General features: G+C 47.1%; 2 protein-coding genes across 8 annotated transcripts in view; one reads left to right on the forward strand and one right to left on the reverse strand.

Moving 5' to 3' along the window:
• Positions 1-3,931: 3,931 nt before the first annotated feature.
• SUSD6 (sushi domain containing 6) lies at positions 3,932-97,555 on the reverse strand. Of its 7 annotated transcripts, XM_019922059.3 has the most exons (7): positions 97,273-97,555; positions 58,697-58,802; positions 54,375-54,579; positions 14,412-14,609; positions 13,309-13,447; positions 9,744-10,162; positions 3,932-7,786 (listed from the first exon to the last, which is right to left on the reverse strand). In XM_019922059.3, the coding sequence occupies exons 3-7, from the start codon at positions 54,493-54,495 to the stop codon at positions 7,761-7,763; spliced, it is 903 nt and encodes a 300-aa protein (XP_019777618.1). In that variant the 5' UTR covers positions 54,496-54,579; positions 58,697-58,802; positions 97,273-97,555; the 3' UTR covers positions 3,932-7,760. The 7 variants fall into 7 exon arrangements, with proteins under 7 accessions (XP_019777618.1, XP_019777613.1, XP_019777625.1 ...); XM_019922054.3 differs by lacking the exon at positions 58,697-58,802 and having other exon boundaries at positions 97,273-97,554; XM_019922066.3 differs by lacking the exons at positions 58,697-58,802; positions 97,273-97,555 and adding an exon at positions 96,897-97,133.
• Positions 97,556-143,093: 45,538 nt separating this feature from the next.
• CCDC177 (coiled-coil domain containing 177) overlaps positions 143,094-144,179 on the forward strand; it is a 2,091-nt gene continuing 1,005 nt past the window's right edge. The window contains exon 1 of the mRNA XM_019924284.1: positions 143,094-144,179. This exon is cut by the window's right edge and continues 1,005 nt beyond it. Within this exon, the coding sequence (XP_019779843.1) occupies positions 143,094-144,179 (1,086 nt within the window).

Genomic DNA, 144,179 nt, shown 5'->3' on the forward strand with positions numbered 1-144,179 from the left:
ATACTTCCCACCCCACAGCTCCTTGGGTTTTTTCTTTGTTTGGTCGTTGTTGTTTTCAGTTTTAATATTTAAAAAAATTGAACTATAGTTGATTGACGATGTTATATTTCTGCTATACAGCAAAGTGATTCAGTTATACATGTGTACATTCTTTTTTTCATATTCTTTTCCATTATGGTTTATCATGGGACATTGAATATAGTTCCCTGTGTTATACAGGAGGACCTTGTTTCCACAGCTCCTTGTTGACTTACTCCTCTACCTGTAGTGTTAAAACACAATTCATCCTTCACGATGCAAAGCAAATGGCACCTTCCCTAGGGAGTCTCTCTGCTTGTCCCCGAAAGAAAAGAACTCTTCCCTCTTCACTCCCCAGGCACTTGGCTGGTGCGCCATTAGATTTCTTTAAGTTCTGCCTTAAGTTTCAGGCAGCTATTTAATCTCTTTTCTCCCCTGTTAGTCTGAAAACTCTTAGAGGGCAAAGACTGAGTCTTATTCACTGCTGTGCCCCTGGAATCTAGTATCAGACTTTGTGTAAAGTGAATCCTAAAAAAAAAAAATTTTTTTTTTGGTTGATTGAATTAGCAAATGAATGAATGAACAAATGATTATAACAGGAGTGGGAATGGCCATCCCATAGAAAGGCTACAGCACCGAAGTCTCAAAAAGTCTTTGGAGCCGATGTTGAAGGGCTTCAAGAGGCCACCCCAGAAGCCAGAGCAGCCCCCATGCTTGGTGTGTTTGTGTGGAGCCGAAGTCCTTCCTTTCAGCCCCAGCCAGCAGGCTGAACCTGCAAGCAGGCTGCCTTTGTTGGAGGCTGGACTACCTGCTCCCACAGGAAGCTCTGCGGTGGGGAAGTCCACACTTGCCAAAACCTCCTCAGTTTTCTGCCAAGTTGGGAATCGTCTGCCACCCCAGGCTCAGGGACAGTTCAAGCTGCCCCAGATGGGCTGCTCAGGACATTCCTATGTTGTGAAATTTCCTTTTCTGGGGGCCGTAGGGCATCATGGGAAATCTGAAATGCCAAACAGCTGTTCACCTCTGGGCATGGGACGGGATGGTCCCCAAGCCCTGTGATGCTCCTCTACCACCACAGAGCTTAGAGCAGCAAGCCGGGCCTGTCTTGGGAACGTGTCATGTCTTGCCCAGGTTCAGATTAATTCCTTTCCTCAGGAATTTATCTATCTATCATCTATCTTTCTCTACATATATAATGTATTATTTAATTTAGAAGAGGAATCGCGGTTTTGATTTTTCATCTCAAACATGGATGTCTCGGACGTCAAACTTGGATAGTTTTCGATATATGTCTTTGTTACAAAGAGTAAGCAAATTATATTTTAAAATTCAACTTCAGGAATAATGAAACAAGTGTGAATCAAAGCACCATTTTCTGTCAACTGGCATATTTTTAAAAATGATAACTCCCCATGCTGGTGAGGTTGTTTAGGAAAATGAACACTGCCAATGACAACATAATTTGGAATAACTTCCTTGGTGGGCAATTTGAGATATATCAAAAGACTCTAAAATGTGTGTTTCTTCTCATCTAGCAGTTTCATTTCCAGTAGTTTATGCCAGAGAAATAATTTAAAATACTATCAAACCACTGGTTGTAAGAATTAAAAAAAAATTTTGGCAACTTCAAAGTCCAAATTACCAATACGACAGAAAACTATACAACCATTAAAAATGAAGTCAACGAAATTTTATGAGATTAGAACAACACTGCCAGCAAGAGGTGGAACTATGGGTGATTGTAACGACCTTTCTAAATTTTCTCAAATGCCTATGTGTTACTTTGGCGTACTGCAAGATATTTTAAGTAGTCTGAGAAAGCCCTGCCCTGGAGACTGTTACTACTTTTGTTCTTGTCTAGGGGTCTCCACTTTCCAAATTGGGAGGCAGGGGTTCAGCAGCAGGGCAGAAAATTCTTCTGCTCTCCTCCCACCCACTTTCCAACTTGAGGCAACCACTTCAAAGACAGCAGCTCCCCCAGCAGCTCTGCAGGTTTCGCGGGCTGTTGCCTTTGTCCCCCTCATCTGTCATCAAGAGAAAGGCCGCAAGCCTGTGGTTGACCCCGTTTTGACAAGACTACCCAGCATACCTTACCTGATGGGACGTGTTTCTGCACCTATTTCCCGACAGAGACGACTTACCTCTCACTGAAACAAGCAATCTTTCCAGTGTTTTTTCTTGTAGAGGAACAACTCCCGCCGCTTTGTGAATTTATGTCTTATCACATTTCTGCATAGCTTAAATGCTTCCTCCCGACACGGTGATGGGTACGTCCCATCCTTTGAGATGAGCGTAGTTTATTATCCTCGTGAACAGTGTGCCATTTCCCTGCCCCGAAATTAAGTGTTTTTCCTCTACCTGAAGCTCACTGGTGAGACAGAGACTCCGAAAGGCAGAAAGAAGGGGGTGAGGGCCTGGAGAGGCAGGCAAGGGTGTGATGGGGCAGGAACGGGCCAAGGGAGGGGATCGCTCCGGCAGGGGTATCTGGGTTTGAATTCAATCCCGGCTCCGCTTTGGGCAAGTTAGTTCACCTCTTTAGGCCTCACTTTCATTCTATATCGTCTGGGGCTCTGGGCAGGGATAGTGCCCACCTTGCAGAGCTGCTGTGTGGGTTCCATGAGTTTATACACACGGAGTACTTAGAAGCCTGCCTGGTACAGAGTAAGTGCTTTTTAACGATCAGCTTTTATCACCATTACTCCTATTGGTACAATACTCTTCTCTTCCTCTCCTTGCAATTGATGTCAGCGATGTCTGTGCGGACCCTTCTGAGGACTGGTGCTCTGAGGCTGAGACTGGGTGTTCGGCACAGATGCCCCTAGAATGTTTTCCCACCTGACACTGTTAGAGAAACACATCCTGACCATTACCCCAAGGGCAAATTTAAGGGTGGCCTGGTTTTCAATGCCAAAATACCCTGTACATCTCTCTACTCACACCCTTGACTTTACTACCTGTTGCAACTGCTCGAGTACTGTCGGCCTCTCCTACCTGGCAATGACGACCTCTTCACCTCTATGTCCTCTGCCCTTTCATCTCTAGATCTCCATCATTTCCCCTCCCCAAACTGTGCCTTCCATTTCCCCATCTCAGAGAATGGTGTTGCTCTTTACCTAGCTGCTCAAACTGCCTTATTTCCCACAAGACCAACAACTTCTTACATGGTCTCCTGGTACTTATGTTATATCCCCCTAAATTCATTCTTCTTAAGAGACGGAGATAGCTTCCCAAAAAAACAAACAAAAAAACCCCCAGAGCTTACTAAGTCATTCTATTACTTAAAACCATTAAGGCACTTGTTGCCCTTAGGATGAAGTGAAACTTCTCAGCTTGGCTGGCCGGGGCCTCCTACCACTGGCCTCTGCTTACCCCGCTCAGCCCGTCCTGAGCCACTCTGCCCTCAGCCCTGCCTGCGGCGGCCCTAGACTCCTTTCAGTTTCTCAAACTAAATGTGCTTTTCTGCTGCCTTCACACCCACACACACATAGTGCCCTGCTCCGCAGCCTCACTCTTCTGGCCCTTCGCATCTCAGCTCACGTGGCATCTCATCCAAAAGGTGTTTCTGACCGTCCCCCAACATAACTTCGGTGATCACAGCCATCACTGCATAGTGTTGTGACTGTGTGCTTTCCTGATACGTTAGGAATTCCATGCAGGCCCCAAACTCGCGGTGTTGCTCACTGCCGAATCCCAGCGTGAGCACAGTGGGGGGCACACTCAGAGCACTAAAAAACCAAGAGAAGTGATGTATTTCCACTTACGTTTGTGGTCTCCCTTCCCTGTACCTTCATCCTGTCTCCTCTTACCAGGTACCTCTCTCCCCAGAGCTAGCGCTTCATCCCTTCACGAGCTCCTGCCCATAGGAGGGTTGCTGCAAAAACTTTCTGGAAGGATCACACCTCTCACAACTGCCTTCATAAGAACTTTTTTTTAATTATTATTATTTAGAAATGCAGTTATATACATAGAACAATTAAAATTAAATTAAACTTTGTACAAATATTAAAATACTATCTTCACACCCACTGCAATGTACAGGATACCAAAAAATATATATATAAAATAAAATAAAGCAAACCCAAACTGACTGACATCCTGCACAGTCAATGATGCGTGTGTCATGTGAAACCATTGCAGAGATTCCATAGTGGTGTGATGAGAAGCCTGGGCAGGGTGTGGTGGGCTGCCAGGCAACCCTCCTCGCCCCTCTCTCCTCCCTGCTTGGCGATCTGAGTGCTCTGCCCCTGCATCTTCCCCAGCTCCTAGCAGAGGGCTCAGCCTTGGGGTTCTCATTCAAGATTCTACCAGATTTTCAACTGGCGGTCAAGAGGAGTCGCTTCCCAGGAAAGTTGAGCCTGCCTTTCCCTCTCCGGGGAACTGGCTACTCTACCACTCGGTGCACCCATATGTCAAAAAAAATCCTCTCGGAGCCCCTCACCAGACACCAGTAATGACAGGCCCGATGCTGAGAGCCAGGAGCCCTAGCAGGCTCCACGAGAAACACTCCCAGCCTCTATCCTCAGCAAAGCACATCTGGAATTAAGCTGTCAAGCCCGTGTCCCTTCCCTCCTGGGCCCGTTATTCTCAAGGTGGGGGGCGGGGGGGAGGAGGGGAACAGGCAAGGATCTAGAAATATTTGCAGCATTTTCCATTCTCTACGTAAAGATGTTCCCTGGGAATGGAAGTGACATTGTTATGTAGAAAGCAAGTGGTTTGAGCTCTTCTGGGATGGGGAGGGGAAAGGCCGAGTGCTAGGATTCCTGTGCCACCACTAACTTAGCAGGAAAAGTGTACCTTTGTCTGTCTTGCCATCCAGCTTCTCCACGGAGCTTTAAAGCTGGGGGAAGGGGAGAGGAGGAGGGCAGGAAGAATGCGGATGACAACGTGAGTTCTGTTTGCAAATGGAGTGTTAGCAGGATGTACATTGAAATACCTTATAAAACCAAAAGAACTCACAAAGTGGCCAGGACTCGGCCCATTTCACGGTTCACACCCAGTGAAGTGGGAGCATAGCACACAAAACTCAAAAATGGCAAAAGATAGAGCCTACGTGCTGAACTAAGGCATTGAAAGGGATGGAAATTTTAAGTAATTTTCACCACATACTGGCCCTTGAAAGTCACTGGAATGTGACTGCAAGTTGCCAGGATATAAAACCTGCACTGAGTCAGCTCATGTATGCAAAACAAACAAACAAAACAAAACACCCCTTTTTAAAAGTCCTTTGGTGCCAACCGTTCTCCTGGGCAAGTCCTCTGCTGGACTCCCCTGGAGGGGAGCCCGGGAAGCCAGACCATGGGCAGTTTTCCCCACCTGCTCCAGGCCCCTCTGGCAGCCCCAAGCACCACCTTGTCTCTCAGCCAGGCCCCACTCCAAGGCAGCTGTGGGGGGGCCCTGATCCTTCACAAGGGACAAAGGCCAGAAGCTCTAGAAACAGCAGTGCATGGCTGATGTGGGAGCAGAAAGCTCACTGCAGTAAGCCGTCGTGGGTGTCAGCAGCAATGAGGCTGGCTCTGCACCCACAGGCCGGGGGACTCCGGGAGGCCCCAGCAAAGCCAGTGACGTGGGGGACGTGGCAGGGAGGTTCCTGACTTTTCCCTCTTCCCTACCGGGTGGCAAGTCTGGGCTTGTGATCCCCAGGGCGGGCGGGCCAAGGGGAAGAAGGGTTCAGAGGGCAGGGGGGCCAAGCCGGTCACCTCTGTGGCTGAATATACCGCAAACAAAAAGTGCAATCTCTTGGGTGAGAAACCCAGAGTAACTGGATAGAAAAAGGTAAGAGCTTCCATTTAAAGAAAGATCCTAGACTAGAATTCAGCTGTTGGAAGATTGGGCAACAGAAGCTGCAGGCTCAGCAATGAGACTTTGGATGCCTCCCGCTGGTCCCCACTGGTCCCTGCTCTCTTTTGGAGGAAGACAAGGGCTGCCGGTGGGTGGAACAGAACCTGTGCAGGGTGAAGCGGCGGGGCCGGGGACCCTGCCCTCCAGATGGGCCCCGTGCCAGCAACGGCCAGCAGGCACGTCTCCAAAAACGGCCTCTTCTGAGGCCAAGGACAGCCCTGCTCCGTTCCGTCTCCCTCCCTCCAGCTCTCGGGCCAGGGCTGAGGGCACACAGCACGAGAGGGCTCCCGCGGGGAGGAGCCGGACACACGCAGGCGCTGCCCTCACCTGAGCCGAGGGAAGACTACAGGGGCGGCGAGCCCCCCGGCAGAGCCCGGAGTAAAGTGCGCGTGTGAGAGTGGAGGCGGGAGGCTGAGGGCGGGCCATTCGTTCTTCTCCTCTTGGAGGCCACCCGCAGCGCCGGAGCTACCCTGTTAGGCCAGGAACTGAAAACACATCGGGCTCTACTATTTTCACCACCCCAGACAGAGGCTGGGGGAAGGAGCGGAGGCGCGGTGCTTCAGAAACAAAACAGTAACACGCGCTCCGTAGTGCCACATCTCCTGAAGAGGCAGCAGCCCTGTCAGTGTGGGACCCTCGGCCGAGGGAGCGGCCCCAGCAGGGCCCCGGAGCCAGGCTGCTTCCAAACCATCTCCACCAACAAGCTGTGGGGGGGGGGGGGTGTGCCGACTGTGTCTTGGGCCCTCCCGGTGCCGGGAAGACCAGGGAGTCGTTTGCCAGCTGTGACGAGCGGAGGGGCGGCAGGGGAGGGTGGAACGAGGAAAAGCAGCAGCGAGGCAAGCAGCAGGATGCTTCCTGGGCACAGTTACTAAGGCACGTGACTGTGGTGAGGAGGACCCTCAGGACCGGGGCGGAGCTGCCTGCAGCTGCCTGGGGACACGGTCGGCCGGCGCCTCTCAGGCCCCCTTCCCTCACCATGAACCCAGAACAGGGCAACTGGCCCCAACTGCCAGCGACCAGATGGGCATCTCATGGCATCTCAGGCAACACTCCCGACCCGTGGATGATACGCCTCAGGCCTCGGCCGGCAAGGAAGCCGGAGCTGCGCAGGATCAAACCCAGGAGGCCGCATGCAACTCCCCCCTATGCTCCAGGGAAAGAGAAAAGACCGGGGCCAGGAAGGCCAGACGCTGGAAGTAGGAAGTGAGAACTTGCATATGCGGAAGGCGATCGATCATTATCAGCCACCGTCCTCCCCTCCCTTGGGATCTTCTGGATGCTTCTTGGAAACTCGATAGGGCCAGGCGCTGGCACCTCTGAGCTACAGAGCTGGGCGCTGGGACAGCTCAGGCCAAGGGAGCCACAGCTTGCCCCAATTCGAGCCACTATCGGATCTGCTCCTGCTAAGGGCCGCGGTGCCAGCCCCCGAAGGAGACAGGCCAGACCCAGGCCCGGCCCCCTGCGTGGCAGAGTGCTGCCACCAAGGCTTGCAGGACAGCAACAAGCCCGCATGACAGGGACACTGGACGGGCGGGAGGAAGGCACAAGTAAACGCAGCGCTCTCGGGCCCACGGGGGCTGCCGCCCAAGCGCTCGCTCGCTGGAGCGGACCCGGAGGGCTCGGGGAAGGAAGGGCTCAATCCAGCACATTCAACGATGTCCCCGACACAGACGGGAAGGCTGGGCCAGGCAAAAAGCCAGCTCCTCCAGCTGTCCAGCAGGCAGATGGTGAGAATCTTCCTTGAGTTTCCAGCCAAGGTGGGCCTGCAGGCCCTCAGAGATACAGAGATACACAGATACACAGGTGGCAGCTCAGGTATCCGGGCAGGGCAGCTGGAGTACGCGGTGCTCAAACCCACAGGGAGAGGGAGGGAGGGCAGAGAGGAGAGAAGCCAGCGGCAGCCCTCATGCTTCTTTCAACAGTGGGATATCTGCGGGCAGAGGAGGACGGAGAGCACAGTGGTTAGCCCGTGTGAGTGACTCTGCAGCACACCTGACCCCGTCACAGGGATCCTATGTTTAAAGAAATAAAATGCCCTGTTCACAGGCTTCTAGGTAGCCTAAATCCCTCACCCTTTTCTACGCCTTCCTTGCTCATCTCTCCCTCTGCCTGTGTGACAAAATCTGAACATTCAGTCGGGTATTCAAACCCCTTCTGGTCCTACCACCTTGAACCCTCTTCTCTGCTTTAACTATGCTGGTTTAGTTGCTTCTCTTTCTATCCTTATTCTCGCCCTATGAGGCTCCTGAGCCCTGGTTAAGTCTCACCTCCTCCTTCAAGCCATCCTCCAGCTGTGTGATACTGAGTAAATCACTCCCCATCCCTGGGTCTTGGTTGACTCATCTGTCACCGGGCTTAGACTGACACCTTAAGGGCCTGGCTTCCTTCAGTACTGTCAGCCCCAGACAGCTCAGGCTTAGCCTGCAACCAACTCGATAACCTATGCGTCTTGTTCTTTTGCACTCCTCATTCTGACATGGACCCTACCACTCTTGGTTCCATTTTTTCTCAAGTATGGGCTCCATCTTCCCAACTGACTGACAATCCATGTGGGCAGAGAGCATGTTTCACAGCTCTTCCCATCACACCTGAAACCTAATCCAGCACCCGGCACAGAGGGGCTCTTAGAAACGCTTGTTCAATACCTGGGACAAAGCAAGGGAGCAAAAGGAGGAGAAGGGAGAAGAGCTGGCACCACCCTGGCTCCTCAGGAAGGATAAGGGCTGAGGCTTGTGTCAATACGTGCAGACACACGATATGCAAAGCTGGCTGCCCGTGGGGTCACTGGCTTCCACCTTTAAACCCTGGCCACCTATTTAGTGGCCCCTTCCTAGCTCTACATCCCACCAAGAGAAAAGCAGGCATGCTGCTGACAATCAGGAAACCCTACACCTGATCTGCACTTAAGAACTTCCAACTTCTTTGCTTTCAGCTATTCTAAACCATACACATGAACTGTGCCCAGGACTCCCAGGGAACAGAGAGTTTTCCCTAAGGCTCTTTTACGGGGGGGAGGGGGGGGTTGGTAAGTATAGAAGTCCTCACTTTCTAAAGGGAAACATCTAGATTCGGTCTGCATCCTGAAACACAGTGGGATTTTACGTAAAGATGTTTTTTAAAGTGACAGAGTCAATCCCGATGTTCGACTCTCCAGGCTCCCGTAAAGGCAGAGGTGTCAGCAGGGGGCAATTTTGTTCTCTGGCTGGTTTGCCACAAAGGACCTGGAGTGACCTGGGAGGCAGCATGGCACCATGGGGCTATAACGCAAGTTTGGGAGCAGATCCATCGGCTTCAAATCCCAGCTCAGCCACCTACCAATGGGCAAGTGACTTAACCTCTTTGAGCCTCAGTATCCCTATCTGTAAAATGGGGCTGGTAATAATACCCACTTCTCAGGATCACTGTGAGGTGTGACTGACACAGTGCAAGGAAACCAACTAGCACGGGACCTGGCATGCTCCCATTTAAAATGAAGCAGCTGGAATGCTCCGGGAGAGGCAGGCTCAGTTTCCTCTGTCATAAGACCCCACACCGCCTTGTTATTCCTGTTCTTTCAGGAACATAAAAATTATGACAAGAGGACAGGCCCCACTCCACCTCCAACTGGCTGTCTACCCTTTGATTTAGCAGATCCCTGAGGCCATGAATAGTTTCGGAGACTCCAAACCTATTAAAATTCACAGACAACAGTGAAAAGTCTCCCTATACAGAGCCCAAAGGCCTACCTGGGGCTCCGAGGGTAAAATTCTATTTTGTAGGATAATCCCCCAGGTATTATCTTTCTTTGCGGCCAGATACACCAATTATCAGAAAGGTTCCCCTTCCTTCCTCACTCCCAGCAAGGACCCTGAGCAGATAATAACTTACGATCAGCACCGAGCACCTACCATCTGTGTAGTCCTCCGACGTGAGGCTTTGTATGTCGCTGTTCTCTGAATCTGGGGCTTCTTTGTGTGCCACTCGGCTGTTCCCTGAGCCGGCCACCCAGGAAGAGGGGGCTGCCTGATGCACCATCACAGTCTCCGAGCCCCGAGAGCCCCGGGCTTCACACAGTCCAGGCTGGCCTGGGGCCTCCTCCTCTCCACCTGCGGAGGAGCAGGCCCCCTGGTCCTGCAGCTGCTGCTCCCTTGGCCCGCTCCTCCCACTGGGCCCAGACCCTTCTGACAGCACAATCTGCACTCTGGGGTCAGCGGGCGGCACACAGTGACCGGAACTGCCGTACACAGCCTCTTCATACGACGGCAGCGCAACCTGGACTCCATCCACCATGATGGACACCTGGTCCCCGGACACCCCCTGGTCACGCCTGCATCCGTAGGGAAGGACAAAGGAAGAATCAGAATACACGCACAGGTAAATATCACAATATCAACACCACCAACCGTTTCTGACCACTTACTATGGTACCCGGCATGGCACTAAGGGCTTTACACACGTTGCCCCACTGAGTCCTCACCTGAGTCCTTTCAGGTAGATTGACCAAGAATGCAGATGAGGCTCAGAGTAGTTAAGTAACCTACCCAGTCGCACAGCTGGTAAGGGAGGAAGCTAGGATGTGAATCCATTCCACCTGCTTCCAAAGACTGTGTTCTTAACCTCTGGGTACACAGGCACCTAGCTCTCTGGTCCTGTGCAAAAACGAGAAAGCTAGAGACCCAGAAATAAAGCCATTCACTCAGCACAGCTAAGACAGGAAAGTGGGAGAATGATGGCTACAAATACCCGTGAATATACCCCTGCCTGCGCACTTCACGCGGGTATACTGTACGGTATGTAACTGACATCTCCATCAAGCTCCTTTTAAAAAGAGGAGGAGGAAAAGCAGCACCGTGGTCTGGAAATGGGACACTGGACTCAAAAACTGAAGAATTTTATTCTTTTGACTCAGCCACTTTGCTTGCCTTTTATTTAATTTTCTTTAACTTCGTAAACTTAAAAAAAATATGTGAATTATAACACAAATATTAGACAAACATTGAAAAATGTACAGCTGACTTATTCCAGAGGTAACATGGCGTACAAGCCCTAGCTGGGTCAAGAAACAACACTGCTGGCACCGCCCAGCCCACCCCCACCGTGTCCATTCCTATCGCCTCACCAGCAAAAGCAACCACGATCCTGACTCTCATGAAAATCGTTCCTTTGACTTTTATTTTAGTAATTTTACTGCCTAAACATGAATCCTTCAACACCAGTTATTTCTGCATATTTCTGACCTTTATATGAATGGGAAAGACAATAAATGCGTGTGTGTGTGTGTGTGTGTGTGTGTCTGGCTTTGTATTTAACTCAACATTATAACATAACGTTTGGGAGATTTATCCATGCAAATACTTCTTTTCTGAATTACTTTTATATATGCGCTTTTTTTTGGCCACTGTGAGGCTTGCAGGATCTTAGTTCCCAGGCCACAGATTGAACCCAGGCCCCCGGCAGTGGAAGGGCAGAGTCCTAACCATTAGACCACCAGGGAATTCCTGAACCATTCTGAAAATAAGTTATTTCTTACTAATTAAAACAGTAGTTAGCACACACCTCCCAAGAACCTCTTTTCCTATGTTAACTACAACAATATTTACATCCTGGAAATAACATTGGTATAATACTGTAATACAAATGTTCCCAACTACCCAAAAATATATCTGCTTCAGCTGCTGTCTTGTTTGTTTTCATCCACAATCCAATTATGGATCATGCATTGCACTTAGTTGTCCTGTCTCTTGCATCTCTTTTAATCTAGAACAGGCCAATCTCAGCCTAGAACACTACACGCCACAGCACTGTCTGTGATGTCATGTCCTCTTCTGTGTGTCACACCAGGAGACAGTAAGGTCTATGGCTGGACCATATTATTATTGCTGGACTGTTTTATTTGTTCTCAATTTCCTCACCTGTACCTGCAGATAAAAATCTGTACTACCCAGTTCAAATGGCACACACACAGTGAGGATGACAGAAGTGGCACTCATAAAAGTGCTCAGACATTTCTGGAAAGAAGGGAAACTTTGATGGCAGGGTGGCATCCGAAAGCAGAGTGCATCCTGGCATGCGCTTAACTTTCGTTATTCAAAATAACATTTTTTTTTTGTTTAAAAAGTAATAGATGTACAAAATTTAAACAGGGTCTATAATGAAACCCAAATCTCCCTGCCTCTTAGGCAAAACCAGTTACTTTGAACACACTGACTAGTTAACTACCAGGGGAAAATGATCCCTAATTTGGAAGAAATGAGGAACAGCTCGAGTTGACTTTACGTGGCAGTAGCCAATTCTTTCAAATAAACAGTCCCTTCCAAATCTTCTCTTGTCTACTAATTGTTTAACTACCTTTAAAAATAGCTGCTACCCCCTGCCCCAAACAAAACAAAATAACAAGAAGAAGAATCACACACACAGTACACACAGATATTAAACCGGTCCTTGTCTGTGCATTCCAAACCAGGAGCATTTTATTTAATGCAGTTTAGTCTGCTCCTTCGTGCCTGTGCCTGACAACAGTCACTGAGGAAGGGCTGTGGATGGACATAAACTGTTTTCTTCAGAGGGAACGAGGAAGGGCCAGGGCAACCCAAGCAGGTAAGGGGGCCATGCCAGCCTGGGAGAGTCCACCATGAGGGACCCACCGGGGGCCAGGTCCCCACCATTGGCCATTCCCACCCCAACCTCACCTATCCAGTCTGGGATGATTTGTGGCTGGTGCACTCACCTGGAATAAGGAAAGTGACAAAGGCAGGCAAGAAAACCACTTCCTCGGTTTCTAGTATGGTATAGTGCAGTGCTTGCCAATCCCAGCTGCACGTCAGAACCACCTGGGGAGCTTTTTAAACCACTAATGCCAGGCACCCATCCCAAACTAAAGAAATCAGAACGTCTGGGGATGGAGGCCCAGGTGCTGGCGTTTGTTTTTAGTTTCCCACAGGTGCCTCTACGTGCATCCAGGAAAGGGGAACAGGGAGACAGGGCAGTGGCTCACAGCCATGAGCCTGCATCCGAAACGCTTGGAGGGCCTGAGAAACACAGAGTTTCTCATTCTGTTGGTCTGGGGTGGGGCCTGAAAATCTGCATTCCTAACAAGCTCCCAGGTGATGCTGATCCTGCTGGGACCACACTTTGGGAACCATTGATGTAGGGGAAATAACATGCCACTCGAGTTGGACAGACTGGGGTTTAAATCTCACCTCTGTCGTCACCTAGAGGGAGGACCCTGAGTGAATGACTTAACCTCTCTGAGCCTCAGTTTCCTAATCTGCAACGATCCTGTGAGGATGAAGACAATGTATGCAAAGCAAAAGCACAGTGCCAGGCACATCTGGAAGCTTAACACACGGCGGGGCCCTCCCCTTCCCCCGGGTGCACACAGACCAGCAGAGGCCAGCAGGCCCTCCAGCACCCCTCTGCCAGCCAAAGGCCAGCCTCCACCGTGACGCACGCCGCCCGCTGCCACTGGCTCACCTGCTGTGATGGAAAGACTTCAGCTTTGGCTGCAGCAGCACAAACAGCACCACCAGGAGGAGAATGAGCGCCACGGAGCTGGCAGTGGAAGCCACGATGGACAGCGTGGGGACCCCGAGTGACGTGTGTGCGTCTTTGTCTACGGGAACAAGCCATCGTCAGACGTGTTTTGTACCCTGACACACGGAACGTGAGCCCCACGGCTGACCTTGTCAAGGGCCCCCTGCACAGCGCCACGCTGAGACGTGCTCCGTACGGCCAGGGCCGCTTTTGGAGTAACGGTGCAGAGTGGCTTTTACATCAGGGAAAGGGGACGTTTCCCTATTCTGTTCCTGAATCTAAAATTCCCTTCACTTCACTTCCCTAGAGGTCTTACCTTTATAAACCCCATCTGATCCTGTCCTTAAGAGCAGGCTGGAAGACATGAACCATCCAAATGCACACATCATTCCACCATCTGAAGTCCCACCCATGTGGCAGGAAAATTTATAAGAACAGGGCGGTAATAACAATCTGTTCTAAGATCCTGCAGCTTCAGTTGTAAACCTCAGGCCTGTCCCCACCCTTCTCTGGGGTGTCACGGTCTTGAAGTTCGAGTGAAAGCACAAAGATGGCTGCATGACACACTCTCCCGCAGGCAGCTGGATTTCCTGTCATGCATGACAGGAGGAGGCGGAGGGGGATAGGTCTTCTGGCCAGCTGGACTGCAGCTCCGTGACAAAACAGTCCACTTCCATTCAAGGAAAAATAATATAAAAGAGACACTACAGAAGGTGCTCGCACCGCGCTCATGGGTTAGCAGAACACAGTCGGAGGTCACCGGCACTGGGCTAGGCAAACAAGAGATCCAGTGCATCAAAGGGACTTTACATAGCACAGCAGATGCCTCGGTAGCTCGGCTGAAATGCACTGGGACACGCACCAGCAATCCAAATGCCTTTCACAGAGACATGAAATCCCAAAGGAAAGGAGGCTGCAGGGCATCCGAAGGGCCATATGCTGCCCCACAGCACAGGGTGCTCCAGAGGGAGCAGGTACCACTTCCCGGGAGTTAGAAGAAAGCAGGAGCCCAGCAGCACCCCTCACTCATCCGCCAAACTGACCCTCGTTGAGATGACAGCTGATCTCCATGGCGGGCTTCCACTCGCCATTCTTACACGTCAGGTACTTGTAATCACCCTTCAACATGTAGCCTTCAGCACACAGGTACTCGATGACGCTGCCCGAGTTCAGGGGGTCTCTACAGGGCCGGGGGTGGCAGATGTAGCCACCATTCTCTGGCTCCGGGGGCAGGGAACACACTGCAAAGACAGAGAGAGCAGAGGTACAGTGGTGAGGTTTTCCAGCGAGACTGCCGTCAGCGACAAAGAGGGGCAGCTCTGAGGGCTTCAGCAGGAAACACACCAGGAGCAAAGAGCCAGCCCCTTGGAAAGGCAGCCGGCCAAACTCTGCAAGTTCAGGTTGCCAATGACAGAGGGAGGCGCCCTGGCAACAGGGGAAGCTTGGCTGCTTGCAGCACTTCCCCTCGCCCTCCCTCCCCAGCACTGCGCCTTAGGACAACTGCATCCATCACTGAACAGGAGACTTCGACAAAGCTGAACTCGCAGAGATCTAGCGCATGTGGGGCTTTTTCAGCATTTTATTCTTTTATGATTACAAATTGTGTATTCTTTTTTTTTTTAACTCTCAGTCTATCCCTCCCCCTGCCACCCTTCCCCCCTGGTAACCATAAGTTCATTCTCTAAGTCTGTGAGTCTGTTTCTGTTTTGTAGATAAGTTCATTTGTATCTTTTTTTTAGATTCCACATAAAAGTGATATATATTTGTCTTTCTCTTCCCCTGACTTACTTCACTTAGTATGATAATCTCCAGGGCCACCCATGGTACATATGTACAATGGAGTATTACTCAGCCGAGAAAAAAGAATGAGATAATGCATCGCACAATGTGGTTTCAATAAAACTCACTGAAATACACAACGAATCAGAGTGACAGGTGATAAAACACTGGTAACCTGCACAGGGGAAACATTAGCCTTGTTTCCAACATCAGTACCAGAAAGGATTCCTTCGCATGATAAAAATGTGACTTCTTGGCATCAGAGGGGATTTCTGATGCATTTCCTGGGAGGCTTCCCAGGCCCCCATGCACCACCCATTCCCTGACTAGAGCGGTCACTGGCATCACTCGTCTCTATCCCATGGTAACGCCCATTATTTTTCATTCAGGTAGGACTGTTTAGCTTTAAAAGCACCTTCATTGACCTCCTATCTTATTTATTCCTCTGACAACTCCGTGAGGTAGTTATCATTCCTCCCTTTGAAGATGAGGACACTGGCCCACAAAAGTTAAATGACTTTTAGCCAAGTCAGGCAGACCTGGGAGCAGAGCCAGGGCTTCCGATTGTAAAACCTGTGCTCTTCCCACCAGCAGACACTGCTTCCACCCTAGGAGTGAGCGGGCCTTTAAGGAGTGCATATATGTCAAGGTTGCCTCCCCTATGAACAGGTCAGTTAGGGAGATGGCAAGTGGTACCTAAGTGTGGTGGGAACGCTGGTGTATAGGTAAGTTGCAGTAATACATCAGAGGAGCCGGAAGGCCTGAGCAGCCCAGGGAGAAGGCAGCCTCCCCTTCTGAGCCTGGACAGACACTACAGAACTGAAGTCCCCAGGCAATGGATCATGGGGTATGCCTAGCAAAAACAGGAGGGGACAGGAGGAGCACTATGGGATCACTGTTAAGAAGGCTGGGCTGGCGGAGAAGACATGCTGGCAGGTGGCCAGGCACCGACAAACTTCAACTTACCACAAGCCTTACCTACCAAGGCAGGAAAGATGAAAGTCTCTAAAGGACATTTGATTTTGCTGACAAATACCCTGTCCCCATCGTGACTACCACAAGGACATCAGTATGAGAATAAGAACTGCTGGGTTTCTTTTCTTCACTTCCTCTAACAGACCTGGAGCCTCTGACTGTCTGAGAAAAGGTGCTCTCCCTTCATGGGACCACCCACCACTCTCTCACCAAATGCCACTTCCCTTCAACCTGCTATTAAGCAAGATGACTGCCAGCCAGGCTGTGGGGTGGATACTAAGTCGAAAAAGAGATGGTGGCTCCCTGCCCTTGGGCTGCTGATCACTGAGACTAGGAGAAAAGACTCCATATTTAAAGCTGTTAAAACCCTGGGGCAGGTCCACAGGGATCCAGAGACGTCTAGGCAGCCTCTCTGAACCCGGCAGATGAGCCCAGTAAGCCCCCTCAGTCCCCTCTAAGCACACACCTCCTCCTCTAGACTCCTCCCACACCACCCACCTCGCCCAAGGTCTTGAACAGGAGGGAGACACAGGCATCACATTCCTTCTGGCGCCTCTCTCAACTCTGGCCAAGCAGTTCAAAGAGCCGGCCAGCTGGATTTCCAAAGGAAACTCAGCAAACTGCTTTACCCTTTACACTTACCCTCTTTTGTTCAGGGCAACAAGCCTGCCACAGATTCTCCCGGCTCTCCTTGGGTTGTGTCTAATTGGTTCATTTCCTCAGGGTAATTAATGATGAGCACCCGGGGGGCACTTCCCGAAAACAGGCAGGACCCACTTACAGGTCCAGTGTGCTGGGGAAGACAGTCCCAGGGGAAGGGCTGCTCATTCTAAAACCATTCCCGCTCTGCTGGGTACTTCTGCCCATAAAGCCCACATCTTCACGGAATCTCTGAAAGGGGCCCTGGTCATCACCTGGCACCCATTTTTTACGTGCAAAAAATGAGGTCTACAGAGAGGCGACTTACAATTCTATTTCAATTCAACTAATATTTACTGATTACTGTGTAGGGATCATTGTGCTATGCTCTGAAAAAGGATAGAAAGATAAGCACTTCAGGTACTTGTAGCCAAATAGGGGTATGACAAGTAAGTCCACACATATATTTTTTAATTAATTAATTAGGTTGGTTGCAGCAGGTCTTAGTTGTGGTAGGTGGGCTCCTTAGTTGCGGCTCGCTGGCTCCTTAGTTGTGGCATGCGAACTCTTAGTTGCGGCATGCATGTGGGATCTAGTTCCCTGACCAGGGATCAAACCCGGGCCCCCTGCACTGGGAGCTTGGAGTCTTAACCACTGCGTCACCAGGGAAGTCCCAACACATATATTTTAAAAGTTGTTTTCTTCACGGCTTCTGGGTTTTGTGTCTTGGCTAAGGACATTTTCCTAAACATACTCTCCAATATCTTCTTCTAACGTTTTATAGACTGGGTCCTTTGTTATGCAGATAATACCTTCATAGAAAAAAAAAAAAAATCTTAGGAAACATATACATGGTACAAAATCCAAAAAGGAAGAGGGTGAATGTGGAAAGTAAGCCCTTCTCCTTTCCTAGTCAGTGCCTCTCTCCAAAGATACTCCACACAGATTTATTCTAATACACATCAAAGAAAGGGATTAGTGTCACAAGAGAGGGAACTCAGAGCAGGAGAGACCAGCGTTGTGTGGGGAACGGCTGGGAACAGCTCGCGGAGGAAGTGGCATTTCCAATGGGGCTTGATTTCAGCAGGAAAGGAGGTGGTGGTTTGAAGCTAATGCGCCAAAGTGGGACCGTGTAGATGAAGCCCAGAGAGCAGCAAGTAGCCTAGGTTAGCTTGGCTGCATAAGAAAACTTGGCCGAATGAATAAATAAATAAAATATAATGATAACAGTAGTAGTAGTAATAATAATACTGTGATGAAACCATCTTGTAGAGGCGTTGGCTGCAACAGGAGGTGTTTATACTATATTCAATGGGCAGAATTACAAGAGGAGCTGAATTTGATATAAGATGGACAGAAGTTGAGAGAGCTTTTAGGGTAGGTCAGCTGTAGAGCAACCCCTGCATGGTGAAATACACTGGACAAAAGTTCTTTTATGTTTGTCTATGAGGATCATACAAAGGAAACAAACTACACTACGTTAGGTTCAGCGTCACAAAGGGACTGCCCCAGGTCCGAGGAAGAAATAAGGAGGCCTTAGAAGGAAAAGTCAGAAAAAGGCAAGATTGTTTTAAGACGCCAAGAACATAAGGAAAAAAATATGGCCCAATCAAAGAGCAGAGTGGGAGAGCCGTGGCAAAGAGCAGGTGCTGGAGAGACCCTCTCAGTGACGCCTGGGGTTCACAGGAACGGGAAGAACATCAGGAAGAGCAAATAAATCATTCAGTGGCTTCCGGAAGCCCCTGTTCTGGGCAAGAGGCTGACTTAATCAGGCGTGCTCTAGGACAACCCAGGTCCGCAGGGGGAGTTTCAAGCTGTGTTCCTAGTCCCAAGAAGACAATGAACTCATCTGATTTGGCAAAGCTGCATAATTTCAAAAAGAGAGGGAGAAAAGCCAGAAGATGGAAATTTTACAGAAAAAAATCAATTAGCTCTCCTTAGCTTCCTTCTCCGCTTTCTGTTATCTCTTACACCCACTTAGGCCTCCAGTGAGCACAGGAAGCAGCGAGGTAATTCTCCAGGGGGCCCCGCAGAGTGCCTGGAGCACAGCAGCCATTGAGCGAGAGACCATGTGACCAGCTGGTGAGGGTGCAGACGGAGGAGACGCAAGGCGATCTGGCTGATACTTCTACCCCAGAGTCCCCGCAGCCTAAAACCATTAGCAGAAACCAACAAGAACCCCCAGTCAGCACTTCTAAATGTGTTTTGCTTTTGCCGTTTTGGGGACCAGACTTTTAGGAAGAAGAGACAAATTAAAGACAAAACAAAGTCTTGTAAGATTCCGTAGCAAGGGAATCAAAACAAGCTCCAGGAATGGCCCTGGGGTCAAAGTGTTCAGTTTAACAAACTGAACAAATACCTGAGCCCCTTTAAAACGAGGTGTGGGGGCGTAGGGAGTGTGAAGCTCAGCTTGAGGAGAGGAAGCAGACATGTAAACACCTAGCACAGTTAAAAAGACTCAACCTAAGAGGTGTCCATCTGATGTCACTTATCAAGAAAACACTATACTCCCACACACAGCGCCTGAGGGCTTAAGAAACTGTGTCGGTGTTCACTTGCAGGTTTGAAATAATGTCGTTTTACACCAAAACCAGTGCACTGGCATTGAGAACACAACTGAGCACAGAGAAATAGGTGCTCAGTGAAGGTGTTCAAAGGATGGCCAGAGAAAAGCTTCCCTGGGAATTCAGGGGAGAAGGAAGTGGTTCCCCCAAACTCACCACACCAACACGGCAGCTGTGGCCATCAGGGACACAGCTGAGGCATTATCAGACGTGTCCCTGTGTGGCTATAACTCCATCAAACAGTTAAGAGCGAGCCTCTCCTCACAAGACGCTCTAGCAGGGCCACAGAAGCAAAGGAGACAGGACCATGCCCTCAGAAAGTTTACAGTCTACAGGACACGGACACACGCACAGCCAACTCTGATGTAAAGGAAAGAAGGAAGTGTTCAAAGGTGAGCTCTTCTGTTGGCCTGGGGTGACCTTCTGGGTAGGGACATCTTTTCTGTTCATCTGAGAACCGCTGGCGACCAGAGGAAGGTGAGAGCCCAGGCAAAGAGAAACGGGAGAAAGGGGAGGAAGGAATGGATGGAAAGCACACACCTAGCACAATACTGTCCAACAGAAATATGATGCGGCCACACAGGTGATTTTAAATTTTCTTAGTAGCCACATTAAAAATGTACAACTGGTGAAATTCATTTTAATAATATATTTTATTTAACCAATATATGCAAAATACATTTTTGATCGCTCAACGCATAATCAATATAGAAATTTATTAATGCGATATTTTATATTCTTTTCATAATAAGTCAACACTTACAGCACATCTCAAGCCACACTAGTCGCATTTCAAGTTCTCAATAGCCACCTGGGGCTAGTGGCCATCGTACAGGACGGCACAGGTGCTAGGGATCTGAGAACAGTGGGAAGGGTTCAGACCACACAACTGAGTGTGAGACAGGAGGCTAGCAGCAGATGAAGACACCACGGAGCACTGAGGGTCCCTTCAGGTTGTTTTTTAGAGCACTGTCTATGTGCTTGCTCTCAAAGCCCTTTCTTGATATATGAAGGTCCAATTTCTACTTCTAGCCCTCAATGGTTTGCTAGGAACAGAGAGAACCAGAGAAAAAGCAAGGCAAAAACAGCAAAGAAAAGAAAAGAAAAAGTGCAGATTTCAAACGTGCAGATTTCTTTTTGCACGTAAGACAAGGAAAATAATAATTATTGCAAACAGCATTATTACATGTGCCAGGCACTCTTCTGAACTCTCTCTTTACACGAAGCAGGTGCTATATCTTCTCCATTTTATAGTAAGAACAATGCTCCAAGCCACACATCTCTAGATGACTCAACAGGCGCTCTGGCTCCTGAGCTGCAGGCCTGACCACGAAGCCAAGGTGGGCCTGCAGAGGAGGGCAGGACACCAGGCTCCATTCTGCGGCTCATCCCCCGATGGACTAGGCCTAGGGCCTTTGGAACATCTAGCTACTCTGTGAAAGGTGTGAGCTTGCTAGTTCAAAGGGGAGAGGATTCTCCTCAAGAAAACCTCCCCAGAAAGTTGGTACTGGGCATTCCAGACAAATGCAAGGGGGGATGGGGTATCACATCTGACTACAGTCTAAAGGTTCCTTCTGAGGTCTCCCTTAGAAATCTCAGTAATTACAGCTCCTAGTCACTGACCATCGACTATATGCCAAGTACCAGTCTAGGCACTTTACATGTTTACCTCATTTCAACTTCACAGAAACCCTGTAAGAAACATTATTATAACATTATACAGGGAAGCAAATTGAGTGAGAGAGGTTAAGAAACTTGCTCAAGGTCACCCAGCAGGTAAGAGGCAGAGTCAGGATTTGAAGCCAGGAGGGGTGGGGCCCACTCCACGGCACTCCCTGGGCAGCAGCAAGGGTGCTGAGCCCAGCTTCTCCTCCCACACCCGCATCTCGGAAGGGGAGCCACAGAGAGAGGAGCCCAGTGACAAAGACAAATCTGAGTGCTGCCCGTGGACACTGGTCTCTCTGGGACTCAGTTTCAGTACACACAGGCACTGAACCAGATGGCCTCCGAGCCTGCCACTGGCAAATCTGTGTAAGCTGGGTGGACGGCCAGCCTCACCACCTCCTGAGATTCCTTCATAAAAGTCCTACAGCCACCGCAGTTTTGAACTGAGCACAGGGTGTGAGAGGCTCCAGGAAAACCATCCTGTCTGTGCAGAGGCTCCTGCAGCCAGCATCAGGGCAGATTCCTACCCTGGGCACGTGGTGAGGTCAGAGAACCAGGCAGGCGGAGGTCAGTTAACTCAAGAGAGAACCAAGGGCTGCTTCTGTCCATGGCTTTCCCTGGCTTTCTGCCTTCCTGACCCCACTCAAATAGTCAAAAGTCTAAAACAGGCTGCAGCGAGAGGGAAGAGAGGATTTCTCATGCCATTTGCAACCTTCCTCTCCTCTAAGACAAACCTTCCTAGCAGTCAGACAGGAAGCCCATTGTCCTGCCAGGATCCCTTTTCTCATGAGAACTTTCCACATGCCGGGAGGAGGGCCAGCTGCAGGGTGCTCAAGGCCTTCCCAGGGTGTGGCCCTGGAGCCGGGGTGGAGGCTCAGTGGCAGAAGCCACCACGGCTTAGGCTGTCCCCACAGCTCCTCGCAGGCCCCTAGCACCACCTGCCTGAGAGGGGCCCAGCCCAAGCCCTGCTCCGGGGGCCTGGCAGCTCACAAGTGGGTCCGGCTTCAGAGCCTGTCCCTCTTGTCTTAGGCCTGAGTCCCTCACTCCCCCGACCTCACAGGAGAGGGGACATGCCAGCCAGCAGGTCAGAGCCCACAAGAAGGAAGAACATTTTCTTTATTGAACCCTGCCCCGAACATAAAAACTCTTGTCACCTGGAAGTAGCCATCAAAGTCCCTAGTCATTCTGAAAGAAGAAGTGCTAATCCTCTGCCTGGAAACCCTGACCTGAAACTACAACGGGGTCAACTGAAACCCAGCCCATCTTTCAAGACTCAGTTCCAAGGTCGCCTGCTCCAGGACACTGTCCCAAAGAGAACTCAGCAGCACAGGGTAGAGATTACCAGCCTGCGCCTACAGTGAGAGCACCCGGGGTGTGTACCGCTCTGACAGTCTCCCACCACGTGGGCTCAGGGGGATCTTCCCACGCGCCAGTTCCCTCATTTGTAAGATGGGGACACTAAAGGTGTGTACCTCACAGGGGCGCTGTGCAGATTCATCACAATCATGCAGTAAGGCACCCGGTGAAGGGCCTGTCACACTCCAAGTGCTCAATAAACAGCAGCTTATCACTCCTCCTCTGTTTTCCCCTAGCATCTTCACACCTCTCTATAAACATCACTGTATTGCCGTCTCTGCAATTATTTTCTCACAGGTCAGTCCTTCCCCCACCTCTCCATGAACCCACCCACCTACCCAAGCTGTAGGGCAAGCATCTGTTCTCCTTCCCGTTCTGATTCTTGTATTCCCAGAACTCGGCACAGAATCTGGCAGAGAGTAGACGCTTAGTAGAAAACTGACTTGACTTGGAAAATTTTGCCCACATTTCAAGGCACTACCTTGTTTGTAAATGCAAAGGGTCACATGGTTTCCGATTTGAGATAAGTCAGGAGCAGGTAACAGCTGAAACAGGAGGGAAGGGGGCAGGGCACAACCTTTAAAAGAATGACACAGCCACAGGACAAGACAAAACTGGTTAGAACTAACCAGATCCACGATGCCACTTCCAGTGGACCTTGAGCCCCATTGTACGCTCATTGTAATGCATTAGCTAAATGGTAACACCCACTAGCGCCATGACAGTCCTGAGGCCAACCATAATAGGTCAAAAAGTGGGCGGTGGCCCAATTCCTGGAAATCCCCGCCCCTTCCCCCAGAAATAGTTGGAATAATCCTCCCACTCATTAGCCTATGAAATTACCCCACCCATAAAAACTAACCACCCCATATTTCCAGAGCCTCTCGCCTTCTGAGATGGCCCACTGTCTGTGGAGTGTGTTTCTCTCTAAATAAATCCACTTCTTACCCATCACTTTGTCTCTCACTGAATTCTTTCTGCAACGAGACATCAAGAACCTGAGCTTCGTTAAGTCCTGAAACCAGGTGTGTGATCTCAGTTAAAAGACGGTGAGTTCAAGTCCCAATCTCGCTTTAGGCTGGGTTCGAGTCCTGGCACATGGGTTCAAGTCCCAATCTGAGCTGCACGGTTTTACAGCAGAGACTCCCTCTGCATAGTACATCTCATGTTCTCTAAGTTGGCATCTACCAGTGAAAATATTCTCCCAGCCAACCAGGATCAGGGCCACAAAGAGTCAGAGCACGGTCTGACGGATGAATCTGGGTTTGACCTAGGGGGCCTAGGGGCCTGCCCTGCAACCCTGTCAACTGCCTGAGCTCTTCTGAGCCTTGCTCCTTGACAGCCAATACCCACCTCCGTAAAGTGTTTGAGGGGACAGATGAAACTGTGTACCTGAAACTGTCTTGCATCATGCCTGGCACACAGTAGGCACTGATAAATTCTTCACATTTATTTTCACATTGTAAACTCAATTCCCACCTCTGGTTTTTGGAATGGGGCAGGGCAAAGACTCTGGCAAAGAAAAGAAAAAGGACTGCTTCAGAAATTTCTGGATATCTGGAGAGAGGACAGGCAGAGAGCAGAGAAGGATGAATACTTCGGAGGGGCTTGCTTTGCTACCTCCTCCTCCAGCTCAGTAATATGCCAGCCCCTTCCCCACTTCTCAGCAGAGACTGGGCTGCTCTTGGCTGACAAGTGGCCTCCATATGGCCTGTTACCCCTTCTCACAGCTCAGGGACTTGGGGGACATGCTGTCAGCTGGGACTGCACGCCCTACCCCACCCCTAAACTGTATGACTGCTATAAAACGGGCAGGCAGGAGGACCACTCGCCTTCTCCTGCTGCTCCAGGCCTGGGCTGTACAGCATCCAAAGCCCCCCACCCAACGCAGTGACCTACAGAGCAGCGCCCACAATTGTCTGCCGCCCCCGCCCCCAGGATGTTGGGACACAAGCAGAGCTAGGGAGCCAGGCCATTCCACAGGCATTAACAAAATGATACTGTGTTCCCTTAAGAGTGGTAGTTAAAGGGTTAAGAGAAAGCAGATGTTTATTTTTTTCCTCATCAGCAATTGCTACTTCCTGGTCTCATCTCCTTCATCCTATCATCTAAGGAAGTTGCACACGAGTCGGCTCTCGCCCTCAGAATTCCTCACCTCCAGGAGGAGGTAGGCTGGTCCTCCGGAGGAAGGCCCCAGTCAGCTGCTTAAGGCACTGTCCAACCTCAGAAGGATAACTGATGAGCGAGTGATAATTAACTTAGGAGTCGGGCTTGGAGTTTACAACAGGGTTGCACTCTTGGGTACAAAGCTCAGAGTTGTGGTTTCATTTCCAATTCTGCCATCTAATGGAAATGCTTCATGCCAAGTCTGGTGCCAGGCACACACAGCAGGCCTTCAAGAAACACCAATTTAAATTTAAAATAAATTTAGAGATCTCTGTTGCCCAACAGGGTGGAAGTGACTAAGAGAATTAACATTTACCACCAGGTGCTACACTAGGCACTTTAAAGTCGCCATCCTAATTAATTCTCCCATCCTGTGAGGAAGGAAAGTGAGGCTCTGAATTTAGTAGTGGCCTGAGGGTACACAGCCACCCAGTAGTAGAGTCTGGATTCCAACTCTGGCTTGCCTTTCCCCCCATTATAGGGAAGCTCCCGGTCTACAGATGCCACCAGAAAAACTTACCCCAAGACCTACAGAAGTATAGCATGGGGGTGGGGTCCATCTGACAAATGTTATAGTAATTCCTGTTTGGAGAAGAATGTGGACTGGTGAGTTTGCCTGTGCCCAGAGGACTCAGCTCGTATCTCAAGTGGGGCCCCATTTTCCCAGAGAAGTGGTGGGGGGAAGGCAAGACAGTGTCCTTCACTAAGCTCTGAGCATTACAAACAATGGAGCGCTTTAAGGAGTACAGATCCCAAAGCTGCAAGTGGGAGAGGGTATGGGGGCATTTTCAGCTGGGAACACAAGCCTTCCAAGAGGGATGCCTGACTAAATGCAGAACAGGGACGCGAGCTAGAGTAGATAGAGGGCTGCCCTTCTGCCAGCTGCCCAGAATACACAGGATCCCTGGGGCAGCTCTGCCAAAGCCCAAAATAAACAGCCTCCTCTGCCGTGTATCTCCAAACAGTGAGTCAGGCAGCGTCTTGCTTATGCTGGGTGCTCAACAAGCCACTGCTACTTACCGAGGCCCACACAACTGCAAAGAATGAAAGGAAACAATCGATAAACTCTACCCACGGACGGTGGCAAAAATCAGCTGAGGTGGCAGAAATCAGCTAGGGGGATGGCCTAAAACCAGCAAGCACCACACTTCTTTGAAAAACACTCACCAGTAATTGAGGGGTAAAGGCCTGAATAATCTTTCCTGAAAAAACAGATGTGACTGGGTCTCCCTGTGACAGACAAGGTGCAAATAACAGACTACGAGTCTCAGGCAGGCCACGAAGTGAGCCCTGTATATTCTGTAGGGGCTTGTGTCAGGCTGACCCTACCACGAGACTAAAGGAAATAATAAAAGGGAAAAGCTGTTCTTTTGGAGGGGGGTGGGTGGCATGGGGAATGAAGCTAGGGCTAGGGGTCTTGTCTTTATCACCTCTGAACCAACAAGTATAAGGAACACTGTGACAAATGGACCATGGGAAGATACAGTCAAAAGTTAGAGTCCACTCATCTGGAGAGTCTTCTCCGTCCTGTGGGGGATGGGATTCTCTTCTTTAAACACTTCATCTGTTTAAACCACCCCGTCTCACATAACCAGCACAGGAAAAGGAGCTTGTCAGGCCTTCTTGGTTTCCTCTGCATCTCCTAGAAGGGGAACTTATCAGCCTGCGCTATCATTAGCTGACCAAAGGCGGTGAGGAGTCAAATCCGCCCAGAGGTTTGTTTGTTCTTCCCTACTTTCAACTTGTGGATCTTTCTAAATTTCTGGACCAGATGGAGTCAGGGTACTCCTAGCAGATCCCTTTCCTCTCCCCAGGCAGCAAGGAAGACAGGAGAGGCTCTCACCTCCTGTGAATCCACTCAAACCCGCTGTCAGGTCCAAAGCAGGGCCCCTGGCCCCCAAGGTGCTTTCTCACACATCTGGGACTGGCCTCCCCTTTGATTTTAGCCTGAGTATTTATTAGCCTGACTCTGACATACTGTCAAGACTCCTTGATCGTTAAACAGAGCGACCCCAAAAGAGATTACGGAAGCTTTGGAGACAGAGTCTCAACCACGCTTTTATTGGCCACACTGAGGCCCACGCTCCTGTTACCTCCCCTGGCCTCTCGGTCTTTGGACCCCTGACCCTGGCAAGCCACTTTTGACTGACCAATCGAGATTCCTGGTCAGAAGACTGTTGCCTGCTGCAGCCTCACCCATTCTGTGCCTCAGGAGATAATCTTTTGTATTCCAAAGAATGCCTTTCACCCAGAAGAGAGGTAAAAAACATTTGCAAGCATTGATTCTTATTCTCTCTGCATTTCACTCTCCTAATAGGAATGCCTTCCTCAATGTAACAAATAAATATCTATGAGCACCTACCAATGTGCCAGGTTGGTGCTAGAAATTGAAGAGCAAATAATACACAGTTCTGTCCCTGAGGAGACTTCAGACTCTTTGGGGAGATAGATGAGGAGCCCAAGTACCTTATAATAATAGTAACATCTATGCTGTTTATCCCCCAGAGTTCACGTAGGGATTACATGTATCCATTCATTCTTTCAACAAGTTGTTTTTTTGTTTTTTTGGGTTTTTTTGCGGTACGCGGGCCTCTCACTGTTGTGGCCTCTCCCGTTGCGGAGCACAGCCTCTGCACGCGCAGGCTCAGCAGCCATGGCTCACAGGCCCAGCCGCTCCGCGGCATGTGGGATCTTCCCGGACCAGGGCACGAACCCGCGTCCCCTGCATCAGCAGGCGGACTCTCAACTACTGCGCCACCAGAGAAGCCCTTTTCAACAAGTTTTTACTAAGCACCAAAGCACTGTAGCCGGCAATGGGAGAAGGAGGGTTGGGAAGATGGCAAAGATATATAGGTCCTACCCTCTGGGAGCTTACTGTCTAATAAATAATCACAATAGACACATGTTAGAAATCACTATGGGCTAAAATAAGAGGTTCTAAAGAAAGATTAACCCAATGAGGAAGAGATGAGAAAGGAAGAAAGAAATGATAACAGAACTCCAATTCTAGGGGGAAGCAGGATTGTGACCACGGGATAAAAGACTGTGACTATAGGATTGTGACTGGGCTAAAGGAAGGGGGAAGAACACGCAAGGGGGAAGATAAGGGCATGAGCAGCAAAGGCAGAGGAGCAAGAAGAGGCCGTGTGTGTGTGTGTGTGTGTGTGTGTGTGTGTGTGTGTGTGTGTGTCTGTCTGTCTGTCTGTCTGTGGAAAGCAGCAGGTTTAGCAGGAGATGGCTGGAAATTGAGAAAATCTGGCTGGCGCCAGAACAGGGAGGGCCCTGACTACATAGCTAAGGAATGAAAAAGTCTTGGGTTCCTCTTCCATAAAATGAGATTTTAAGGACCTTTCCAGTCCCAAAATGCAAAGTCATGTTACTACTAATAAAAAGAAAGCCTGCTCTACGGTACTAATCCAGCTGAAGAAGCCAGCCGTCTCCGTCTCCCTGCCTACCCTGGCAACCATTTTTCAGTGGAGCTGGCCGTGCTGGTGCGGTGGAGTGGGCACAGGAGAAGAACAGAAGGGGAAACCACGTGAGTTTCCCAGTGCAGATGCATCATGCTTCTTAAGTTTGCCGAGGTGAAGGGGGCCAGAAAAAACTGGAGGGACTAGAGTGGAGAAAAGGAGTACAAAGACATCTTGCGGTCAATTTCTTTCCCAGGGTTCTCTCGCATGGCAGCAGATGGCCTATCCCTGAAGGACTGGATCTCAGAAAGCAGCTGCTCCCAGGTCCTGGTCTAACAGCTGGGGTCACAGGACCTCTCTGCACAAGCTGAATGCCGGAAATCAATGGGTTCCATTGTGCCTGCACGCATGAACTCTCGTGTCCAGGCTCCTGCCCTATGCCTGCCTGGAGCAGAGGACTGGGAAAAATAACACTACACACTTTGAAAGACTGCACTTGCAAATTAATGGAAAGATACAGTATTATAAAGTCCAATTTCCTTTAAATTACCTTGACTTTGCTAGGAAACTACTGAGACATTAATTATTTGAGAGATAAAGGACTCATCAGTGAGAGGGTCAAGGCGAGAGGGAGCAGAGGGACATAATCAGAGGAAAACCCCTAACTGCCTCTGGCCCTCCCCTTCTTCCTGCCCAATGCACGGAGGAGTCTGACTCCACCATACCAACCAAAAAGCGGGCTGGATGTCCCATGTACTGGAAAGGGGGATAAGAATCCATAAAATGATGTGTGTGTACACAGAGGAGTGTAAGTGTATGATTACATAATTAGGCACATTAAAGTATTTATACTGCTGAGACTAAAAGCCCCTACTCAAAGGCATTCCACCAAAGTTGAAAGGGGAAAAAGAAAATAGAAAATAAAGCATCTAATTGCAATCTTCCACAAAGCCAGACATCCCCAGCTGGTGCCACAGCTGAATTCTCGTAATTAACATGTTGTAATGGCAAGTACGAGAGACACTGTATGCTTATCAACTCCATGCCGTGGCCAGCCAGGCATGGGAGAAGCCCGCAGCACTGCTACAATTAAAGGGATTTTTCTCTTTCCATTATACTGGTACCCTGGTGTGGGAGGTCGGTTATTGTTTCTTAAACACTTAGTTGTTTAAAGTACACACATAATAAAACTCTATACCCACAAAGTCGGGGACTGAGACTGGAGAATATAAAAAAGTTCACAGTCTAGGAGCTGGTTTATTTTTGGTGGTTGGTTTTCTCTTACCTCCCCAAACGTGGGGCTTTCCCAGTTAGAGAAGGCTAGCAATGTTTGAGCAGCCTATCCTTTTAAATAAATAAAGCCCATCTGACAGCTTAAAAATCATAGGTTAAAAGTATCTAAATAGAAAAAAAGATGACAGAAACTAGCATATACATGAGTACAATGCAAGGGGAAAGGCCTCGGTGCACCAAGAGAGCAGATCAATATGGCCTGTGTTCCAAAGGACACTCAGTCCCAGAAGGGCCCTGCACATTTACAGAAAGGGTTTTGTGGGACTTCCCTGGTGGTCCAGTGGCTAAGACTCCACACTCCCAATGCAGGGGGCCTGGGTTCAACCCCTGGTCGGGAAACTAGATCCCTCATGCATGCCTCAACTAAAGATTCTGCGTGCCACAACTAAGACCCAGTGCAGCCAAAACAAATTAAATATATATATTTTTTAATTTAAAAAAAGGGTTTTGTTTTTGCACAATTCTTGGTCACTGCAGAACCTGGTTTTAGATAGTCCCCCCCCATTTCCCTGAAAAGACCCCCCCACCAAAGTTAAATAATAGCTTTACATATTATAAGGAAGTTGTGTTCTCAGAAAGCCAAACAAGATGGTAAAATACTCTGCCTTTTACACTCTTGGACAACATAATTTGGGCTTTTTTTTACACTATTCTTTAACTGTGTTTTTTTCCTCTTCATAACTGAGCAGGGCTGTTGACTTAAGAGTCAGCAAGCGTTCAACTGACACTAATGATTCCCTACTTCTGGCATGCTCACTGAGTTTCAGAATCGTTTCCTCTACTATATCAACTTTAGAAGTCCCACCCTTCTTCTAACTACCATCAGTGATGTCATTTTCCCACTTTCAACCACCCTTAGAGCATAAATGTCCAAAACTTCAAGTTACTGCTACAGCGCACACGGCTGCACAGGTGGAGTCAGCGAGGCTGCTCAGCGTGTGCTGCAGACCGGCAGGCAGCCACACCGCAGACCCACCACCCAGAGGTTCCTTCTCAGCTGCTGCACCAAAGTCCAGACTCATTACCCAAAGGTGAGTGGGGTGTCGACTTACAATGCGCCAAAGTACAGGTTGTTCCTAAGACAAATGTTTACAAGCTGACTGCTCAGCACTGCTTCAGAAGTACCTCACGAGGCATCCAATGTGGACCCCTCGCCCCTCGCTCCCCCAGCCCCCAAGGCCCGGAATCATTTTGGTGAACCTGAAGAAAATACATTCTTAGGTAGGCCCAGATACAAATGAGGAATGTGTCCAAGGATCACGGGCACTCAGCAACACACACACCTGCACTTCACAAAGAAGCCAGGACTGCAGCCAGGGTGCAGAGGTTTGCACAGCACCAAGGGAAGTCAAGCTAGTCAGCACCTGCCACAGGCCTGTTACTCAGGATGACAGCTCATCCTGGGTTTCCGCAGCCTCTTTGCCTTGTTGATGGAAAAGGTCTTGTCACACAGCCTCTTTGCCTTGTTGATGGAAAAGGTCTTGTCACACGCGCAATCAGGGATCCCAGATGCCTCCAGCCAGACCTTGCAGTGAAATAACGTTAGCAGAACAATAGTTCCTTCCCCACTGCCGGGAGCAACTTGGCCTATGGGAGACAGAATCCAGGTGCTTCAAAGACTCCACACAAATGGGTGGGCAGTCCTTTGGGGCTAGGCCATTTGTACTCGCAGCCCTTGTACAAAACCAAATGAAACCATACACCCCAAGACAGCACAGAAGTTGCAGAGCAACTGATTCTGAACTCTGGGCCTCCTCCTTTCTCCCCAACAATCCCCTCAATTTTCCCAGCTAGCCTCACCTCTCAGAGGGACGGAGAAAAACAAACGCAAAGACAGCTGGGCCTTCTGCAAATGTGGCCCTGGCCACTAAAGTCAAACCTCGCTTTAGGGACCACCCTGTTACTCAACTGTAACAAAGTGATTACTCAGAATGGTTTCAGCAGTTTATCTAACCAGCAATCCAAACAGAGTATCTGGGGCCTTAGTTTTCACAAAAAGGGGAAGAAAGCACTGGTCCTTTTACATGAGGTAAAAGCTGAAGTTTCAAGGCTCTAGGCTAAGCCCCGGCACCTCCCCTGCACCAGGGCCCCAAAGCCCTCCGTGGAGAGAGCCAAGGCTGACACCCTGGCCTGGTGACAGGCTGGGATGATCCCCAAAGAGGAAATGCTCACTTCCCAGGGCTGCAAACTTGACATCAGCCCTGGCCATGCTGTGCGTCCATGCTGGGGAGCTTGGGGTGGGTCAGCTGGGAGTGGCAGGCCAGGCCCAGGCCCAGCAGCTGGTACGGAAACTGTGATTCCTTTTCTGACTTAGGCGAACTGGGCAGTACCTCCCTTGGCAATCATTTACTTTTCCCTCTTTCTACTGGAAATCAATAGATCTTGTGATATGCAAAACGTGTTTATGCTTGTTTGTCCCCACCGATACAAACTCTGTCAACAAAAATTTATTTTCTCAATTTCCATTTTTCTCAAAGAGCAGCTACTAGACAGTCGATTAAGAAGAGCACTTTCTGGGCTTCCCTGGTGGCGCAGTGGCTAAGAATCCGCCCACCAATGCAAGAGACACAGGTTCAAGCCCTGGTCCGGGAAGATCCCACATGCCGCGGAGCAACTAAGCCCATGTGCCACAACTACTGAGCCTGCGCTCTAGAGCCCGCGAGCCACAACTACTGAGCCCGTGTGCCACAACTACCAAAGCCCGTGTGCCTAGAGCCTGTGCTCCGCAACAAGAGAAGCCACCGCAATGAGAAGTCCGCGCACCACAACGAAGAGTAGCCCCCGCTCGCCACAACTAGAGAAGGTCCACGCGCAGCAATGAAGACCCAGCGCAGCCAAAAATAAATAAATAATTTTTTTTTAAAAAGAGCACTTTCTGACTGATACTCTTTGACCAAAGTTACCCAAATTCCTTATTTAAAGTTGTTAAGGGAGTGCAAGGCACAGGGGACGGTAATAGTACTCAGCACTGGCAAGGATATTAGAAACAGCACTCTTTCAACTCCTGATTAGGCATGAGGTGACTTGTGTCACCTGGATCTGAGCAATCGTCCCTGGTCAATCACATCCTAAAATGACCAGCTGGAGGGATGGAACTCACTGCACCTTGTGCCTGGCTCCACTGGGCCCACCAGGGCACATCACAGCTCCACGGTGGGCCTGGTCAAAGCTCAACTCGAGCTGGCACCTAGTGGCTGGTCCTACTCAGCCAGCACTAACCTCATGGCCTGAGTTGCTGTGCCCTGCCAGGGAGAGCTGCAGGAGGCCAGAGGCCACAGGCACTGTGGGACCGTGCTCACTCAAGACAGAAGCCTTCTACCAGGCCACCCCTCCCTCCTAGGACCCAAGTACAACTTCCTTCCAAGAACTGTGGATGGAGCTGGGGTTCTCCTACTGCCCACCTGGAGGCATATTCTAACTCACCCTGATGAGCTAGTATTCCCCCAAACCACATTTTTCCTAATGATGCTCTCTTCTCAGAATCTTTGAAAGTCTGCCAATTTCTTTCTATATAAGTCTGTGTTTCTCCTGGATACGCCAGGCTCTCCACAATTCGGTCTGTCCCATTTCTCCAACGTCAAGTCCCACTAGGCTACCCATACTGGCCTTATTCACCCAGACTCATGGCCTCAGATGGGCCTTCTGGCTCTTCTCAGCTCCTTCTTCCCCTCCTCTCAATATCCTTCCTTTCCCTCCATCAACTCAAACCCCTCCCATAGTGCAAGGCCTGGTCTTAGTGCTTTCTTCTACAGGAATTTCCTTTCTCTGAACTAAAGTGCCCAAGACTACACAACCTAGCCCACAGTTACATACCATTTTGTTCGCCATTGCTACGTGGGAGTCGGTCTTACCTCTCCAGGGTACCGTGAGCAGCTCAAAAGAACAGAGAACCCACCTTCACCAGCCTGGGCACATTGAAGGCACTGAACAAATACCTGATGGAGCTTGTGTCCAGAAGGGCTGACACCTCTTACAACGTGGACTGATTAAATGCTTAAAAAGTCCCCAGCTCTTGCTTCTCAGGGAATCTCTCCTCCCCACACCCCACTCCTGGACCCAGTCCTGGCAGACTCGGAGACTTCTGCCTGCAGACAGCCAGCATTCCAGCTTGCATCAAAGCGTCAAACAAAGGATTTCACAATGCCCCCACCCCGCTTCAGGCTCCAAAGCTCTTCAAGGGCACCCTGTTTAAACAAGAGGTGCAGTATATTTTTGGGAAATGATGAAGCAACTTCCCATAAGAGAAAAGAAAAAATTCCCCAAGTGCAGAAGGCTTCTTGGAAAACAAATAGAACAGCTTCCCTTGCCAGGGCAGAGAGAAAGGATTTGACATCCAGGCTCCTCGTCCTTGGCAAAGAAGCCTGTTGTGCGGGAACAGGGGAGACAAGCCACAGGGGAAGGAGGAGGCAAATCCTTACGGCCAGATGTAGAACACAGCAGTTCTCAGAGCTGGAGGCCCAACCTAACACCTCATTTCACACTGTCCAAGGTGCCACTGGGAGCTCCACAATCTTCTCTTCCTCTTACACACCTTAAACAACAGACGTGACCCTATGAAGTTGGGTGCTAATGCAGTATTTCACATAGGCCAGGAACACTTCTACTTAAAAACAACTGCACAGGGAATTCTCTGGTGTTCCAGTGGTTAGGACTCGGTGCTTTCACTGCCAGGGCTCAGGTTCAATTCCTGGTGGGGGAACTAAGACCCCGCAAGCCGTATGATGCAAAACAACTGCACAGTGACTCCTCTGGTGGATGGTAAAATCCTTTTGCAGTAACCACACTCTTGGACTTCCCTGGTGGCGCAGTGGTTAAGAATCGGCCTGCCAATGCGGGGGACACGGATTCGAGCCCTGGTCCGGGAAGCTCCTGCATGCCGCGGAGCAACTAAGCCTGTGCGCCACAACTACTCGGCCCGAGTGCCACAACTACTGAAGCCCGCGCGCCTAGAGCCCATGCTCCGTAACAAGAGAAGCCACCGCAATGAGAAGCCCACACACCGCAACGAAGAGTAGCCCCCGTTCGCCGCTACTAGAGAAAGCCCGCGCACGGCAACGAAGACCCACCACAGCCAAAAATAAATAAAATAAAATAAATATTAAAAAAAAAATAACCACACTTTTTTTTTTTAATGGGGGTGTGGATTTTGTAATTCATACGTTAGGTTTGATTATTAGGATTGTTTTCTCACATATTGCAGAGTGTCTGCGTTTCAGGGGAGGGGGCATGAGCAAACTGGGACAGAAGGAGAAAATTCCTATCATTGTGCTTGATCTTCAAGGCTTAACTAACTTCTCCTCATATTTCATCTTTATAACTAGTACTAATCAAACAGTACAGCAACATTAGCAGTACTCTTCAAATAAGAAGAAAGAAAAGCATCACCCACCAAGGAAACCTCTCAGGTCCATATCCATATAAAGACCTAATGTTTCCATACCTAGTAACCAGCATTTGTGTGTTCAGACCTCACTTCTCTGGCATAAGCCCCTTCTCCCTGAACCTGAGAGTTCACGTCCACCTGGACTGTTTACATGGACCAGAAGGCAGTGTGCAACACGTCAAATCCTAGCTTTGCCCTCATCAGCAACATGAGCCAAGGAACAACTCTTCCCCTTCTGCTGTCTTACTTTCCCAACCTACCTAGCGACCATTCTCAAGAACCAACGGAAGGGCCATAAACAAGCTGCCAAAGAAAGTCAACTCTTTCAGACACCATAACGATGTGAAGAAGGCTCCTGCAAGCTTACAGTCTTGGACTTGAATCCTTCTCAGGTGCCCACCCCAACCTCTTACAGCAGGCACGCAGGCCTGCAGTCTTTCCAGCAGGGGCCCCCTTTCTCCGTACTCACGTGGATTCCTGCTACAAAGCTCGTTCAGAAAATAAAAGGTAATCTACCTAATCTGCATCTCTAACAGATTTCGAGGGTTTGTGAAATTTTATTTTTTAAGCCGCTGAAGGGGAGGCAGGAGGCTGGGTGGGGCTGAGCGGGAAAAACAGCAACATCTAGAATCCCTTCCCTGAGCAGGGCCTTTCCGCTGGCAGCATTAATGCATACGTACAACTCACGCATCGCTTTTACAATATGCCAGTCAATTTAAAATAAACGTCAATTTATTATTTTTCAAAATACGCAGTAACTAAATTGTTGGTAGGGAAAACGAGGGACTAGGTGCTTTCACTCGGCTGTTCAGCACATTCCCTCCCTGCAAGCAAGATATGCCGGAAGAAGATCTATTAGGATGTCTACATCAGCTCCTTAACCACAAAAAAGAAATCCCCTCCTCCTACTAAAGAACTGGGATGCAAAATAACAACAGGAGTCAACCAGGTAAACACAATTTACAGGGAAGGAACTTGCGGGGAAGGGATGGAGATGTAGCAGCTGTCCCCCAAGCGAAACAAAGACTAAAAGAAACTACTCCAAGTCTTCACTTTAATCGGAAACGCTGAGTTAGTGGGGAGACAAAGATGAAAAGGGATCATCTTCTCAGAATTTATATTTGCGTTTTGTGGGGACTGAGAGTCAAACAAGCTCTCAGATGGGGAGCAACATGTGAGATGGAGGGAACGGCATAAGTGAGGCACTGGGGGCACATTCGATGGTGTGTTATGGGAATGATAAAATGCCTGGTGATGTTCCAGGACGGAGCACAGGCTAGGGCAGCGGCTAGAGAGAAAGCACAGGTGAGGGTTACGTTGCTAGGGAGTACAGACCTTAAGAGCAGCCTTAGAGCAAGACCTGGATTTGTTTTTGTTTGTTTTAAGGGGAGAAGTATCACGCTAAGTCTGAGATTTTAAGTTATTCTGGCAGCAAGGCGGAAGACAGATTTGAGGGGAGGGAGGTGGGGAATACACTGCAAACAGAGGAGTCAGTAAGAGTCTGGTGAGAGGTGATGAAGCCTGGGATGTCAGTAGTGTTATTTTTTTCTTGGAGGGGCCACCACCATACCCCTCACTGTAGTTAACCTGGTGGCTGCCTGCCCGCCCACTGCCCTCACCCCCCAGCCCAGCCCAGACACAACCAGGAAGAAGAAAGCTAGTGCTTCTCTGACAGGAACTCAAATGTCCGGGGCTTTAGAGAGGGGATGCACTTCCAGAATCCCTGTCACTAGTGAACTCTGGTCCTCTGGACAGCAAGTTGGCAATGAACTAATGATGAACACAAGGATCCAAAATGAGCATGTACAGCATCTCAAGGAGAGACTGCTGGATTCTGCAAAATGCTTGGCGACTATCTTGAACAAAGGGGTCTGGAAAAAGTGACTAAATCCCTGCCTGTCCTTCCATCCCTTCCCATGCCCCCCACAATCCCCCCCCGCCCCCCGCCAAAAAGAATTCTACTATAAAGGTAGATGTGGAAAACGTTCTATTCAGGCTATACAAATGTTTTGAGAAGGTGCAAAATTAAGCAGCTGACGGGCCTGGGAAATGGCAGACAGCACCCACAAAAGTACATTCCTAAACTTCTAGAAGAAAATATGAGCCCATCTTCATGAAATTTGGACAGAATTTCTTAAGCAAGTCAAAGGAAACATTTCACATATACACACTACTATATATAAAATAGATAACTAATAAGGACCTACTGTATAGCACAGGGAACTCTACTCAATATTCTGTAATGACCTATATAGGAATAGAATCTAAAAAAGAGTGGGTATGTGTGTATGTATAACTGATTCACTTTGCTGTACATCTGAAACTAACACAACGTTGTAAATCAACTATACTCTAATAAAAATTAATTTCAAAAAAGAAAACATATTCCAGGAAGAAAAAAAAATATGAATAAAGTAGCAGTGGTTCTCAGACCCCTTGTTCGCAAGCCCCCCTTATACTATCGAAAATTACTGAGGACCCCCAAAGTTGTCTGTGTGTTACAGCTATCAATACATACCACAGTTGAAAATAAACCTAATTTTTACTCTTTATAAATTCATTTAAAAATAATAATAGGGCTTCCCTGGCGGTGCAGTGATTAAGAATCCACCTGCCAATGCAGGGGACACAGGTTCGAGCCCGGGTCCGGGAAGATCACACATGCCGCAGAGCAACTAAGCCCGTGCGCCACAACTACTGAGCCTATGCTCTAGAGGCCGCGAGCCACAACTACTGAGCCCGTGTGCCACAACTACTAAAGCCCGTGCGCCTAAAGCCCGTGCTCCACAGCAAGAGAAACCACTGCAATGAGAAGCCCATGCACCACAACGAAGAGTAGCCCCCACTCACCGCAACTAGAAAAAGCCCTCGCGCAGCAACGAAGACCCAACGCAGCCATAAACAAACAAATAAATAAAAATTTAAAAGTAAATAAAAACAATAATAAACATCAGAGTGATTGTGTCAACACATGTCATGTAGCCTCTGGAACTCCACGACACACCTGCGAAAGAATGAGTGCAAAAAGGCAAATAGCATCTTAGTATTAATATGAAAATAGTTTCAACCTTGTCAGCCTCCTGAAAAGACCCCAACGACCCTTGAGAACCACTGCCATAGAGAAAGTTAAAATAATCTGCAAACTGGGAGAAGACAGTCAAGGAAAATACAAAATTCAAGCCACGGAGAGATTCCATTTTATATCCATCAGATTGGCAGAAATTAACATCTAACAATACCAGCTGTTGCAAAGCATGTGGAGAACTAAGAATTTTCGTATGTATCACTAGTGGTGAAAACTCATACAACTACTCTGGAGAGCTACTTGGCAATATATAGAAAGCTGAAGTTGTACATTTCTAATAATCCAGCAACTCCACTGCCACATGTATATGCCAGAGAAATCTTGTATACATATTTAGTACACATGTACAAGGATGTTCCTTGCAGTACGTTCCTAACGATGAAAAACTGAAGTCACCTGTATGTCCATTAATGAGAGAATGGTTACAAATATTCTGGCATATTAACACAATGGAATAACGCTATACTGTAGGTAAAACAAATGTATCAACGTGGCTAAATTTCAAAAACAATGTTGAACGAAAAAAGGAGGCTATAGAAGATAACATGCATTTTAAAACATAAAATGATACAATAGTCAGGAGATGGAAACAACCTAAGTGTCCATCATCGGATGACTGGATAAAGAAGATGTGGCACATATACACAATGGAATATTACTCAGCTATAAAAAGAAACGAAATTGAGCTATTTGTAATGAGGTGGATGGACCTAGAGTCTGTCATACAGAGTGAAGTAAGTCAGAAAGAGAAAGACAAATACCGTATGCTAACACATATATATGGAATTTAAGAAAAAAAAATGTCATGAAGAATCTAGGGGTAGGACAGGAATAAAGACACAGACCTACTAGAGAATGGACTTGAGGATATGGGGAGGAGGAAGGGTAAGCTGTGACAAAGTGAGAGAGTGGCATGGACATATTTACACTACCAAACGTAAAACAGATAGCTAGTGGGAAGCAGCCGCATAGCACAGGAAGATCAGCTGGGTGCTCTGTGACCACCTAGAGGGGTGGGATAGGGAGGGTGGGAGGGAGGGAGACGCAAGAGGGAAGAGATATGGGAACATATGTATATGTATAACTGATTCACTTTGTTATAAAGCAGAAAATAACACACCACTGTAAAGCAATTATACTCCAATAAAGATGTAAAAATAAATAAATAAATAAAATGATATCCTATATCGCTTAGGGATGCATGTATAAATATGTAAAACTTGTACACGTTATAAAAACCCCACACACCCCACTAAAACTCAACCTCCACAGACTGAGGGCCCTTAAAAAAAAATGCATGTAAATACATGTGTAAGTATGTAAAAACAGAGGCACGGTTGGAAGGATACACATTGATTTAGCATACTGGCTATATCTCTGGAGAAAAAGATCTGAAGCAAACATGGCAAAATATTAAATCTGGGTGGTAAGTACCCAGCTATGTTAGTCTCTGTATTTTTTTAATGTCTGACAATTTTCATTGACAAACTAAGAATGGGATAATAGATTGAAAGTGGTTACTACCTGAAACATATTGCACATTTACTACAGGTATTTCACAACACCCCAAAACTCAGGCACGTCATTTCTCTTTTTTTTTTTTTTTTTGCGGTACACGGGCTTCTCACCGCTGCGGCCTCTCTCGCTGCGGAGCACAGGCTCCAGACGCGCAGGCCCAGCAGCCATGGCTCACGGGCCCAGCCGCTCCGCGGCACGTGGGATCCTCCCGGACTGGGGCACGAACCCGCGTCCCCTGCATCGGCAGGCAGACTCTCAACCACTGCGCCACCAGGGAAGCCCAGGCATGTCACTTCTTAACGGGGTATTTAGTAACTTGGTAAGTTTTCTGATTCTTCACAACCACCCTAGGTCCCATTTGGTCCCCAAATACAGACAGAAATCTTAAGATTCACCAAGACTGCCCACTCCTATGGAAGACACTGGATTACCTCTTTCAGGGCTCTCAATGTATATGACCCTCAATCCCAAAGAAGTTTCCTCCACCTACCCACTGACTGACCCTTGACTGCTCCCACCCCCAAAACTCATCTGAAAGCTAAGATACCAAACAGCATCTGTAAAAATGCTTTTCTTAAAAGTCAGAGGCACATGCAGTAACTGAGCATGTACTGTTTTGAAGGTCCTCAGCCTCAATGGCCCCACCACCTGCCTTCAATTCAAGACAGCAGCCAGACGGACCCAGCCACTGTCAGAGTCAACTTCACTTACATCATTTAATACCACTCCTCCCTTTCCTCCTTAGTTTATCCTAAACACTTAGTCCTCAGGAGTGGGCTCTCTATGGTGTCAAAACCCAGATCCCCAGCCCCTCATGCTTCCTGCAACATGGAGGGCATTTCCTTGGAATACAGTGTTTCTCAGAGGGTAGGCCACTCTCACGACGTGCAACAGTGTGTTAAATAGCTTCTGCCTCTGGAAGGGAACAAATGAAACCTGCACCCTTGCTTTCTTCTGTTCAGGAAAGACAACTGAAGGGCTGGGAGACTGATATTATTTTAAAACTTTTAAAGAATGCATATTGCTGGGCTGCACTCCAGACTGACTGAATGGTTCTTTGTGGGCATGGGGTATGCGAATCTGATTTTAAAAGCACAGTAAAGTCCGAAAAGCATCACCCCAGAGGATGTTAGTTCTCTAGTCTGATAAAGGACTCAAACCTCACCACCTTTTCTGTATCCCAGAGTCCTAGGTGGCCAAATACCAAACTCCCCTTTCCAGCTCTCCCTTGGTTTGGATCCTGCCTTCCCACCAGGCCCAGCGTTAAGTCTCAGCTCTCTGGAAGCCTTCCTGGATGACGTCAGGGTTAATTCTCTTCTTTCTAATAGCACTCAGTACCTGAACCACTCAAGATGTATTCTGTCTTATCTTTCTCCCCAATTAGACTATGAGGACCTCAGTTTCTGGCAGAGGGCCCAGTGCATACATAATAGCTTCTTAACACTTCAGTGGTTGAAATAATCCTAAAGACAATGGCATGGGAAAGTCAGTGTGAAACACACACACACACACACACACACACACACACACACACACACACACACACACAATGTAGTACAAAAAGCATTTATTTCATTTGCAAAGGGAGGACCTGGGTTCAAATCCAGCTTTACCCTTTACTGGCTGTGATAAGTTACTGTGAAGACACCAGTATGACATGATATACAAGAAAGTGCTTTACCTTCTGTCAATTGCCAACAGTAGTACGCTGTTACAGCTATTGCTACCCATTATTTCTCTGATCTCAGGAGGTGGTTCATATTATTTATTCCTCTTTAGAGCCAAGAAAGGAAAAACACTGAAACAGGCATTCCTACCATAAAAACACACAGAGAAAGCCTTAGAGACAATTCCCACGGTCTGCCTGCTGGAACCTCAGCTACTCAGGCCTCTGTGCTTCCACCAGGGCAGGGAGGAGGGGCAGGGAAACACTCAGTAACTAGACCGTGCCTGGCACACCCAGGAGGTCTGTAAATGTTGAGTGATGAAAAGCCTGCATACAGAACTTGGGACAAGAGAGCATTCTCACAGTGAGCCCTTCCCACCTGCACACCAAGAACTAAGTAGAGTTTTATAGGAGCAAGGTGAGTGAGCCTTAGGCCCCCGAGTGGGTGTAAACTGAAGAACAGCGACAGTCTCAGCTTCTGGAAGTACTGTCAAAGCCGGTCGTTAAAATCATCCTCAAACTGCTCTTCCAGTAAATGAAAAAGCAGCGTGCAGTATCCAGCTGCCTCAGATTAAAGCAGGGGAGTGGGGGGAAATGAGAAACAGTCAGGATTTCCAATTACTGCTAACATGAGGGTATTCAAAAGGGAGGAAATTAATGGAATCATCAAAAGGCTGGTGATTTCACTTAAAATGAATTAAATCAACCTCAGTCTTTCCCTGTTTCAAAGCAGACCTCAGGCTACTCAGTGTTTGAGCTGCCTGAAAGCCACCCACGCAGGATCAGAGGGGCTAAGTGACGATTAGCCAAGGCTGGGAAATCTCTCATTTGCCCCTTCAGAAAGAGGCTGGAGAGACAGGGTCACACAATGGTTCTGAGGCAGGATGTGCTAATTTTCTCCAGGCCAGGAGTCCTTTAGTCTGCCAATACAAACAGCAGGAAATAAAGGCTGTAAACGGGGTCAAATTCAATCTGAAGAACAGCAAACTCCCCTAGGATGGCAAAAACATTCTGTAACTCACAGCTACCCCAGACCAAGTGGGCAAAAGAGAGAAGGAAAGAAGAAGACTGGGGAGCTCTGGATGTGCCCCTCACACAGATGGCGTATGTAGGGCCTTTGTGACCTCCCCAGGCACACCCCAACCCCTACACACACAACGTACAAACATCAACGGCTAGCTCTGTCAGAGCAGAGTAGTTAAAATGAGCACAGAGGAGGAAGAGAGAGGAGGGCAAAAGGACTATCACACGAAGTTAAGCAGGGAGAAATCAAAGGAAAGGAAAAGAGGCACATGGATACACACCCCTCTATTCCATCCACCAGCAAAGATTTTCACAGGCCTACCATGAGCACTGTGCCAGGCAGCGCGGAATGCAGGAGCACCTGGAAATGAGAACTGATCAGACAGCCTGGGAAACACTGCAGTCGACAAGTGTGACGATCTGGAGTAAAGGGATCAGCACCCAACAAGGATGCTAAGTCATTCCTCTGTGGACAGTTTTATGGAAGCAGCATAACTGTAGAGCCCAGAGGCTCTCTAAAAAGAAAAGTTACTCCAATTTCCAAACTTCTCTAGTTTCACTTTCCAGATGGGATTCTGGTTCAGTACTGCGTGTCAATGGAAGTTTTCACACACATTAAAAACTAAAAAACAGGGCTTCCTTGGTGGCGCAGTGGTTGAAAGTCCGCCTGCCGATGCAGGGGACATGGGTTCATGCCCCGGTCCAGGAAGATCCCACATGCCGCAGAGTGGCTGCGCCCGTGAGCCATGGCCGCTGAGCCTGTGCGTCCGGAGCCTGTGCTCCACAACGGGAGAGGCCAAAACAGTTGAGAGGCCCGCGTACCACAAAAAAAAAAAAAAAAAAAAAAACATGTAACAAGCAAGCAGAAGTTCCTGACCCTGCAGAGGAAGCTGTCAGAGAAGGCATTAAAGAATATGCGGTATCTAAGCTCAAAGGGCCCTGGAGCGCTGGTCCAACCCTTACCTCACCACTGAGCAAAGTGAGGGGCCTTCAGTTACTGCTCATTAGAGGCAGTACAGGGGCTGAGGCCCGGGACCCCAGCTCAGGGCCCTGCTCTTCATACCACAGATCCCAAGCTGGGGCAAGACTTTCTAAAATGCAGACTTTCGGAGCTCACCGCTGCCTGAGAGGGCAGAAGAAGTGGTGGAGGGAGGAGATGCCCAAGGTGATGCCTCCAGGGCTGCACCAGGCCTGGTTCCTCCCTCTCTGCTGGATAGTCAGCAAGGACCAGAACCAGCTGGTGAAGGTAACAAGAGGCCTGCCAGCACCTCCCTTAATCATTTAACCTTTTCTCAGTTTTCAAGTTAGGCTCGTCCACCTGCAGCATTCTATTTCTGAACTTCCTCTCTCCCCAGAGGTTCACGACCTCTCCAGCCCTCTGTCTCCACCTTATCAAATTTGCTCTGGAAGGGTTAAGTGGGCTTGTTCAGCCCCATTGTAAACTGGTGATTCTCAAAGTGTGGTCCCCAGACCATCAGCAGTAGCCTGTAAGAACTCAGTAGAAATACTGATGCAAACTGGAGGTGGAGGTAGGGCCCAGCAATCTGGGCCCTCCAGGGGATTCTAACGCACACTCAAACTTGACACCTAATGGTGCTTATAACGTACATGCTTCAGCCTGTTGCTTCTCTCACAAGTAGGTGACTTAACTGGCACAGCTGAATGACCTGAACTTCAAGCCCAAGAGCCCACGGAGCTGCCACTGGAGGCAGGAGGAGCTTCCCAACTCAGCATCCTCTTCCCCCGTTTCCAAGGTTCAAGGCCTTGTACAAGAAAGTACACAACCTGTCCTTGAAGCTGTGACCAGAGGCTGGAAAGCACAGACTTGGGGAGAAAGGTCTCGAGGACCCTGAAGGGCCTGACCTAGTAATGTGAACAAAACGGAACCTCCCTTCGCCAGCTCTACACTGCTGAGACCAGACTTCAGAAGGGACGACGGTGGACCAAAGGGCCCAGGTCTCTTCCTGACTGGAGAGTTGACATGACTCTGATCTGCCCAGATGCCATCCTGCCCCACGGAGGCTGCAGTACTTGTTCTGCGGGAAAACTGGCCTGGGTCAGACACTCAGGGAGTTGCCTGATCCTGCCTCCGTGGGGCTTTACCATGGGGCCTGCAGAATACAATGGGCACCTGTTGTGGGTGCCCTGACACACTGGGTCACATTGGGGTGGTGAGTGGGTTTCCGCTGGTATGTGTCAGGGAGCAGGTACCGTGGTGCAGAATCTGGTGCCTCAGGTATCGCCAACCACAGCCTAAATAGAACAGGACCCGTGTCCAAACCTGCCGTAATTAGCCTTCTGCTTCTCTAGCTTATACCAGGCCCTCATTCCTCGTAGGGACTCTGGGCTAGAGGGGAAGCCCCCAGAGGAAAATGGATGTCAGATTTCTAGGCCTCTAAAATTCCTGACTACAACAACCTTGTCTGACATGACCATGTCTGTGAAAAAAAAGACTTTTTTAAAGATCCCTCCATTTCTCCTCTCACTTTCTCTATTCTCAGGAGTGAGGCATTCTCACATCTGGAGGTCCAAGCTTTAGACTCCATAGATTTGAGCTTCAGACTCAAGATTTGGGGCTCTCTTGGAAACTTTAGTTTGATCTCCTGCACAAAGGGGCTATCATATGCCAGCCTCCTGCCCAGGGATGGATGAAGGATCAACTGGTTAGTATTAACCAAGTGCTTTGAGCAATTCAGAAAAGAGATACTCTCTTTAAAAAAAAAAAAAAAAAAGAGCACTATAATAATCCTTTCCATTGGAATAGACTTTTATTATTTACCCAGAACTTTTACATATATTATCTCACCTAATCCTATCGTTCACACTCTTAATTATTCCTGCAGGGCCAGGGTCTGCCATTACTGGTTAACAGAATTTCTGTTACTGAAACCGACTGCCAAGTTTCTCAAGTGCCTGACAAATTGTCACTGAGACGGACTGCAAAGCTAAGAACCACAGCGTGGAGAACGGGTTCCTCTGCTGAAAGCCTCTCTCAAGAAACTCGAGACACTGGGACTCCCTGGCGGTCCAGTGGTTAAGACTCCATGCTTCCCCTGCAGGGGACACAGTTTTGATCTCTGGTGGAGGAACTAAGATCCCCACATGCCACGTGGCCAAACTGGAGACACATCTCTGCCGGAAGACACAGCGGTTCTCTGCACCCTGAACACATCAAACCACAGAGAGTCCTCACCGCAACAGCTCCAGTCACTGCGGCCTGACCCCAGCTGAGGGGTCCTGGATACACGCGCATGCCCGTGGCCAGCTGCTCCTCTCTCCTCCCTTCCTGAGCATTAGGAACTTCCCCATGGAATTCCTGACGCAGAGGTCCACATGGGGACCCTGTGCAGTGCATCAGACTGGCTGCAATAAGCCATCCTTGTCAGGCACGCCCCCCACGGGTTGGCTGGGCTGAGGTAAGAGGATGAAGGGCCTGTGCTGAGTGACGCCCTGGAGGGGCAGCCTCACTGAGCCAGTCACTTCCTGTTCCCACAGGCAAACAGAAGCCCATTCTTCTCATCCCCATCTTCTCCACAACTTGTACCAAAATCAACACCTTCTGCCAGCCCTCCTTATTTCCCTGTTTAGACTCATTCAACCCTTAATCCATTAACTGGTGTTTGCTTTTTTCTTTAACCCTTTGATCTTTCACATCAAGCTTGTTCCTCCTCCACGCCCCCTACCCCACCACAGCTCTGAAAGCCAGCTAGGAAGGGCACCTACCTGCCTCCACCAGCATCTTACCCCCTGGGAGCTTCCCCCAAACTGGGCTTCTAGTGATGTTCAGCCCCATCTCTGAACTCTGAGGCTAAGGACAGACTTCATTTTTCTTTTCTGAAACCCCAGCTTCCAAACATACTCCACCAGGGACATCGCTGGTGGCACAGTGGTTAAGAATCTGCCCGCCAATGCAGGGGACACAGCTTTGAGCCCTGGACCCGGAAGATCCCACATGCGGCAGAGCAACTAAGCCTGTGCACCACAACTACTGAGCCTGCACTCGAGAGCCCGCGAGCCACAACTACTGAAGCCCGTGTGCCTAGAGCCCGTGCACCGTATGGAGGAGTAGTCCCCGCTCGCTGGAACTAGAGAAAGCCCGCATGCAGCCACGAAGACCCAATGCAGCCGAAAATAAATAAATTAATAAATTAAAAAACAACAACAACAAAAAAACATACTCCACCAAAGTAGAAGAGACCACTCACTTATCCAGCAGGGTAAGAGGAAAACCAGTTTAGAGAACAGAGCATATTGGACTTCCAAAGTTTCAACAGAAGTGACACTGCAAGTTCCAAAGGAAGGAAGAGCCAAGGTGAGCACAGCAGACGCGAAGCTAACTCTCTCCCTCTCCTCCCTCCAGACTGCCCCCAACGTGCTGGCTGAGGTGACACAGAGTAACATAACGACGGTAACACCACAACCCTATACGTTAAGTATGTTATCCCAATCTCACACCTATGAAAACTGAGGGACACTGAGAAACTTGCTCAAAATTAGACAACATGTTAGTGGCAGAATTAGGATTCAAACCAGCCTGCTTGGTCCAAGAGACTGCATTTTTTTTTTTTTTTTTTTTTTGGTGGTACGCGGGCCTCTCACTGCTGTGGCCTCTCCCGTTGCGGAGCACAGGCTCCGGACACACAGGCTCAGTGGCCATGGCTCATGGGCCCAGCCGCTCCGCGGCATGTGGGATCTTCCCGGACCGGGGCACAAACCCGTGTCCCCTGCATCGGCAGGCGGACTCTCCCAGGGAAGCCCCAAGACTGCATTCTTAACCTTACTATGTCATCTTGTCCCCCTACTTGCCTCCAGGTCTCGGTGTACACTCCTCTCCCTCAGAGAGGCCTTCTACGACCACCCCTATCTGAATCAGGAGCCCTGCCCGTGTGTATCCCAGTGCAGCAATGACTTCCCTGATCACAGCAAGTATCTCACAGACTGGAGCTGGCACAGTCGCAGCACTCAGCAGGCGCTCAGCAAATAACTGTGGATAAATCAGAGTCTGAACCATCCCGTCTGCATCCCTCCTGGTATAAAGTACTGTTCCTGGCTGCAACCGCCCACCTCTCACAGGCTGACTGTGAGGACCAACTAGATGTGATAACTTCCAACAAGAGCCAGTCCAGTACTTGGCCCCAGGAAGCCCTTCACGGCACTACCCATCTCCTGCTGTCCTCCCTGCCCGCCTTATATCAACACACATTTGCTAAACGAGCTGATGCCGCTTATGAAAACACCAAACCCAATCTGTCCCAGAGCAACCCTGGTCATTAGGGTTTGGAACAAGTCCATATAGGGCTTGTGTGTCATGATCTGCAGAACTGAGTGTTCAGGTTCCCCAAAGCTGAAGTCTTAACGAGCTGCCCAATCCCTTCAAATAATCAAAAACAGTTAAGATTCTAGGAGTTGGAATCCCGTTCATAGGAAAAACTCTCTGACATCCTCCCAAGAGAAAGGACTGAGACCAAAGAGCTCCTGAGAATTCCATTCAGCAAATACACACATAGCCTACTCTCCTTCCTGCAGACCCTATTAATTCTAGTGGTAAGGGGATGGGTGGTGTCTCAGAGGAGGTAACTTTGAATTTGATCTTAAAGGATGAAGTGAAGTACAGGAGGGAGGGGAGGCTGGGATTCCAGCCACAGGAATCTAGCCACTCAAAGAACAGCGTGAGGATAGGCTTGACTGTGCTAGTGTTCAGGGAAGGGGAATGAGGAGTCCCCTTAGCCTTGACTTTAGGGACAGAGGTAGAGGGAGCTGTGGGTGGGGAAGGGAAGCCACACCCATGCAAGCTGACTTCCCCCCCCCTCCAATGCCAGTACATTTTTAGAGCCAGCACAGTTCTCACATGCATTCTTCCACATGACTTCATTCCCCGTAGGTAATGAAAGCCTTCCTTTCGTCCCTCTTCATCACCTAAAGGGACCCACGCTGGGTTCAAAGATCCTCACTCGGGCTGAAAGTCGGCGCACTCTGTGATAAACTCTTCTGGGCAGCCGGCCCAGTCCCACTCCCTTCCTCTCAGAAGAGCCCCACCACCTGCATCCCCTGAGGCATGAAGACACTTTCACATCCTCCTCCACTCCCAAGAAGGTTGTGGACAGAATCTCACGGAGAACCACAGATCAGGCTGCTGCCGCTCGCAGGGCCGCGGACTCGTCCTGCTTATCCTCACGCACAGGACAGGCCATGACCCTGCACAGTCCTGCCAGGAGTGACCCCCCCTCTGGGATGATCACTGGCCTGGTTATAACAAAGTACAAAGGACTGGCTCTGCCCTCAACGAGCTTATATGCAAACACTTACAAAACCAAGAACAAAGAACACGAACTAAGATCAAGTGGCTCGTGTACAGAAGACTCAAAGATCAGAGACTGACGGGGTCTACTGTGTGACAGGTAGAAAGCAGAGGGCCACACAACCTACTGATGTCACCACCTAACTTCCTGGACCATTAATTAGCAATTCGGGGAGACCGTGCATGGTTTTCAGGAGCCCGAGTGGGGCTGCACTGACTCAAGACACCCCTGGGTCCTCTGCAATCTGGCCTCCAAAGTAATGAGACCAACCGGGAAGCAGAAACATCCAAGGCTTCTCTCCGGTCGGCCCCCGCACCTTGCTGTGCCAAGATCAGTGCTCGGCAAATACTGACAGGTGACTCCCCACGCCCACTCAGTCCTTGTCTGGTGTGTGACAATCCCAGCGACATTCTCTTGTGCCTCCCACCATTGCCAGAGTCAACAAGGCTGAGCTGTCAGTACTCCAGCCAGTGACAATAAACACACAGGTCCCGCCCTCTCCCAGGGAGACATGTGTCTACTGCACGTGAAGAACTGATCGTCGGGCCCATTGTATTTCATGAAGTGTCACTAGTTACTCAGAATAACAAAGGCTAGAGCAGAATTATTTTATAATCCTGAGGGAGTACTTGGCCATAACTTCCTGAAACACATTTCCCCTCCTTGGTCGAAACACCTAAAATACTTTTGTGAATTTGAAAAGAAAAAACGCTTTGCAAAGAATAAACCTTGATGAGGATCTGTTTGTGTTCCCTGCACTACTTCCCAGAATTTTGAATGATTAAACAGTTGTACTTTTAAAAGATTTGGCTACTGGCAAAGCTAACAAGTTAAAGAAGTTAAGCAAGGGGAAAACCTTGTCTCTGGGGAAGCAAGTGAATCTAGGAAGGAAAAGGCTTCTTACAAGCAGAAATGCTGTCAAATATAGCTAAGTAGGAGGAGGCAAAAGGACTACCAAAATGGAGAGACGAGAAGAGAGCTCTTAATTTTCAATTCTAATGTTGCATTCTCACGGATGTGTTTAGGAATTCTTTCAAATGTAATCCTTCCATCATACATCACAGTGCTGATGAAATGAAATACCTCTTTAAAAGAACAGACCCTTGGCATCCTCAGATTTTTAAGATTTCAAAAAAACTCTGAAAGTTCCTAACAAATAGTAGCTTCGAGGAATCCCAGCTCTGAGATGCCAACAAGACAGCCTCACGGAAGGGAAGGGCTGGCTGTGAGATGTCCTAGCTGACCCCTCAGCACAAATAGCGCAAAGGGCCACGGCCCCTCTTTTCTGCATGGCTTCATGCGTGAGATGCCAACATGTGGCATTTGAGAATTAGGAACCTGTGAACTATGAAGAACTCATGCAGTACGTGTCTAACTCTGCTCAGGATGTACTGAACTGAATCCAAGAGAATCCAAGACACACGGAAGAAACAAGGAGCTCCTTCCAACCCGAGCTAATCAGCTTTGGTGTCGTAAGTGTAGACTGGTATCGACTGGTGCTAGAATCTGGTCTTCAAACCTAGGAATTACTTCTTTGTATGCCAGTCAATGTCCTAAGTGCTTTATATATACTATCTTATTTAATCCTCACAACAGTGTATTAATAAGTAAGATTATCTAGTGTCTTCCCTGTGCTAGGGAACATCGACAATGTCGTCTGGAAGATTATCCAAAGGTAATACAGGCAGCTAGGCGTAGAGGCAGTGTTCACCCTCATCTTCCAGTGAATTCAGAGTTCACGCTTCAGGTTGGCTGAAGGTGCACTGGGTGAACAGGGCTGGGAGAAACCAGCGGCCAGCGCCCCCCTCAGTCACACCACACCATGGCAAAGTTGTCTCTAAACACTGCTGTCCCTCCGGGCCCCAGAGCTAAACACGAGGCGGGCCAAGGTCACTCCTGATCTGGCCCCAGTCCAGGCAGCCAGCTACACCAGTACCAGCCACCTGGGATGGGAGGGCTGCTCACATCCTCGCAGGCTCATGCTGCTGGGGTGACGCAGAAGAAAGGAACCTCCAGTGGGTAAGAGGTGGTCAAAGAATTCATCTGAAAACATACCTAGAATAATTAAAGACTCTGAGCACTAACCCTAGTTGGTTTATTTTGTTTTGTTTTTTTTTTGCGGTACGCGGGCCTCTCACTGTTGTGGCCTCTCCCGTTGCGGAGCACAGGCTCCGGACGCGCAGGCTCAGCGGCCATGGCTCACGGGCCCAGCCGCTCCGCGGCATGTGGGATCTTCCCGGGACCGGGGCACGAACCCGTGTCCCCTGCATCGGCAGGCGGACTCTCAACCACTGCGCCACCAGGGAAGCCCTTTTCTTTTGTTCTTTTTAAGCACCCTGTGACCCCCTTTTGTGGAAAGAGTTGGGCAGGTAAGGATAACCTCTAAGCTTGCAGTTAAGGATAGGGTAGTGGGGCACCTCTGTTTGGTAGGTGGAATCTGTGTCTAATGAGGGCTTTCACCCAGATGAGAGCCACTGAGGTGTTCGGTCTGGTGGACTCCTGTCTTCTTTTGTTCGAAAGTTACAGTGCAAAGCTCGTACCATGCGTTGGCAATGGTCTAAACATGGCACAACAATCAGCCTGCAGAGGGTAATTTCTCAATGTCTTTTCATGACGCCAGGGTTCAGCAAGCTCTGTAATGACCCATCCAGCCTCCTACCACAATCCCCAGTCTTTTTATAGTCACAGGTAATTACACCATGGAGAGATTACATCACGACGCCAGCAGCTGACAGGAAGATGCTCTGCGGATGTTTTGGGAACTACAGCCGCATTTAGCAAACAATTCGCTGTGGTCCCTATTGTTCCTTTCCAAGAATAGAACTGCCTTGGCAAACCTTGTGCCTAAACTAGGACCCAAACCACCAAGGGCCACTGTAGATAAGAACAGAAACAACCACAGAGGTAAATATGGTAACCCAGAGATGACTCCTGCATCCTATATCCAGGGAAGAAAACAGATGGTGCCTCTCTTCCTCTGTCAAAGTTACCCTCTGAAGGGTGATCTGAGTGCTCCAACAGAGCAACACAAGAAACAGGTCTCAGAGAAGCCTGCCACTCAGCACAGGTAGTACAGTTCTCAGCAGAGCACGGGCAACACAGTCAGACATACTGCACGCAAATCCAAGCCCGCTTCCCCACCTACGACTCAGTGTCTCTGACCAAGTTACCTAACTTCACTCTGCCTCGTTTTCTCACTTGTCAAACAGTTACATGACCATGTAGCTCACAGGCACTCTGAGAACTTCACACGTGACGACACAGAGCCCGACACACAAGTGATGCTCACAGGCATCGTTTCCCTACCTGTTCGCTTTTCCCAGTTCAGTGTATGTTACCTCTGACTCCAGGTCCCTTCAGAGACCGTGAGGTGAGCCAGGCCACCTGCCAACATCTCTCTCTGCCACCGCAGTGCTAACGGCTGAAGCCGTATCATCCCCTGAGAGCCTAGCTCTCCACATCTTCCATCTTCAGTGAGCACTAAGTGCCTGGCTTTCTCCCTCTGCCACACGGAAATGCAAATGGCTGCCTTCCCTGCTTAGGTGCTTGTGTGATGTTTAACATGGCCGCTGAGTGTGTGGCAACATCTTAAAGGAAAAAAAAAAATCAGAAACAAGTAAAATACTAAGTTTTTTTTCAATAAATATCCTCAGAACAGGGAGAGAATGGAAATTAAAAGCTTTTTACATGAGCTAGGTTGAGACCATCAAACTATGCAAACATGGAAGGCAAAAGGGATTCCGGAAGTAATCAATCCTTCCTCAACTGGTCAAGTTTGACACCTCCTCCCAACCCCTCATCCCCAACCCAAAAAGTGACTCTGCATCTCCAGTTTCGTTTTTTAAAGACAGCAGAGGACGTCATCCACAGGAAGTCTCTTGCCCAACATGACTCCACAGGAGGTCAAACACCGTCTCTGCTGCTGTTATTTAGGAATTACGCTGAGCATTTTTGTGTCAAGGGCCTTCCAATCATTTTTATTACACAACACCAACCTAACATCCTTAAGCATCTTGCTTCTGTTTTACAGGGCACACAGAGAGGGCAAGTGATTCACCTCAGGCCACACACACAGCAACTTTCTTAAGGTCACAGGTAAAGAGATCTGTGACCTTAAGATCTCTTAAGGAGAGAGATCTGGGAGAGGCTGCTACACAGTTGGGATCCTAATTCCTCCCTAGTCCAAGAAAAGCAAGCTGGGTAGCGCGAGCACAGATCTTATTTTTAAATCTGGTCTTCCCCTGCAGGCTGTGACCAAGTGTGAAGAGTAAGATATGCTTCCTTTTGCCACCCTGAAAAAGGGAACTTTATCAGTAACTCTCTCCATCTCTGCTACAGGCATGACCAAGGGGCAAGCTGAACCCAATGCCTCCGTAACCACTTCTCTGTTATAACTCCACATCTCCAGCTGCAGATAAGAGGAACCAGGATGGAAAACTGAACTTTGAACATGACATATGTAACTTTTCCCAGAACTTTACCCCAGAACTCTCAAGTGCCTCTTCATACGTGATTCTTTTTTCTAAACCTGAGCAATTATGGCCAAGACTAGAGGCGCCTGTGGGACTTATGACCAGAGACTGTGCAGGCCAACGCCTCACCGAGGGTGCCCACTGACCTCTGTCCCGTGGGATTCTCACCGTCGCGAATGTGCCGAGACACACGAGTATATCTACTAGAGCTCACTGGGTAACGAGCGCCTCATTTAAAAAGGCCTCTGGAATGGGTATTCAGGGGAAGCTACAGGAGCAGGTAAGAAATGCAGGAAAAGGAAGAGGAGACCTTGCCTGACCTGAATTGCCTTTCCTCGACTTCAGAGTATCTGAGAGCCTTGGTTTCTTGGCAAGCTTGCTTGGCACGCTGCTCAGGGCGGGCACAGCCGTACAGGTGTGCTCTGGGTCTCAGGCCAAGGTGTGGGTACCTCCTTCCCCCAGAAGCCACTCCAGAGAGAGGGAAAAAGATCGTAACTTGGTGCACTGGATCGAAGTAATGATGAAACCCCCTCCCCTGCCTGCACCCTGCTCTGTGCCAGTACGTTTGTTTTATGGAGAGTAAAAAAGACTGGGCAGAGGGAGTGGGGTGGCAGGGGAGGAAGGATTCTTTGCAGATGGGGGAGGGAAAGAAAACAACAGAGCCAACTTTCCCATCCTGGTCTGAGCCCACACTACAGATATATTTTTCCATACTGGAAAATAATAATCCCTTTATTCAGCCAGTCTGGAAGCATCGATCCCTGATAATTGATTTCAGACCTTGAATGGAAAGTTGGGAAGGTGTGGGTAGCTGGAAAATGGGGTGGGGAATGGGAGGAGGAAGGAGGGAAGCCCATAAAAGAGAGAGTGGCGGTGTACAGGGGATGGCTTAATGGAGCTAAAGAGGCTGAAGGCATCAGACACTGGAGGCAGATGCTCTGCCCTCATACTGCCATGTAACATACCAGGACCGCTTCCCCAGCAGAGCCCTAGAAGAGGATGGTGGTGGTAGCGCACCAGGCACTAGGCGAGGTTCTGGTCCAGGCACTGCCGTGAGCTGCCCTAAGGCCCTGGGCCAGTGCACAGCCTCTGAGGTCCATCCTAGCTCTGACCAGTCAGTCCTTCCTTCCTTCCTACTCTGACAGCCACTCCATTCATAGGCTTTCTTACTGAGCACTGTCTGTTCTGGGCTGGGGGTAAGGTGGCAAACCTCTGCTATAAAGGGTCAAACATTTTAAAGCGTACATATTTTAGGCTTTGGGGGCCACATGGTCTGTCAATTACTCAACTCTGCCATCTAGCACAGGTGAGGGAACTGAGGCTTACAGAAGTAGAGACTCGCTCTCGGTCACAGAGCCAGCAAGTAGCAGGACTGGGCTCTGAAAACAGGCAGTGGATTCCAAAGCCGGCACCCGTACCTGCACATTGCACCCTGAACCCTACACCTCCGTCCCACCCGTGACTACAGCCAGGGGAGGGGAGTGGTCACGTCATCCCCGCAGGCTCCTACACCCCCGCCCCCCACTGGCTCACTAGGCACCTCAGCCACCAGTCCCACGCCCTCAGCTGGCTCCCTGCTGTACCAACAGAACAGAAGCCCCCGCTCTCTGCTCCCCTGCTAACGGCTCCACAAAGAATCCCTTCTCCCAGCCTTCAGGAGAAACAATGGTATTGAGTCTTCTCCCTCCCACACACAGGAGGCAGGCTGGGGCTCACCTGAGGCAAGTCCGTCTCCAAGGAGGGTGCTAAGAATCACCAGCAGGAGGAACACGCCATGTCCCGCGGAGGCCGCGGCAAACAATGAGGTGCTCTTTGGTGCTATCCTGCCATGGCACATCTTTCATCCGTCCAAGTTATTTTAAAAAGAAAAAATTTAAAAGCCAGAAGTAAGAACACTGAAGTCAGCCCTGGGTAGATTCACCTACAAAAAACAAACCAAAAACAAGGACATAAGTGAAAACTTTAGCCATAAGTTAGTTACAATAGGCACTTTACGGTAAGGAAGCCATAATCACATACAAAGTTGAAAGAATTCTAGCAACTGAATCCCTACTGCCAGGAGAAGAGACAAGCACATAAGCGGCTTTCCAACTCCTCCCCGGGGAAATGCCAAGGCCCGAAGCAAGCTGCCATTGGCGTCAGCATCCGGGCGCCAGATCCTTGCGACGGGACAAGGAGACAAGCGCCGGCTCACCTGGAGATCTGTCAGGCTCGGCAGAGCTTTCAGAAACTGCTGTGGCTCTGCCCTGCTGCCTGCCTTGGAGGCTCGAGCAAAGAGGAGGAGATAGATGGCTGTTGACTCAGAGCTGCTACACCAGAGTCTGGCTTTGCCTTTGCCACCGGACTCAGAGCAAGTTCAACTAACCGAAAAGAAAAAAGAAAAGAAAAGAAAAAAAAATAGAGAACACATGTCTTAAAGGGAGAAATACACCGCCTAGAGAGAAGGAATGCAGCAGCGGGAGCCAAGGGCCCGGGGCTTGGCTGGATGAGCCCCTGAGGACCTGGCTCTGACTCCACAGCCACGAATCTCAAAAACGGACTAATTAATCAAGGCTCACCCAACACACCTGTGACCCCAGAGCCCACATTTGTTGGCTACACTTGACAATGATTGAGCGGAGAACGGGCTGTAACTCTTAATTACCCCACCATCCACTCTAGCTCAGACAAAGACGTAAGAAGAATAGGAACCGGTATCTTAAAAAAATAATAATAAAAGCAAGGATTAAGACTTTTCAGGATTTTTTTCTATTTGCCTTCAGGGAAGCAGAAGGGTTGATGATACATTATGATATAGGCCTATTATATTTTAGTTAACCCATGGGATTTCATTTATCCTAGTTTATAACAGGTATTCCAAATAATGTTACACTTCCTTTTTAAATTCCATATACACCTCCTTCTCCAACAAGGCTTTATGTAAATAGATAAAGAAGGCTGCCATCTACAACCCTAATAAAGGATGCCCCTGAGGGATAACACCCAGGCCTGACTTTAATCCATGTATGAAGCCTTGACTCAAGCCTATGCACCCCTTCTGAAGAGAGTTACTTCAGACAGCAGTATGAATTGTCTCAGTCCAAAGGAAAAGCAGCTATGAGGGTCTCCAATGAGAATGAGCCAGGGGCTCAAGAACAGAGCTAGCCACCGGGTCTTTATCCACTACCCCCAAGTAGTTGGGACTGTAGCAGTCCTCTGTCCCCAGCTTTTACCCAGATTCCAACTTGAGCCTTTATGGCTGCAGAACAGGGATGGTTCATGGAGAGGTCTAGGGGTGGAGTCTGTGACTGACCCAAAACAGTACACAAAACCATGCGTAAATGTGTGGAATGTGTAAACAGTTTTGTGGCTAAGAATAGTAGAGTCAGAATGCCAGAATTCAAATCTATTTCCTTTACTATGACCTTGTGGCCAAATTACTCTCTTAGCCTCAGTTTTCTCATCTGTAAAATGGAGACAGTAACGATACCATCATCTTCACAGGGTTGATGTAAGGAGTAGGATCAAAGTGCTCAACACAGTGCCTGGCACTTAGCAAGTCCTCAGTAAACACCAGCGGCTGTTGCTATCGTAATTATTAATAAGATCTGAGCGTCGAGGACCTTGGAGGTCATCAGGCTTCACCTCCTCTTTTGACAGATGCCAAAACCAAGGTCCAAAAAGTTAAAGGATATGCCCAGGGCCACCAGCCAGTCAGCAATGGGTCCTTGGTGCTGCCCTTGTACATGCAGCCACAGCAGGTAACCCTACCAGGCAGTCATCATCCCCTAAAGGCAAGAACCAATGGATCATCAAGGATGACACCTGCCCGTGCCACATCACAGCACGTGCACAACAAATACTTCTGCAGTGAATGGATGAGGCTGGATCAGGGTGACGCGTAGTGTTCCGTGCCCGCCTGGAGGAATGAGGAAAGATTACCCACAGGACGGGATGCTAAACAGATTGCTAAAGGATGTGTCTACTGGAAAAGGAAACAGAGACACCAAGTCCAAGTGGCTCAGAGCAATGGAACCCAGCACTCCCGGCAGATGCTAGAGGCAGGGGCTGGGCTAAGTTTAAACTTTATCCTGAAGACCACGTGAAGCTTACGAGGATTATAAACAGGGAAGTTACAACACCAAATTCATTTAGGAAGATCACTCTGGCAAGGATTTTAGAGGACTGGTGTGGTGGGGGGCTTACCAAGTGGTAAAGAATCTTACATTTCGTATTTTATAATTAATATAGAGCTCTTTGGAGAACTGTGTGACAATATATGTCCCCAAAATGCACACATTCTCTGACCTATCAATTCTACTTCTATCATCTGTCCTGAGAAATCACGTGTGCAATGATATATATGCAGGATATTCAGTGCATTATTTTTACTGGCACAAGACTGAAGGGTTACTAGTTAAATAAGTTGTCATACACCCACATAATAGAATACCACGCAGTGGTTTAAAAAGAACTGGGCAGTTCAGTCTGTACTAATATGGAATGACTTCCAAAATTAGTATGTGAAGAAAACTATGTGTGTGTATGCATGTATTTTTAAAGGACACACACACATACACACACACACCCCTGTATGCACTGGAAGTCTCTCTCTGGAATTGATGCGCAAGAAACTGGTAGCTACCAAGTGCTGTCAGCGAGGGAATCTAGTGGTTAACAGAGAAGGAAGCTCATTTTTCACTGTACGTATCCCCTTTTCATCTTCTTGAGTGTTGTACTTTGTGTATGCATTACCTATTCAGACAGATAAAATACAGAATAAAATTAATGTAGCAAGGCATTCCTGTAAGCCACCTGTCTCCTCCCTCAACAAACTGACTGACACTCCAATAAACCTGATTGCTCTCTCTGCCAGGAATACAGTCAAGTTTCAGGGCTCAGCACAAGCCTCATCTCCTGGAGGAACTCTTCTGACATGTCACGCCCACCTCCAGTAGAACTAACCCCCTCCTTACTCCCAAAGTGCCCTGAGCACCCTACTCTGACTGTACCTCTATCAAGTTATTATATCTGTTTATCTGTCTCACCTCACTAGGCTAAAAGTTCCTTGAAGGCAGGGACTGTGAATTACTCAACTTGGAATCTTCATAAGCCAGCACAGGGCCTGGCACCTGACAGGCAGGCAGCAAATGTCTGCCTAACTCATGAACACTGTGGGGGAGGAGCCAGTATGGGACTGGGGAGAAGATGCACACAAATGAGCCCACGTTCTGTTTCGTTTTCTAGAAACAGCCGGTTCCTCCCTTACTGTTTAAGCAGTTACCTGGGCCAAGGGACCGATTCCACCATGAAGCCTAAGACCTGATCAAGTGCAAAACAAATGGGGTGATGGAAAAAGGGGCTCTGCAAAGAGAAGAGAAAAGATGAACAGAGGAGAGTCAAGGAATGTTTACATGCTAGGCTGAGCCAAGGGTCAGTGCTTCAGAAATAATACAATAATACAGAGAAAAGTGAATCCCCACAGCCCCAGGATATCACCCCAAATGGGAAAACCCAGCTACTACGAAGAAAGGGTCACACGACATCTAATCATTTTCAGAAAGAATCCACTTAGAACACAGAATTTTAAAAAACAAAATAAAGCCTGCCCTTGAATCATGGCTTTAGACCAAGTGAAAAGAAGAACACTTAGAACAAATTAAGACTAAGTATTCATTATTACCCTTAGAGAAACACATAGACGAAAACGTAGTTAAAAAAAAAAAAAAGAATTCATTTTGCTTCAGTATTCCGCTGGTGTGTTAGTGACCACTTCCCCTGATTTAAAAAAATTATAATTTAGAGATAAAGTAAAATGGTGGATGTCAGGGGCTAAGGGGAGGGGGGAATGGGGAGTTATTGTTTAATGCGTACAGAGTTTCAGTTTTGCCGGATGAAAAGAGTTATGGAGACGGATGGTGGTGATGGCTGCTCAACATCATGAACGTACTTCACACCACTCTCCTCTGGCTTCCGTCTTCATACCTAAAAGCAGCTCAAAGGTCTCTCTCAATCACAGAATTCTCCAGGGCATCCACGCTTCTCTCTGTATAACCTACCTCTTCCTCCAGCTCTTCCAAAACACGGGGTGGGGCAGGGTCATGGGAAGTCTGCATTCACCCTTCTGACTTTCCTTCTTGGGACCAACACTGCCGCCTCAACAGCCTGTAGCAAGGGGAGACCCCCATGAGCTAGACTGCCAGCCCCTTAAGGTCAGGATCTGGCCTTTCCCCACCTCTGTGAACCCAAAACATCAAAAGCTGAGTGACTGCTCTGCTGAATGTGATGTCATGAACACTCGTCTCCTGCCCAGAGTGACCCTTCAAGAGGAAGGACAGTGCCCTTAAGCCACAGCTCTGAACTTGGGGAAGAACCGTCCCACATCTCTGCCTCTGTTTCCTCATCTGTAAAATGGAGGTGTTGCTTGCTTTGACTATCTCACCAGTGAATATCTCACCGGTCTATAGTGAGGTTTAAAAGGGACAAAATATAAAAGGCTGCTTGCTCTGTGAACTAGTAAGACTCAGGTCCTCCTATTTACAGTCTTAGCCTGTAAGCCAAGACAGCAGAGGGTGACCTGAGGAACCGCTCACAAAAAAGATGATGATAAGCATGCAGGCTTCTGGTGCTGAGGAGAACCTGTAACACGAGCTCGAAGTTCACGCAATTTGCTTACTTGTTGTTGCCACAGATGCTTCCAGATTAACCAAAAAGCCTGCCTAAGGTGAAATGTATCCTTAGAGTCACCTTGAAAAATGGCTCATAGCTTAGGGAGGCAGCAGCAGCTGGGGGAGGGGCTGGGAGTGGGGAGCCATGGAACAGCCAGGGCGCCCAGTCCCCTAGACACGCAGGGCAGGGCCCAGATCTCCGCAGCTCATGCGTCTGGGTTGCCCTGGGGCCTATCCCTGCGGGTGGAGACTGTCACAGTCCTGCTGAGGCGCAGTCATGTCACACTCTACCGAGCGCTCCTCTGTGAAGGCAAAGGGTCCTGACTCAGCCACGCTTGGCGCCCAGGGGCTACGTGAGTTTCTCTACATCTCTGTGAGCTCAGCCTCCGTTTACATGTAATCCTCAGGACAGATTATTTCCTATACCATGGCCATCTCTCCATTAGTTACAAGAGGGAACTGGACAGGTACAACCAACATAAATCCTTTTCTTGCCTCAGACTAGTCTGGAAAGGGGATGGTGGTGGTGGGAGAATCTAGAATAAGAGTCTGTTCCTTTGATTAATACTACCATGTGATGGGGGGAGACAAAGAACAGTTCATGAAGTTGGAACAGAACTTAACCATTACATTTTAGACTGTAAAGATAAGAAGTGCTAACTCTGGAGTCCAAAGTTCCCCAGAGGGTGTGACGAGAGAAGGGAATAACGTGCTGGGAGGCCCCCCCTTACCTCTCCCTTTCTGCCTGCAGTGTCCCCCCCTTCACTCCCACTCGCCCTGAAATGCCTAGGCCACAGCAGCAAAAGGTATCTCAATGTGTATCAGACCTTAGTGCCTCCCACTCCTCCCCCACAAAATGACAAAACTGTATTACTTCTAGATGTCTTCAGTTTACTTTTTTCCTCCCTGGGGATAAATGGCTCCTTCCAATCTTCCTAACCTCTGTATCTTCCCCTTTCTTTTGTGCCACCAGCAGCTGAGTACCTTCAATAGGCACGAAGTTGTCTATCGGACTTTGAGATCCTTGACGGCCATAAGTTCCTTTATCCATTTCCTTTTCATCTCCAGCTCCAAAGCCCAAAGGACACAAACATCAAACTCTTGTCAAAATTTGCCTCCTACAGGGACTTCCCTGGTGGCACAGTGGTTAAGACTCCACGCTCCCAATGCAGGGCACCTGGGCTTGATCCCTGGTCAGGGAACTAGATCTCACATGCACGCGGCAACTAAGGAGCCCATGAGCCACAACTAAGGAGCCTGCCGCAACTAAGACCTGGTGCAACCAAATTAAATAAATAAGTAAATAAATAAAATTCCTAAAAAAAAAAAATTTACCTCCTACAAATCACAAAAATAACCCTCAGCTTTTCTCAGAAACCACTGAAGCCAGGGTAGGGTAGGTGTTTGAGGCTTTTTTGAATTGCTTTAATATTCCTTGTATTCTTGTCTCACTCCCCAGAACTGCTCACTACATCCTCTTGTTGTCCCACTTTTCCCCTACACTACTGCTCAGGCTTCAGACAGCAGGGACACCAGCAGACACACTAAACCTTCTCCTCAATAGTCTCCAGCATCTCTTTTCTAGAACCTAGCAGCAGGATGACTGCAGCCTGGATCTGAGTGCAGCAGACAGCCCTTAAGTCCCAGCTCCACCAACCAACAGCAGATTGGCCTCAGGCAAGTCAATCATTCTTCCTGGTCCTCACGGGGTAGGTCTGGATGATCCCCAAATGCCCTCTGAGTTCTAAGGAATCTGGAACGTCTTCTAGGGAAAAGGAGAAGCCCAGAAGTATTTCTCCTGAAAACGTAAGTCAACAAAAGTTCTGACTAGAAGGAAGAAATGTTAAATCCATCCTCTTTTTTCCGCAGAGCAGTCCTTTCCCCCTGCATCTCCCCAGACCTATCCTAGAATCTATCTCCCTCTGCACTGCAGCAAACTCAGGAGACTCCAACTTTTCCATTTAGAGCTTAATCAATCCATCAGCACATTTGTATAGGCCATCCGTACACAGTGTTCCTAAAGTGCTTTCCAAAAATAACAAACATCTGACCAAAAAACCCCAGCCTACACACACACACACACACACACACACACACACATATCACTGCAGAGCTGTAGGGGCCCAGAGAGAAAGAGAAAATGCAAGAGAGAAGGACACAAGAGAACAAAACAAGACAGGCTCAAGACAGGACAGAAAAAAGGAGAGAAAAGGCAGAGTGCCTGCTCACAGGCACTTGGCTCAGGCCATAAATTTCCAACAGTGAAGGCAGGAAACCACTTCTCCTCTAGACGGATGGGCTAAACTAGAACCAATCAGTTCGCCTCTTGATGCCTCTGTTTCCTCATCAGTAAAACGAAACAATTCAAGTACTTCTCTCTCAGAGAGCCTGGATCCGTGGAAAGATTCTGGTAGGCTGTGCCGGAATCTCTGGTCTGCTTGGATATTATTAGTTAGGTGGCCTAGGGCAAGTTATTTTCAGTTCCCATCTACAAACTGGATAAATAACACCCACCTTATTGGGCTGTCGTGAAGTGGAAATGGGATCAACGTGAAGGATCAGGACAATGTCTGGAACACTGGGCCCTCAAATCAGTGCTGTTGAAGGCCCCTTCCTGCTGTAAAAGGATGTTACTGAGCCCCCACTAGACCCCCGAAGGGTACTGTTTCAGCTGGGCTGAAAACACATGCCCCCAGACTAGGCTCGAAACACAGTTAGTTTAGATGAAAGAAGAGCCAAGAGCTTAAACAAATGAACCTCCAAAGGTCTCTCCCATGAAGTTCTGAAAATATATATTTTTAAGGAACTTAACATTCCCCCCCAAAATTAAATAATCATGTATGTGACTATACTGAAGTGATATGTGTGTCTAGAGGGACCAAGGAGGTTTTCTAGCCTGAATATGCTACAGGAGAGGATAAGGGCACAGAGCTTACATGTCTGAGACACACACACACACACACACACACACACACACACACACACACACACACACTCATTACCTCATTATATAGGTGCCACTATGCCTATTTTACAGATAGATGGAATCAAAGGGGCCTAGAAGTCTTTCCTCCTCTTGCTTTCCTACTGCAAAGGACTCCCTGTTCTTTTTTCCAAATACAAGGTCAAGCTTATTTGCATCTCCTCTGGGAAAACTCTTCAATTGAGCCCACAAGCATGGAAGGCTCTTCTGAACCCATAGCATCACTGCCTGGAAGACTGGGAGAACCAGTCATATCCTCCCCCAAGGCCCACTCACAGTTACTTAACTGTTGTATGCTACATTTACTGCAGGTAGTAAATTCCTGCAGAGCACCAACTCCCGCCTCTTTCTGTGCCCCAAAGTGCTCAACATTTATTTGTTCAGGAAGGGGAAGAAAAGATAAACCCCAAACCCATAATTCGTATAGGAAATACAAGATGGCAAAGTAGCAGCAGATATAAAACAGGAGGGGAAAAGGGTATATAAATCCTGAAGTTTTGCCAGGTAGCAAAACAGATGTTTGGCAGAAGTGGCTGTAATTGGTTCCTAGACCCAGAGATACATCTATGTGTCATCACACCCCTCTTCTTGGTTCCTATCAGAGCTGAGTGGAGCAGGCTTCAATACCCACTTGGCAAATAAAGTCTGGGAAGCTGATCTGCTAAATCTGATTTCTTAGGGCTCAGTGTTTGCAGTGACTCTACTGCAATTCAGCAAATATTTACTGGCTGTCTTCAGTGCAAGACTTGGGTGATCACAGAGATGAAGTGGGGCATAGTTCTTACTCTCAAGGAATTCTCAATCTATGTGGAGGAATTACATGTTTATCTACATCACACTGTGAAACTGTTACAAGGGTTTGTGTTTTTGTTTTGTTTTTTAATGTTAAAAAGTGCTATGAGAACACAGAGGAGATAAGAACAAAGGCTTCTGGTTGGGAGTAGGGGGAGGTGACAGAGAAAGCTTTGAGCTGGACCTTGAAGATCACACACGGATTCAGTGCGCTCCCGGGGCAGTTTTTCTGTTTTTTTGTTTTTGCGGTACGCGGGCCTCTCACTGTTGTGGCCTCTCCCATTGCAGAGCACAGGCTCCGGACGCACAGGCCCAGCGGCCATGGCTCACAGGCCCAGCTGCTCCGCGGCATGTGGGATCTTCCCGGACCCGGGCACGAACCCGTGTCCCCTGCATCGGCAGGCGGACTCTCAACCACTGCGCCACCAGGGAAGCCCCCGGGGCAGTTTTGCATGCACAGCGCTAATTATAAAGAGAGAGAGAGAGAAAAAAAAAAAAAGGATGGCAGAGGGAGAGAGGAAAAATAAAGTGATAATTTTGTCTGCCAGGAGTCACTGAATGCTGCTGTCTGGTAACAGGAAATAAATATCTGTTTATATACCTTCACTCAAGGGGATGTTTCAGTGCTAGATTTTGGTTTTCAAAGTATGTACTCATAGCTGTGTAGGAAACACCTCCTCCAGGTCAAAAATAGCAAACCCAAGAGAACTGGTTGAAGCAGTTGTGTTTACTTTTTACTGTCTCTGTGGATCGCTTTCCAAAGGCTCCCAAGTGGAAGGGTATAAACAGGTCTGTGTCACTTCCTGGTTCTCAGGCCTTCTGCTACATTCCCAGTCAGTCTGGGAATGCTGCCTATTTAAAAATAAACTAAAAACTCACCAAAAACCCCAACTCTACTTTTTCCTCTACTTCATTCAATTTCACTGTAATTAAAAGGGGTTGAGCCAGAGACGAGACAAAAATGACCACAGAGAATGAATTCTCAGGTGAAAACAAAAATATAGGCTTATTGAGTTCAAGGTCAGGGGATTTGGATTCTACTAATGTTCTGCCTCTAAGTGGAAAACCGGACCTTGAAAAAGCAAGATGCTTCATCTCTCTGCACAACAGCTGCTTCAGCATCCTCTTAACCCCAATACAGTTCTCCAATCTTTCTGGACCTCAGTTTCCTTATCTATAAAATAGCACTAATAACAGCTACCTCATAGGGCTATTGTAAGTATCATATGGGAAATATATATAAAGCACTTAGTATAGTGTCTGGCACTCAGTAAGTCATCAAAAATGGTGTTATAGTTATATCACCACCTATCTTTACTGTCATCATCATCTGAAAACGGAAGGGCTGAGCTAGATGACCAGTACTTGAAGAAATTCTCTGGCTCCAAAATCCTATGAGTCTTTAAGTCACTTTCTCCTTTTCTTTTTTTTTTTTCTTTATTTTCTTTTCTATTTTTTTTTTGGGGGGGGGGTTAGATGGAAAGGAAGGGAGATCAACTTGGAGAAGCATGACAGTTACTGACACATCCTCAATGTTTATGTTAGAAACACCAGAATACAATTAAGGAAATCCATCAATGAGCTTGAAGGGGGCGTGTTACCCTCCCCAAGGGAAAAGTCTATCTATGACTCACATGAAAGCCACAGCACATGGCGAGTTCACCCACAACTGCTGCCTCTACTCCCATGTTCATGAAGGACAGCACCCTCCTGGGCCAGCACAATCCGGCTTCATCCACCTTATCTTTAACTGTGAGCAGCTCCTTAGGGAGCCTGAAAAGACAGCATGTGGCTAATCCACCCATTTCTAATAATAACTAATCCCCCCACAAAGTATTCCTGTTTTAAACAAAAAAGTGCCTTCTCCTTAATATAATTTGAATGTGGTCAAAAATCAAATGCCCTTCCCCGAAAGTTACGAGTGTAATCAGAGATGTTTGGATTTATCAAAAACAAAGTGCTAAACTGTAGTTAATTTCAGATGAAATTAATAAGCGTTTTCTTTTATTCATTCTGTGTCCATAATGTGCCAAAGGCTGTAGAAGATGCCAGAAACTAATAGGATGGTATGAGTAAGATAAAGGATGACACCTAGGTTTTTGGCTTGTGACTGTGTGAATGGTAGAAGCTACCACAGGAGGGAGAGAACACAGGTAGACAAGCAGGTTTTGGTGAAGAATATGATGAATGTAGTTCAGGTTATTTTTGGGTGGGTTGAATTGTAGGTACTTGAAGGATATCCAGGTAGAAAAGTCTAGCAGGCAAGTTAGAAATGAGTATGAAAGTCTGCAAAGTGCTCCGAACTTGGGGTACTGCCCTGGAGTGATTGGCCTGAAAGTGATGGCTGAAACCATGCAAAATAGACGATGAGCTCACCTAGGTGAGAGAGATGAGTGAGCAGAGAGTCAAGCCAGAATCCTGGGGAGAACACTAACTTTTTAAAGAGGCCTATCAAGGAAGGAGACACCATGAAAGACACTCCAAAAAGCACAAGGAAACCGGAAGCCTGTGCATCACAGCTGTCAAGGTAGGGACAGAGTGATTCAAGGAGGATGTGAGGGGGCACAGTGGCAGATGCAGCAAAGGTCCAGTAAATAAAAACTAAAAAATACCCACTGGATCTGGCCACTAGGATATCACTAGTGACCTCCTCAAGAGCACATTTATTAGAGTGGTGAGGGCAGATCATGCTGACTTTAACATGAATTCAAAGTGAGAAAGCAGACACAATAAGGGCAAAACAATTGGGGGTGGCTGGAACTGGAAAAGAAGGGAGAAGAAACACTGGATGATGGCTTCTGGCTCCAAATATATTATGAGTTGTACTTTCTCAGTTAACCCAAGGATTTCAGTTAAAGCTTCTGGAACTGCCCAGATAGCTCTGAGACACCCTCCCCCCAAACCCAATCGAGAGTCCCTCCGAATGAGCACCCAGACACACACACTATGGTTGCCAAAGCTGTGGAGACGCTGGGGATGAATATTTAAGACCTGCCTGCTTCCTTAATGTTCAACAACAACAAAAGCCTCTCCACCCCATCACCCTTTTTCCAAAACTACTACCTCTTCTGTAGGATTCATGAGTGAGAAGAAACAGTCAACCTAATGGCAGGGCCAGAGAAGTGGACTTAGTGTCTCTCAGGCCTTAAGGTGCTCCATAAATATGGTCTCGATTTCTGCCATTTCCCTCCTTTCTACTCAAATGTCAGCCGAGTATTTTCCCCTAAGGTTCAGGATTCCAGAAGCATGTTCTTCACCTCCATCTACTGAAGCTTAACAGCCCCAGTGAGGTACACATTTAGAACAAACAAGACACTGCCTCTGGCTCCAAACTGTTCTCCATCTTGTATAAGTTCCAAGAAGCCTCCTAATTTATAACCAAACCATGACTCTTCCCATCCTCCTCCTCACAAATTACCCAAACTTCCTGTAAGTTGTCAAGGTTGGACTGAAAGGCCCCAAGCAAAAACGAGAAGCAGGAACTTGCCTACTGTTCCTTCCCCTTTGATTAGTGCCACGCCCCAGCACCACCTCTGCCCTTACATGACCCTCTCATTCTACAGAGCCCCTCCACCAATGCCTGCATGCTCTAGGTCTAGCTCCAACCATACCTCCAGTTCTCTCCACGTGGGGTTCTAAGTCAGGACCGGAGAAGAAAGGAATCTGGTTAACTCACAAGAAGGAATATTCCCTTAAATCTCCAAATACAGACTCGAAAGTTATCTCAAATTAGTCAAAGTTCAGGCAGAGGTATCAAATGAAGAACTTCATAAAGTCCAGGTATCATCTTAGAAGACGTTAAGAGATTGTGATAAACACAGCAGATAAGAAAGAAACAGCAGACTATACTACAAACCTACAGTAATCAAGACAGTATGGTACTAGTACAAAAACAGAAATATAGATCAATGGAACAGGATAGAAAGCCCAGAGATAAACCCATGCACATATGGTCATCTTATCTTTGATAAAGGAGGCAAGAGTATACAGTGGAGAAAAGACAGCCTCTTAAATAAGTGGTGATGGGAAAACTGGACAGCTACATGTAAAAGAATGAAATTAGAACACTTCCTAGCACCATACACAAAAATAAACTCAAAATAGATTAAAGGCCTAAAGGTAAGGCCAGACACTATAAAACTTTTAGAGGAAAACAGGAAGAATGCTCTGTGACATAAACCACAGCAAGATCCTTTTTAACCCACCTCCTAGAGAAATGGAAATAAAAACAAAAATAAACAAATGGGACCTAATGAAACTTAAAAGCTTTTGCACAGCAAAGGAAACCATAAACAAGACCAAAAGACAACCCTCAGAATGGGAGAAAATATTTGCAACTGACAAAGGATTAATCTCCAAAATATACAAGCAGCTCATGCAGCTCAATATCAAAAAAACAGACAACCCAATCCAAAAATGGGCAGAAGAGCTAAATAGACATTTGTCCAAAGAAGATATACACATTGCCAACAAACACATAAAAGAATGCTCAACATCATTAATCATTAGAGAAATGCAAATCAAAACTACAATGAGGTATCACCTTGCACCAGTCAGAATGGCCATCATCAAAAAAATCTACGAACAATAAATGCTGGAGAGGGTGTGGAGAGAAGGGAACCCTCTTCCACTGTTGGTGGGAATGTAAATTGATGCAGCCACTATGGAGAACAGTACGGAGGTTCCCTAAAAAACTAAAAATAGAACTACCATACAACCCAGCAATCCCACTATTGGGCATATACCCTGAGAAAACCATAATTCAAAAAGAGTCATGTACCACAATGTTCACTGCAGCACTATTTACAATGGCCAGGACATGGAAGCAACCTAAGTGTCCAGCGACAGATGCATGGATAAAGAAGATGTGGTACATATATACAATGGAATATTAGTCAGCCATAAAAAGAAACGAAACTGAGTTATTTGTAGTGAGGTGGATGGACCTAGAGTCTGTCATACAGAGTGAAGTAAGTCAGAAAAAAAAAAAAAAAACAATACCGTGACACATATATATGGAATCTAGAAAAAAATGGCTCTGAAGAACCTAGGGGCAGGACAGGAATAAAGACACAGATGCAGAGAATGGACTTGAGGACACAGGGAGGGGGAAGGGGAAGCTGGGATGAAGTGAGAGAGTAGCACTGACATATATACACTACCGAATGTAAAATAGATAGCTAGTGGGAAGCAGCCGCATAGCACAGGGAGATCAGCTCGGTGCTTTGTGTCTACCTAGAGGGGTGGTATAGGGAGGGTGGGAGGGAGATGCAAGAGGGAGGGGATATGGGGATATATATATGCATATAGCTGATTCACTTTGTTATACAGCAGAAACTAACACAACACTGTAACGCAATTATACTCCAATAAAGATGTTAAAAAAGAAAAAAGAAAAGAAGCAGCATAACTTAATAAGGGAATCATCTGATATCTCCCTCATTCCCAACACACGTTTCTTAAGAAGCTTACTGACTTTGTTCAACACATATAACGAGCACCTACTTACCCTAGATTCACACGAAAGGTACAAAGATGGGGGAAAGCTCATACCATTAAAGAGTTTATAGTCCACTGGGGGAGATAAGATACATACACAAATAACTATAATGAGGTAAAAAGTGAAAACACATTGGAGATATACAGCCAAAGTGTCAAGGACAAAACAGGGAAGTAAGCTGGAGCCAGAAGAGGGAAATGAAACAGTTAATTACAGAATCAATCACAATGTGAGTTTCAGTGTCATACAAAAGGGAGTTCAAATCCTGATTCTGCCTCTTGCTTCTTAGGGGTGCTAGGTGTACTGTTTTACCTGCTTGCTGTGAGCCTCTTGTTTCCTTATATATGAAAGTGGGGTAGCAGACATTCAACAATAGGCAGCACAGGGCAGTGACCCTTGAAAAAAGGGGAAGAAATGCAGTGAGTCCTACTAGTGCCCCAGCCAATCCCCTAAAGGAGCCTTCAGGTCACAGAGTAGGGAGAAAAAACCTGAAAGTGTTCAACAATTTCAATGAGTTGAAGAGACAGAGTTGGGAATTTGGGGATGCCAAGGTGGCTAGAAAGTGCAGGGCAAAGTAATCGAAAGGAGGGAGCTGCAAAGAGAAAAAAGTGCAGAGATCTGCAGAGGTGAGTATGCTGATCTGTGCAGGTGTTTGAGGAAACTAGCAAGGCTGAGGAAAGAACCAAAGGAAAGAAATAGGCAGCATAACCCCCGGCACTCACGCAGAGCCAGAAATTTACATGTTCCCACCAGCCAAGATGGAAAAAATCTCCTAACCCACAGGGCATTGGAAGGAATCTTCAGAAGGGTTTGCCGCAGCAGTGGGACCATCCTAGCCCTAGACTAAAGGCTGTTCTGGACCCACCCTAATAAACTGAAAAGTAAGCCTCGAAAGGATCAAACCAATTGTAAGTACTAACTGAATTGCTTCTGAAAACAAAGCTGAAGAGTTTTTAAAGGAATGCAAAAAGTTCCAGCACCCACCAACACACAACTATGTCTGTGCCAACTATGTCTAGCTTCAAAGCAAAAATTAACAGGCAGGGCTTCCCTAGTGGCACAGTGGTTGAGAATCCGCCTGCCAATGCAGGGGACACAGGTTCGAGCCCGGGTCTGGGAAGATACCACATGCCGCGGAGCAACTAAGCCCATGCGCCACAACTACTGAGCCTGCGCTCTAGAGCCCGCGAGCCACAACTATTGAAGCCCACATGCCACAACTACTGAAGCCCGCGTGCCTAGAGCCCGTGCTCCACAATGAGAAGCCACCACAATGAGAAGCCCGCGCACCGCAACAAAGTAGCCCCCACTTGCCGCAACTAGAGAAAGCCCATGCACAGCAACAAACCCAATGCAGCCAAAAATAAATAAATTTATCTTTAAAAAAATTAACAGGCATGCAAAGAGGCGGGAAATTAAAACCATGACATATGGTCACATGAGGAGAATAATCAAACAATAGAAATGGACAAGGAAATGACACAGATGACAGAGTTAGTGGACAAGGATATTCAAATCTCTATTACAAATATACTCTGTACGTTCAAGAGAAAAAAGGAAGGCGTCAGCATGATGAGGAAAGAAATGGAAAACAAAATGAAGACTCAAATTGAACTTCTAGAGGGAAAAATACAAATATCTAAAATGAAAAATACACAGGATGGGATTAACAGATTAGACACTGAAGAAGAAAAAAATTAATGAACTTGAAAGCACAGCAATAGAAACTGTCCAAAGTGACATACACAGAACATCAGTCAGAAGTGTTGACACTATCAAGCAGCCTAACATATATATAATTGGGGCACGGGGAGGGCATATGGGTAGGCACAAACATTTTTTTTTAACAATGGCTGAAATTTTTCTAAATTTGATGAAAACTATAAACCACAGATTCAAGAAGCTCATCAAATCCCAAGAAGCAGCACAAAAAGAAAACACAAGGTACATTGTAATCAAAATGATGAAAACTAGCATTAAAGAGAACATATTAAAAGCAGCCATGAGGGGTTAGGAGGAGAGACGGTGCAGAGGAACAAAGAATTACAGCAAGTCTATTGTTATAAACAAAACAGCCCAGGAGGCAATGGAGCATCATGTTCAAAGCACTGGGAAAAAATCAGTCTGACACTGGTGAAGGAAAAGTTGACAAGAACTAGGAAGTCCCCATCACAAATGCTTTCTGTGCTCTGCAGTAATATTTTTCACGGAGGCCTGTGCTGAGCACAAGATGGAAGCCCAGTGGCCTTACAAACATTTGCAAGTGCAGCATCCTATGAAGAGTAAAAAGGGGTGAAGACTCTCAGGTTCATACAGAGCCATGTTTTACCCATATTTTATACCTATGGACTCACAACATTACAGACTACAGCTCTTATGTAGTCATGTTCCTTAACACACTGGAAAAGACAAGAAAGGTCTATCAGAGGATTCATCCCATAGCAGAAGAAAATCAAAAAATAAAAAGTAAATCTCATGAAGGAATGAGTTAGCCTCACCAGCATCAGGCCTGACGAGGCCTCCCTCTCCTCAAGTGTACACTTCTATTGGTTAATGTGTCTGACTGGCCTTTACAGATTCAGATAAAAGGTTTTTTTCAGAATGGAAGAATGCTCCTTGAGAAATAGGTAAGAGTAACTCAAGAGCTGAATGAGAGTTACTCGATTCTTAGCTATGCGATCCAGCCCAGGGTAGCACAGCCTCCTCCTCATTAAGCACCTGGGCTGGCACCCCATTCTTCAGAGTCCAGCCTGGGGCCTTACCCTGGAGGGACCATTAAAATGGCAATTTATCTGTTCTGGGCCCACTAAACTATAAGGTCCTGGGAAAGCTGGGGCCCCATCTGTTTTTTATGCTTTCTTTGTAACTCTGAGACCACCACACTCTCAAAAAAAAACCCAGTATAGGTGTCCAAGAGGGACCCTCCTTCCCAAAATACTTTACTGCCTGAACTAGAGGTTTTCAACTGGGGACACTTCTACACTCCACCCCAGTCCCAGGGTTTCTGGCAACATTTGGAGGCATTTTGATGGTCATAACTTGGGGGGTGCTATTGGCATCTAGAGGGTAGAGGTGAGGGATACCACTAAATATCCCACAATGCACAGGACAGCCCCCAGAACAAAGAATTTGGCCCCGAACGTCAACTGTGCTGCAGGTGAGAACCCTGGCCTGAGTGGATGAGCACTGAGCTGCAGCAGATGCCAGTAGATGTGCATGTCTTGCAAATTCCCTCACACCACTGGAAAGCCTCCTGTCCTACCACCTGTCCCCTGATCCGCTGTCCCTAACTCAGGCTTATAGGCCCTCGAGAGAGGAGCTTACGGGTTCAGACTTCTGGGTTTTCACCCCATCTCTGCCACTAGCTGTTTGATACTGGCTGGACATGTCACAAAACTATTCTGGGCCCATTTCCTCCTCTGTAAAATAGAGAGGTTGGAAAAGATGACTTGAGCGTTCTTCCAGCTCTATCTGAAATGCTAGCTTTGGCCTTATCATGAGCCAAAGAGAAAGGGGAAGGATCCAGCTTAGTCGTGAGTATGCACATCCACCCTCTGAAGGACAGAGGTTCTTCTACTGTGGAAACCGAACCCGGCCAAGGGGAGGTCCAGAGAAGCCTGGAGCTCAAGTATGAGCGACCCAGAAAGGGCTCTGCAAACACTGGCTGCAAGTCCAGCCCAGGCCCTCAGGTTTAAAATATGAAAGTCCTTACTAGCCTCCCTCCTGCCTTTCCCGTGTCAATCTTTTCACCAGTGTTTGGAGGAGAAGCGGGAGGCTAGAGCCACTGAAGAGTAGCACCGGCATCACCTGGGAGCTTATTAGAGACGCTGAATCTCAGCCTTCATCCCTGATCTACTGAATTAGAATCTGCACTTTAATAAGATTCCCCGGGTGACTCCTATGCTAAAGTTTGACAAAGCGAGAGAGAGGCATGGACGTATATACACTACCAAACGTAAGGTAGACAGCTAGTGGGAAGCAGCCGCATAGCACAGGGAGATCAGCTTGGTGCTTTGTGACCACCTTGAGGGGTGGGATAGGGAGGGTGGGAGGGAGGGAGACGCAAGAGGGAAGAGATATGGGAACATATGTATATGTATAACTGATTCACTTTGTTATACAGCAGAAACTAACACACCATTGTAAAGCAATTATACTCCAATAAAGATGTAAAAAATAAATAAATAAAATAAAATTTTAAAAAACTGAAAAATAAATAAAGTTTGAGAAGTCCTGGTTTAGGGTATGCTGCCCTTCTATTATTCTCTGCCTTGTCATCTCCTCGCTTGTAAAGATGACTTTCAAGACTCTGTCCACATTCTACCCTAACCCCACCTCCTTGCACACCCTGTGCACGTGTACACACACACACACACACACACACACACACACACACACACACGCACACACACACACACACACACACCCCAGTTCAGAACTTCCAAATCCAGAGTCACAAGAGTCATGGGGACAGGTTCCTTTCTCCTTGCCTCTTTCCTACATCCACACAAGGGGAGAAAGAAGCTAGGCTTGAAGCACAGGCCAAATTAGAGCTTTTCTGAGAGTGATTCAGCCCACCCCTGCCGTTCAAAGATTCCCCAGGAGGCGGGATGGAAAAAGGGAAGGTGAACCCAAAGGTACAAACTCTGATGGGAAGAGATTCATCATTTGCATCTGAACAGAGACCAACAGGAGTCCAAAGTTTCATTTCTAAAGTTTTGTTTTTGTTTTTTTTTTTTTTTGCTGCTGCTGCTGTCTTACCTTACAGAAAGATTCTTGGGGCACGGGCTAAAGGGCAAAGCACACACACAGAGTAAACAAAAACGCAGCAAGGGTTCTCCTGGGGGTAGGGGCAGCTGGAACAAAGCAAGACCATGCTGAAGGGTAGCACAACAGAGCGCTGGAACAGAGCACAGAATGTGGGGGGCAGGGGGGCTGGACTCTGCTGAGAAGTCAGTGTAGTGGAGGAGATTAGGCTGCTGCTCGCCCCTCACCCCACCCGCTGGTACAGGCAGCAGATGGCCCAGCCCCAGGCAGCTGGCAGAGACAGCCATCTGCACGTGCCTGCCCGCCCCTCCCCCACGGCTGAAGATGGGGCGGAGCAGGGCAAGGTCCAGGCCCAAACCCAGGTGGACGCATCCTCTGGAAAGCGCACCCTGGGGGTGGGGTAGCAACGTCACCCAATGCTCTGCCACAGTGGGATGAGCCTCAAAAACAACTCTAGCATTATCCAAGGTTCTCCTGCACCCACCTTTGCTGCCTCTGGTCACCTTCTTTACCAGGAGCAGACTCATGGGTCTGTCTTGGGATCCGAACACAGTACAGCCCGAAGTCCAACCTATCCGTGTTAAGAGGGAAAAACTGAGGCCTGGAGCGGTATTATGACTTGCCCTGGGGACACAGGGCTTGTTAGTGGCTGAACCAAAACTAAGTTCTCCCAACTCTCACTAATAAACAAGGTTCCCCAAATATCTCCCAATCAGAGTCTAACCACTGAGCCCCCTCAGAGTGCCAGCCCCAGCACTGTTCACTGTGCTCTGTCCATTCTGAGCCCCCAAGGAATGGCTGCCGCCCATTCGTAATTCTGCCAGATTAGGAAGTCCAGCAGCATTAGTCTCCAAGAACTGTGTGTGTGAGAGTGTGTGTGTGTGTGTGTGTGTGTGTGAGTGTGTGTGAGAGAGAGTGTGTGTGTGAGAGTGTGAGTGTGTGTGTGTGTTTGGAAACGAAAAAGGGCTGTTCTGAGAGCTGAAGGGAATTATCAGCCAACACAGAAACGGAGGCGAGTCTGAGTTACTGCCAAACCAGACTGGCTTAATTAAGACCCTCCCACCCTCTTCCCCAGGAAACCCACCCTCTCCCCTGGCTGGTCACACTAACCTAGCTGTAAGAAGCAGTCATTTCAGGGAAGCCGAAGCCCTCTCAGTTGACCTAGCCCTGGGGGATGGGCCATCAGCCAGGGAGCCAGGCCACTGGAGCTTCGGCACACCAGCTGCCCTTACTGTCACCTCAGTATCCACCTTCAACAGCATTTGCTCCATAAAGGTCCCCCAGCCTCCAGCCCACTCTGGATCAGTGTGCGCGCACAGTGGAAGAAAACACTCATTAGCTTTTCAAATGTAACCCTCTACAGAACCTAAGTAGAAGGCACAGTTATGCAACTGCAAAGCAGGATTCCTCTTCTTATAAAACAACGATGCACGTCCACAACCAGCTATCTGGTAAAAACTGGGTGGAAAGAGGCTAAGGGGCATTGAGGTTAAGCTGATTTACTAACCTCATCTAGATGCCTGGCAAACGCCAGCTTCAAGGCCCTGAAGCACTGGTATAATGAAAGCATCCTAATGATCAGAATCTGTCCTGCCCTAAACGCCCTCAGATGCTGCTTCTGACCCTACGCTCCAGTGCTATCACCAGAGGCTCGTCCTGGCCTTTAGGGCCAACACCAGCCCAGGACCCTGGACATGGATATTCAGGGCCAGAAAGTAGCCTGCCTGAAAAACTGACTTACTCAGGAGCTGAAAAGCAATGTTTGGTCCAGTACAACAAAGGGCCATAATGGGCACCTTGTACCCCAAACTCCTTCACAGCCGCCACAAGGAAGCTCTGGGTAGAGCGTGGGGTGTGCAGTAAGGGTAGGGAATGGGGACACTACTTCCTTTACTTCCGCCCAAACCACACCCCTTTAGAACCTGCCCTCCTGAAAGGCAAATGCAGTTCTGACTTCCAAACCTCAGTTTGAGAGAACTTCTGGTCTTCTCTCTTCACTTTTTAAAACAGACGACTGCTCCCCTAGGGAGAAAAAGCAGCTGTAAACACAGGAGAGGGCAGACAAAGAACCCTGCTAGGAGTTCCAGAGGAACAATTATACTACTGTAAAAAGGCTTCTCAGAAGAAGCAACACAGCCCATTCCAAACAGAAAAACACAACTTCCTTCAAAGTACTTGTCTAGAGGGTAACCTTTGGGCAGATGATTTCCCTACACTCCACTATGCTGCCTCTTCTACTCAACACTAAGACCTTGACATGTAAAGTGAGGTAGTGATTTTCTTCCTGGGAACCTTAAAAGAAGCAGTTCACAACTCAGTCTGCCTGCTACTGTCTATTTTTATCACCATCATCATAATCATTAAAGGGCTAAACTTCATTACCAAACTGCTACGAACATTTAAACAAATTTAAGCCATTATGTTTTTAGGCAGACTGAAGCCACAGTAGTTACTAGTGGAGAGAGAATGGGGAGAGGGTATAAATCTGAGACGCGCAGCCTGGCTTCTGCACGTCTTACTTCCCAAAAGGAACAGCAGTTTTCAAAGGCTCAGGATTCTGGGAAATCACCCACTGGCTTATTATACCGCTCCATCACAAGTAATGAGGCTGCCACCCCAAAACCCATTTGCCAAAAATAAAAGATCTAAAGAAGTGTTTCAGAGAAAGTTTGTGAGAAGAGTATTCAAGCTGGTTTTATTTTCATACAAGCTACAATTAAATGGCTTTGCCTCCGTAACCACACTTCCTACCTAGAATTCCAGGAAGTTTAGGTGTGCCCCTCAGATTTAGACTGGATTACAGGGAATTTAGCTGGCTGAAACTGGTCCCAGCCCATAAATGTTACCAACCTGTTTTCACAGTCCTAGTTGGATCTGAGAAATAAAGGGGGGTGGGGGAAGGAGGGCAGGGAGTCAGTGCTACACTTATAATTCTGCCCAAGTCAGAAGAGGAAGACACTGCTTTTAATTTCATGCAAGAGTCTATTATTAGAAGGAAAAATGCAACATAAGCCACAAGCCCCATCAGTGACAAAGCAAAGAAAAAAACGTATTTACGGAATATATTTAAATCCCTAAACTTCCCAGAGGAATCAATACAAATGCCATTAATACAAATAAATCACCGTTGCCCCTAATGGTCTGTTCCCTGAAGCTACAAGCTTCCCTGTGGCCACGTACCTTTCACATCCTACTTCTGAGAGGATTCGTCACACGCGCATCTGGCCTCACTACAATTCCCCAAGAAACACTGGCCAACTTCTAGGATGAACAAAATTTCCATGTGAACTGGGTTTTCAGGAGAATCTCAGAGTGAGACCAGCTCCTGGGGGACAAGCCTGACTCTTTCTGACATTTCCATTTTCTCTCAGGTCTTGGGTTTCCAGAGCCCTAAAATTCCTTGATGGTCTTCCAGCCTCCAGCCCATGCTCTGCTCCAGGCCATCCAAAATCCCGCTAGGCACCCCACTCCCAAGCACTGTCAGATCACCTTTCACCTTTGTCCACTCTGTGAATCATCGTTTCCTGACGGTCCTCTATATAAAGCTTGCAAAATGTACAAAAAGCACAGGCCCCGGCCCACCAGGAACTTTCAGTGGAGCTGGAGAAGCTGTCTACCCTGACAGCAAACAATCAAGGCACACAATAAGGCAGGAGTAGCTATTTCAGTAGTCCATGTGGGTGCAATAAAACACTAAGTCGGGACTTTCCTGGTGGCCCAGTGGTTAAGACTCCACACTTGCACTGTAGGGGGCATGGGTTCGATCCCTGGTCTGGGAACTAAGATCATCCCACATGCTGCGCGGTGCGGCCAAAAAAAAACACAACCACTAAATCGTGAGGTATGAATTTTAGAAAATAAGGAAGAACAGCAACTACTTGAGAGTTATGGACAGAATAATGGAAAGAAAAAAGATACAGAAATGGATCTGAACCAAGACAATTAAAGAGGGCTGTAAAAAGGAAGGAAGGGAGATCTGACCTGAAAGCCCTGAGTGCTGAGTAAGTATGGAGATAGAGAGAATTTCTGGGGCTGGAAGGCTTAAGTACGCATGATAAATTAGGAAGGTAGGGGTGGGGAACGAAGTCAAGAATCAGGGAAGAACAGAAAAAAAATCCATCTGAGATCGTTCAGGGCAAGGGACAATTCTTACGGTTTTCCTGGTATCTGTCACACAGCAGACTCTGGTTATTCCACAAAGTATTAAGTATTCAACCGAATACTTAAAATAAGGCCAGATTGTACAGCTATGAAAAACAGGCAGAGAAATTCAGCTTTGGATCAGTAGGTAGCGGGGAGCCAATGAATGTTCTCGAGCAGGAAACATGACCTAATCCAATTCAACGGGCATTTACTAAAGGCCTACTATGTGAGAGGCGCCAGAATACTCAGTCCTCGCCCTCAAGGAGCACCGCCACCATGGGAAGGGATGGTAATATGACCGCCCACACACATAGGGCTGCATTCTCTTACCTAGTCTCACTTGAGATAAGAACAATGTTAACCGGACATGAACCTGGCAAGAGAGACTAAAGTAGCCTGGGAGGCCAGACAGGATGATAAGGTCTGGGCCAGAGTGGTGGTGACAGAAACCTACAGAAGAAAGAAATGGCAGGAGCTGGTTCCTGACTAGACAGGAGGCGCTCGTAAGAGGGGAGTCACGATGACACAAAGTCAGAGAGCAGGACGACTCGGAGTTCAGTTCCCAGATGGTGACATACCTTCAGCCCATGCTTTGGCCCACTGACCGCCTAATGCTAAGGTCAGTCGGCTCCACCATTCTGCCCATTTCTGGGAATGAGGGTTACACACTCCATCCTTCCCATCCACACACAGTTCTTTATGCTAGTTGTGATTTCCTGTAATTCCCATCTGCAAGGGGGTAAAGGAGATCGATGAGGAGTTGACAATTCCATTGTCCATCACAACAGTAATAAATACATCTCAATAGTCCTGCCCTAAAGTTTTACTGGCAGCTCGTATTCTGTGAAGAGGAGAAAAGGGGGAGGAAGCGTTACATTTTAAAAGCCTTGAGGCAGTGTTCTCCTTACCCAGTGAGTTTTCCTCCCAGGCAGAGCCTCCCCAGCGACATTTAGCAAGGCAGAGGCAAGAGATGGAAAAGTATCAACCTTGAGAGCCAGGACCAGTTCCTACAGAGAAAAGAGGCCCAAGATCCCACCCCACCTGGCTACGTGAAAAACGAGCACACGATCAGGACGGCAGAATCAGCGCGAAGCAGGCCCCAAACACTCGGAGTACACAGAATCAACGGACCAAGCAGCTGGCCTTCCACAGTAACTGCTCTCCAGGGGAGACGACGCTTGAGGACTGGCCAAGCGCTCATCCCGAAGTAGAGCTGCCCAGTGCAAGGCTCTGAGCCACAGAAGGCCAGCCTGGCTCCCAAAAAGGCGGCCCCTCCTCAGAACCCTGACACCCTGCCAGCCACCGCCATCCCTGATCATCCTAGACCAAAGCAGCACAATAACAGGAGAACGGTGGTGACCTGTGGAAGGAAAAGTCACGGCTGAGTTTCTCCCTCCATGATTGCAAGTGACCTGTTTTTCCTATCCTTTCTTCAAGAAACAAGTAGAACTTGTGGTTTCTTAAATGTTTTGAAAACAAGTAAGTTGATGGCGGAAATGAATTTGACATGTGTATCATTACAAAGGGAAAGTGCAACTTAGCCCTCTTTCCTAACCATTAAACAAGAAGAAGAGGAAAAAAAGACTGCAGACTGAATGAAGAACAGTTATTGGTTAAAACAACTTGGTGGATTCTCTGACATTTTCTAAACAAGTGCTTCCCTCCCACCTGTGACATATCCTGACTGCCTGAGAACGGTCACCCACACCCTTCACACAGGGGCTCGGAGGACTAAAACTGGGATGCTGAGAATATGTTATCACAAAGCTTTTTCCCAGTGCTTGGTTTAGGCTTCCTATGGTTGGCAAAAGGCCTTTCATAAGCCGGTGGCTTGGCTGTGTCAGTGGGAGAGGGATGTTTTGTGACCCTGCAGGACTCTACTCTGTAACTGGGGTGGTCATACTCCCAGTCACATGAAACCTCAGGATAATAAAAATAACAACAATAATAACAACATTGTTATTATTACCTGGAGCCTGACTGTCTAATCACTGCACAGGAATCTAAGCATTTTCCATCTAATATCTGATTTAATCTTCACAAGAACCTTAAAAGGTAGGTACTACTACTATCTCCATTTCTGGACAGTGGTTAAATAACTTGTCCAAAGTCACAGAGATAGCAAGGTTACAAACTAAGCAGGCTGACCCCAAAGCATATAGTCTTGCTAGAGGTTCGAATCAATTCCATGTTAGATAATGTAATTCATTTTAAGTATTAGAATTATCCTGGATATATTATGGAATAAGAGGCAAAACTTCCATTCACTATAAAAAGAAAACAGGAAGCTTTGAAGATTGTTCCCACTGCTGCTTGCAGCTCTACACCCTCTTGAGTGGGCTTGGACTTGGCTTCCCAGCTCTACTTCAGAACCTAAGCAGAGGGAAGTCTTTTAACATGCAGACCAACTCCAGGGCCCCAACAAGAGAAGGAGTCCTCAGGTATAGGGTGGATCCGGTGATTCTAAAGCACACATTGAGAAACACTGCTTTGGGGTATTCTAGGAAACTTTTTTTTTTTTTAATTGATTTATTTATTTTTTGGGCTGCGTTGGGTCTTCATTGCAACGCGTGGGCCTTCTCTACCTGTGGTGAGCGGGGGCTACTCTTCGTTGTGGTGCGCAGGCTTCTCATTGTGATGGCTTCCCTTGTTGCAGAGCACGGGCTCTAGGCGCACAGGCTTCAGTAGTTGTGGCACATGGGCTTCAGCAGTTGTGGCTCACGGGCTCTAGAGCACAGGCTCAGTAGTTGTGGCACATGGGCTTAGTTGCTCTGCGGCACGTGGGAATCTCTCCGGACCAGGGCTTGAACCCATGTCCCCTGCATTAGCAGGCGGATTCTTAAACCGCTGCACCACCAGGGAAGCCCCTCTAGCAAACTTCTGAAGCCACTGCAGGATTTGAGAACTAGGTCATTAGATGTTGATGGCTAATTCCCCCGAACCGCTAATGAGACAGATAATCACTTTCAGTCATAGGCACCGCATGTGAAGAAAGCTGTTGATAGAATGGAGTGGAGGGAAGCAGGAATTCAGAGACTTCAATTCCCAAAGCTCTCTTTACAGACCTGCATCATCTGAGGAAGCCATGTGCCCCTAATCTTCCACATCTGAAATAACCTGGCTAGAAGCTGCCCCCCAAAATGAGATTGATTCCTCTGAAAAAGAACTGCCAAAGAAGCAGTTAACATTGCATATTAATGACCAAATTCAGATATCCTTAATAGAAACTTCAACACCTAAAGGCTGAGTGGGGAAGAGTTATTTTTTTTTTAATGTGTGATTTTTCGAAGTCCCAACACAAAGCTTGTTGCCTAGGTCTTTGCACTCATTTGTAAATTGAATAAAGATGCACTCTCGCTTTAAGGTTTTGCCTCTCTGTGTTTTAGTCAGAGTTAGTAAGTGTCCATCCACATGTGTGAGCTCACCGATTCTGTCCTTCCTCTTTGGCTTAAATTATCTCTATGTCAATTGCATTACTATCCAAGAAAGATGGCTCCAAGTTCGGAAACGGTTTTGGTAATTTGATTAAGTTGTACAGAAATGCTAGTGCTTTCTTGGGCACCAGTGATCTTTCCCTGATCCTTTCTGGTCTCTGAGGGTAAGTCCTGGCTGCTGCCTCCCCTTGAGGTGGGACCCCCTCTATTCTCTGATTTCCGCAGGGTCTTCACAGAGGCCACACAGTCCAGCCAAGACTTCAGATTGTCTGCTTCTACTGCTACATACCAGCTGTGCCATCCTAGAAAGTGTTTTTTATCCTCTTTTGGCATCAATTCTCACAACTGTAAAATGGGTATAATATAAGCAACCTACTCTGAAGTTGCTGCGAAGATTAAACAAACTCATATATATAAATCACTTGGAACAATGCCTGGCACACAGAAAGCACTCAATACGTGTTCTCTTTTATTATGACTCCACCTTGCAGTGCTAAGAAAGTTTTGCATGAATCTAGAGTTTTATATTTTTGAAGCAGTCTCAATGCATTATTACTACAATCAGCCCTCACAATAACCGTTTAAGTGAGACAGGACTTAAAAGTTTATGGATGCTTCCTGCTATAAGGAAAAGGAACTGGCCTGGCCTGCTCCTCATGAACTGTTTGCTCATTAGTCCCAGTCACTGGGTCAGAGACCCATCTCCATCATCTTTGGATACCACTCCCCACACACATGCCAGCAGGCGTCAGTAAATCAAGGCTGAACTGCACTGAAGGTTTACAGCAAGGGCTAGCCGTGCTATAAACAGAGCAACCCCAGCCTTAAGGCAGGGAGCGGGAGAACAAATCAGAGTCCCTGTTCTAGGGAATCCCTGGCTACCCTGAACACAGAGACAAGAGGGCTAATTTCCTAGTCCTGACTCCCACCTCATCCCCGAGAGGAAAAGGAGCAGCTGCAGGAGAGGGAGCAGCCAGAGGTCACTTAGAGGGAAATAGCAGAACTGTCCCTGCACAACCTCGGAGGCAGCAGGGAATCAGGAAAATATAACACGGCGTTACCCAGCCCCTCCTGCCGGGCCAAACGGGGATCCATAAATGCGGTGTTTCAAAGGCGAATAATGCTGCCTTCACTAACTGAGATGGGAGTTGCTTTTGAGTAGAGTACAGGCCAGTCTATAAACACCAGGGATTAAAAGGCTTACTGTGGGGCCCGACTGCCACCGGCCTAAAGACAGAGTCTACCTGGCCCTCCAGACCCCAAACTCCGCGGCACTTCCTTCAGGGAAGAGCTGCCATCACCCGATGGTGCACCCCCTCAGGGTGATACCGTAACCCTTTTTCTTCTTCTCTTTTTCCACTTCAGATCACTTTGCTAAGCAACCTCCCCTTTCCGCATCCTGCACCCAGCACCACTCACTCCCCAGCGGCCCCCCAGCAGCTCCCCACCTGACCCTGTCCTCTGCTCTCCAGGCATTTGTTTTCTGCCTCCCTCACCACCTCATCCTCCACGCCAACAACTTCCTAATGCACATGTATTTTATCTGCCATGAAAACAACACAGGCTTCGGAATCCTCCCAACCTTGGTTCGAGCTGCACACAGTTACTTACAGTACTTAGCTTTTCAGAGCTTGGTTTTCTGATCCATGAAGTGGAGACAGGCCCTCCTAGGTACAACACCTAGCACAGGACCTGGCACAGAGCGTGCACTCAATACTTCCTGCCTTGTCCCGCTCCCCACGGGATTTTTCTTCCTTCTTTCCTGGGCTCTGGGACCCTGATACAGTCACTCTTTCTAGGTATCACACCTGCTACATCCAAAGGTCTCAACTCAAAGGAGTGACTCAAATGAGGAACATTTTAGTCCCCAATGTTATCTGTGTAGCAGGCACATTCTGGGCACATGGTCCCATCAGCAACCTTCAAACTACACTAAAGAGAGGACTGGTCACCTTCTATCTCCCCACCACAAATGACCCATTTAATGAGAAAAGTAACCAGAGGGGATGGGAGGACACGGAGTTGAGAGTCACTTGTGGCAGAAGCAGGAGATAAATAAAGGCCTCTGTAAGGTAAGGGTAGCATTTCCACATGCAACTAAAAACCCCAAAAGGAAAATTCCCATAATTCCACATTTACATGTAAAATTTTTAAATCACTTCTGACAGCAAGAACATCTGCCAGTTTTGCTAGAAACACCATCTGGTTCATTTCTGATAAGCCCCAGGCACAACTTCGCACAGGCCAGGAACTGCCTACAGTTTGGTTCCCAAAAGGTGGCATCCTCCACGACAGCTCCAAGGCAGTGTGCCACCCCTCCCTCCCTGGGGCCCGAAGGCTGCTACTGCTAGTTCATGATTAGACTTGAAATAAGCCCGGAGCTTGACTCTTTTGTAAGTACCTCCTCCAAAACTTCCAAGCATCACCCTTATATCCAGAATTAATTTAAGCAAGTCTCTTCAAAACCCGATAAATACTACAGAAACATGACAAACAGCAGGAACAACTTGTGTTTCAGAGGGGCTTTCATAAACCAGGTGGGAGGGCAGCTTCTCCACTGAAGAGTCTTATTTTTCAATTAGCTAAGAGTAAGAGGGTCCCCTCCACGAGGTCTTTAAGCTCCTCCAAGTACCTTCCTTTTGCCAAGCCAACAGGAAACACTTTGATGCACTTCATGGAGGTCTTCAGGCCACCATGGATAAGGGAAAGAAAGCAGCCTGGGAGTCAGAGCAGACTTGTCTCAAGGTGCAATGACTTGGTTTGTGATGCCTCAACAGCAGGCCTATTCTTCAGATCCTGACGGGGAATTAAGCATAAAATGTGAACCCAACACCTACAGCAAGGATATACCCCAAAGAAAAATGGACTACAGGGTTCAGCAGCCACCACTAAACACAAATGGAAAAAGGTGTATTTGAAACACACGAAAACAGGATAAAAACTATCATGTGCAAGAGCCTGTACAAATATGCACACCCCTGGGACTTCCCTGGTGGTCCAGTGGTTAACAATCCGTCTTCCAACGCAGGGGACGCGGATTCGATCCCTGGTCAGGGAACTAAGATCCTACATGCCGTGGGGCAACTAAGCCCGCCTGCTGCAACTACTGAGCCCATGCACTCTGGAGCCCACACGCCACAACTAGAGAGCCCGCGTGCTGCAACTACTGAGCCTGCGCACTCTGGAGTCTGTGCACCACAACTAGAGAGAAGCCCACACGCTGCAACAAAAGATCTCACAGGCCACAACAAAGATCCTGCGTGCCACAACTAAGACCCGATGCAGCCAAATAAATAAATATTCAAATAGGCACACTCCTTCTTCTAGCCCACTAAGCAAACCTGGGGTGGTAAAGCTTTAAACACTGTATTGCCCGTATTGTTCACCAATTTTTGGTGTTTCATGACCCTTGTGAAGATGGAGCAAGGCAAATGTGGTAAAGAGAGAACTGAGAAGGCAAGGGTGAGAAACATGCAGTACAAACCGAAGGTGAGAAACTGGGGCATAATCAGCTCTGGCCTCACAACTGGGTTTGGGGATGAGAATCTCTCACTCTCTGAAAACAATGCTGGGCAGAAATCACTCAGCGTTTTCTTCCTCTCAAGATGTGTATACACAGAACAGGAGCCCACAGAGAAGCTCAAAACTGATTTCCCACCAAGTGTGGCTTCACTCACCCATTCAGCCGCACAGACAGGCAGCTAGCTGGGGAGCAGGTAGGAAGCCACCAGCAGTACCGAAGTGGTGTGCAAACAGGCCTACCCCAGAGAAGCGGAGCGTCCTTGCGCTGGCCTTCCAGGACAGAAGGAGGAGGGCTGGGAGGCTGTCGGTGTGGACTCCAGCAGCAGGGCAGTTAACAGAGAAGGCCAGACTGGAGGAGCTGAGAAAACTGAACCCACAACAAAGGCAGTGGTCAGGAGTCCACCACCTGACAAGCCAGGAGGATGTGAAAGAAAAGCAAGAGGAAACAATCCCCTCCCTTTTGTCAGTCTGGATGCGGTCCATCTGCCTTAGAAAGTAGAGGAAGGATGTGGCCCTAAACTGGCCTCTCCCCTTCTCGGACAAACTGACCCTCAATAATCTCCGCTGTCCAGACCAGCAGCATGTTTCACATCCGGCACCTGGCCAGTGCTTCGTGTCTGCCCATCGGTGAGACCTCCCTGGTTTGCTACTTGGGCCAACAGGCCACACCAGCATCACCATTTCTGCTGCTAACTCAGCCCTTGGCCTTAAGACAGGACACTTGTCCTAAACTACTCTGTGCCTCTCATTCTGTAACTTTAAAGTGGGCGTCACTCCCACCTCACTTCCAGGGTAACTGAGACGATAATAGCCAGTAACAGATAATATTTACTGAGCACTTACTATGGGCCAGGTACCAGGCTAGCTGCTTTCCATGTCTCCTCCAAACCCCCCTATGTAGTAGATACTGATATTAACCCCCATTTTCAGTTTAAGAACTGGGGCTTAACAAAGAAACTTATCCGAAGTACACAAGCCAGGCAGAAAATCTAACACTACAAAAAGCAAGGGTCAAATACTAATTAATACCACTTCTTCCCCAAATAAACTGCCGTGAGTATCTTTTACTTGACAGACACTGAACCTAGTGTTTTAACTATCCCATTTTATTTGGTTTTCATAACAATCCCATGAGGGGTTACTTTTCAACATAATTTTAATTATTTAAGTTATACATGCCAATAGTGAAAATTCAAATGAAACAAAAAGAAAGTTTAAGAAGCTATAGTTTCCTGTTACCCTTTATCACCCCAGAATTCCCACCCCAGGTAATCGTTAATATTCTGGTAGCTACCCCTCTACAGACAGGTAGTGGTAACATTATCACCTCCATTTTACAAGTGATAAAACTGAGCATCTGAGAGGTTAAATTTGCTCAAGGCCATACAGCTGGGAAGTGGCTGAGCTGAGACGGGAAGCAGGGCGAGGCTGATCCCAAGGCCGCTCTCCTCCACTGCCTCCCACTCAGTACCCACTCCTCGAAACAATCGTCCATTTTCATTCACCATAGGAAAGGGGGAAGCTCTGCCTGGCCCACAGCCAGTCTCACTTCTCCACTTTCCCAACCAAATGGAAAAAGCAGACAGGCTGTCCGAGCACACCCTGCCCCAGGAACATTGGCACTGCTTTATGTTTTTCAAATCTAAGCTGTCCTGGATGAGGCAGGACCTTCACCTCCAACCTCCTCACTGCCCAGGCAGGCTCATCTTCTGCCTCTGAAAGTAAAGCCAGGACAATGGGGAAGAGGAGGTCAAGCCAGGCCTACAGGAGACCTTGGATCCCCCTGTCAGCAAAAAAGGACACTCTTCAGGGAGCTCTTAGGAGTACTGAAGCGAAGACAGTCCACCTTTGGAAACAGCTGCGGGGGGCATCTCAGGAAGGCCCGGACCCACAGTTGGTGCCTAGAGTCAGAACACACCTGCAGAAAAACAGAACAAGACTGCAGCAATGCTGATACAGACTGCAGAGCCCTCAAAACCCCCATCACAGGGCCCTGAGACCCAAGGAACTTAGAATTTCCGCTCTGGCTCACCCCCAAATGGACCTCTAATAACCTGAAAACTGCACAGGATTCTAGATACCAGGGCTTTGCCCCTGTGGCCTCCCTGCTCCTCCAAAAAATAAAAGTAAAAACCTTCTCAGACTATATGGCAATGCTTTTTCCTTAGTTAGGAGATGAAATTTGCCCTTTCTAATTACACACACTTTCACATCTCTGTCCCATCAGTACACAAAAACATACCGACCTTTAGAGTACCTATGCTGAGATGGGGGTAGGGACGAGGAAAGGGGTTGTTACATTGCTTTCCACACAGAAGTTAAAATTTATCAAGTCTGCAATTCCAAGAGCTTTCCTATTCCCCAGCAGCATACCAGTGTTTGATTCAGCCTCAGCCCTGGCTGACTCAGCATCCCTATTTACAAGCACAGTGGATGCTAAATGTCCACTGGTTACCAAAGGCCTTGGCTTTCCCATTTGTAAAACGGGACTGAAACCTTCCTCACAGTAATTATCTGATTTCTTATGTGAAAGCACTTTGTAAAATAAATATATCTTTATTGCTATTAATATGAATGCCCCACCTACATAAGTAAATGAAGAGGAAACTTAAACCACCCCTTCCCTCCTCAAGGGGTTTGACATCTATGAGGGGAAAAGATTAACCAAAACACTGGAGAACAATTCAAAACCTTGCTTATACTGTGCTGCAAAGAATCCCTGTGGGGAGATGATTATATGGGAAAGAGCATCCAATACTTGTTCAATTAATAAATGAGTTCAGATGCACTGCTTAACAAACATCTACTTGTTACCATCCACAGAAAGTTGTACCAACACCAAAGGCTCTGGAATCTGTTCATTCACTGTCACTCACACACACATCCCAAGAAAAACCATCAGCGTTTGCAGAGAGCAGCCCTTCTTTCAAAGATGTGATTTTTCAAAAGCATTCACAGACCTTCAAATGAGATGACCCACACAATTATATTCTGTAATTCCAGGAGCAAAAGAACCGCCCCCAGAAGAGCTCAGTTCTGGAGAACAAACAGAAACAAGCCATCCTGTGTTAACTACTTCCTTGCCTGCAACCAGATTCACAGTGGATAACATATATATATGTAAAAAAGGCCAAACCAGTAGATGCACACATGTAAATTTGCTTTAGGGTATGACTGATGCCTCCTGAGGCTTTTAAAAGAATGACAGAGTTTTCCAGAAACAAAGACCTGCACTTGAAAATTAGAAGGGGTGACTCTCTGGTCTTGGATCAAAATTCCTACGGGTTCCTATAGATTGTTTTTGACTGGCCTTGCTAAAACATTTTGGACAACAGCCAATACCCTCTCTTTGCTTCTCCTCCTCCCACCTCCATGGTTCCCGAGCTGTCTTCTTTTCCTGCCACCAGTCAGAGTAAACTTGGTAAATGTTAACAGCTTTTTATCACCTTGTTTCTATTTGGTTTTCACTCAAACCAAGCCTCCCTCCAAATGTTTCTTTTTTGGAATTTCATCAATAATACCACTCTTACATTCCTTGTCATCAAGGCTTATGGACTCAAGGTCACCTTGCCCTCTCACCCTTTTTACTTTAATCCTCTATACCTGGTCAATCCTTCTCAACCAGCTGAGTATAAAGAAGTGGACAAGACAGTCACTGACCTCAGGGAACTTCCAGTCTCAGCCTAGAACCTGAGCCTACACGGAGATGGCTTACCCACAGAGGTAAAACATACGGGGATGTGCTTTTATTGGGACCCTTATTTGTGCCAGTAGTGTTCTAGGTCCTTTACTGCCTCCAGCAGGTTATAAAGCCAGATATATCAGGAAGAGACACAAATTAACATATCTAAAATTGAGGCTTGAAGGACATGGAGAAAAAAAAGATTCCCTAAGGAATTCACACCACTGATCCTACCTATTTCCCTTCTCCCAGTTTCGCACTGTTGAATTCACACCCGCTTTTCTCTCTAAACTAAAAAAAAAACAAAAAAACAAAAAAACAAAAAAAAACCACGTCAGGGTCAGAAAACATTCCCACATTAAAAACTGGTTAGTTAAGTAAAGCTGGAAAAACGGAATCCTCACGCCAAACTCCTAGACCGAGCTTGCTCTACAGAGAAAGGCAATTGCTCTCTTGCTAGAGAGGCCAGGAGGAATTCTTCAAGGGTATTTTTCAAGTCCTCCTCCCTTCCAGGGTGGTTGCTGGTTTGGAGCACAAATGTCCCTGAAAAAGCCAGAGCCACTCCTTCAGAGCAGCCAAGCTGAAAGTCTGCTTTACACAACAGATTCCTCCAACGCTACTGTCAGACTAAATAAAGCGTGGGTATTCCCCCAGACTGTTAACTTCATGAGGGCAAGTGCTGTGTGCATTTTGTTCTTGTTCACAACTGCATACCTAGCACTTAACCACCATGGGCATTCACTGAATACCGGCCACACAAATGACTTGACTTCCTTCCTTCCTCTTGGTTTCTGCAGCAACCCTCTAGCCACCTCCCACCAGCCTGACATCACAGCCCAACCAGATTTTCAGCTCACAAATTATGAGAACTTGAAGGTGCATGTAAAGGGGAAAATAAGATGGACCCATGAAATCTTATGCAACCCAGAGCCTGTTTTTCTTGCCATCCTGCTGTGTAACAAGCAAAATTCCCACAGGACTGAAACGAGGCGGTAGATGGCCTTCCCACGGCAGAGTGTCTACCTGGGAGTGGATGAGAATCAAGGATTGATAAAAGTGCGCACCAGCCAACATACCATTTGTTAATTCTCTAAAAATGTTCTGAGCATGCCAACTGAAAGAACAACACCCACTGAACACCAAACTGCTCACTGGTTTTCTGGGATGGAGAAAGCTAGCATATATGACACCTCAACCCAAGAAGTCTATTTCCTTCCTGGCTGGTTAGAGACACAGTTAGAGACGTGTGTTCACACTGCATTTGGACGGGTGGCTGACCCACATGAAATAAACCTGAGGATATCAGAACCACAGTTGTGAAGGGTTTCAGTCTGCTAGGAGGGAGGGGCCATCAGCCGTCCTAGACAGCATGTTTTCAAATACTGGGCAGTCCTACTACATCTAGGCTGCCACCAGCACCTACCTGCCACTGTCCCACCTGGGTGACCAAGACCCAAAGGGGAAAATGACTCAGGAACCACATCCCATTGGCCTGGAGTCAGGTGGTGTTTTCTAAATTGTAAGGAAGCACAGTACAGAGATAAAAGAGTTAAGCAGGCCCAGCCTAAGCACAACTCCCATTTTAAGAACAGTTCTTCTTAAGAACTGAATTTAAAGACTCATTCCCTTTTGTAATTTCACTATTAGACTCAAAACCACAATCACAGAAGGGATAGGAGTTTGTTCCTAACGATATCAACCACATACCCTTCTGGGCTCCAATCCCCTTTCCTGGAACAGGCCCAGAGAAGAGAAGTTGATCACACTGGGATAGAAAAAGTACCAGACTAGGAATCTGCAGCCCTGGCTTCTCCCCTGGCCCTGTCATCACTCAGGAAAATGAGCTCTGAGCAACCATTTCCCATTTTTCTATTCTATAAAGTGAGGCTGTAAAATGAGACCATCCTCGGAGTCCCATCCTCCCAACTCGAGCATTTCATGAGCTCTCTCTGGTCACATGCTCGGCTTGTTGTGCAAGAAGTTTTGGTAACATCTGGATACTACAGTCAAGCATTCAAATCTTCAGATAAGAGTCCTGTCTCCTTACTCAGCCTTCTGAGACTCCTAGTACTTGGGAACAGAATTTGTATTACCAGGTAGAGCCACTCCAAATCTAAAACTTCTGGCAGTGAACAGTGGCAGGGAAGTTATGGCTGTATTCATACACATTTACACACACACACACGAGGGAACTTTCTGGAAAAACTGGTCCTTGGACTTGGCTCCAGGTGAAGGAACCTGAAACAGGTACAGGGGAAGATGATTCAACTTCCTAGTTTTTGTCTGGCTTGTTGGACAAAGGGCATGTGCCCTGTGTCCCATGTGTTTCTGAGGTAGAACCATCTTGACTCTCTGACCCTTAGGTGGCCTACACATGCACAATTTCAAGAGCTTCTGGGAGGGATCTAGGAGCAGGAAAAGCAAGACCAGCTATTGGTCGCGAATGCTAGGAATTCCAATTAGAACAAGAGTGAAAGGAGGCACTGCACTATTTCAGTACTGAGGCTGCTATGATGTAAAACCACCCAGGGGTAGATTAATCTGTAGAGGAAATGACACTCCCAGCAGCACCATCTGTTCCTCTTTGTGTCTGGCCTGATCTATATTTTAAACCTCGGGTGCAACTAAGGTCCACCAGTAAGAACCCATAAGAGCCGTTCTAAAGAACATTCTCTCTCAGGCCTGCGTTTAAACCACACTCACAGCCCCTCTCCCTCCCCCGCTCACGGGCTGGCTCTCTATTCAGCAAGCATGCCACTCCCCAGTCTAGCAGCAGCCTCCAAGCAGGTGCACAGAACCCTCGCGTGGAATTTTTCATAAGGAAAGGGAAAACTTCTGAGAACTATAAATTACATTGATAAGGAAGGCTCTGTGGGGTTCATGGCAACACTCTCTCCAAAAGACACAATGATGCAATTTACAACTGAGGCTTCATGCTGAAACCACGCCCCCCCCTTTTTTAAAGCAGCAGTACATGTGCACTGAATCGAGGCACTAACGCATCTGTCAACTCACTACTGTTTAAAGTTCCGCACCAAAGATTTGGAAACAATGCTACTGGAGAGTTCAACCCTCTTAAACACTATACATATATATATATATATATATATATATATATACACACACACACACACACACACACACACATATATATATACACACACATATATACATACACACACACGTGTATATATATACATATGTATACACACATATATATAATATAGGTATATATATGTATATGTGTAGCACCTTTTCTTAATTCAGGGCAACACCCTCAACACCACAGGACCAAGAGATTTCGCTACACTGTTCTTGCCCAAACAAACTACATAACCAAGTAGAACGTTAACTCCAAAGTAGAAATATGGATGCAGCTTTTAAAATATCTCCCTGAGAAATGAGAACATATGTCTACATGAAACCCATGGGTTCATGGCAGCATTATCCATAATAACCAAAAAACACAAAAAACCCAAATGACCATCAGCTGATGAATGGATAAACAAAATACAGTAGTATATCTAAACAACAGATTATCCAGCAATAAAGCAGAATGAAGTAGCGATATATGCTGCAACATGGATAAACCTCAGCAACATCATGCTAAGTTAAAGAAGCCAATCATTAAAGACCGCATATTGTATGATTCTATTCAAACGAAATGTCCAAACAGGTAAACTATAGAGCGGATGAGTGGTGCCCCTGGGCTAGGAGGATTATAGAGGAATAGCGACTGACTACTAATGGAGTTTCTTTTGGGGGTGATGAAAATGTTCTAAGATTAGATTAGGTAAGATTATGGTGATCGTTGGACAACTCTGTAAATATACTAAAATTCACTGCTTGTACACTTTAAATGGATGACCTTTATGATATATAAATTACGTCTTAAAGCTGTTTTTAAAAAATGTCATATGACAAAATAAAATCACCCCTCCAAAAAAAAATATCTCCTTGAGAAAACTTAGAAATAATCTAGATGTATGAGAGAGGGTATTTAAATCACAGCTGATCTATTTGATGGAATTTTATAAAGCCACTAAAAATAATTATAAAGGCTATGTGTTATTATAGGAAAATGTTTATGCTATAACATTAAATGAAAAAAAAAAACGAAATACAAAATTGAATGTTACAAGGACTACCAACTAAAAGAAAAAGTAGAATACATGGAAATGATGTTTGTGTTAGGTTGGTAGAATCATAGTGGTTCCCCCCCTCTATTTTCCAAGCTTTCGGTAATCTTGTCCCAGCGTATTGACGATTAAAAACAAAACAAAAAAAACCCCTCAGTCTTCCCTCAGTTTGCCTTGACTACAACTTAAAATGCAAAATAAGCAAAACCACTTTGTTCTCTTTTTCAAGTTCCCTTTTTTAAACTTCCATCCACTTAGTTTATTGAGATCAACTGAGAACCCAAAGAAGGAAGAATGGGATAAACACTCCTCCTCTCCTATTCCCAGAAGCTAGTTTCATTTTCCTGGCTTTGTCAGAAACCAAAGCCAAGTCTAGCCAAAATTTCAGCAAGGAGAGTCTACACACAGGGCAACTCATGTTCTGTTCTTAAACTTCTGTGGGCGAGGGCAAGTCACTGCTGGCAGGAGGCTGGATTTGGAAAGATCAGACTTTCCCCCTCCTTAAAAAATGATAGAAAGAAAGGGGAAGCTGGGGAAAAGCCCCTATTTGTGTCTGTCCTCTGAGGTTTTGTGTCCAATCTCCAACTACAGGAGGAAAGAATCCTGAGTCATTTAATCTTTCACCACAGAAGATCCTCTTCTGAGTAGTAAATAATTGTCAGTCACCACCTCTGCCGTCTGCAAACCCACTGAGCACCTCTTACTATCATCAGGAATCCCAGGCTACCTGTCCCCAAATCAAGCAATGGGGCTCTGCCAAAAAATAATAATAATAATGGTACGTGTGTGTGGGAGGGGAGAATACATTTAAGGGCACACTGCTATCAGGTAATTTTAAGGATCCACCAACACTGGCGACAGTAACAGGGAGCTACATCTGTTTCTGCTTGAGAAAAATGCTTCAATAATATCCTGTCTCTGGAGTACTGCATGAATTCTTGGCACGCGGCTTCAGATGCTTCAAGCGTGGCTATTTTCCTTTTTTGAGATATAAGAGCCAGGGAGGGAGAATACATCACAGGCAACACGAGAGTCTGTGAAACCCGTTCAGTTCTCACCACAGTCGCTGCATTTTCTGCTCCATGAGTCTCTCACGGAGACTCAACTGTCCCCTAGTCCTGACAGCAGCACAGGTGGCCTTTCACAGCTGAAGTGACCCAACTTGGCACCACCGAGAGGCCTACCAACAGAGTGGAGACTTCCACACTCAGGTAAGAACCAGAGGATGAGAGAGCAAATAGAGGAATCCTGCTGGTTTCTAGGCCAAAGAACTAAAAGGGAAAGAAAAAGGACAGCATCACAGACACAGGTGAGCACAAGAAAAAGGAAACATCCACAGGTGCCTGACAGGCTCTGCCACTAAAACCTAACCCTTGTAAGAGGTGCCTCTTTCCGCAGTACCTCTACTATTTCAGATAAAGGTTTCACACGGATACACTGGAACTTACAGCCATCTAAGGGAACAACAGCTGCTGCCTTGAATCCTAGCCGGGGCAGGAGTGAACACATCTTGATACTCAAGGACGGTCACCCCCATGCTGTCCTGAAACTGTCATTAGTCTCAGATCCACAGCTGTTAGCACCTTCAAATACTCATCACACACACACACCCCAGCCCCAACCCTGAGCTGCATCCTTCATTCCCGCCAATGGGGAAACAGCCCTACCACATTACAGGTATCATTTCTCATTGCTCTAGTTTCCTGCAATGCGGCAACATAACTTAAAAATACTAATTTTTTAACAACCATTCCCATTAAGTGAAGCCTCACCACGGTGGGATATGTGGGTGGCCCCTAGACTGAAGCCATCTTGAGGAGAAACCAGGGGAAAGAGTCTCTATTATCATACAAGCAGGTGTCCTAATCCTCAACACTCAAGTCTGCACCACAGCAATATTTGCTTTCAAAGTTAAAAAAAAAAAAAAAAAGGCACTGGGCTTCTTCCTCTCCTTGTTCCTTCCCATCTTTCTCCTACTGCTTGAGGGAATGCACTCTACACAAGACTTCCCTACTGTCTAGGTGGATGAAAGAGGGAAAATGAATCCTGCTCGGCAGCTTTCACTAGGAGATCGCATGTCAAATTTAGGAGCTCAGTAAAACACTTCACGCATGGCAAATACACAACCGGGCCTAGCGGGTCTGCAGACATTCAGGCCTCCAAGCAGGCATTTCAGGCCTGTAAACAGAAATCACATCCCTGCTGCTGCCTTTCGGTGAATCGTCCCTGAGTAAATGGGAAACTAGAGGGGAAGACAAGCACATGTGCTCTCTGGCCTTCCTTCTCTGCCTGCAAGAGGCTCTGCTAAAGACATTCTCCCCAGTTCACTTGTTTTGGTACGGAAACGAGGAAGATTACGTGGCTCACTAACTTTTAAAAAAATACTGTAATTCTCTGAGCCCACAGACAGATACCAGTAGTTACCTGGCTATCAGAAGAGCTAAGAATGCGGAAAGAGAGTACTAGGAAAGATTTAAAACATAAGGCAAGTTTTTTTCTGGAGAATGTAAAAGCATAGAGGAAGTGAAACAACGCTGAGTAGCAATAAAGTTGAAATAAGTTCTTACTTTTAAGAAGCCAGATAAATTATTCCCTTTGGACGGTGCATATGTGTGTGTATCGAGGGGGAGGGTAGCTAGAGGAATTGCTGCCCTGGGAACGGCAAGGAGGAAACCCCCTGCCAGGAGATGCGCCATTATGTAAGAGCACAAGTTCAGTCACCACATAATGGAGACCTGCCAGGAAACCAGACAAAGTGCTGAGGTCTCTTCATCTGCCAGCCTGCATCTGTAACACCTCATTCTACCTTTCTTCCTCTTCTTTCTATCTGCCCACATTCTGGGCTTTGAGAAGGCAAGCCTCAGTAAATAAGTTGAACTGCCATTTGACAATGGGTTTGCTCTCCGGGTTTAAGCACTGCAGGGCAGAGAGGCAGGTCCTACTCTGAGCACTCAGGGACCTGTCCCCGTCTAGCTGTAGGTAAGGTTTGGTTTCATATGCCATTTCTACTACAGTACCCAAAAGACCACCCTGTGGACAGGAAGTTCTATTTATCAGGACTGGTATCAGTATTGTTCTCTATTTAATGCACTGCTCAGGACTTCCTTAAGCAGCAAATGGCCACCAATGAAAATTAACAACATAAGCCAAAATAAATTGACTTAAAAACCATGAACTCTGTAAGAAACGGCAGGGTTCTGCACTGCCATTCACTGCAGTAACCCCAATACCTAGCACAGTGCCCGGCATATATTCTGTATCACAAATACTTGTGAGTACTAAATTAAAAACAAGAATGAATGAACCCACGAATGTTCTGCAAACATACCATAAATGTGCACCTTGGAGAAAGAAATAAGGATGCGCATGATCTGAGAAAGCCTGAGGAAGTAGTGCTTTGGACAGAGTCTAGAAAGACTCCAGTTTCAATTTTACCAAATGGTAAGCAAACTAGAAATTAACAGTATAATCTAGTAGTTCAGGGTGAGGGCTCTACTATGAGATACCTTTGTGACCTTGGGCAAGTTATTTGTTTGGCTTTGCTCTCATCTGAAAGAATGAGGATAATGACAAAATCTACCACAAAAGTTTGCTGTTTATTAAATGAGATCAAAAAAGTAAAGTTCTTGGCACAAAACTCAGTTCACATTAAGTCCTCAAGAACTTTCCTCTGTTATTGCTATTATTTTTTCATTATTAAATATCTCCTCTACTGAGGGGAAGGTAGATGTACTCCCCATGCCCCAAACTCTGAAAATTTTCATTTCTGGTTGAATATGCATCTAGCTAAAAATGGAAAGCCCAGAAAATTCAAAACTCAATGCCAAGTACATGTCTCTACTAGCCTCACTACGTGGTGACAATTTGGGTGTGGAATTCCCAAAACAGAAAAGGTGTATGTATGCATTCACCCCATTCATACATATTTTTTAAATCAGAGCAATGAAAATAACAGAAGTGAATTAACCAGTGTAAAGGATGGAAAGACACTCTTGTCACCTCTGCAGACCTAGAAAGGGTGTAAAATACCTACGGTTTAATTGAACTGGGTAGTTTCACTGCACCTCTGTACAGAGCACACACAAGCCCAGTTAGCAAGAGCAGTAAAGCCCAGCGAGCTGCCTGCCACCAGGGGACATTCTATGGGAACAGCAGCATCAGGCCTCACTGCTGAACTTCCCTCGAACCAGCTGGAGATTTGTTCTCGACGCCTCTTTTCTCCTGGGTCTTTCGGTCCCCAAAACCACCTCCCCCTCCTGACCTCCTTACAGGTAACTTTTCCCACTTCAGCAGCCCCACAGTCACAACCCTGTGGGAGGGTCAGACCGACACCAGTATTTGTCTCTAAAAACCAGAAGTGAAAAAAGAAAGTCTACATACATAAACAGGAAGTGGTTTCGGTGCGTCTCAGCCCGGATACTAAAAAAAGTTTTTGAGATTAAAGACCACACGAGGTGCGGGGGCTCCAGAAAGCTCCGGTGCTCGCACACCCGGGCTCCAAGGTACCCTCGGAAGTCCACCATCGCTAAGCCAACCCTGCCCCAGCGCAGGACCCGCAACTTTAGCTGGCTTGACGAAAAAACATTAACAGTAATAAAGACAGCCAGCCTGTGACTACCTCCCAGCGACCTGCAAAATGTGGTCTCCACCGTGAATTCCGAGCCGGAGCGCGACCCCGCACGCCCGACGAGGCCCCGGCGGAGCGCCCCGATCCCGGCCACCAAGCTCCCGGCCGCAAGCCGGCCGGCCGGTCTTCCTCCCGGCCTCGGCACAGCTCCCCGCCGCCGCCCTTCCGCCCAAGCCGGCACCGGGCTCGCCGCCGGGCGTCGTGGTGACAGCCGGGCCGGCGCAGGAAGCGCGGAGAGCAGCCGACGCGGGGCGGCCGTCCGGGCTCCCCAACGTCCCTCCCGGGCGGTGCGCCGGTCCTGCGCCCCTGACAGCCGGCCGAGGGCGCCAGTGACACAATGCCCGGCCCCGCCGCCCCCCGGCCGCGGTGACAACTCACCCGGGGAACGGCGCGGCGACCTCCGGGAGGCGGACGCTCGCAGCTTCCGCGGCGCCGGGATCCGCTCCGCCGCCTGCGCGCGCCCGCAGCCCTCTTGGGTCTAGGCGAGACCCCGTGGGCCCTTGTCTGGCTGGCGCTGGCCGGCGCTGCGGGAGGAGGAGGCGGGAGGCAGGGGACGAGGATGTCGCCGGCTTAGGAGAATGGAACGCGGCGGCCGTAGCAGAGGCAACGGCAGCAGTACGCGCGTCACCGGCCCAGCTGTACCGCGCGGGCGGGGGAGGCCCGCGGAGGGAGAGGGGAAGGGGCGGGCGAGGGGCGGGGCCAGGCGCGCACGCAACCAGCGCCGGCGTCGCGCTGCCGCGACCGCCCCGCTGGGAAGCCCCGCCGGTCGACGGCTGGCAGCACGCAAGCGCCGCCGGTCGGCCCGCAAGCCCCGCGGTAGGCGAGACTGGGTGGGCGGGGGGTGTTCTTAAAGGCACCGTCACGCCAGCGCTGCTAGAGTGGACCGGGCGGTGGTACAGATTCAGGCTGAGATGCCTTTGCGCTGCACTCTCCAGTTCTTTTACTATTATTATTGTATTACTTTTTGGATTATTCGGATATTATTTGGATTACTATTATTTGCAAAGAATTGGTTTACTCTCCGGTCGACAAGGCGCTTTCATTCCTGTTGCCTTCTTAGCTCAGGAATCCCTCGCCAGGCCTGTCGCTAAGCGGTACTTCTCCCTATTAAGCGGTACTCCTCAAACTATGTTGCAAAGCCTACCAACCTCAAAATTGTCCCAGGAGTGCAGGTGTAAAAATGCAGATTTAGGGTCCAACGTCCCATCATTCTGATTCGAAAAAGCTACGATTGGACTCTGGAATTTATCTTAAAAAGCATTCCTAAGGGATTCCTCAGCACACTAAAAGCACGCGACGGATCTCAAGGTTCAGAAAACTGAAGTTCAGAGTGCGGACTGGCAGAGTCCGGGCTAGAACCCCGCCACCACCTAACTTTATTTCCCATCCTGAGCCTTGCCTCCTGGGGCTATTTTCCAACATATGCTAGTTTGTGGACTTTATAACTACAGCATCTATAAGTGATCCCACTGCGGCCCTAGGAGATACGTCCTCTGTATTTACAGGGCTTGTGACCCCTTAATGACAACAGTTTTGACTTTGTGGCCCAGGGCCTTGAACAGTGCCTGTCTCAGAGGAGCTCAATTAATGTTGAGGCGTTCCTACTTGAAAAACAGTGGCAGAGTCTGCGCTCGGACCCAGAGACTTAAGCCTCTGCTGCAGATTGGGTAAGGCAGGCTCTCCTTTCTGATGCCCTTTGGACACCCTCTCAGGGCCTCTCACCTAGCCTAGTTCTAACAGGTTCTCTGGAAGAGTGCTGTGAATTGAATTGAATTTTTGGTTGAATTTTTGAGGTAGCTCAAACAAAGCAAGCAGGGTGTCATGCCGACCCCAGTCCCGCCCGACCCCACCACCATGCACACACACCCATCCCATTCTGGGCCCCACAGAACGTATGGCTGCTGCTTCCTCTTCCATAAGCCTGTCTTTGTTCTGCCTTCTTTCCTCCTTGAGTTCTGTTAAAGAGAAAACCCACAGGCCCAAAATGGCATCACTTGTGCTAAAGCCCGTGATACCAAACCTAGATTTAATACCTAACCTAATTGCAGTTTTGACCTTCACCATAAATGTAATCAACCAGTTTGGAATCTTCTGGTCAGCACCAATGAGGTGCTATCACATAGTAATCTGTCACATGGACCCTCTCCATTCCCCAGAGGAAGAAGAGGCAATCTGCATAATAGAACCCTTGGCAGTTCTCTTCCCTCCCACCAGAAAAAAAAAGAAGACCTTCAGGCCTAAAAATTATCGTTTCTTTTCTTTTAATAATAGCTCCCTTGCCCCAGCCTTCTTCCTATAAAATCCTTCCATTTTGTACAACTCCTCTGAGCACCCTTCTGGTTGCTAGATGGGATGCTCCCTGATTCCTGAATCATTGAATAAAGACAATTAGATCTTCAAATTTACTTGGTTGAATTTTGTTTTCTAACATCTCCTAGGTCCAGACTCACTGCAGTTGATGGACACCTTCCCTTCCTACTCATTTCCTCCTCTACTGGGGCCTCACTGCCCAGACCACTAAGGGGGTTGAAAGCAAACATTAGATCTGCCTGGATCTGCAACAGAGTTCAGCAACCTGCTGTCGGCTGCAGGAACACCCCAGGCGGACCCAAGGGCCAGGAAAGCAACAAGGGGGTTGGAAGCAAAGGAAGGGCTAGGGAGGAGTCAGAGAAGACAGATGAGAGAAGAAGAAAAGAAAAGCGGGCAAATCATCCTAGAAGGCAGCTTGGCGTGATGGAAGATGGGTTAAGCCAGGCATTGGAGCCCCTAGTTTTGCACTGCAGTCAGTTTGGCCACTAACTGATGGGTGACTTCATGCAAGACCCTCTACCTCACATTGTAAAATGGCTTCTGAGACCCTATGCAAATCTGTTACTATCTAAAAATCTTATCCTGGACATCCCAGTGTCCACAGAACAAAATCAAACTTGGAGCATGTCTTGGACTGTGTCTTGTGCACCCTACAGTCTGGCCCAGATCCTCTCCATCCCTCCACACATCCCACGCTCCAGCCTCCCCACACCACCTGCACGCCTCTAACAAGCCACCTACTTTCACACTTCAGAGCCCATGCCCACACTGTTTCCTCTGCCTGGAATGCCCTCCCCAGTCACCCTTCGCAACCTTTCTAGAGCTTCCCTTCTGCTCTTCTGTGGCATTTTGGATGATCCTCAGTTTAGCACATATTTCCTTCTGCTTTATATTGCCAGGATCAGGGGTGAATCTCTTTTCTCCCTTTGTAAATGCTGGCTCCCCAGCCCCTCCTCTCCCACCACTTCCCCTCCTGCCAGGTTCCAGTGGCCTCCTCTATAGAGCTGAGCAAAAGCCCCTGTTACATTCTGCCTGTGGGCCTTACTCGTCTCATCTGCAAAATGGAGATGGTACGCCCTGGCAGAGGTTAAATAATTTTAGGCCATTAAAGAGATAATTTCCAAGATGAGAGTTAAGAATAATTTAAATTTAGAGATTCTCAAGTGGGAGGAACAGTTGATTTTTTTTTAATTTAAAAAATTGTTTTAAAATTTGTAAATATTTTTGAAAATTTAACAGTTTTACTGAGATACAATTCACATACCATACTACTCACAGTTTAAATATATAATTGTATATTTGAAATGTACAACTCAATGGTTTTCAGTATATTTACAGAGCTGTACAACCATTACCACAATCAATTTTAGCACATTTTCATGATCCCCAAAAGGAACTGTATACTCATTAGCAATCACTCCCCATTTCCTCCCACTCCAACCCCTGCCCTAGGCAACCAATAATCTACTTCCTGTTTCCATAGATTGGCTTATACTGGACATTTTGTATATGGAATCCTACAAGATGTGGTCTTCATAATTGATTTTTTTGTATCTTACACCTAGCATAATAAATTTTAAGGCCAGAGCTAATTTTTTAATTTTCACTTATTTATATAGCCCCTGCCTTGTACTAAAAGGGCTTAAGATGGCTCTTCAAGCTAATATTCCTAGGTCCATCCAGATTTCCAGTACAAATCTTTATACTCTAAATCTAGGTACTGGAAAATGGCTTGGTGGCTAGACCCAGGTTGATGGTGAGTAGAGTGATCAATCATGCAGTTTGCCTGGGGCAAAGGGCGTTCCAGGGACATGGACTTCCAGTGCTAAAACTAGTACAGTCCTGGGCAAACCAGGAAGAATCGGTCACTCCCATGGAATGAGTCAGAGGGCACGGTATGCCTTCTCCCTCTCCCAGGAATCTAGAAGCTTGTGCCTCTACCACTTAGAGGGCAGGAAAGAGGAGCGTGGCTCCCTGAAAGCGAAAGCGAGAAAAGGTTCAGAATTTGTACCTTGACCCTTGAACAGGGTGGGGTTAGGGGAACCAACCTCTCTGCAGTCAGAAATCTACTTGTAATTTACAGTCAATCCACCTTTATGCAGTTCCTCTGTATCCACGGTTTGACATCCCAGTGTTCAACCAATGGGGATCATATAGTACTGTAATATTTACTGGAAAAAATCCGCATGTAAGTGGGCCCAAGCAGTGCAAACCCGTGTTGTTCGAGGGTCAACTGTACTCGGTATCTCTGTTGTTATCACTATTACGTATAACAGCAGGAATGACAGCTATTTATTGTGCACTTACTGTGTACCAGATACTTGGTAGGGACTTTATACATGTAACCACTAATTTTGACAACACCCCCAAGTTAAATATTGTCAACACCACTTTACACGTGAGGAAACAGTCTCTGAGAGATTTCTGTGACATCAGAAACTACATAGCATTGCAAAACCAGAATCCACTCTTGTCTGTTCCAAAAGTTACACTTTTTCGGGACTTCCCTGGTGGTCCAGTGGGTAAGACTTTGCGCTCCCAATGCAGGGGGCCCAGGTTTGATACCTGGTCAGGGAACTAGATCCCGCATGTCGCAACTAAGAGTTTGCATGCTGCAACTAAGGAGTCCGCATGCCGCAACTAAAGATCCTGCATGCTGCAACGAAGATCCTGCGTGCCACAACTAAGACCCGGCGCAGCCTAAATAAATAAATAAATAAATAGTAAAAGAAAAAAAAAATAACAAGAACTCATAAGAAAAAAGAAATGTGAAGCCCTAATTTGTTAATTTGTTGGGCAGATACTACTATGTCCAGGGTTTAAAAAAAAAAAAAGTCACACTTTTTCAAATAAATCATATGCCTTCTCCTGTCCCCAATTTTTAAAAAGAGCAAATAATGACCCAAATGGTCTTTACATATTTCTTGATCTTTTTGAAAGGACTTTCTTGCACACCAGCTCATTTTATCTACACATCCTCCCCATAAAGTGAGACATTATTATCCTCCAGTTTTACCTGTAAGGAAGTTGAGGCATCCAGCAGACTTCTGGCTTGCCTAACCTGAGGCGGGAATTAGCATGGGGTTTCTTGTTTTGATTAAAGATTCCTTGGGCAGCCTTCAAAGTAAACAAGTAAACCCATCTGACCCCAGGGGAGGTGGAGGTATTCAAGCCACCTTCCCCACAGCAAGTCAGAATCCAAGGTGGGTGGGCTAGGCAAGGCTGGGCACGCAGAGTTGAAGAGCAGTTCCCACTGCGGGGGAGGAAGACCCTGAGCTCAGGTGGTTGTGCGTCAACTGTGGCACCTCTCCCCAAGTGTGTCAGGAAACTGTGAGAGTCAGGCTTGGTGGCCCAGTCCCTGCTGGCCACCGATCTCCAGGGGCTTTGCAGAGGTCAGAGGTCAGAGCGGGGCTTCCCAGAGCAGCAACTGCGATTCCCTGCTCACCCCAACCCTGAGCCCAGCCCTGGAAAAAGTATACCTGAGGCTGCCCGGTCAGCAGGTGTGTGTAAGGGGATGAGCCAACCCCTCCTGTTGTTCTGAAGCACTGACAAGTCTTTGATGACATCTGTATCTCTGACACAGACCAGGTAAGCAGGGTAAAAGTATCAGCCCCGTTTTACACTCAAGATAAGCCAAGGCAGCAAAGAGAGCATCTACCCGCTGTGTCTTCAGACGGGAACTGCCCAGATGCCGCCTGCACAGGTGCCAGCCAGCCTCATTTCCTGCTTCTTCTCCCTGGCCTTGGCCCGAGGGCTGGGCAGTGGCTCTGGGGGGCTGCCAGCAGGGAAGGAGGAAGGCCCTGGGGGCAGCGGTGTCCTGAGCTCCTTCCAGACACAAGTGGCCCTCCGCCCTTGCTGCTCCTGGTCACTTGACACCCATTCCCTTTCTTTCTCAAGTCTGTCCTGACCATTCATTTTCAAGTGATTTAATGGTGGGAAGGCAGATGGTGTGATTGGCTCTGCTACCTCTGACAGCAAGTGGATGAGGATGGAGTGGCCCCCTCCCTTCAGATGGGCCTGGGAGGCAGAGGCAGGGCTGTGAAGCTCTGGTGCCACTGCCGATTTACTAAGTACCCCATACTGTCTGCCAGGCACCGTGCTAATGGTTTTACCTACATGATCTCATTTAATCCCTGCAGTAACCTGTGAAGTTAGTATTAATACTGTTATCCGCATTTTGTGGAAGGAAACTGAGGTACTGAGAGGTTAAAGATAAGGCCAAGGCTACACTTAAGTAGCAGGGCCAGGCCTGCTTACCTCTTACGGAATGCAACTGCAACTTGCACTGCAAAAAACAAATGTGATTTTTTTTTTTTTTTTTTTTTGGTGGGGGTAGTTTTTTTGGCCTGGTTGTGCGGGATCTTAGTTCCCTGACCAGGGATCTAACCCGTGCTCCCTGCATTGGGAGCACAGAGTCTGAACCATTGGACTGCCAGGGAAGTCCCCCAAATGTGATTTTTTTAAAGGGAAACCAGAGCCAGTTACCTGCAGTGTTGTGCTGGAGCCTGCTCATGCTGTCTCTCAAGAACCATTAAAGTAATAAATACCCCAACTTATCAGTTCCTAGTTGTACTACATTGTGCTTTTACCTATGCTTTCAAGTCTATTTACATCCATTATGTACGTATGGTGGAAATACTGTATAATATTATATTACTTAGAATCTCTTCCCAATTCCAGGTTCAACAACATCTCATTAAAACCTTGAAATTAGACATGGTAGAAGTACTTACACCACAGAAATTAGCAAACCCTACAAATCAACCCTCACTCCCAGAACAAGTTGTTAAATATTTACCAGCACGTGTGCCTGCAGAAGCTGCCATGTAGGAACAGTGAACCCAGCATAGGTGGCCCAGGGTTAGATACACTCAACAGTAAAGCCAGTAGGTGAATGAGGGCAGAGAATATGTGGGGTACCCCTAAGAGACAGCCAGACCCTAGAGAGTCTCCATTTACCAGGGAATGTGTGTGAAAAAGATTTGATGCCCCCAAAGTATGTCAGTTCCATCACCTCCCCTGAGGTGTACTATGAATATTTCTTTTAATTTCCCCTGGTAATAGAAACTAACACAATAATAGTAGGGGACTTTAACACCCCACTTTCACCAATGGACAGATCATCCAAAATGAAAATAAATAAGGAAACAGAAGCTTTAAATGATACATTAAACAAGATGGGCTTAATTGATATTTATACCACATTCCATCCAAAAAAACAGAATACCCTTTCTTCTCAAGTGCTCATGGAACATTCTCCAGGATAGATCATATCTTGGGTCACAAATCAAGCCTTGGTAAATTTAAGAAAATTGAAATCGTATCAAGTATGTTTTCCTACCACAATGCTATGAGACAAGATATCAATTACAGGAAAAAATCTGTAAAAAATACAAACACATGGAGGCTAAACAATACACTACTAAATAACGAAGAGATCACTGAAGAAATCGAAGAGGAAATCAAAAAGTACCTAGAAACAAATAACAATGAAAACACAATGACCCAAAACCCATGGGATGCAGCAAAAGCAGTTCTAAGAAGGAAGTTAATAGCAATACAATCCTACCTCAAGAAACAAGAAACATCTCAAATAAACAACCCAGCCCTACACCTAAAGCAGTAAGAGAAAGAAGAACAAAAAAATCCCAAACTTAGCAGAAGGAAAGAAATCATAAAGATCAGATCAAAAAGAAATGAAAAAGAAATGAAATAAATGATAGCAAAGATCAATAAAACTAATAGATGGTTCTTTGAGAAGATAAATGAAATTGATAAACAATTAGCCAGACTCATCAGGAAAAAAAGGGAGAAGACCCAAATCAGTAGAATTAGAAAAGGAAAAGGAGAAGTAACAACTGATACTGAAGAAACACAAAGAATCATGAGAGACTACTACAAGCAAAACTATGCCAGTAAAATGGACAACCTGGAAGAAATGGACAAATTCTTAGAAAAGCACAACCTTCTGAAACTGAATGAGGAAAAAACAGAAAATATAAACAGACCAATCACAAGCACTGAAATTGAAACTGTGATTAAAAATCTTCCAACAGGGACTTCCCTGGTGGCGCAGTGGTTAAGAAACCACCTGCCAATGAAGGAGACACAGGTTCGAGCCCTGGTCCGGGAATATCCCACATGCCACGCAGCAACTAAGCCCGTGTGCCACAACTACTGAGCCTGTGCTCTAGAGCCCGCAAACCACAACTACTGAGCCCACGTGCCACAACTACTGAAGCCCGCATGTCTAGAGCCCATGCTCTACAACAAAAGAAGCCACCGCAATGAAGAGTAGCCCCCACTTGCTGCAAATAAAGAAAGCCCGCACGCAGCAACAAAAACCCAATGCAGCCAAAAATTAATTAATTAATTAATTAATTTTAAAGAAAAATCTTCCAACAAACAAAAGCCCAAGACCAGATGGCTTCACAGGCGAATTCTATCAAACATTTAGAGAAGAGCTAACACCTAACCTTCTTAAACTCTTCCAAAATACAGTAGAGGGAGAAACACTCCCAAACTCATTCTACAAGGCCACCATCACCCTGATACCAAAAAGCAGACAAAAATGTCACAAAAAAAGAAAACTACAGGCCAATATCACTGATGAACATAGATGCAAAAATCCTTAACAAAATACTAGCAAACAGAATCCAATAGTACATTAAAAGGATCATACACCATGATCAAGTGGGGTTTATCCCAGGAATGCAAGGATTCTTCAATATACACAAATCAATCAATGTAATAAACCATATTAACAAACTGAAGGAGAAAAACCATATGATCATCTCAATAGATGTAGAGAAAGCTTTCGACAAAATTCAACACCCATTTATGATAAAAACCCTCCAGAAAGTAGGCATAGAGGGAACTTACCTCAACATAATAAAGGCCATATATGACAAACCCACAGCCAACATCATTCTCAATGGTGAAAAACTGAAACCATTTCCACTAAGATCAGGAACAAGACAAGGTTGCCCACTCTCATCACTATTATTCAACATAGTTTCGGAAGTTTTAGCCACAGCAATCAGAGAAGAAAAAGAAATAAAAGGAATTCAAATTGGAAAAGAAGAAGTAAAACTGTCACTGTTTGCAGATGACATGATGCTATACATAGAGAATCCTAAAGATGCTACTAGAAAACTACTAGAGCTAATCCGTGAATTTGGTAAAGTTGCAGGATACAAAATTAATGCACAGAAATCTCTTGCATTCTTATACACTAATGATGAAAAATCTGAAAGAGAAATTAAGGAAACACTCCCATTTACCATTGCAACAAAAAGAATAAAATACCTAGGAATAAACCTACCTAAGGAGACAAAAGACATGTATGCACAAAATTATAAGACACTGATGAAAGAAATTAAAGATGATACAAACAGATGGAGAGATATACCATGTTCGCGGATTGGAAGAATCAACACTGTGAAAATGACTCTACTACCCAAAGCAATCTACAGATTCAATGCAATCCCTATCAAACTATCAACGGCATTTTTCACAAACTAGAACAAAAAATTTCACAATTTGTATGGAAACAAAAAAGACACTGAATAGTCAAAGCAATCCTGAGAAAGAAAAACAGAGCTGGAGGAATCAGGCTGCCTGACTTCAGACTATACTACAAAGCTATAGTAATCAAGACAGTATGGTACTGGCACAAAAACAGAAATATAGATCAATGGAACAGGATAGAAAGCCCAGAGATAAACCGACACACATATGGTCACCGTATCTTTGAAAAAGGAAGCAATAATATACAATGGAGAAAAGATCGCCTCTTCAATAAGTGGTGCTGGGAAAACTGGACAGCTACATGTAAAAAAATGAAATAAGAACACTCCCTAACACCATGCACAAAAATAAACTCAAAATAGATTAAAGACCTAAATGTAAGACTGGACACTATAAAACTCTCAGAAGAAAACATAGGAAGAACACTCTATGACATAAATCACAGCAAGATCCTTTTTGACCCACCTCCTAGAGAAATGGAAATAAAAACAAAAATAAACAAATGGGGGGCTTCCCTGGTGGCGCAGTGGTTGAGAGTCCGCCTGCCGATGCAGGGGACACGGGTTCGTGTCCCGGTCTGGGAAGATCCCACATGCCGCGGAGCGGCTGGGCCCGTGAGCCATGGCCGCTGAGCCTGCGCGTCTGGAGCCTGTGCTCCGCAGCGGGAGAGGCCACAACAGTGAGAGGCCCGTGTACCGCAGAAAAAAAAATTAAAAAATTTAAAAAAAATTTAAAAATGGGACCTAATGAAACTTAAAAGCTTTTATACAGCAAAGGAAACCATAAACAAGACAAAAAGACAACCCTCAGAATGGGAGAAAATATTTGCAACGAAGCAACTGACAACGGATTAATCTCCAAAATATACAAGCAGCTCAGGCAGCTCAGTGTCAAAAGAATAAATAACCCAATCCAAAAATGGGCAAAAGACCTAAATAGACATCTCTCCAATGAAGATATACAGATTGCCAACAAATACATGAAAGAATGCTCAACATCACTAATCATTAGAGAAATGCAAATCAAAACTACAATGAGGTATCACCTCACACCAGTCAGAATGGCCATCATCAAAAAATCTACAAACAATAAATGCTGGAGAGGGTGTGGAGAGAAGGGAACCCTCTTCCACTGTTGGTGGGAATGTAAATTGATACAGCTACTATGGAGAACAGTATGGAGGTTCCTTAAAAAACTAATAATAGAACTACCATACAACCCAGCAGTCCCACTACTGGGCATATACCCTGAGAAAACCACAATTCAAAGAGAGTTATGTACCACAATGTTCATTGCAGCTCTATTTACAATAGCCAGGACATGGAAGGAACCTAAATGCCCATCGACAGATGAATGGATAAAGAAGATGTGGCACATATATACAATGGAATATTACTCAGCCATAAAAAGAAACGAAATTGAGTTATTTGTAGTGAGGTGGATGGACCTCGAGTCTGTCATACAGAGTGAAGTAAGTCAGAAAGAGAAAAACAAATACCGTATGCTAACACATATATATGGAATCTAAAAACAAAGAAACAATGGTCATGAAGAACCTGGAGCAGGATGGGAATAAAGATGCAGACCTAGTAGAGAATGGACTTGAGGACACGGGAGGGAAGGGTAAGCTGGGACGAAGTGAGAGAGTGGCATGTGCATATATACACTACCAAATGTAAAATAGATAGCTAGGGGGAAGCAGCCGCATAGCACAGGGAGATCAGCTCGGTGCTTTGTGACCAGCTAGAGGGGCGGGATAGGGAGGGTGGGAGGGAGGCAGATGCAAGAGGGAAGAGATATGGGGATATATGTATATGTCTAGCTGATTCACTATGTTATAAAGCAGAAACTAACACACCATTGTAAAGCAATTATATTCCAATAAAGATGTTAAAAAAAAAAGAATATTAACAGAACCGTTATTTGCAATAGCCGAAAACTGGAACAACCCAAAAGTCCAACTACAGCAGAAGGCATAAACACGTGTGGTATATTCATACAATGAAATACTATGCAGTGACAAGAATGAACAAACTTCCAAGTCACAGAACATGTGGCTGAATCTCACGAACATGATCTTGACTGAAAGAAGCCAGACACAAAAGAAGTATACACTACATGATTCCATTTACATAAAGTTCAAAGATAAATAGGCAAAATGAATGTAAGGTGTTAGAAGTCAGGATGTTACCTTTAGGGGGGCATTGTGAGTAGAAGGGAGTATGAGGGGACTTCCGGGGTGCTGAGAACGTTCTGTTTCTTGACCTGAGTCCTGGTTACACAAGTGCTCGTTTTGCAAAAGTTCATAAGGTATATTCTTATGATTTGTTCACTTCTTTGAAGTATGTAGTTAGTTAATAAAAAATTTACTTAAAAAACCCTAAAACATCAATCAATCCAATGCTTGCACCTAGAATTACCATGACTTTGGTAACTATAAACACAGATGGATGTACGTATGTAGTTTTAGTGACTCAAATGCCTTCAGCGTTGTTGCTGCCTGTTGCATGATTTTTCTGAAATGGTGAGCTCTTGGTAAAGTGCTGAAAAATAAAGCACACTCTTCCTGCAATTGTTGTGATTGTTGTATTTCTGATTGTTATACAAAGGAGCTTTTTTTTCCTGCATAAACATCCAGCAGGGCATACAAGAAGCTGTGGAACACAGGGTGGTTCTTTGACGTGCAGGGCTGTCCTGTCCATTGCAGACCTACTGGCACCCCTCACCCACCCTGCCGTCTGTGAAATGGGTATGATGGCAGTATCTAGCTTGTAAGACTGTTGTAAAGACTAAATAAGTTCTTTTCAATAAAGTGCTTGGAAGAGAGCCTGGCACACAATGAGCACAAAGTAAGTGTTTAAATATTATTTTTGTCCTTCTGACCACTCCCACCCATTAAATGCCAGTGGTGCTGTTAATCATCATAACAACCAAAAATACCCTCACAGGTGTCTAAACAACCCCTAGGAGGTGACACTGCCCATAATGAACCATGGCTTTAAACCCACTGGATGACCAGGGCTCACAAGAAGTAGCACAAGAAGTAGCAGCAGCACCCACTGATTCATTCATTCATTCATTCACTCACCAAATATGTGTTAAGGACTACTTTCTTCCAGGTCCCACCCTCAAGCTGCCACCAGGCTGAGTGGGAAGACCAAGATGTCCACAAATAATGACAACGCAAGATAGTAAGTGTTTACATAGACCAGCAAATTGTCTATCGGAGATTCTAGCCTCCTGTAGAGGGGTGTGGTCAGCCTTCAGTTTGTTTTAATTTTTTATTTAGTTACCAGTATTTGAAAAGGAGAAGATTTCACATAAAAAGCAAGACTTCCTGCTTCTCTTTCAAAATCCAAAGCTTTGTACATGCTGGGCCTGCATTTGTTTGTCTGGTCGTGGGCTCTGCGTATACCACCGTCTCCAGCTGGCCCTCATTTACCTTCCCTGTCTTGAAGACCCTGGAGCTTGGGGCCACTGTCACAGATCTGTCTGCTGGTAGCTATGGGGACCCTGAGGAAAACAGAAAGCCTCCAGGATGAGCAAGTGAGTGAGCCTTGAACCCTCAGCGGGAGGCAAATAAAGAGGAAAAGGACCTGTCACTGGAGGAGGAAACGGTGCTCTGAAAGCAGGGGCATGCCTGCAGACCAGTCGCTAAGACATGGAGGCATGTGGCAGAGCCCTCGGGCCCACTGCTGCAGAGGGAAGCCTGGGACCAGCTGGAGTCAGGCCAGCACTTGGAAGTTCCGAGGTCTGAGACCAGCCTGCTGTCTTTCCCTGCGTACTTGTTTGACAGAGGTACGAGGTCAAAATCCGAGTGAGTGCCTGGGCTGAGGTGCTGCCAGACACTGCTCACGGTGTCCTTGCACCTGGGCCTACCCACCACACGTCTGGGGTTGGGGCCTGGGAGATGAACAAGAAGCATGAAGAAAGTGGCAGGAACAGTGCGGTCCTTAGGGTCTCTGCAGGGCTGGCCTGACCTGGCATGACTGAAGGGTCAGAGACAGCTCCTCCCACATGTCTAAAATACACCGTTAGAGATTCACATCCCCTAGCTCGGCGCTTCTCAAACTTTTCTGTGCACACCAATCACCTGGGGGAGCTTGTGAAAATGCAGATTCTGATTCAGCAGGTCTGAGGTGGAGCCTGAGAGTTTGCCTTTCAAACAACCCACCAGGGACGCCGTTCTGCTGGTCCAGAATCACACTTGGAGACTGGATCGGGGTTTCTCAACAGCCCCACTATTGATATTGTGGGCCGGTAACTCCTTGTTGTGGGCCTGTCCTGTACATTGAGCAGCACCGCTGGCCTCCACCCACTAGATGCCAGTACCAGCCCCCTAGTTGTGACGACAAAAAATGTCTGCAGATACTGCCGCATGTCCCCTGCGTGAGGGACAAAATCGCCCTTGGTTGAGAACCACTGCTCTGGAGTCTGGAGAAACTCTTAAAACGTAAGAGTTGGGCTTCCCTGGTGGCGCAGTGGTTGAGAGTCCGCCTGACGATGCAGGGGACGCGGGTTCGTGCCCGGGTTCGGGAAGATCCCACGTGCCACGGAGCAGCTGGGCCCGGGAGCCATGGCCGCTGAGCCTGTGTGTCCGGAGCCTGTGCTCCGCAACGGGAGAGGCCACAACAGTGAGAGGCCCGTGTACCGCAAAAAAAAAAAAAAAAAATTGTAAGAGTTTATATGTCTATGGGCTTTGCTGGAATTTAGAGAGCCTTCAAGGTACCGAGCAGGGCAGACTGCATAATCTGTGGGTCCGGTACAAAATTAAAATGTGGGAGCCCCTGTTCAAAGAGCAGGAAAAATGTGCCACTAAAGGTACTAGAATATAAAGGTTTTGCCTTTGAAATATTTTTATTACTTGTAGAATCTACGAGGGGTAATAGAGATACATGAGTAACAACATAAACTCACAAATTGTAAAAATGTAATTTTGGTAACTTATTTTACATAATTCAGTATATAATAATACTTCATTAGTGTTAGATCTTGATTGATTATAAAAATTTTCTGGCTTGATTTTCTGCAAATTCATTTATTAGGTCATAAAAATGTATAATTTTAGCAACTTTATTTTCAATCAGTATAATGGAGAGTGATGTTAGTTGCTCTTGGCAAATGTAAGATTGCAATATTTTTTTTTTCTTTTTCTTTTTCTTTTTTTTTTTGCGGTACGCGGGCCTCTCACTGTTGTGTCCTTTCCCATTGCGGAGCACAGGCTCCGGACGCGCAGGCTCAGCGGCCATGGCTCACGGGCCCAGGCGCTCCGTGGCACGTGGGATCTTCCCGGACCGGGGCACGAACCCGCGTCCCCTGCATCTGCAGGCGGACCCTCAACCACTGCGCCACCAGGGAAGCCCAGATTGCAGTATTTTCAATAATTTTTTTATTTTGAGAAGGCGCTTTCTGCCGATGCAACTGTTACTAAAGCTGTTAAGAGTATTTTATGGGCTGTGAATACATTTCTGATAAATTATTTCAAAATATAAATTTTAGTACATTTAGAGCTGAAGATTCTCATGGAAAAATTTTTCCAGGCAGATTGAATTCTTCATACAAATCAGTTTCATGCAAGTCTGAATTTGATTTTAAATGTAAACTACACAATGGCCTTTTAATGTTTCTTCTGACATTTCCTGTATGTTGAGGTCATATAAGAAACTGAAAGTGGTTTCATCTTTCGTATATAATTTAAAACACCTATTTCTTCATTCTTTCATTGTATCTTCAATTACAAGAAACATTAATTTTGAAATTGTCTTGCTTGTTAATGATTGGTTTAATCCAAGCTTCATATGAATACAGTGTTCTTTTTCATTGAATGAGACAATTCGATTTCAATCTGATCCTTCTTTCTAAGCCTGTGAATACTTGCTTTGCAATTTTTCAGTAGTCTTTAAAGATTCTAAACTCCTTGAAGAATTCTAATAATTCCCTGATATGCTCTATTACAACGTCTAGATATATGTTTTTATTTTGTAATAATTTACTGACAAAGTCTACTGCCTGAAGGCCAGGAATTCCTGTCTGGGAGCTCAGATCCAAGAGTTAATTTTTGTACGGACACTGCAAGGATGGGCTCCAGGGACACAAGTAGGCCTCCCAGTGGGGTATCTAGTGCTGCCTTCCTGTAGAGCCCCTCCCCGCTCCTGCGGTTACTGCTGCCACCACTGTCACTGCCACCAATCTGGGCCCAGGTCTGGCCCAGCGACGTTGGAGCCCAGTGGTGCCCCAGACTGTGCCAGGCATGCATGTGCACGTGGGGCCACTAAGCCCATTGTTCTGTGTTCCTGTTGCCTACCCAATCTGTTGTCTTGTCTCACGTGTGCTCCATTGATCCACTGGATTTCACTTACAAAACACTTATCTATTTCAAAGGATAAATTATTAAGAATTTCAAGATGGAGACAGAAGAAGAGCATTAACCAAGGCAGATTTTGGGGGTTCCCTGGTGGCCTAGTGGTTAGGATTCCAGGCTTTCACTACTGGGGCCTGCGTTCAGTCCCTGGCTGGGGAACTGAGATCCTCAAGCTGCATGGCATGGCCAAAAAACAAAAAAACCAAGGCAGATTTAATGCTCTTTTGGAGCATAGGACCTGGTATAACCACACAGGTAGCACACCCAGGAAGCCTACCCCACAAAGGGTAGTGATAGGTAGTGAATGAAAGGGGGCTTAGTGAGAGCAGTTACCAGCAGAATCCATGGGCCTCTCAGAGGCAGCAGGAGGGCATATGGAAAGGAGAGCTAGAAGACTCTGAGGGCAAATGAGATGCTTTGTTTTGTGTCTTTTTAATTTATTTTATTTTTGGCTTAGTTGGGTCTTCATTGCTGCGTGCAGGCTTTCTCTAGTTGCCGTGAGCTGGGGCTACTCTTCGTTGTGGTGCGCGGGCTTCTCATTGTGGTGGCTTCTCTTGCGGAGCACGGGCTCTAGGCGCGCGGGCTTCAGAAGTTGTGGCGCATGGGCTCAGTAGTTGTGGCTGGCAGGCTCTAGAGCGCAGGTTCAGTAGTTGTGGCGCACGGGCTTAGTTGCTCCTCAGCGTGTGGGATCTTCCCGGACCAGGACTCGAACCCGTGTCCTGTGCACTGGCAGGCGGATTCTTAACCACTGTGCCACCAGGGAAGTCCTGAGATGTTGATTTTAGAATCTACACATAAGCATCCCCTGCACAGCTCCATGGAAGCAGGCTGCTCTGGTGCGGACAGGAGTCCCTGGGAGAAAGTATGTCCATGGGGACTGCTGGTTCCCACAGTTACTCAGGGAGAGACCCTCCAGGTTCAAGGCCCCCTTCCTCTGCCCTCTGACTTCCTGCACTTTCTCTATTTGCTGCTGTCACACCATTCCTTTTCCCGACTTCACTCCAACTTTTCTCCAGCTCTTCCTTCTCTGTCCTGCTCTCCTTTGCAAATGTGCCTGGGGGCAGGCCTAGATCTTCCTTGGCAGTAAGAAATACTTCCAGAGAAAGATTAATTTCAGAAAGATGAAAACCTTTTCCCTAAGGCTGAAAATAAATGGAAAAAATATGACAAAGGGAAACCAGCCTCAAAATGTAAATACCTTTTAAGGCTTCGGTGAAATCCAAGCTGCCAGCCTCTCAACAGCTTGCGGGGAATGTCACCACAGCTTCTGTAGTAACCGCCCCAGAACAAGTAGGGGCCTTGGGCTGAGAAGAACAATCACAGCAGAGAGAATCTCCTCGGCTAACAGAACGTCCCGGCGCCGGCAATGCCAGTGACACTTCGGGGCTGCCACTGCTAATAAATTACACATGTGCTCAAGGTCTCAGTAAGAGAGCATGTTCACAATCACAAGCCTGGGAGGCAGAAATCAATACCCTGCCTTAGCGATGGGAAATGGGGAATCGGAGAAGTCAAGTAACAAGTTCAAAGTCACCCAGCCAGTAATTGTCAGAAGCAGGATTCAAACTATGGTCTACCTGACTCCAAGTCCAAGGCACACTGTTGAATAATACGTCTTTGTCCCAAAGCTGTCCTTAAGCAGATTAGCACAGTCAGCAAAGTGTATCTTTCACCACATCTTTTTAGGCCTCCTGGCCTCACCTTGTGGGTCGTCGTTGACCTGACTCAGCCATCCACTTCTTCCGACTGGCAGTGGTAGAATTTCAGGCATGATAACATGCCCATGGAGAGGGATGTCCGCCGGTCGGCATACCTCTCTGGTCCCTCATGCACTTATGCCAAAGGGCAAGATCAGCTTTGTCTGAGGCTCTGGGCTCCGTGTACAAAACACATGGTTTATGGATATGATGCCTATGTTATTCCTACTGTTTCTTAAAGCCTGACTCCTTTGCTGAAAGCAAAATTCAGGCATTAAGTTGTTCCCATTTTCCAAACGAGGAGGCTGAGTGTAAAGCTGAAAGAAGGAGGAATATGCATGGAGTACCGTGTGGTCATGGTATCGGGGAGGTGCTCATAGGAATGCCTGTTCTGTGCCCTTTCTTTCTGTCTGAAATGAGTCACTGCAACTCCAGTCTCTTGAGGCACTGAGAGGGGCTCTCCTGGGGACCCTGACAGCTGACCCTCCCTCGGCCTGTCCATCGGAACAGTGTCTCCAGGGCTTTGCTCAACAGTTTTGTGAGCCAGCCAAATTCCCATCCACGCCTACCTCCCGCTCAACTCTCTGAATGCTGGCGATCCACAGGCAACATCTGCTCCAGGGGCTTAATCCAGCCTTTGGAAGGTTGCCCTTCCGAAATCTCTGGCCTGGCACCACTCCCAGCCCCAGTCATCAAAGGGCTGCTGCATTGCTGTGGCTTTTCCAGCAATGGTTTTGTATGGTCGAGGGAGCAGCTCTGATCTCCATGGAGCTGGGAAGGGCTGGGGATGGAGGAAGGAGGCCAGAGACGAGAAGGCAGGAAGGCCTGCACACACTTGCTCAGGACCTTCCACCCAGCACCTGCAGGCTCTGTACAACCCCGAGGAGTCAACAAATGTGACTTACACTTTCACAATTCAGCTTTGATACTAACCTTCAGGCATAAACAGTTGTCAGTTCTAGCAGTATATCGTGGAACTTGGAGTTAAGAAGGACGCACGGTTTTATCTTTCGGAGTTAAGCATCTATGAATGCATTTTTTCATCCAGTTATGGGACATTTCAATATTTTGTAATCATATTAACAAAGACACTCTGTCTACAGTACTGCTCTCTGGGTTTCCCAGCTTCACAGATTATTCTAAAGTATTGCTCTGTAATATGGCTTGGAAGAGGACGAGGCTTTTGTGACAAGCGACGACATAGATACTCAAAAACAAGAAGTAATTGGACAGAAGTCACAGGAATTTTGCAGAGAAAACCACATCATGAACAATCCAATGATCTCAAACAATTAACTAACGCAGGGTCCCAACATCCCCATGGTCTCTCTGGTCTCAGAGCCCTGCAGAAGGTCCTCTAGACCCCTCTACCCGGTCCCAGCACCAAGAGCCCTCCTGTCCTTTCCCAGTCGGCCCCTCGGTAGCCTTTGTGGAATCAATGAGTGTTCACTTTGTGAGCCATGTCTTAGGCTTCCCCCGACCACAGCAGTCCTGCAGCGTGCCTCAGGCTCCACCCTCTGACTCTAGCCTTCCAGACGTGCAGTCCTCCCCAGAACCACTCAGAGCCAAGGCTCTCGCAACCCCCAACCCTCACCCCACCCTAACCCTCATAAGACTGACCCTCTCAGGACTTGTTGGGTTCAGGAACAGAATTAGATGAAAGCCCACCACCACTGACTGATCATTTTCTGCAAGTCCTCCAAGGGGCCAAGGGCCCCTCCTGGGCTCTTATACTCCCACCCTAGAGGCCTCATCCCTCTCTCCCTGAAGCTAGCGTCATTGGTTGGAAAATTGAACACCAATAAGACTCCTGAGTGCTTCTTTCCCATGGCAGGAACTCAGGCTCAAATGGAAGCTGAGGGGATACCAGCTCACTCCTTCCTTTTGGGCTGTCCTTAACATCATCAGAACATCTCCATGGGTACCACATCTCTTCTTTTGTGCTCTTATGGACTTTCTTGACACTTATAAGCCTTCAGACTTTTTATTAGGCCATTGCTTCAGTTAGTATTACCTTTAAAAGATATCAAACTGTGGCTTAAACACACTCAAGATGGCTGCTGTAGCTCCAGCCATCCCATCCATATTCAGGCAGTAAGAAGATGGGCTAGGACATATACCTAGAGAAAACTATAATTTGAAAAGATAAATGCACCTCAGTGTTCATAGCAGCACTTTTTACAATACCCAAGACATGGAAGCAACCTAAGTGTCCATCAACAGATGAATGGATAAAGAAGATGTGGTACATATACACAGTGGAATATTACTCAGCCATAAAAAAGAATGCAATAATGCCATTTGCAGCAACATGGTTGGACACAGAGATTATCATATTAAGTAAGTCAGAAAGAGAAAGACAAATACCATATGATATCACTTATATATGTGGAATCTAAAAAAATGACACAAATGAACTTATTTATGAAACAGAAACAGACCCACAGACATGAAAAACACACTTATGGTTACCAAAGGGGAAAGAGGTAGGGGAGGGATAAATTAGGAGTTTGGGATTAGCAGATACAAACTACTATATATAAAATAAACAAGGTCCTACTGTATAACACTGGGAACTATGAACCCCGTAATAAACCATAATGGAAAAGAATATGAAAAAGAATAGATACATATATGCATAATTGAATCCCTTTGCTGTACACGAGAAACTAACACAACATTGTAAATCAACTATTCTTCAATAAATAAATAAATAAGGCGGGCCAGAAGAAAAGAGCTGTTTTCCTGGAAGCCCCACCCAACCACTTCCAATTACATCTCATTGCCCACTTTTATTTGCAAGGAAGACTGGAAAGCAGTACTTTAGCTGGGCACATTTCTATTCTTAATCAAATCAATCCGGGTTCTATATTAAGCAAGACGATAAGAATGGATATCGGGTAAGCAATTAGCAATACCTGCCCTGCTATTTTTGTACCTTATCTTTCTCGTCACTGTTGGGCTAGATGTGTTTCGGAAGTCAGAATTCCTTGGGTTTTATAAAGGTGATACGGAGCTTATACTGCGTGTCATATAATGCCCCCACTGGGGCTCTGGTACAGCACTAGGTAGCCCACACAGTAACTTTTCCATAGTGAAATGTTTGAGTCACATTAAGTGTGATAAATAAAACTATAAATGGCCTCACATCAGCCCAGGTCAGATTTCATCACCTAACCAGTTTTTACAGCCAAACTTAGGGAAAAATTCAATTTTTAGAATTTCTGGGATTTTGCAGCTATGAATGAGGAATGGTGGCTCTGTATCCTTATTTTACTTAGGGAGAGAGCAAGGCTCTTCTTTCTTAGAGAAGTTAAGTAACTCACTCAAGGTCACACAGCTGTAAGTGCGATAGCCAAAACTGGAATATGGGTTTTCTAACTCTAAGGTGAGCACATAGGGAAAAGAGGCCTATGGGAAGCTGACTTTTTATGATGATGCCCGGAGCCATGATGAAACGACACAGGAGTGCCTGCTTAGATTGAGGTCTGCTTCGGGGAGGTTATATTTAAAGTGAAGATTTATAAACACATTTTAAGCGCGCCGCAGATGAGCTTAATTTAAAAAGAAACCACATGTTATATACTCCAAACAGTCCAAATGACAAGACTTCTAATTTATTTCTTATAAAGTTCAAAGAGCCTACTCTTTACTATATTTATATAAATAATACATTTTTTATGTACATCGTACAAAATTCAAAAGGTACCAAGGTGAGAAGTAAAACCGGTCTCCCACCACTTCTTCGCAGAGACAATTGCAGTGACTTTTGTGTATCTTTCCAGAGATAGCTCCTAATTTAGAAATTACCAAATATTATCAGTGGTTGCCTGTGAATCATGGGATTAGAAGTGATTCCCCTTCCTTGTTTGCTATACTTTTATACTGTTGAGATTTTGTGCCAATTATTTAACCCCATGGAGCCTCAGTTTCATCCTTGGTAAAAGAGATGTAATACTATCTGTACAGTACCTGTTTCAATATAACGCGCTTATCCCAGAGTCCAGCCCAGAGCAGGCGCCCAAGCTCTTTCCCTTCAGGTTTTGGATCAGACCAAAACACAGCCAGGCTCAGACCCTAAGTGCATTGGTGTGTGCTGGCTGCTGGCCACATTTTTCCCCTGGGTACCTCACCTTTGTGGTGAGGTGAAGAAAGTGGGTGAGATTTCAGGGCGGGCAGGGCACAAAACCTTTCCAGGGTTCTTGTCCACCTCCTCCCGCCCTCTTCCCCCTTTATCTCCAGGCAAAGCACTCTTGCGCTCACAACTCTGCTCTAAGACAGGAGACCTAGGAGCCTTCCAGGCAGATCCAGGGTCTTGCCTTTGTAGGGTTAAGGCAGCCAAAAAATTGTGTCACCACTCTCCTATAAATGAGAGGAACAGGACTGGCTACGTAATTTGCAGGGCCCAGAGCAAAGATAAAAATCTGGGGGCCCTTGGTCAAAAATTAAGAATTTCAGGGGCTTCCCTGGTGGCGCAGTGGTTGAGAGTCCGCCTGCCGATGCAGGGGACAGATTCGTGCTCCAGTCCGGGAAGATTCCACATGCCGCGGAGCGGCCGGGCATGTGGGCCATGGCCGCTGAGCCTGCGTGTCCGGAGCCTGTGCTCTGCAACGGGAGAGGCCACAACAGTGGAGGCCCACGTACCACAAAAAAAAAAAAAAAATTAAGAATTTCAAGTTGAAAACAGTAAACCATTAAACTAAGGGCAGAGTTATACTAAATGTGGGACCCTGGGAGACTGCACAGGCCTCATGCCCAGGAAGCTGGCCCTGGATGGGACCGAGATAGGCTCTGTCCCCCCCAGGAATGTCCTCTGTAGGCCACTCTCCCTGCCACTTGGGGAAGGCATTCACCAGCATTGCTTCCTCTCCATTCTACACCTGAGAGGATTTGCAAGAAGACTCAGACCTCAGAAAAGATACTCAGGGTTCTGATGGAGGTCGTGTCCACCTACCTAGACAGCCAGCCACATGCCCACACAGAGCTTGCTGTTTTTGCTGCTTTGCAGTTTGATCTCTTTGCCATCTTGAAGGTCTCAAGCTGACGTTGCTCAACATAGCCTATACATGTGTTTGAACATGAGTGCCTTTAGGTAGAGCAAGCCTGTTCTCACACAGCCACGGGCCCTCTGCTCTGCACTGCAAGCTCCTCCTCTAAGGATTCAATTATCTGGATGGTATCCAATCTTTTTTCTTTTAAAAACGGAAGGCCTTACACCTCATGAGTCGTTTTCAGTCAGATCTTCTCTGGGAGGCATGAGGAAGGTATTCTCCCACAACTGGTTCCCTCTCCAGGACTGTTAGTCTTTGAACATCTTTGCAGAGATAGCATGGCTTTGAGCTGATCTGGATTTTAATCCTGGTTCCACTAATTAGCCGGGGTTAGGGACTTCTCTCTTGTAAACCAGAGCTCACTTCTGCTGATTAATTGATATGCATCAAACATCTTTAAAACACCCATATCCCTAGCTAAATTATTGTCTATCCTTAACAAGAAATACTATGCAACTATTAATATGAATGAGGAAGCTCTTTATGTAATGATAGGAGACATCTCTAATTTATACTATGTAAAAAGGGTAAGATGTGTTTGTAGTATACCAATTTTAGTTTTCTAAAAAACTGTGGGTTATATAGACATATATCTGATGTTACACTCATCATCTCTGGAAACATGCACAAGAAAGCAATTTTGGTGCCACTGAGTGGGAAACTGGGAGACAGGAGTCTCAGGTAGACCTCCTTCTCACTGTATATTCTTATACCGTCTGAATTCTTTTTTACCACTTGTACATCTTCCTGTCTAAAAATAAAATATTTAATACAATAAAAATACCCAAAAAGTCCACATCCTTTATCCCAGTAATTCCACTTCTGTAACTCGATCCAAATGAACTAATTGAAAATATAGACCAAATGATTGGCACAATCACTGGCACATTTATAAATAGTGAAACATTAGAGATAAACGATGTCTAACAGGGGAGCATTTAAATAAACGATGATAACAGGTACATGTAAAAGTATGAGATTACATCACTCCCTAACACCATACACAAAAATAAACTCAAAATAGATTAAAGACCTAAATGTAAGGCCAGAAACTATCAAACTCTTAGAGGAAAACATAGGCAGAGCACTCTATGACATAAATCACAGCAAGATCCTTTTGGACCCACCTCCTAGAGAAATGGAAATAAAAACAAAAATAAACAAATGGCACCTAATGAAACTTCAAAGCTTTTGCACAGCAAAGGAAACCATAAACAAGACCAAAAGACAACCCTCAGAATGGGAGAAAATATTTGCAAATGAAGCAACTGACAAAGGATTAATCTCCAAAATTTATAAGCAGCTCATGAACTCAATAACAGAAAAACAAACAACCCAATCCAAAAATGGGCAGAAGACCTAAATAGACATTTCTCCAAAGAAGATACACAGACTGCCAACAAAGACATGAAAGAATGCTCAACATCATTAATCATTAGAGAAATGCAAATCAAAACTACAATGAGATATCATCTCACACCAGTCAGAATGGCCATCATCAAAAAATCTACAAACAATAAATGCTGGAGAGGGTGTGGAGAAAAGGGAACACTCTTGCACTGTTGGTGGGAATGTATATTGATATAGCCACTATGGAGAACAGTATGAAGTTTCCTTAAAAAACTACAAATAGAACGACCATATGACCCAGCAATCCCACTACTGGGCATATACCCTGAGAAAATCATAATTCAGAAAGAGTCATGTACCAAAATGTTCATTGCAGCTCTATTTACAATAGCCCGGAGATGGAAACAACCTAAGTGTCCATCATCGGATGAATGGATAAAGAAGATGTGGCACATATATACAATGGAATATTACTCAGCCATAAAAAGAAATGAAATTGAGCTATTCGGAATGAAGTGGATGGACCTAGAGTCTGTCATACAGAGTGAAGTAACTCAGAAAGAGAAAGACAAATACCGTATGCTAACACATATATATGGAACTTAAGAAAAAAAAATGTCATGAAGAACCTAGGGGTAAGACAGGAATAAAGACACAGACCTACTACAGAATGGACTTGAGGATATGGGGAGGGGGAAGGGTAAACTGTGACAAAGCAAGAGAGTGGCATGGACATATATACACTACCAAACAAAATAGATAGCTACTGGGAAGCAGCCGCATAGCACAGGGAGATCAGCTTGGTGCTTTGTGACTGCCTAGAGGGGTGGGATAGGGAGGGTGGGAGGGAGGGAGACGCAAGAGGGAAGAGATATGGGAACATATGTATATGTATAACTGATTCACTTTGTTATAAAGCAGAAACTAACACACCATTGTAAAGCAATTATACTCCAATAAAGATGTAAAAAAAAAAAAAGATGGCAAAAATAAGTGATGGAATTTTATTCAGACAGTAGATGTTTACATAAAACATCTGATGCCAGTGTATAGTGTTTATGACATAAGGTTAAACAAAAGAAGGGTGGTGTTTATTTATCAAACGTTATGTAACTTTGGTATGTGCTGGCACTCTTTTTAGTGTTTACAAGTAATTAGCTAGTTTACACCTCAAACAACTCTATGTGGTAAATACTAATATTATCCTCATCTTACAAATGAGGTAACAGGGATAAGAGGTGGAGTGCTTTGCTCACGGTCAGACATCAGATGAGGGGCAGAGCCAGGATTCAAGCCGGGGCCGAGGGCCCCAGAGTCGACCCTCTGACCACTCCGCTTCACTGCTCTCTAGACGTGTATACACACACAAACACGCACACACAGACACACACACGCGCGCATCAACAAAATTGTGTGTCTGCACAGTATGCTCTCGCTACATCTTGTAAAGCCTAGAAAAAGTGTTACAAGGAGTTATGGCAAATGTTATCGATGATTACCTCTGGATAATGGAATTAAAAGTGGTTTTTTTCCTTCTTTATACTTTTCTTCTACTTCAAGGAATGTCTGCACAGATTCCTTTTATCAGCAGAAAAGAAAAGAGAAAAAGAAATCGGATTCCCTTAAAACTCCTTCCCACAGACCCCAGGTTTTTCTGGAAACAGCTCTTATGCTGCCCCAGACATCTCCACCTGGGATAAATGGTTTTTCTGGCCCATCCCGCTCACTGCCGCAGTGTGGCCATCATCGAGGTAAGACAATCTAGTTTGTCTGTTAGGGTCCAGGCAGGGTCTGACCAGTGCCAAGAGCAGAGGGCCCATTCCCCGACTCTACCCCGCTTTCCTCAGAGCAACTTCAGATTATATTGACTCTACCAGGTCAGCTGAGACTCCAGCCTCTCTCATGCCAGCCCAGTTTAGGCAGTCTCCTGGACTTAGGCAACTGCTGTGCTGAGTCCAGGTACAAGACTCTACGTGTATCCTAATCAATTTCTTGAAACTCAGTCCAGAATCACAGCTCCCTTGGTACCCAGTAAAGTCTGGTGCTCTGTTTCTCAAAGGTGCCAAACCCACTCTGCCTTGGGGTCTTCCCCCAGGTCCTCCCCACCATGGTTCCTTTTTGCACAGATGTCACTTCCTCAGAGACACCTGCCCTGACCATTCAACCTGAAGTGGCCCTCTCCTTTTATCCCACTTTATTTTTTAATAGCACTTCTGTGAAATCATCTTTTTAATTTGTTTACTTCTTTATGCCCCTTCTCTCCACTAGGATGTAAGCTCCAAGAGAGCGGGATCTTGTCTGCTTTACCTCACATACTGCACGTGGAAGGACCTCGATAAATATATGTTGCATGGATAGATGGATGGATGAATGAACAAATGAATGAATGCAGTTTGTCAGTGCTGATGTGAGCTTTAAAGGGTTTTCCAAGCCCATCTCACCACTTGCTAGCTGTGGGACCTTGGGCATTTTGCTTAGCCCCTCGAAAACTGCTTCCTCATCTGTCTACTGGGGACTGTAATAATCCCTACTTCTCCAGGACTACGACCATTAACTAAAAAGTAAAAATTATGTGACAGGGTGAAAAGTTCCTGGCATATAAATCTAGTTACAGTTACTTTTATTATTTCTCTGCCCAGATTAGTGTCATCTTTGATCACCCCGTCTACAACCAAGTTGTGGATAAAACCCTTGAACAGCATTCGGGAGGGCACTGCCACTAGAGGTGACAGCAGAAGGCTGGAGTCTGACCGGGAACACGCTTCCCCACCCCATCCACAAAGGGTGTCCAGGACCTTGCCTTTGATTGCCAGTGTTGCCCTGATCTGCCAACTTAGTCAAGAAAAGGAAATGAAAGCACCCTGGTTCTGTTCTTGGTGATCCTTCTTTTCCTTTTGAGGCTCACAGGCCATTTGTTGGCTGACCTCACCCAGGGCTGATGTCAAGTTCACTTTTTGCCCTGGGCTGGGCCAGGTCGTGTTGCCTGGCAACAGAACACCTGCGTGTCCTAGTCTGATCCCCTGGGCTGCTCAGGGCTCTGGCCTCTGGCTGTACCAAAGCAAGGAAGACAGGCTCCGGGGGTTGCTGGGTTGCTCTGGGGCGCGGGGGGTGGGGGGGAAGCTAAGGGGTGCAGTGATGGAGAGAAGGAGAGAGAGGAGGGAAGCCACTGATGATTTCCCAAAACACTGGGCAGAAAGTGCCTGAGATGCTCAGTATTTGGAATCTGTTCTTTAAAAACAGTTCCTCTGTATGCCTCCTTGAGTAGACGGCAAGTGCTCCTTGAGTGGACATGTTCTCAGCTGTCATCTTAGGGAGGCATCAGCTGTCATCATGTTCTCAGCTGTCATCTTAGGAGTCTTCCTTGGGGAGAGGGAGACTAGTTCCTGCAGCCACTTGAGAAGAGGGCTACAGGGGCTGAGCTAGGAGGTTTGGGAGGTGAGGCTCAAGGAGAGCTGTGTGACAGGGAGCTCAGGGTGGGGGGGATCCACCTGGAGTGCCCCACAAGCAGATGGGGAGAGTGGATGAGCTAGGGGTGGAAGGATGGAAAGCTTCTCTTCTCCCTGCACACTTGGGCCTGGCTCACTCCCATTCATCTTTTTTTTTTTAATTTTTTTAAATTTATTTTTTATTGAAGTATAGTTGAATTACAATGTTGTGTTAATTATTGCTATACAGCAAAGTGACTCAGTTATACATATATATTTTTTATATTCTTTTCCATTATAGTTTATCACAGGATATTGAATTTAGTTCCCTGTGCTATACAGTAGGTCCATGTTGTTTATCCATTCTGTACACACCAGATTGCATCTGCTAATCCCAAACTCCCACTCCTGCCCTCTCCCACCCTCCTCTCCCTTGGCAACCACCAGTTTATTCTCCATGTCCCTGATTTTGTTTCTGTTTCATAGATAGGTTCACTTGTGTCATATTTTAGATTCCACATATAAGTGATATCATATGGTATTTGTCTCTTTCTGACTTACTTCACTTAGTATGATAATCTCTAGTTGCATCCATGTTGCCGCAAATGGCATTATCTTGTTCTGTTTTATGGCTGAGTAGTATTCCATTCATCTTTTATGTCTCTGTTTCAACGTCACTTTCTCAGGGAAGCCTTCCCTTCCTCCAGACTAGGGTAGATCCCCCTGCTCTTCCCTCTCATAGCCCACACTCTTTATTCACAGCCCTTATCCCTTGCTGCAATGTGCACCTGTCTCTCCCTCCACCCCAGCCACGAATACCGTAAGCTCTGTGAGGGCAGCGGCCACCTCTGCCTGTTCACTGCCAGTCCCAGCACCTCACCCCGTGCCTGCACACGGAAGGCACTCAAGAGCATGGAGTATCAGATGAAGGAGTAAACGAGTGGAAGAAGGTACAAAGAGAACAGGAGGGCACTTGCAGAGGCCCCGCTGCCCTGGTCATTTGCCTCAGCCTGCCTGGCCTCCCTGGTCAGATACAGAGGGCTTGGGAACGCAGGCAGGTTGACGTTCTGTTTCCTATGCCCGGGCAGGGGAAGCCAGTGTTTCCCAAAGATTCGTGTTGTCACTGCTCCACCTGCATAATGAATAACAGCCACTCTTCCCACGGATGAAGTCATTTCCCTGGGATCAACATAAAACCCACAGGAAGGAAACTAGCATTCATTGCACACCTACTATGTGCCAAGCCATTGGGTATCTTACTTGACTCTCAAAACAGCTCTGCAAAGCAAACAATTTCTGTTTTAACCGAGGCTCAGAGATGTTCAAAAATTTGTCACGTTCATAAAAAAAGATCTGAAATTTGGACAGTTGTGTGCGTGGCCCTGAAGCCCATAGCAAGCCTCAGTGGAGGATGGTGTCATGGTGAGCCTTAGCCCCGAGTGCTGCTGGGACTGCCCGTGGCTGCCTCTCCCTGCTTGCCTCTCAAAGACCAAGGCGATGATGGGGAGAGCCTCCCCAAAAAGGAGGAAAGAGGGGGCAGAGTATGAACAGAGAAATGAGACCAAGTATGCATCGTGTCCATTTATTCCTCAAACCTTTTGAGGATCGCTGTCAGGCACAGGGGTTTGGGGACAAAATCATAAAATACAGACCTCCTCCTCACAGAGGTCATTATCTAGCGGGTAAACTGAATAAAAAATCAGACATTACACTTTAGCAAAATTGATGTCATTAGATCACTCATTCTAATTTTTAAAATACTTGAAGTTCTCTACAATAAAATGTTTAAAAATACATATTGTAGCTCTATTCAAATGCAGTGCTCAGGGTGTGGAGAAAGCCCGGTAGAGGGTTGTCCAACCCAGACTGAAGGGCAAGTCAGGGAAGGTGTCATCGAGGAGAAGACATCTGAGCTGAGTTTTGCTAGACAAGAAGGAATTCGTGAGGCGGAGGGGCAAGAAACAAGTATTGCTGGCAAAGGGCACATGCAGAGAGACGCCGAAGCATGAAATGGCATGGCCTGCTGAGAGAATTGTAGGTACCAGTCGATTCCTAGGGCCAAAATGAGGAAGCCATTTTCTTCAAGTTCCCTCGTAGAACTGTCCCTCAAGTGCATTTGACACCCCTCGGGTTTTAGGGGTTTGGTGTGGTGTTTTTGGTCCTGGTTTCTCACTTTAGAGAACAGCACCAGAACCACCAGCAGGGACTTCCCTGGTGGCGCAGTGGTTAAGAATCCTCCTGCCAATGCAGGGGACACGGGTTGGATTCCTGGTCTGGGAAGATGCCACATGCCACGGAGCAACTAAGCCCGTGCGCCACAACTACTGAGCCTGTATGCCACAACTACTGAAGCCCGCGCGCCTAGAGCCCGTACCGCACTGAGAAGCCCGCGCACCACAACCAAGAGTAGCCCCCGCTCGCCACAACTAGAGACAGCCCGCCCGCAGCAACGAAGACCCAACACAGCCAAAAAAAAAAAAAAAAAAAAATCACCAGCAGATGAACAGAGGAGGGGCACCACCTGGTGGCCAGAGTGTGGAGCGTTCCCTCCTCAAAACTTGCCTTCAGTAAACAAAAACAATCCTGCCTGCCATCAGCTCTACTAAAGAGCTAAGCATCAGGGAAATCCTCTGATCTCCAGGAACAAAAGGCAAATTAAGTAGAGGGCAATGTTTCCAAATGGAGCCGAGGACCTGAAATCCAAGTTAGAGGCATAAAGGAAATTAGCCATAAGAAAGCTTGGATTTGCTTGTCATTTCATCCAAATTTAGTAATCACATAGTGATATTATATTTGTGGAGTGTTTTTTTTTTAATATTTTCTGATTTTCTGGCCTTTAAACTTACTTTTTTTATTAAAAAAATTTTTTTTGGCTGCACCGCTCATCATGTGGGATCTTAGTTCCCAGCCAGGGACTGAACCTGCATCCCCTGCGTTAGAAGTGCAGAGTCCCAACCACTGGACCACCAGGGAAGTCCCTATTTGTGGAGTGTTTACCACGTGCCAGCGACATGGGTACACTGTGCTATGCGCTGAACATATTTCCTCTCATTTAATTCTCAGCAACAACCTTATAAGGGAGATACTACTATACCTATTTTATAGTGAACAAAGGGCAGTTCAGAGAGGTTGACTAACTCTCCCAGGATCACACAGCCAGGACACAGACAAGCTGGGAGTTGAACCCAGGTTTGTGGACTCAGAAGCTCACGCTCTCAACCACTGGGTTAGACGCCTGAGGGATATGGCCATTAAACAGGTCCAAAGAAGAACTCATCATATTGGCCCCAAGCTTCTTCCTCTTCCTCCTGCATTCCCCATCCCAGCAAACGGCACTACCCTCTGCCCATCCAGTTGCCTAAGCCAGCATCCTGAGAGTTTTGACCCCACACCTAATCACTCTCCAATTTATGATGCTCATAGATATCGTTAACATTTTTCTATTCTGTCTTCACTGCTGCTGCCTCAGTCCAGGCCAGGGCCATCTCTTGCCTGATTTGATGTTCTCCCAGCAGTCTCTCTCCTTCCCAGCAATCTATAGTCATCTCTCCCATTATAGACTCCATGACGATGGGGCTCCACCACTATAATCCCAGTGCATGGCACACAGTAGGGAACTCAGCCAATATTTGAATGACTGAAGATAGCCTGGAATCATTATTTCCATTTCACCAATGTTACGGGCTGAATTGCGTCCCCTCAAAACTCATATACTGCAGTCCTAACCCCCAGGACTTCAGAATGTGACTGGAAATTGGACCTTTAAAGAGGTAATTAAGTTAAAGTGGGGTCATTAGGGTGGGCCCTAATCCAGTATGACTGGAGTCCTCATAAGAAGATATTAGTCCACAGAAAACACACACAGAGGGATGACCATGTGCGGACATGGCAAAAAGGCGGTCGTCTACAAGCTAAGGAGAGAGACCTCAGAAGAAACCAAATCTGCTGACACCCTGATCTTGGTCTTCTAGCCTCCAGAGTGTGAGACAGTAAAGTTCTATTGTTTAAGCCATCCAGTCTGTGGGATTTTGTATAGCAGCCCAAGCAAACTAATATAGTCAAGAAAGGAAATCATTCTCAGAGAGGTAGAAGGACTTAGCCAACACTGGATGGTAAGTAGTAATACACTCAATAGTAATCCGTTAATCACATTCTGTCTTGTGATCACTTTTATGTTGTTTACCAACTCTTATAACTGACTGATCTCATATATTATTTAACTTCTTGAATATTTGGGTACTGTTACTTCAACTGGCACCCAGGACCAGGACGGTCTTACCCTTCTCAGTATTCCCAGACTTCCTAGCTCAGCTTGGTGCTTTTTACCAATAACTTTTCAATGCATTCTTTGTTCTGTGTGATTGATTGCCACATTTGGATGGGCAACAAGGAGCCTGGTGGAAGATTCCCGGTCCTCAAGAGAAACATGCAAAAAAGGGGCCACCATTTCCAGTAATGGAATATGACTCATCTCTGAATCTCCAAATACAAACATCAGGATGACTGTCTAAGACATTGTGGAAGGCAGTGATGCACAATGTTCGGCGTTAAAATTTCCGTCTTTTAAAAAAGAAGTGTGTGTGTGTGTGTTGCCAGATAGTGGGGGGAAAGGCCTGTGGAAACAGGAGTTATACCTTCAGAGTAGCGCCTCTGAAAACAGAAGGGGGCCTAAAGCACTGTGCGGGCAGGTGGCTTCATGCCAGACACAGATGACCCAGCAAAAGAGGCAGAGACTGAAGACAAGTCTGGCTCCTGAGCAGTAGCCCCTCTTTTGAGTAGACCTATAAACATTTCACAGTCAAAATGCCCAGGGGGCCCCCAGGGCCTGGCCATACTCAGGAATGAGGACCCTTCTCCAGTATCACACAAAATGGAATGAGTATGGCCCTTCCAGAAGTGAGAGAAAACCCCACTAGATTAATTGTAAGACTCCCTCTAGATTTCCTTGCTGACGCACCTCCATGGTTTAGTGCAGGTTGGGGTCTCCTGTCCTACAGGACAGTCCTCAAACATGAACATCACCTGCTTAAGATACTTAACTCTAAAGATTCATCCAAGTGGCCTAATAGCTCAAAATATCTTGACAAGGCCAGTTTCACGGGACATACACTGGGCAAAGCAGCACCAATTAGACCCTGTTCCCTCTCGTTGATGCGTTCAGCAGGAGGGCCCACAATGTACCAGGCCCTAAGCAGTTGTGAGCAGCAACAGACATGGACCTGTCCTCCCATAAGGTATAAGTCCCTGCCACCTACACACCAAGCTGTGTAACTGAGCTGGTGGGCTTTGGGTGATCATTTATCTACAGGTAATTTTTTTCCTTCTTACTTTTTAATTTCCCACTCTGATGAACATATATTATTTCAATAAAGTATGAAAGAGAGCACTTTATGTTTAACAAATATTACCTGTACCTGCTAGCTTGTTTCATAAATTTCTTCTTAAGGCCTTAGTCTCAAGCATTGGGAACGGTTACACTTTACACTGTGTATTACCCTGTGTCTAATCAGGAGACAGAAACCACGCAGTAATGTAAACAGAGGAAGCTTAATATAAAAAGTTACTAAGCCCTGAAAAGGGAGTAAATAAAAAGAGAAGGCTCAAAGGTTCCCTAAGGCTGAGGGAGAGTCCTCAAGGAAGGACAACTTGGAAGGGGAGCCCCTGCCTCATTGGAGAGGGTGTGGTTACAGCCCACTGGGTTACAGAGAAGTCTGGGGCAGAGCTGCTTTGCAGTTGTTGGGCGAACATGAAACAAGCGTCATGGGCACAGGTGTCCAGAGGCTGGTGACAGGGAGTAGAGGGACAGTACAGGCTCAAGGCTCAGAGCACATGGTGTCCGCCTCAGGGAGGCATGGGAAAGTGGTTAGCAGGCCTGGGCTAGGGCTGCGAGGTTGCCAAGGGACTGCTCTGAGTATGCAGCTGCAGTGGGGGGGGCCACAGGGTAGTCCCACACACCTGCACCACTCACTCTGGAGCAGGAGGAAGAAAAAGCAAAAAGCACAGCACACAGGAACCAAGAAAAGAAGCCTCCTTCCTCCGGCGAGGACCCTGCAGCGCCCTCTGCTGGCAAACCTTAGCACTGTGCTGTCAAGTAGAAAATGCTTATAGACCATTATCCCAGAGCAAGTACTGATGGGTGAATCTGGAGGTACAAGGCAATAAATTCATAGCTGGCACAAACTGCTATCAGTAATTAGAATAAGGGTTGCCAAGCTGTTTCTATAAAGAGCCTGATAGTAAATATTTTAAGCTTTCTGAGTCATACGATCTGTCAAAACTGTTCAATTCTGTCATTGTTGCATGAAACACAGCATAGACAACAAGTCAACAAATAAGCCTGGCTTGTTCCAATAAAGCTTGATTTACAAAAATACCCAGTGGTTTTGACCCACAGATCATCATTTACCAACTCCTGATTTAGAACTTTAGATTGAATCATCTCTGTTCTGTGAACGGGATTACATTGAAAGGAAGGGGGATGAACGAACAGAGCTGAGGTGGGTGGTGAAGACTAAGAAAAAGGAATTTAATGTTGTATTTTTTTGGTCCAAATTAGATGAGTGCTTTGTAGAGTGTGTCCCCCCCCCACCCCCCGCCAAGTTCATATGTTGAAACCCTAACCCCCAATGTGATGATGTTTGGAGATGGGGCCTGTGGGAGGTAATTAGGTCATGAGGACAGAGCCCTCATGATGGGATTAGTGCCCTTATAGGAAAAGACAGGAGAGAGCTTGCCCTCCACCGTGTGAAGATACACCAAGATGGTCATCTGGAAACCAGGAAGTGGGTCCTTACCAGACACCGGATCTGCCAGTATCTTAAACTTCCCAGTCTCCAGAATTGTGAGAAATAAATGTTTGTTTTTTAAACCACTCAGTCTATGGTAATTTGTGATAGCAGCCCAAACTGACTAAGACAGTGAGCTATCACATTAAAGGATCTAATGGGGTCCTTAATAAATTATTATCTCTAAGGGTCTTTGCAAGACAAAATAACAGTCCATATTGTGCCTTCTTTTCAGGAAGCTGAGACTCAGAGAGGTTAAGACACTTGCCTCAAATCATAGAGCCTGGCTGGGCCAGATTTTGAATGATTAATCTGTCTGACTCTTAAGCTCACTATGTCCACTACCCCACTCATAAGGGACAGGTGGGTGTTCCCAAACTGGGCTGCTTTAATAAAGTTGCATTTAACACCCTTGATCTTTGGCAGGCTGGGATTCCCGATCTGGAGGAAATCAATGCTTAACCTGTGTGAAGCCCATCTCCTGAAATGTCCAAGGCACGCAGAGATGAGAGGTGAGAGATATCTGACTGTCCAGTGGCACCCCATGGATTGCCAAGTCAGTTTTGCTGAATTGGCTGGCTAGGTCACTGTCCTATTTTAGGGCCCCCTTCCCATGGCCGCTGCTTCCACGACCCTCCCAGATGAAGAATCGTTTCTTAATCAAGGATGGAACATTTGTTGGGTTTTCCCTTAAAATCTTGCAGACACTACACGTGTCCTTATTCTGATCACCCCTATTAGATGAGCTTTATCAAAATAAATAGTAACAATTTTATCACTGTTTACTGAAATGTGTTGGTCTAGATACTTCGCATATAGTCTTTCCAGTTCTGACAACAACCCTGAAAGGTACCTAATACTGTCTCTATTTAATGACAAAGATGACATTTACATAGCAGACATTATTAATCCTTGAGGTAGGCAATGTAGTGGGATCTTCTGTAAAGAAGGGAAAACCGAAGTAAAGAGGTTTGAAGAGGTTGACTTGCCCACCCCACTTATCTCCATCTGAATCCACATCTCTCCAGATGTTCAATTTGGTGTAGAAATATAATACATGGGACCCACTTCAGGATTAGACAGAGCCAGGTCCAAATCCCAGCCCCATTTCTTACTGGCCATCTGACCAATTGCTCCTTTTCTCTATTGAGAGCAATTCATGGCATTTTTGCATGTCTTGTAAAGGCTTTTATTCTGGACTACTTTTCAAGGATGTTTGTGCAGCAAACATCCTTGGAAGACAGAGATAGAGTCTCCCTCTACGTCAGGGGGGAAATTTGTTCTCTCCCAGGATAATAAAGATAATGGCTCCCTCTGGGGCAAAGTTTAAACAGGTTTGCTAGCAGTCCCCTTTAAAAGGGTAGGGTCTACTAAGCTTAGGGTCACTCAGCTGGGACACAAACCCATTATATGTAAAATATCTATCTCAGCCCACCTCTCCATTGCCCCACGGGACTTGGGGAGCAAGGGGGAACAACAAGAACATAAACCTCATGCTACCTACTGTGCCATGAGTAACAAAGCCCTTTGTTTCTGACCCACGAGTTTCACGTCTTCTGCCGGCATCAATGAACCGGTGGCAGGCTAACTTGTTAGCATGTACGTAGGATAAAATCTCAAGCCCTTCACAGTCTTTAACACTCTCATCCAAATGTCAAAAGAGTCAGTAACTCTCACCTTCTCATCTCCCACTGCACCGCAGCCTCCTGTGGTTTGGCATCAGCTCCTAGGACAATACTGAAACTATTTTTGCCGACGTCACCAAAGACCCTCTCACTGTCAGTTTCAGTGGGTATTTGATTCTGGCAAAATCTTTCTGGACCTCTGCAGCCTTAACGCTAGGGGCACACCCTCCTTCTGAAGCGCTCTACCATTAGATTCCACGAGACCACACTTGCCTGCCTATCCTTATCCGTCCTTTTCATGGGCTCCTCTTCCTTTAGCAGCCCCGTCAATGTCCTGCCCACCTCCCTACTGCTCCGCCTGCCCTCCCTGGATGATCTCACTCACACTTCTGGCTTTAGAAACCTCAAATATGGTGCTGATGTGCCAAACTCTAGCTCTAGTCCAGACCTGTGACACAACTTACCCAGCCACCTGCTGAGGGGCTCCACCTCAAACTCAAGTGATCCTAAAAGGAACCCATCCATCCTTGGCCCTCCACACCACCCAATCCTCCTTCTTGGACCCACATGTAGGGCGCGGTCAGCTAACTGCCACGCAGCAGGAAGCTGAAGTAAGCTGAATCATCCTTCCTGTGGCCACTGCGCTTGCGCTAAGTATACTAATGAGGTTTTAAAGTAGCGACCTATCCGATGCTGGCTCACAAGTCGCACCATCGGCGAAGGCCAATCACAGAGCGACACACGTTCTTAATCCCTATATAAGCAGACTGCTATAGGATTGCGGGGTCTTCCTTCCATCTTTTCTTTAACCAAGCTGTGCTCCAATAAAGTGTGATACGAGAAGAATCTTGCGTGTGGCGACTCGTCATTCTGCTGGTCGGAGGCGGCTCGCCGCATTTGGTGCCGAAACCCGGGAACTTCGCGCCTTGCATGGAGGACCGATTCAGAACTCGACACACGGAGTGAACCGTCGGTGAGTAGTCCAGTTAGGTATGTTTTTCGGGGGTTTGGAGCCTGAAGTTTTTTTGTCCTTTTAGTGTTTCTCATATTTTTCGTTTGCTTGTGGCTACGGTGCCACCAGCCCGATCGAGTGTGTCTTCCCTGGCCGATAGATAAGTCAAGCATTTTTCCAATTTAATAAGTCGCTCGTAGATAAGGGCGCAAAATGGGGAATAGTTCGTCCACGGAGCCTACAACTGATTTTCATGAGCCTATTCAAGCCCTTTTAAGGGACCGAGGGCTAAAGCTCTCTCATAAAACCATAAGTAGGCTGCTACAAGATATCGAAAGTGCCGCGCCGTGGTTTGGGGTATCAGGCAGCTTGACTGTTCCGTCATGGGAAAAACTCGGAAAAGACCTAGAGGAGTGTAACGCAAGGGGAGAACTTTCTCGAGGCGCTCTCCCCTTGTGGAGCATGATACTTTCTTGCCTAAAGGAAGGAAAATGTGAAGAAATTATTCAACGAGGACGCAAGGCTCTTAGCATGTGTCAAGATAGCGCATCAGAGAATGAACAAACAGGGACTACGGTAGATAGGCCTGAAATTATGAAAAGAGAAAAAAGAAAACAAAAGGAAAAGCAAGAAACGGTGCCAGGATTATATCCAATCCTAGATGAGTTTAAGGAATTATATTTGTTTCAAGATGAATTAAATCCTAGAGAAGAAAAAGATTTAGAAGGAGCGGCCGCAACATATGAACAAGAGCGGTATGAGCATTGGTACATGCCGCCGCTCGCTAGCCCACCATATTTTAATCCTGCGGAGGCTAGAGCTTCCGCCCCTGCTCAGGCCTCCACCTCAGTTGCGGCAGCTAATGCTCCCCCTCCTATGCCAAAGTGTACTTTTATTCCTCGGGAAGCATGGTCCCAGTTGGCCACTGCTTTCCCCGTGTTTGAAGATCCAGCTACACGCCAACGATATTGTGAGATGATAGATCATAAGCTCATTAGGGATCTTGCAGAAGCGGCTAAAAGAGATGGCGTGTCCGCCAATTACACTATCATGTTGTTGCAGCGCCTCACGCGAAATGCGTTAGCACCTACAGACTGGCAGGATATTGCCCGCGCTTGCTTAACGATGGGGCAATACCTAGATTGGAAATCAATCGTGTCTGACCTAGCACATAGTCAGGCGCGGGAGAATGCTGCCAATGGGCAGCCGGCCTGGAATGTTGACATGCTGTTGGGACAGGGACAATGGATAAATAATCAGACCATGTTCCCTGTGCAAGTTTACAGCCAAATAAACGAAATTAACATGCGGGCCTGGCGAGCCCTCCCCAACAAAGGAGAAGTTTCAGGGAATTTAACCAAGATTATACAGGGCGGCACAGAACCATTTTCCGATTTTGTAGCTAGAATGATGGAGGCTGCCGGATGGATTTTTGGTAATGTAGATGAGGCTATGCCATTAGTAAAACAAATAGTTTATGAACAATGCACAAAAGAGTGTCGCAGAGCGATAACACCTTATAAAGGGAAGGGCATTGAAACCTGGATGAAAGCATGTAGAGAGATCGGAGGGCCCTTGTCTAATACAGGGCTTGCTGCGGCTGTGCTGGCTGCCGCCCACAGTGTACAGAACCCTGCCAAGTCAGGGGTTTGTTTCCAATGTGGAAAGCCTGGGCACATTAAGAAACAGTGCAAAAATGCAGGTGCGAGACCTAAAATGCTACAAGCTCAAAGAGTTCCAGGAACTTGTCCTAGATGCAAAAAAGGAAAACATTGGGCTAATGAATGTAGATCTGTTAAAGATATAAATGGGCAGCCCATTCAGCCCGCTGCACAGGTAGCTAATCCAAGAAATATCCATACAGCCAATTCAAAAAACGGGATAACAGGCCCCCGGTCCCAGGGCCCGAAGATTTTTGGGGCCCACGAGAGTGTGAACCTTCAGCCACTCCGACCCCAAGGCGAGCCACGTCAGGCTCCGCAGGGTTGGACCTCCGTGCCACCTCCAGAATGGTATTAACAATAACCATGGGCATACAGCCCATAGATACAGACATGAAAGGACCACTACCTAGAGGGACGGTTGGGTTGGTGTTAGGACGATCCTCCTCTATTTTGAAAGGACTTATTGTCCTCCCCGGAGTGATTGATCCTGATTATATCGGAGTTATTAAGGTAATGTGTCAATCCCCCAGAGGGATCATTACTATAGCCCCTGGTGATCGGATAGCTCAATTGTTAATTTTGCCCTCTTTTCATGAAAATTATCCCGCATGTTCTGCAGAACGAGGATCCAAGGGTTTTGGATCCACTGGAATTGATTTAGCCTTTTTGTCATTATCCCTTAATGATCGTCCTATGATGAGTCTAACCGTAGAAGGGAAAACATTTTCAGGTTTGGTAGATACCGGAGCAGATCGGAGCATTATAACTACTAGAGATTGGCCAGGCTCTTGGCCCCTACAAGAGTCTTCTCAAACCTTGCAAGGTCTAGGATATGCACAGACACCCAAAGTTAGCTCCAAGGAATTAACTTGGATCTCTAAAGATCAGAAGGGAAGATTTCAACCCTTTGTGGTTGAGGGATTGCCATTTAATTTATGGGGAAGGGATGTACAAAGTCAAATGAAACTTAGACTTACTAATGATTATTCTGAAGTCGCACAAAATATTATGCTTAAATCGGGATTTATACCTAATAGAGGGATAGGACGTAAGTTACAAGGCATGACCGCCCCTATAGAAGCCCGCGGAAATTTAAACCGCCGAGGCTTGGGTTTTTCTCAAGGGTCACTGAGTTTATGATTCCTATTACATGGAGGACCACAACACCTGTGTGGGTACCTCAGTGGCCTTTGTCAAAGGAAAAGCTGGAGGCGGCATCCAAACTAGTGGATGAGCAGCTACAATTAGGGCATTTAGAACCCTCCCAGTCACCCTGGAATACTCCGATTTTTGTTATTAAGAAAAAATTAGGGAAATGGCGTTTGCTTCATGATCTGCGAGCTATAAATCAGCAAATGCAAATTATGGGGCCTATACAGCGCGGTTTGCCAGTATTGACAGCTCTTCCGCGAAACTGGCCTGTTATAGCAGTAGATATTAAAGATTGTTTCTTTTCTATTCCTTTGAATAGTCGAGATAAAGAAAGATTTGCCTTTACTCTGCCCTCTGTTAATCATGAACAGCCCGATAAGAGATATCATTGGGTTGTGCTCCCTCAAGGTATGGCCAATAGTCCTACTATGTGCCAACTTTATGTTGACATGGCCTTGCAACCAGTAAGAAATGAATTTCCTAAAGTTAGGATTATTCACTATATGGATGATGTTTTATTGTCAGCCCCTTGTATGGAGTTGCTTGAACAGGCCTTAGGCGTTTTGATCAAATATTTAGGGAATAGGGGATTATTTCTTGCTCCCGAAAAAATACAGAAGGGAGATGTTGTAAATTTTTTAGGAGCTACTGTACATAGGAATAAGATAGTACCTCAAAAAATTGAGATTAGGACTAATTGCTTAAAAACATTAAATGATTTTCAAAGGTTACTTGGAGATGTGAATTGGATTCGGCCATATTTAAGTTTAACCCGCTTGGATCTAAAACCTTTGTTTAGTGTATTAGAGGGAAATCCTGATCTTAATTCCCCACGCCAATTGACCCCAGAAGCCCATCAGGCACTTCAAAAGGTAGAACAAGCTATTACAAATGCACAATTAGAACGCTGTGATGATTCTCAGCCTGTTTGGATGTGTATTCTTCCTACCTTGGGGTTTCCAACTGGTGTTCTTTGGCAAAGTGGACCTTTATTGTGGATTCACACCAAATCTATGGGAATGAGAACTTTGTCACATTACCCATCTATGGTTGCCGAGGTCGCCTTATTGGGTATTAAGCAATGTGTTTCCTCTTTTGCAAGAACGCCCGAAAGGCTTGTAGTCCCATATACGAAAGATCAAGTAGAAGTGCTAGCAGCAGCTACTTCCGAGTGGTCCATACTTATATGTATATTTTCTGGTATTATTGATAATCATTTGCCAAAGAGTGAACTTTTGAAGTTTGTGACTCAACAACCTGTTGTATTCCCAAGAATTACTGTAGACCAGCCACTGTTTAATGCTTTGACCATTTATACAGACGGGTCTAAAACGGGAAAAGGAGCTTATATGGTCCAAGGAAAACAACCAGTGATCATTGAATGTCGACCTGATGCTCCTCAAGTGGTTGAATGTCAAGTAGTTTTAGAAGTTTTTAGACGCTTTCAAGAGCCTTTTAATTTAATTTCTGATTCCTTATATGTGGTGAATGCTGTTAAGCACTTAGAAATTATTTCTTTTGTTAAAACATCTAGCACTGTAGCTTCCTTGTTGACAGGAATAAGATGTCAAATATTACATCGTCAACATCCCTTTTATATTACCCATATTCGGGCTCATTCTTTGTTACCCGGCCCCATGGCTAAAGCTAATGAACAAGTTGATCTGGCCACACGCGCTCTAACAGCGCTAGACTCTACGACACAGGCTCAAGAGTTTCATAAGCTATATCATGTGTCATCTACAGTCTTAAAAAAAAAAATTAACATTACCAGAGCTTTGGCTAGGAATATTGTGAAGAGTTGTTCTGCTTGCGCCCAATTTTTGCCTACCCAAAAGACTGGGGTTAACCCCAGAGGCATTCTTCCAAATGAATTATGGCAAATGGATGTTACCCATGTTTCCTCCTTTGGAACGATCCAATATGTACATGTTTCAGTGGATACCTGTTCTGGAGTGGTACATGCCACGCCTCTTTTTGGAGAAAAGGTTCAAAATGTTATTACCCACTGCCTTGAAGCTTGGGCAGCGTGGGGCAAACCCGCTAAGATTAAGACTGATAATGGCCCAGCCTATACTTCCAAAAGCTTTGCTCTTTTTTGTCAAAAAATGCAGGTGATTCATATTACAGGCTTGCCCTATAATCCACAAGGACAAGGAATTATAGAACGCACAAATCGCACGCTTAAAGAACTCTTAATAAAACAAAAAGGGGGAATCGCAGAGAACTGTACCCCTAGACAGAGACTTTCACTTGCCTTATTTACCATAAATTTTTTACATTTAAATGATGATAAAGAAACCTCTGCTGAACGCCATGTGGCAACAAACCATAAAAATTATGGCAAAGTGATGTGGAAAGATGTGTTGTCCAATCAATGGAAGGGCCCGGATCGTGTTATTACTCGATCCAGGGGATCTCTTTGTGTCTCCCCACAGGATCAAGATCCGATCTGGGTGCCATCAAGACTGACGAGAATTGTTGAAGAAAACTTCAGAGAAGATGCTGAGCTGGATGTTCCTGATGATTCTTCCCTTGCTTAGGGCAGAGAATATGACGTTCTGGGGAATTAGCCGGACCTGGCCAGTTCCCATGCCGGTTCACTCTCAGAGCAGAGTTCTTCCAATATTTTATTCCACTAGTTGTGAAATGAATACGGCCTGTACCCAGCCATTGAATTATGACTGGGCACCGTATAATGCCAGTGATTTTATTTTGAATCGAAGTCTTTGTATTAGTTGGAATTCCACAAAGGATTGTATCCTTTTGGCCAGGATAACCTTGACCACTTGGAACAATCCACTTAGAAATAATTTGGTTCCATTGAATATGTTGAATGAAGCTTTGAGCAAGATAACTCAAGGCCACACTTCAGGTTCAGGTATAGGGAATTCCAGTGAAAATGAGATGAATATTACCACTTTAGTTTTGGAACATACAGGGATAGTTCCTTTAAGAAATAATGCTTCTGATAAAACAAGTGCCAACAGGACTGTTGTCGCCCCCTATTGTGAGCCAGTCACATCAACACCCCCAGTCTTTACCCCTTGTCAGGGGGGAACTTATGCTAAGTATGAACTTAGTTCAGGCTTTCAATTTTCCCCTGATTTAAAGTCCTATATGGGAAGAAAGGAAAAAGGAAATGATACTAATGAGACAAAAGGAAATGATAGTACAAAGTGGTATTTTGAAGGATGGCCATTTTATTCTTGGTTATTAGTTAATGAGGCAGGAGTAGGCATGGATATTTCTGCTTTGGCCACTTTACAGATGCCCTGAATAGGAGTGCAGAGATTGGAGAATTCCTAAAGGGAAACTGGTCTCAAGAAGCTGAACGGATGATATTTAAGCAAAAGATTCAGATTATGCAACTGAATGCTACCAAGCTGGAACCCGTTACCTTTGGAGATTTTACCTCTTGGCTCTCTTCTGCCTTTTCCTTCTTTAAAGAGTGGGTAGGGGTGGGGATCTTTGGGCTCTGCTGTATATTTGGGATTATAATATGTCTCTGGTTGGTCTGTCGCATGCGCATCAGGGCACATCGAGATAAGGTCCTACTCACTCAAGCACTTTTGGCTGTTAGTGAAGGTGATTCATTCTCCCGCAGCCTGGATCTCCGTCCTAAACAATTCGAATGGATTGCCCTTGCACGGAGAGGCCCTGTTGCCATTGCACCTCTATAGGGAATCAAAACTTATTCTGAGTCAGCCTTTGCACCCTGCAGCCCTTGTTGGCATTGCACGCAGGAAGGTGTCTCAGACATGCCAACGGAAGGCTGCCCTCGAACAGTGAGCACATCATGAGGTGAACACTTGTACGGGCTACATTCTGCTTGGTGATTCTAGTAAATAAAAAAGGGGGAGATGTAGGGCGCCGTCAGCTAACTGCCACGCAGCAGGAAGCTGAAGTAAGCTGAATCATCCTTCCTGTGGCCACTGCGCTTGCGCTAAGTATACTAATGAGGTTTTAAAGTAGCGACCTATCCGATGCTGGCTCACAAGTCGCACCATCGGCGAAGGCCAATCACAGAGCGACACACGTTCTTAATCCCTATATAAGCAGACTGCTATAGGATTGCGGGGTCTTCCTTCCATCTTTTCTTTAACCAAGCTGTGCTCCAATAAAGTGTGATACGAGAAGAATCTTGCGTGTGGCGACTCGTCATTCTGCTGGTCGGAGGCAGCTCGCCGCACCCACACTCTCAGTTTGTGGTTCACCCAGCCACCTCATCACTCCAGGAAGTCATCCTTGCCCCTTCACCACTCCTCACACCCCAGAGCCAAGCTCCCTTTGAGTATTGCTTCTTCTACTCTCCACCTCAGGAACCTGTTCACCCTTACCTCCCACCAGACCCAGGCCTCCTACTGCTGTCCCCCTCAGGTCCCAATCCTTCCTGCCTTGGGTTACTGTGGTGTCCAGCTAACTGGGTTTCCTGCCCCCCTTTGGCCCTCCTATAGCCCTCACCCCATGGTTGCCAGAGTTATGTTCCTGAAGTATAAGCCAAATCAGGTCATCTCCCTGCTTTAGGCCTTTCACCTGCTCCTCGCTGCCTATCTGACAATGTCAAGTTTATTAAGGACAGAGTTCACAGTGCTCTCTAAATGTTATGTCCCACCCACGCTCCAACCCCCTCCCTTAAATATTCCTTCCATCTGTCTGCTGTGGCCACTACCACTCAAACTGGAAGAGATGGGGAGGAGGTATCTCAAAATAGCACACATTAACTGGTACTGACTGGTTTTAATTTGTACTGTCTGGAACCAGGAAGTCCTAAAATGTTGCATTAAACAGTAGTGTGTTTGGTTGGCTTTTCTTAAAAAAATAAAGTCATGGTTTGGATCAGGAGCCAGAGTTCTACCAAATTATTGCTATCAACTTTGTTTGCTTCTCAGGGTCGCCTTGAGAGGGAATGAGCTTCATTCTACCTAGTTAAGGTGCTGCTAGAACAGGGTTTGTTGATGAGAGAGAATATATATACATCTCCCCCCCACACACATACAACTTCTCCTTTGCCCTATAAGCAAGGAAATCAACACCCTTGAGCGTCCACCAGGAGGCGCCGGTGGGGGGGCCGTCGAAAGACCTGCGGTACCTTCACGATTGGAGAGGCGGCGGTGGATGCCGCAGCGATGGAAGCCGGCTTGCTTCCCTTTTTAAGAATCAGTGTGAGGGAAGGGAGCAGAGCTGCGTTATTTTAGGGAGACCTTGTCGCACTCCCCCTCCCGCGGGTAGGTAGCGTCTGGGGTGTGCGCGGGCCCCATGGAGAGACGCTGGCGTTGGCTGCGGTGGCAGCTGGGGCTCCTATCGCGGCTGCGGCCGGCAGTAATCCGACCCCGCCGACGCAGGGACTGAAGAGGCGCAAGCGAGAGCGGCAAGCTGCGAACAAAAGCCCGCCGCGCGGGACGTGCGGTAAGCTAACCGGCCGGGGGACCCGGGAGCGGACGGGCTCGCTGAGCTCCAGTAGCCCAGCTGGATACGGCGGGGGGGACTCGGAGGACATCTGGGGGCAGGTGTCCGAGCCTAGACTGAGGTGGATGGAGCTTTTAGCATGGACTTAGAGAGGATTAGGTGCATCCGGGGAGGACCCAAGCTCCTTCACCATCCCTGGCAAACACCCGGTGGGGGGGACGGGGGAAGGCGGGCACAGCTCCTAGCAAGCCCTGTCCAAGAGGCAAGAGCAAGAATCGATCACCCGTCCCAGGGAGGTCTTTTCGGACTGAGGTATTTCTCTGCGCCCTTCCGTCACCCCTGGGCCCCGCGCCTGGGTCTCCTTTGCAAATGGAAATCAACCATAAACTTCTTCCCTAGGCAAATGGGGTCTTCACAGCAGTGCACTCTGGGGATGAACAGACCTCTTCCTTTTTGTTCCTGCAAAGCTGCATCCCCGGTCGCCCGCCTAAGCTACAAACAAATACGCTAATCCTCCCGGGAATCCTCCAGAGCCTCTCTGGTCGGCTACTGCCTGCTCCTCGATCTTTTCATTTTAACTCGCAACAGGGAGGAGATGCATCTAACGGGCCAGACGCCCAGGGGAGCCTGGCCACAGGCCTCCGCCCAGCACTCCGGCGCTGAGGGAGACTGAGGCTGCTCTCTGTGCACCCTCCCGCCCGCTGGGGTTTCAGGGCATCGGTATTATGATTTACATTCCACCGGGCCTCTGAGCCTAATCCCAAAGCGGATTAAGTTTTTTGGGGGGGCGGTGAATATGAACGGGGAGGGGGAAACTGCTTTCAAATGCGTTCTTCGATGTCCTCCCTTGTCATCCGCAGAGCCTCCACAAAGGGACAGGGCTCAGCCATGGTGGATCCCGTGCCTGAAGAGGAGAAGGCGGGAGCCGAGCCGGGAGGCTCCGGAGGGGACGAAGCCGCCGCGTCCGTGCCCCCTGACTCCCAGGGCGCCCCGCAGCCCGCGGCGACTTCGGCCTCGGCCTCCGCCGCGGCGCCCCGTAAGGCTGAAGTCCCGTGCGCAGCAGAAGGCGGGCGGCGGGAGCAGTCCCCGCTATTGCACCTCGACCTCTTCAACTTCGACTGTCCGGAGGCCGAGGGCAGCCGCTACGTGCTGACCAGTCCCCGCTCGCTAGAGGCCTGCGCCCGCTGCGCCGTTAAACCTGTGGAGCTGCTGCCACGGGCCCTGGCGGACCTGGTGCGCGAGGCCCCCGGCCGCTCTATGCGAGTAGCCACTGGCCTGTACGAGGCTTACGAGGCGGAGCGGAGCGCCAAGCTGCAGCAGTGCCGGGCAGAGCGCGAGCGCATCGTGCGCGAGGAGAAACGGCGCCTCTTCACGCCTTTGGGCCCCGCGGCCGCCGCGGCCTCGGCCCCTAGTGCGGGCAGCAGCAGCAGCTGCAGCAGCGCCAGCCTCCCGGCCTCGCCCGCACCGCGCGCCGCCCGCAAGGCCTCCTCCAGCCCGGCCCGGCCCCAACCTACGCCCGCGCGGTCGCGAGCAGGAAGGAAGAGCCACTCACTAGACTCCCTGTCCCGCCGGCGGGAGGGCGCCCTGAGCTCCGAGTCAGGCGCGTCGTCGTCGTCCTACAGCGGTGAGAGCCTGCGGGAGCTGCACTGGCCGCCGCGGGCCTCGGCCAGGAACAGCTGCCCGGCGGGGTCGGCGTCCTCTGCTCCCAACCCTCTGGGCCGCCCATCCGCCCTGGCCCTGGTTCCCCTCACCGGCCGCAGCTTCAGTCTTGGCGACCTGAGCCACTCGCCACAGATGGCTCAGCACGTGGAACGCATCGTGCGCCAAGTGCGCGCCGAGCGGGGTCTGCGCGCGGTGCCGGAGCGCGACCGGAAGATCGCGGCGCTGATGCTGGCGCGGCACCAGGAAGAGCGCCTGTTGCTGGAGCAGCGCGCCGCGGCCCACGGCCAGTGGGAGCAGCAGCGCGTCCGCGCC

This window comes from Tursiops truncatus, chromosome 2, assembly GCF_011762595.2.
Source record: "Tursiops truncatus isolate mTurTru1 chromosome 2, mTurTru1.mat.Y, whole genome shotgun sequence".
Classification (NCBI taxonomy): Eukaryota; Metazoa; Chordata; class Mammalia; order Artiodactyla; family Delphinidae; genus Tursiops; species Tursiops truncatus.

What these genes read in the sequence shown, in the direction of transcription:
- SUSD6 (XM_019922059.3), bottom strand. Translation starts at nt 54,495, where the DNA reads ATGTGCCATGGCAGGATAGCACCAAAGAGCACCTCATTGTTTGCCGCG. An exon ending in TGGAGACGGACTTGCCTCAG is followed by an intron (nt 14,610 to 54,374) that starts GTGAGCCCCAGC and finishes CTGTCTTTGCAG; the next exon opens with TGTGTTCCCTGCCCCCGGAG. An exon ending in AAGTCTTTCCATCACAGCAG is followed by an intron (nt 10,163 to 13,308) that starts GTGAGCCAGTGG and finishes CTACGGATGCAG; the next exon opens with GCGTGACCAGGGGGTGTCCG.